General features: G+C 51.9%; 2 protein-coding genes across 5 annotated transcripts in view; both read left to right on the forward strand.

Annotated features, from left to right (window-relative positions):
* The first annotated feature begins 42,265 nt into the window (after positions 1-42,265).
* On the forward strand, positions 42,266-103,764 carry ARHGEF10 (Rho guanine nucleotide exchange factor 10). 4 transcript variants are annotated; one of them, XM_069573372.1, is made up of 29 exons: positions 42,266-42,360; positions 54,210-54,360; positions 58,016-58,276; positions 58,853-59,119; positions 60,690-60,753; positions 62,188-62,264; positions 64,019-64,075; positions 66,285-66,448; positions 68,699-68,815; positions 71,315-71,429; positions 72,350-72,456; positions 75,208-75,285; positions 75,506-75,685; positions 76,349-76,465; positions 77,286-77,378; positions 78,077-78,247; positions 79,937-80,082; positions 80,280-80,455; positions 85,051-85,166; positions 85,529-85,656; positions 85,815-85,915; positions 86,089-86,210; positions 86,867-86,953; positions 87,711-87,913; positions 88,450-88,607; positions 90,544-90,686; positions 96,382-96,556; positions 99,808-99,930; positions 102,110-103,764. In XM_069573372.1, exons 2-29 carry the CDS (start codon positions 54,324-54,326, stop codon positions 102,619-102,621), a joined length of 4,095 nt encoding a protein of 1,364 aa, XP_069429473.1. In that variant the 5' UTR covers positions 42,266-42,360; positions 54,210-54,323; the 3' UTR covers positions 102,622-103,764. The 4 variants fall into 4 exon arrangements, with proteins under 4 accessions (XP_069429473.1, XP_069429474.1, XP_069429475.1 ...); XM_069573373.1 differs by having other exon boundaries at positions 77,289-77,378; XM_069573374.1 differs by lacking the exon at positions 68,699-68,815.
* Positions 103,765-111,160: 7,396 nt separating this feature from the next.
* KBTBD11 (kelch repeat and BTB domain containing 11) overlaps positions 111,161-115,143 on the forward strand; it is a 21,664-nt gene continuing 17,681 nt past the window's right edge. The window contains exon 1 of the mRNA XM_069573376.1: positions 111,161-111,237. The gene's annotated coding sequence lies outside the window, so the exon portion shown is untranslated. The remainder of the gene's footprint in view (positions 111,238-115,143) is intronic.

Below are 115,143 nucleotides of genomic sequence, written 5' to 3' on the forward strand. Positions count from 1 at the left end.
ATATCGTATTCTAAAACATATACAGAATCTAGAAAAATGGTAATGAATTTATTTACAGGGCAGCAGTGGAGAAACAGACATAGAGAATAAACTTATGGACATGGGGAGAGGGGAGAAGATGGTGAGATGGATGGAGAGGGTAACATGGAAACTTACGTTCCCATATGTGAAATAGACAGCTAATGGGAATTTGCTGTATGTCTTAGAAAACTCAAATAGGGGCTCTGTATCAACCTAGAGAGGTGGGATGGGAAGGGAGATAAAGAAAGAGAAGCACCAGCTCTGGTTTATTTGTAAGCAAGAGACACCATTTTAAGTGCTTTATATGTATTGTCCCTTTCCTTCTTGCGTCAATCTTGTGATTTAAATAATTGTATTAAATACTTAAAAAAAAAAAACTGGTTAAAAAAGAGAAACACCCAGGAAAACTAAGCAGTCTTCCTAAGTCACAGAACAGGAGTAGGATTTGAGCTCTTCGGTCAGAATCTCAGTGATTAGAATCTGGAGCCCAGCTCTCAACCCACAGGGCACAGAATCACTTTCAGACTGAATGTACTGCCTTCTGTTTTTTAAAAATTATCTCACTTCTTATAACAGTGTATCCTTTTCTATAGACTAACTCCTAAAGTGTTCAGACTCTGAGTTATCCACAAGCCCCAGCCCTGGTTCTGAACATAAAGGTCCCAGAGGGGCACAGAAGCAAAAGATATTAAGAAGAGGTAGCAAGAATACACAGAAAAACTATACAAAAACAGTCTTCATGACCCAGATAACCATGATGCTGTGATCACTCACCTAGAACCAGACATTCTGGAATGTGAAGTCAGATTTGCCTTGGGAAGCATCACTCTGAACAAAGCTAGTGGAGGTGACGGAATTCCAGTTGAGCTATTTCAAATCCTAAAAGATGATGTTATTAAAGTGCTGCATATAATATGCCAGCAAATTTGGAAAACTTAGCAATGGCCACAAGACTGGAAAAGGTCAGATTTCATTCCAATCCCAAAGCAAAGCAATGCCAAAGAATGTTCAAACTACTGCACAATTGCACTCATCTCACATGCTATCAAAGTAATGTTCAAAATTCTCCAAGCCAGGCTTCAACATGAACCGTGAACTTCCAGATGTTCAAATTGGATTTAGAGAAGGCAGAGGAACCAGAGATAAACTGCCAATATCCGTTGGATCATCAAAAAAGCTAGAGAGTTCCAGAAAAACATCTACTTCTGCTTTATTGATTATGCCAAAGCCTTTGACTGTATAGATCACAACAAACTGTGGAAAATTCTTCAACAGATGGGAATACCAGACCACCTTACCTGCTTCCTGAGAAATCTATATGCAGGTCAAGAAGCAACAGTTAGAATGGGACATGGAACAACAGACTGGTTCACAATTGGGAAATGAGTTCATCAAAGCTGTATATTGTCACCCTGCTTATTTAACTTATATGTCAAGTACATCATGCGAAATGCCGGGCTGGATGAAGAATAAGCTGGAATCAAGATTGCCACGAGAAATATCAATAACCTCGGACATAACGATGACACCACCCTTACGGCAGAAAGTGAAGAACTAAAAAGCCTCTTGATGAAAGTGAAAGAGAGGAAAGAAAAAGCTGGCTTAAGATTCAACATTCAGAAAGCTAAGATCATGGCATCAGGTCTCATCACTTCATGGCAAATAGATGGGGAAACAAAGGCAACAGTGACAGACTTATTTTCTTGGGCTCCAAAATCATTGCAGATGGTGACTGCAGTCATGGAATTCAAAGACACTTGCTCCTTGGAAGAAAAGCTATGACCAACCTAGACAGCATATTATAAAGCAGAGACATTACTTTTCCAACAAAGGTCCATCTAGTCAAGGATATGGTTTTTCCAGTAGTCATGTATGGATGTGAGAGTTGGGACTATAAAGAAACCTGAGCGCCGAAGAATTGATGCTTTTGAACTGTGGTGTTGGAGAAGACTCTTGAGAGTTCCTTGGACTGTAAACCAGTCCATCCTAAAGGAAATCAGTCCTGAATATTCACTGGAAGGACTGATGCTGAAGCTGAAACTCCAATCCTTTGGCCACTTGATGTGAAGAACTGACTCACTGGAAAAGACCCTGACGCTGGGAAAGATTGAAGGGAGGAGAAGGGGACAACAGAGGATGAGATGGTTGGATAGCATCACTGACTTGATGGACATGAGTCTGAGCAAGCTCTGGGAGTTGGAGATGGACAGGGGAGCCCGGCATGCTGGTCCTGGGCTCACAGAGTCGGACACAACTGAGTGACTGATTTGCACTGAGGGGCACCCACACATCACTGATGACTATACACGGTTCATCTCCAGAAAGTATTCTGGAAATACTTGGAAATGGATATGCAAAGTATCATGTAGGACTCTTCCCATCTATCATGTCTCACTTTCCTGCATCCCTGGTTGGGAAAACATCTCAAAATGGTGCACACACTCTGGATTTAGGAAAAGAAAAAAAAATGCACACTCACAGATTTTTAACAGGTACTTATTTATGAATTCATGATCCAGGGTCCCCAAAATTGCTTGTCACCTTGACCCTGTGAATGTATAAATGAGATAGACCTGGTGCTCAAATCTAGTCCTGCATCAGAATAAACTTTGTAAAATATTCAGATTTCTTAGGCTCACCCAGGTCATTTGGATAATATTTCTCTTCATGGACTTTGGATTTTTTTTTCCCAAAGGAATGCTCTCCAGTGTGACTTTGATGCATTAGGTTTGGGTTCGGGAAAGAGGTTGAATCAAAGAGCTGTTCACACTTAGTCCCAGTGGACAGAAGTCCACCTGCCAGGTACAGTCTGATTCGGAAGAAGTGTAGAGGGGGAAGTGGAAGCCACGCTTCCAGAGTGCCAGCCAGGACCTGGTGTCCTGTGGGGTGCTGCAATTTAATCACCATAAAACTCTCCTGAGTACATATATCTTATCTCTACTAATAGTTTGTTGATGTGGGGTTCAGAGTTTTATAGGTTAAACTGGATACCAGGAACACAGAGCTGCTGATGGTGGGGATGGACAGCAGCCCAGAGTCAGCTCTTCAGGTTGTACTCCTTGTCCGTCGGTCCTTCTTGTCCTTGGGCTCTTCCCGTCCTTGTGTCCTTCCCATCCACAGGCCCTTCTCGCCTTTGGGGTTCCCTTTCATCCTGCGTGATTGGCCAGTGGACACTCTTCCTGCGATGTTAGAGGTTTGCTTCTCTGATGGGAGGAAGTGGGAATTAACTGCTGGAGTCCCTGAAATGAACAGTATGCCTTCCCCTTGAACCTGTCTCTCTGTACAGATGATGTCTAAGTTCATTATTATTATTATTAAATATATGTTCATTTCTTTGTTTACTTATTTTTTTGGTTACTCCTGTGGGTAGGGAATTAGCCATAGCTGCAAACACGTCCTCCCCCAACCCCACACACACACCTGGACCCTCTGGACAAAACCATTCAGCAGTCATTCCAAGGACCTTTGTCCATCATGCCATTCATTTCATTTCAATAAGCACAGTTCATCTGTATAAGTAGTTATATTTGGGGCTATTGTTACGGTCTCTCTTTTATATTGATTTAGAAATATTTATGTTTTAAATTCTATAAGAATTTTGTACAAACTCTCCACATGTCTTTTCAACATAGCTGTTTTTATCCAGACATTTTTTGGTGATTCAATATTTTTATACATGATTCTCCATTTAAAATTATCGTAAAATATTTGGAATAGTCCCAGTGCTGTACAATATATACTTGTAGCTTATTTCTTGCACAGTAGTTTAATCCCCTAGGTTATGTCTCTTTTCCTTTTTTCTAATACATACCCCTATCCTCAGAAGTGAGTAAAAACTGAGTAAAAGTATTGAACTTAAAAAATTAATATAACTGAATATATATGACTTTTGTTCCTTCTGTGGGATAAAGTTGAACTGAGCGAAGTAGATGATACTTGAGACAGACGAGGACTTCAATAAGAAGTGATTTTTAGGAAAAAAGAAGGATTGCAGCTAAACTTTAAAAATAAAATATTAATCTGTTATTGAAAACACTATCCTCTCTGTAACATATTCCACATAAACAGATCAAATGCCTACCTTCCTGACCATAAGCATTTCCACGATGCAAGAGAACGCATGATCCTTTCCTAGGTGTTTACAAACAGGAGGAGGCCCACTTACTTATAAAAGCTTTTCAGATTAAAGGCCCAGTGATATTTTCGTCAGCAACTTTGAGAACAACTGGGGACTGGATGGTTATGTGAGTACTTCCTGGAGGGTTTTCTAATCGTCATGTCTGCATAGAGGTGGGGGCACCAATGGGGATTCCTTCAAAGGCAACCTGGGTCCTGTTTGCACCGTGAAAACTCAGGGCCCTTGTCCTGACCTTGCAGCCATGTTATCCCTTCATCGTCTGATGGAAGAAAGCCGTCTCTGAGACCAGAAAGAAACTGGCCTGGAGTGACAGGCTGTTCCTGCCAGACTGAAGAGCTTACATGCAGACCACACCCCATTGTAAGAATGGGCCCACACTCTTCCCCGGGCCCTGGTAACCACCCAGCTCGCAATGAGAGATTCCAGACGCCCCTTCACAGTCTCCTTTGCAAGTTAACCCTTTGCTTCTGCACTAACTCATCACCAAACTCGAGCGTCAACAGCCTCACATGACACACAGGAGACAGCAGCTGTGACACAGTGAGTTTTACATGATGCAGGCTCCAAGGCAATTCATACGCGTGTCCCCCTTCACAAAGGATACTCAACCCATGAAAGTTTAAATTTACTACTGTTTTTGAGATCAAAATGAGACAGGGTTTGTTAGTTGAAGTTCATGTCTGTATTTTTCAATTTTAACCATAAATGGGAAACTCAGAAGAATGACAAATTTTTAAAAGAATTAACCATTAGTGTCTAAATAGGAGAAATATTTATATGATGATAAAAGAGGTTATGATTAACCCTTGTTGTTTTCTTCCTTTTCACGTGTATCAGATACCATTCGGACATGAAAGGGGAGAGTGTACTTTTCAAGGTGACATACACAGAAAAGACTTGGAAATTCAAGCTGGAAAGGCAAGACATGCTGCGCTTATGTGATTTTTCTAATCAAATATCAGGTTAGTCTGCAGGTGACTGAGCTGGGTGTGATGGAAAGGACATGAGTCGAAAGAAACAGGAACTAAAATAATGGGAGAGATTGATGTATTTTACAACTGGGTGAAAAAAATCCCCTTCACTGGCAAGCAAAAGAGAAAATATCAGCTGGTATAAATGCAATCAATATGCCAGACACAGGATTAATATCCTCAATTACAAAGAGACACTTTGAAAAACAGGACAAAAACAAAGTGGAAACTCAAAGAATAACAAACTACATTACCCTAAGAATATCATTAATTATAAGTAATTGAAAATGGCCAATAAACTACGAAAAGATCTTAACTTGAAAAATATATATTATAACGACAAAGGGAAATCATTTTCAGCTAAGAGCGCTGAAGGTTTAAAAGATGAGCAGGGGTGGACTAGAAAAAGGCACCTGAGCATTTGTTTTTAGTGAGTGTGTGAGTAGACGTGTACAATTTGACAATATTCTTTTATCAATGATTCTACCTCTAAAATTTTTAATCAGAAAAGTGTGATCAATATTTTTTGCATATTCAGGTATGTGTACAGCAGGATTATTTTTAATAGTTGAAATTAGAAATAGCCTAGGTTATCTCACACATCTATCATAAATGAATTGCTTCTTACATCAGTCTTATATAATGTGTTATACTAAATAGAAGACAGTTTAATTCAGTATATGTCATTAGAAAACAAAGATTACATAATGATTTAGAAAGGTCTTAATGATTTATATATGAGAAAGAATTTTGTTCTAGATAGACAGAAGGGACAAATATGCCGACCTGCCTTCTTTATGTCTTTCTCAAGTACTAATTAGACAAGATAAATATTTGGAAAAAAACAGCAGATGTGAAGCTTACCTCACCCACTTGCTAGTTTTGTGATCCAGGAGGAATTACAACATTGTCAAGCCTATTTTGTCATCTGAAATCTCAGTAGAGAGTCTGTTCCCACTTGCTGGGAAGATTGAGAGTCAATATGAGGGTCTGCTTTGTGCTAAAGCTCTTCTCACACACGTCTTTACTCATGTTGCTGCCAACACAGATGAGAAGAGGCATCTCTCATGGAGATCAGATGATGAGCACCACGTTTCTCCTGAACGGTATCAGCTACTTTCGACTTTACTTACAGAATGCTACTAATGTATTAATTGTACACAGAGGAGTACCACTATGTATGATTTGACACCAAGCAGCCTGGTGGGCTGCCGTCTATGGGGTCGCACGGAGTCGGACACGACTGAAGCGACTTAGCAGCAGCAGCAACCGCCTTTCAGAGGCACATGAGTGTAGTATTTGCGGACGGTCGTCAGTGATGTGCTCATCTCATAAATTCTTCATCAATACCCTGAGGGATTCCAAAGGAAATATAGACCAACCTGTAATAATCACACTTGAAAAACAAAAAACTTGACCAAAAGGGATAATTAATCAAAAAATACTCTAAACCCACCTTTCCAAATTAAGAACTTGTATATAGCAGAGCTTTAAATTACAATGTCAGCCATGGCTGAGATGGAGCTTTCAATGGGGTTATATAATTTTGACATAATGAAAATAGGCCGGCACTAATGATGCTGAAGTTTTCTCTTGGTCTGAGCTAAACCCTGTGGTTATCTGCTCTCCTTTCTCAGAGGCACATGCTCTAGGAATTCAGTCTAAGGACACTCCAGTCAGCCTTGCACTATACTCTGTGGATGTCGAAGTTTACTGATCCAGTGAGCCTGACCAGAACCATCATTTTGCTGTTAAGAATTTTCTTTGCACTGCTCCAATTCTTTTTAATCTAACAAAAGAACAGCTTGTTTTAACAACTAATTTTTCTTCTCATGTGATGATGTGCTTTTTGGCAGGAAAAACAATTTGCCTCACAAAATAATTTGAAACACAAGCAAGTCTCCCATTCAACTAATGAGAAAAGTTTATGTGTAAGTCATGTTTCAATAACAGCCATTCATTTCAAAGTTATGGCTACACTGTTTTTATGGATAAAAATAAACAACGTCTTAACTATCTCCAGTCAGTAGATAAACTGAAAAAAACTGATTATCTTTTAGTTAAGTTCAGTTTAGTCGCTCAGTCGTGTCCGACTCTTTGTGACCCCATGAACTGCAGCACACCAGGCCTCCCTGTCCATCACCAACTCCCAGAGTTTACCCAAACTCATGTGCATCGAGTCGGTGATGCCATTCACCCATCTCATCCTCTGTCGTCCCCTTCTCCTCCTGCCCCCAACCCTTCCCAGCATCAGGGTCTTTTCCAATCAGTCAACTCTTTGCATCAGGTGGTCAATGTACTGGAGTTTCAGCTTCAGCATCAGTCCTTCCAATGAACACCCAGGACTGATCTCCTTTAGGATAGACTGGCTGTATCTCCTTGCAGTCCAAGGGACTCTCAAGACTCTTCTCCAACATCACAGTTCAAAAGCATCAATTCTTCAGCGCTCAGCTTTCTTCACAGTACAACTCTCACATCCATATATGATCACTTGAAAAATCATAGCCTTGACTAGACGGACATTTGTAGGCAAAGTAATGTCTCTGCTTTTTATTATGCTATCTAGGTTGGTCATAGCTTTCCTTCCAAGGAGTAAGCATCTTTTAATTTCATGGCTGCAGTCACCATCTGCAGTGATTTTGGAGCCCCCCAAAATAAAGTCTGTCACTGTTTCCACGGTTTTCCCATCTATTTGCCATGAAGTGATAGGACCAGATGCCATGATCTTCGTTTTCTGAATGTTGAGCTTTAAGCCAACTTTTTCACTCTCCTCTTTCACTTTCATCAAGAGGCTTTTGAGTTCCTCTTCACTTTCTGCCATAAGGGTGGTATCATCTGCATATCTGAGGTTATTGATATTTCTCCTGGCAATCTTGATTCCAGCTTGTGTTTCTTCCAGCCCAGCGTTTCTCATATGTACTCTGCATATAAGTTAAATAAGGAGGGTGACAATATACAGTCTTGAAGTACTCTTTTTCCTATTTGGAACCAGTCTGTTGTTCCATGTCCAGTTCTAACTGTTGCTTACTGATCTGCATATAAGTTTCTCAAGAGGCAGGTCAGGTGGTCTGGTATTCCCATCTCTTTCAGAATTTTCCACAGTTTATTGTGATCCACACAGTCAAAGGCTTTGACATAGTCAATAAGGCAGAAATAGATGTTTTTCTGGAACTCCCTTGCTTTTTCTTTACATGAATATTAAACCAAGTTGGGCTTCCCTTGTGGCTCAGACGGTAAAGCGTCTGACTGCAATGTGGGAGACCAGGGTTCAATCCCTGGGTTGGGAAGATCCCCTGGAGAAGGAAATGGCAACCCACTGCAGTACTCTTGCCTGGAAAATTCCATGAACTGAGGATCCTGGTAGGCTACAGTCCATGGGGTCACAAAGAGTCGGACATGACTGAGTATCCAAAAAAAAAAAAAAGTTAGTTTGAAAGGCAACTCAATGCAAAACTGGTGTAAGAAACAAAAATAAATTGGTTTTTCCATTAAAATCAAATCTCCCTGGGCTTCTCTGGTGGTCCAACGGCTAAGACTCCATGCTCCAATGAGGGTCCAGGTTTGATCCCTGGTCAGGGAACTAGATCCTATATGACACACTAAGAACCAGCACAGCCAAACAAATATGTAAAAATAAATAAATACTAAGAAAATTGAAGCTGCAATCCTGCCCCCCCTGCCTTGCCCACAATCAGAATGGGAGAAAGTGCAAGCCATGTGTCTACTCAGGGACTTACATCCAGCATATGTGAACACTCATGGCTAAATAGTACATTTAGCAGGCAAATAACCTAACTAAAATGCTGGCAATTAATTTGAATACACATTTCCCCAAAGACATAAAAATGACCAACAAGCAAATGAAAAGACGCTCAACATCATTAATCATTAGGGAAACAAATCAAAACCACTTCACACCCACTAGGGTGGCTCAGACCATAATGACAAGAAACAAGTGGAGGCAGAGGTGTGCGGGAACTGGGGCGCTTGCTCTGTGCTGATGGGAAGTACCGATGGTAAGGCTGCTGCGGCAAATAGCTTGGCAGTCATTCATCGCGCAGTTGAAACGTGGGGCTACCACAAGGTTCAGCAGTTACACTCCAACACATACAGGCGAAAGGACTGAAAAACTATGTTCACACATAAATCTGTACATGAACGTTTGTATCAGCACAGTGTTACTCCCAATTATCCAAACGTCCATCAACTAGTGAAAAGATCAACAAAGTGTCCTGCATCTATACAATGGAACATTATCTTGAAAACATTATGCTGAATACAAGAAGCCATTCACCAGAGGAACACATATTGAATGACTGCATTTACAGGCCATATCCAGAGCAGCCAAATCTATACAGAGAGCAGAGCAGTGGTTGCTGAAAACTGGAGTCTGGCATAAGGAGGAGGAGTGACTGCTGAGGGGCCCTGTCAACTGGAGGGGCGACAGCAGTGTTCTCACATAGGTTGTGGTGATCATGGCAGCATCAAACTCCCACATTTCTAATAGTAAAAAGAAAAACCCTCGAAGTATATGCATGCATTAAAAGAATTAATTCTATAGTATGTGCATTTCTTTCAGTAGGGCTCCAGCCTATAACGCAAAAAGACACTCACCTTCATTCTTAAGAGGCACAACTGAGAAAATAGCTGCAGACTGCATCTGATTTCCTAGGGCAGCAGCAGTGGTAATAATGTGCAGAAGGGGGGCAGCGAGAGGCAAGGATGGAGGTGGGGGGCGTGGGCGGGGGGAGATTGGACACAGTGTCCAGGTCTCTCCTGAGATGGGTTGGGAGGAAATCGGGACGCCACTTTGGAGAGAGATTAGGTAAGACTGAGCAACACTACAAGGTACACATTGTGTTGGGCAGCTCTTCTCCTTCTTAGAATCTATCCTGTAAATTTAGCCTCCTGCTGATGCATCTCTGTAGAAAGAGGATTTCATGGTGGCATCACAGAGAACTACTAGAAATGGCCCAAATATTTTTCAATGGCAGATTGGCTAAATAAATTCTGGCTTAGCCAATTAATAGAATACTGCACACCTGAAAACAATTACATTCACATGTGCAGATGGAAGAAACTCACAAATATATGGTTACGTTAAAAAAGGCAAATATAAATAATGTAAATAGTATCCCCGTATTTTAGGAAAGTAAGAACAAAGAAACAGTCATGAATATTAATAGTACACTGGCTAAGACACCCAGCGGCTAAGACACCGCACACCCCATGCTGGGGGCCCTGGTTCCATTCCTCGTCAGGGAACTGGATCCCGCATGCCGCAACTAAGACCCGGTGCAGCCAAATAAATAAATAAATACACACACACACACACAGCCACTATACTAGTACATTATGTGAAGGATGTTAAAGCACAAACAAAAGCAAAACCGAAGACCTTGTTAATTATAAACAGGGAAACTAGCGCAAAAGGCAAGGCGTGACCCTTTATGTCCATCATCTTCATATTTATTTCTGTATCTGCTTACGCCTTTTAAGTTAGTATCATGTGCATGTATTACCCTTCAAGTTATCAAAACATGGGCAAATAGCTGAAATTAATTAGGAGCTCCAGACAGCATAATAATTTCAGAATCAAGTCAGGAGTTTAATTAAAAAAGACCTTTCATATTGCCCTGTGTCATGATATGAGGTCTCCTGTGGCAGGTCCATTATCCAGGATTTTATTAATTAGAAGTCTGAGATCTATTATGGCCAAAAATACATAGTCTTGCTTGCAGATAACAGAAAGTAGCTTTGGTTAATTTAAGCAAACTAGAAATTTATCAGAATAAGCAAAGAGATGGACAGAATTATAAACAGCTGGAGAATGAGCCACGGTAACTTAACGGAAGCCAATGGATGTTGAACCACTACAAAGACAGCACCATTTTTTCATTTCTCAAATATGTACTGAGCAATTGTTATGTTTGAGGGATTTAAGAGGAAAGCTGGCCAGACAACTACCCGGGTGTCATGCAGCAGATGTTGGGGTCCTGCAGAACTTTTGCTACGTGGCAGGACTGTTCCAAGCAACTGAGACATCCTGACATTTCATTCTCAAAACAAATCTCTGAAGCTGGGCCCTTTAAGCGGCACTGGTTCTCCTGGCTGGACAGCGCCACCTCTGGTGGCTGGGGTTACTGCTGCATCCGGCCCCCAGACTGGACAGGCCTGCCCTGCTGCAGCTGGAACCATCACCACCCCTAGGAAGCTCTTGATGCTGTCCCCAGGGCTCTAGCCCCATCACAGCCCCGAGTCTCTGCATCACTCATGCTAACCCCGTGCCCAAGGAGGGAGCACCCTGTTGGCTCTGCTTACAAGCCTGGTGCTGAGATTTAGGAGAACAAGTATCTGGCATCCCCTGTGCATGGCAGCTGGTGAATGTATCCGAAAATGAAAAATTAAATCTGAATCATACATGCTGATACAGAAGGACTGCAAACAGGTATGGTTTACTTACAAGGTGCCAACATCCAGGATAAAACATGCTTACCTAAGACCTGAAGGTGGCAGGGAGTAGCATAATCCTGCATCTACTGAAGTGTGTGAGTGCGCTCAGTCGCTCAGTCAAGTCCAACTCTTCGCAACCCCAAGGACTGTAGCCCACCAGGCTCCTCCGTCCACGGGATTCTCCAGGTAAGAATACTGGAGTGGGTTGCCATGCCCTCCTCCAGGGGATCTTTCTGACCCAGGAATTAAAACCGCATCTCCTGCATTGGCTGGTGGATTCTTTAACACTGAGCCACCTGGAGAACAGGACGGAGGTTCCTTAAAAAAACTAAAAACAGAGTTACCATATGATCCTTCAATCCCATTGCTGGGCATATATCCACAGAAAACTATAATTTGAAAAAAAAATACATGAACCCCCCGAGGTTCACTGCAGCATAGAAGCAAACTAAATGTCCACTGACGGTTGAATGAGGAGGATGTAAGACATATGTACGCACACACACACACATACACACACACGAGTATTACCCAGTCATTAAAATTAATGAAATAAAGCCATTTGCAACAATATGATAAACCCAGAGATTATCATACTAAGGGAAGTGAGACAGAGAAAGACAAATACATTATATTGCTTATATATGGAATCAAGAAAATGATACAAATGGAATTTTTACAAAACAGAAATAGCAGCACAGACAGAAAACAAACATGGTTAGGAAAGTGGGGAGAAAGGGGATAAATTAGGAATTTGAGATTAAATATATATACAACTATCTATAAAACAGATAATCAACAAGAACCTACTGTACAGCACATGGAACTACACTCAATATCTTGTAATGAGGGATAATGAAAAAGAATCTAAAAAAAAATATATATATATACAGCAAAGTGATTCAGTTATACATACATATACATATATACATGGCTGCTGCTGCTAAGTCACTTCAGTCATATCCAACCATGTGTGACCCCATAGATGGCAGCCCACTGTCCCTGGGATTCTCCAGGCACGAACACTGGAGTGGGTTGCCATTTCCTTCTCCAATGCATTCATGCATGCTAAGTTGCTTCAGTCGTGTCCGACTCTGTGCGAGCCTATGGACAGCAGCCCATAGGGTTGCTCCTCTGTCCATAGCATTCTCTAGGCAAGAATACCGGAGTGGGTTGCCATTTCCTTCTCCAAACATATATACATGTTGTTTATTAATTCTTAAATGTCATACAAGTGCTTGAGAGGTCTTGACTACCAAGACAGAGCAGCAGGGCACACATAACAGAAAAGCATATCTACTGTGTATTCTACATGCCAAGCCATGTTTGGGGGCATTCTGTTATGTGAAGACTCAATTCTCCAGACAAACCTGATGAGGTAGACAGTTCTCTCCATTTTTCAGATGAGTAAACGCACAGGTAGAAATACTAAGAGTCTTGGCTGCTGTCACGTAACAACAGAAGTCGAACGAAGATTTCTAACTTGACAGCCTGTTTTGTGTGTATCCCCTTAACCATTCGTGAAAGTCGAAGTGAAAGTGGCCCAGTCGTGTCCGACTCTCTGCGACCCCACGCACTTCACAGTCCATGGAATTCTCCAGGCCAGAATACTGGAATGGGTAGCCTTTCCCTTCCCCAGGGGATCTTCCCAACCCACGGATCAAACCCAGGTCTCCTGCATTGCGGGCGATTCTTTACCAGATGAGCCACAAGGGAAGCCCAAGAATACCGGAATGAGTGGCCTATCCCTTCTCCAGTGGATCTTCCCAACCCAGGAATTGAACTCGGGTCTCCTGTATTGCAGGCGATTCTTTACCAACTGCGCTATCATCAACCATCCATATTATCTCTCTGTTCACGTTTGACAGCTTATTGTGCTATTTGGGCCAAATAAAATATTTTCTTGAATTAATATATTATTCTGGTACAGAAAATTTCACATACCATTAAATACATCTGTCTCAGGTTTATCCCGTGATCTGCCTTTGAGAGAAGGCAATGGTATGCTTCTATCTTTGAATAATCTTAACGTATCTCCTTGCACATGATATTATTTGCCTAGTATATATTATTATCTAGCCAGCTATCTTGGCTGAGTGAAAAAGAACATGTTTCTAGGAGTCAATTACCTAAACACACGTTAAAAGAACTTTTGGAAAAGGAATGAATTATTTTTGATCCAAAGTGAAAGCTTTTTTGAGTAACTAAAATAACAGAATTATCAGAAATGATTAACAATCATTGATTTTTTTGGTGTGACACTCATCTTTCTAAGTACTTTATAGTCATATTCTGAAGTAACAGTAAAAACTAGTCCATGGTTTTACGTCCCAAATAAGGCTCACCAACAAGAGACAAATTCTACCAAGTCTTAATGGTCAATTAGGTTTGTTTTCAATTAATCAATAACCTTCATATATTGTCCTGCAGAGAGCTAAAAATGTCATTCAAAGGATGAAATGCAACAATATTTAAACTCATTCTCACTCAATTTCAAATTCTCCTTTGGTAATTGAGCAAGATCTGAGGATTGGGGTTGCAGACTGTTTGAATACAGATAGAGGATGTCAATTATAATTTTGCTCATTTTCCAAACAATCATCTCAAAGTTAATGGAATCACACTGAAAAATGAAAGAATACTCCTAGACACATTTTATTTTTTTAAAAAGACCTCTTAAAATTCAATTATATATGTTCTCAATGAAGAAGTTTAACTCAATTATAATGACTCATCAAAAGAGTGTAAAATGAATCATTTCAGGACTCTAAATTCATTATGGAATTATTCTGAAATCTGCTAACTTTTAAAATTATGTTGGAAAACCCATCACTATTAAGATAGCATTATTTTTTTAGAAATTAGTAAGACTTTTTGCAAAGTAACTGTCTCATTTTAAATTTTAATAATCCATTAATAAAAATGCAGAAACATTATGATTTCCTTTCTCTTCTAATTGTGGAGTAGACAGGTAGTCATATTCATGGTTAGGGGCATGCAATCATCATATCTTGCACACTGAATTTTCCTAATTTTTCTCCATGTTCCACAACAATATTATTCTCCTACCTGTAGTAACCTATTCCTTTACCTAATAATTATTCTTGTTACCAACCTACTATGTGCTTTACTTACATGTATAATTATCTGCTAAAAAGTTAAACTATCTTTGAGTCACTCTGGGTTCCAGTGATGACATTTCTCACCTAACTTGCACATGTATTTTGATTCTGATTGGAAATATTTTTCCCACCTCTTGACCAAGCTGAAACCCTAACCATTATTCAGGATTTAAGAGAACACTTTTTTTCAAAAGAAAGCATATTCTGAGGTTTAACATGGCTTTATATATGATTCTTTATCCTTAATCAGATTCACTTCAGTTCAGTTGCTCAGTCGTGTTTGACTCTTTGTGACCCTGTGGACTGCAGCACTCCAGGCTTCCCTATCCATCACCAACACCCAGAGCTTACTCAAACTCATGTCCATTGAATCAGTGATGCCATCCAATCATCTCATCCTCTGTCATCCCCTTGTCCTCCTGCCTTCAATCTTTCCCAGCATCAGTGTCTTTCCAAATAAGTCAGTTCTTCACATCAGGTGGCCAAAGTATTGGACCTTCTGTTTCAGTATCAGTACTTCCAATGAATATTCAGGGTTAATTTCCTTTAGGATGGGCTTATTTGATCTCCTTGCAGTCCAAGGGACTCTCAAGAGTCTTCTCCAGCACCACAGTTCAAAAGCATCAATTCTTCGGCACTCAGCTTTCTTTATAGTCCAACTCTCACATCCATACATGACTACTGGAAAAACCACAGCTTTGACTAGATGGACCTTTGTTGGCAAAGTAATGTTTCTGCTTCTTAATATGCTGTCTAGGTTGGTCATAACTTTTCTTCCAAGGAGTAAGCATTTTTTAATTTCATGGCTGCAGTCACCATCTGCAGTGATTTTGGAGCCCCCCAAAATAAAATCTCTCATTGTTTCCATTGTTTTCCCATCTATTTACCATGAAGTGATGGGACAAGATGCCATGATCTTAGCTTTCTGAATGTTGTTTTAAGCCAACTTTTTCACTCTCCTCTTTTACTTTCGTCAAGAGGGTCTTTAGTTCTTCTTCACTTTCTGCCCTAAGGGTGGTGTCATCTGCACATCTGAGGTTATTGATATTTCTCCTGACAATCTTGATTCCAGCTTGTGCTTCATCCAGCCCAGCATTTCTCATGACATATTCTGCACAGAAGTTAAATAAGCAGGGTGACAATATACAGCCTTGACATACTCCTTTTCCTATTTGGAACCAGTCTGTTGTTCCATGTCCAGTTCTAACTGTTGCTTCCTGACCTGCATACAGATTTCTTAGGAGGCAGGTCAGGTGGTCTGGTATTCTCATCTTTTGAATTTTTGGGGAACTCTCTTGCTTTTTCGATGATCCAATGGATGTTGGCAATTTGATCTCTGGTTCCTGTACCTTTTCTAAATCGAGCTTGAACATCTAGAAGTTCATAGTTCATGTACTGCTGAATCCTGGCTTGGAGAATTTTGAGCATTACTTTGCTAGCATGTGAGGGTAGTTTGAGCATTCTTTGGCATTGTAGCCTTTCTTTGGGATTGGAATGAAAACTGAACTTTTCCAGTCCTGTGGCCACTGCTGAGTTTTCCAAATTTGCTGGCATATTGAGTGCAGCACTTTCACAGCATCATCTTTTAGGGTTTGAAATAGCTCACCTGGAATTCCATCATCTCCACTAGCTTTGTTCATAGTGATGCTTCCTGAGGCCCACTTGACTTTGCATTACAGGATGTCTGGTTCTAGGTGAGTGATCACAGCATCATGGTTATCTGGGTCATGAAGCTCTTTTTGTATAGTTCTTCTGTGTATTCTTGCCACCTCTTCTTAATATCTTTTGCTTCTGTTAGGTCCAGACCATTTCTGTCTTTTATTGTGCCCATCTTTGCATGACATGTTCCCTTGGTATCTCTAATTTTCTTGAAGAGATCTCTAGTCTTTCCTATTCTATTGTATTCCTCTATTTCTTTGCACTGATCACTGAGGAAGGCTTTCTTCTCTCTCCTTGCAAATCTCTGAAACTTTGCATTCAGATGGGCGTATCTTTCCTTTCCTTCTTGCCTTTCGGTACTCTTCTTTGCACAGCTATTTGTAAGGCCTCCTCAGACAGCCGTTTTGCCTTTTCATATTTCTTTTTCTTGGGGATGATCTTGAGTACTGCCTCCTGTACAGTGTCATGAACTTCCATCCATTGTTCTTCAGGCATTCTGTCTATCAGATCTAATCCTTTAAATCTATTTGTCACTTCCACTGTATAATCGTAAGGGATTTGATTTAGGTCATACCTGAATGGTCTAGTGGTTTCTTATCAATCAGATTACAACATGTTTATACACAGAATCTGATTATTTCTGTATTTTGAATTCTCTGTACACTCATCTCCCTCTATCACTAAGTTATAAGGTGACTGAGCAGATGGCTTGACTACTAGCAGTTCACAGGTACCCAGCACAGAGTAGGGCTTTAATAATATCTAATAAATAAATATTGTATCTGTGACACTTCAACATTACTGCTTTCATCACATAAGGCCCCTCTGTGACCTGAACCTCCGGCTCTGTTTACAATAAGTAACCTCAGTTAATCTGTAGATTGAATTCTTTCATTTTGCTCCAATTTAAAATAAAAGGTCAGAGCCTTCAAAAACATTCAGTAGTAGAGAGTACCTAATATTTTTAACATTAAAAGAGTGATAACAACAATCTACTTTAAAAAAATTTATTGAAGTATCGTTGACTTACAATGTGTTGATTTATGTTGAATTGCGCTGATTTCTTCTGAACAGCAAAGTGACCCAGTTACATATTTATATATTTTTTCATATTCTTTTCCATTATGATTTATTACAGGATACTGAATATTGTTTCCTGTGCTATACAGTAGGATCTTACTGTTTACCGATCCTGTATATAATAACTTGCATCTGCTAATCCCAAACTCCCAATCCTTCCCTTCCCACCAGTAGACAATGATATACTTTTGCAAGAGAATTATTATAATGGGGAAAAGTTGTTTTCTCTTAAGATTTTTAGAACTTTACAGTTCCTACCAATTATATTTCAATTTTCTTTCTAAACGTCATAATGGAATAAACACAGAAATCCTCAGCAACTATGAGACAATAAGCCTGTATACATAACTTGGGGAATTTATTTTATTATAGGTGAATTACAAAAATAAAAATGTTTTGGTAGTTAGTGCATTTGAAGCTCTCTTAGGGACTATTGGGCAAAATGCTTGTTTCTTTAAACTTTTCATTTTGAAGAGAGTTTTTTAAATAAAACTTTTACTTAAATGTGTTTTCCTACTGACATTTCACTCTGAATATTAGATTAAAAATACACATTAAAAATTCATACTAAAAAGTGAATAAATTGTTGCTGTCTCCTTTAAAAATAAGTTTCCTCATGACACATGCATATGTATGGCTTGCCAGCCTTCTGACATCCACTCTCCCCAGCAGCTGAGGCCATTTTAAAATTATTTTAATAATTATTTCCAGTTATTCCGGACATACCTGTAGCAAACCAATCAAGAGACCAACAAAGCTGTACTATTGAGTCTTGGTCACTGCATTTTAGGCTGAATGTATCCACTCAGTACTGCAGTCAAGCTGTGTATTATAAAATATATGTACTGTATTTTATATCACTAGTGTTAGGGAAAAGGAAATCTGTAGTTAAAATCATTACAAAATTGGTACTTTGAGGGCCCACCTCTATTTGCCAGTATCACCTTTGGTCCTGAGTGTTCAAATACTTCTGAGTTGAAATCCAGTTGTAATTTTAATAGCTGTGCATCTTTGGCGGTTTATATCAACTCTGTTCATCTCAGCATCCTCTGTAACTGGGTTGCTACACTCCTCCCCTGAGAGGGCTTCATTACAGGAGACAAGCTGAAGTGAAACGACCAGCCATGGGCTCTCCGCTGACCCTACTCAAGCCTGGTGTCACTCTGCACTTTCAATCTTAATAAATATTGTCACTACAGAAATTAAAGGGGCAGGCTTAGTACTCTCTAGGAGTGCGCGTGCTTGTGTTGCTCAGTCATGTCTGACTCTGCAATTCCATGGACTGTAGCCCACCAGGCTCCCCATCTCTAGAATTCCCCAAAGAACACTGGAGTGAGTTGCCATGCCCTCCTCCAAGGGATTTTCCCGACCCAGGGATCGAACCTGAGTCTCCCACATTGCAGGTAGATTCTTTACCATTTGAGCCACAATTTACACTTTATTGAAGAGCTTGATAGTAGTGATGGAGTCCAGGTGGGTGAACCTATGATGGTGGAAAGACAAGAAGGAAGACAAGCACACCTGGAGACGGGTGCTTGTGCTGCGACCTGAGCTGTCTCCACTCTGATCACCCTGCTCTGCACGGTCAGGAAATAAACACAGGCACTGCTTGTACTTGTACCACGGCCTTTCAAACATTATTTTATCCTAAAGGTAAGATTCATGGATGTAACAAAACAGCAATAAGCCAAAATTGCATTTAAACAAGGTAATTATGAAAGTTCAGAATTAAAAAGCTTACCTTGTTTGTATAGCAACTAAGGATCTTCAGATAACACTGGGTTTTACTCTTAAGGATGGCAACAGGGGTTTCACTCCTGACTGGTTTGGGACAACATTTATCAGGGCTAGAGGGGAGTCAGAAACACTTTAAACAGCAGGTCATTTTCTCAAGCAGGTTTCTGCCTGTAAGCGGTTCCTGTTGTTCTGTTCCCCACAACAGGATGGGGAGTCAGACAGCTATTGGGGGCCACCGAGTCACACAGAGACCCCGATGGATGATGGAAACCAGGCTGTGACCTGATAGCCAGGAGGGCTCAATCATTCCTGTAAATGTGCCCACAGTCTTCTGTTACGAGGATAAAATCAAACATAAATTGTCCTCTTAGGGTCCTAAGCTGACCATCTGGTCCACTGCCCACAGCTCCCCACCTGCCATCTCCTCCTCAATTGTTCATCAGAGAAGTCAGGAAACCAACCCCTTCCATGAACCACAGGGCTACGGAATCACAGAGAAATACTCTGCAGTGAAAATCATACCCTCTGTGCGCTACTTCGTAAGTTGGAATCAATTTTGGTTTCCAACTGAATGAGAAAATTGCAAAATAGAAAATCTAAAAATCCAGTTGAATTCTGCCTAATTTACTAGTTATGTGGTGGTAGAATCTCTTAAGACAAAGGAGGGAATAAATTTTCTTTCCATAACTGTATGTGGTGAAACACTTAAATTAGGCAAATAAGTGGATATAAAAACCCACCTCAACCCAACCCAACAAAAAAGCCATTCGTGCTATCTCTAAACTTAGAAACTGATCTCTAAATATTTGAAATCATCATGCGAAAAATGTAAGCTATGGAGCCAAATGTTGAAATAGAGTCTTGATCTCCCTGGTGTTTTCAGAACACTAAAACCAAAACTGTGGTGCTGGAGAAGACTCTTGAGAGTCCCTTGGACAACAAGGAGATCAAACCAGTCAATCCTAAAGGAAATCACCCCTGAATATTCATTGGAAGGACTGATGCTGAAACTGAAGCTTTGGCCACCTGATGCAAAAAGCCGACTCACTGGAAAAGACTCTGATGCTGGGAAAGATTGAAGGAGGAGAAGGAGACGATAAAGGATGAGATGGCTGGATTACATCACAGACTTCAGTGGACATGAGTCTGAGCAAACTGCAGGAGATGGTGAAGAATAGGCAAGCGCTGCATGCTGCAGTCCTTGGAGCTGCAAAGAGTTGGATATGACTAAGTAACATCTATATATACATATTTAGATTATTCCATCCAAAAGCAGAACACACACTCTTCAAGTGTACATGGGACATTCTCTAGGATACATGACATGGAAGGCCCAGTACAAGCCTTGATAACTAAGAAAACGGAAATAATATCAATGATCTCTTCTGACCACAACACTATTGAGACTAGACGTCAACAGGAAAACTGCAAAAAGCACAAAACCTTGGAGGCTAAACAACATGCTACTAAGCAGCCAATGGGTCACAGAAGAAATTAAAGCAGTAACAAAATTAATAAAAATACCTGGAGACAAATGAAAATGAAATGATCCAAAAATCTATGGGAGGAAGCAAAGTTCTAAAAGGAAGTCGTAGTGATACACGTCTGCCTCGAGAAACAAGAAAAACCTCTAACAATCTAAACTTATGCCCAAAGGAATAGGAAAAGAATAAAGGAAACCCATATTGAGAAGAAAAGAAATATTCAATATCAGAGGAGATAAGCGAAGAAAAAAATTGAAAAAAAGATAAGATCAAGGAAACAAAACAGCTGGTTTGGGGAAGAGGGAAACAAAACTGATAAACCTTTAGAAAGACTCAATCATGAAAGAAACGGAGAGGGCCTTAATCGATTAAAAAAAGAAAGAAATGAGAAAGAAGCTATAACTGGCACCACATGAATACAAAGGATCATGAGAGACTACTGAGTTACAATAAGTTACATGTACGAAGCAACTAAGTTACATGAGTAACTTCTAGTTACTGTAAGTAACTATACATCAATAAAATAGACAAGCTATTAGAAATGGACAAATTCTCTGAAATGTACAATCTCCCAAGAATAAACCAGGAAGAAATAGAAAACACCAACAGACCAATTACCAGTACTGAAATTTAGCCAGTAAAACTCTCAACAAACAGAAATCCAGGTCCAGATGGCTTCACAGGTGAATGCTACTGGACATTTGGAAAACAGTTAATAACAACCCTTCCAAAACCATTCCGCAAAAACTACAGAGGAAGGAATGCTTCCGAATTTATTCTGAGGCCAGCATCACCCTATAGCCAAAACCAGACAAATAAACCACAGAAACAAGAAAGTCACAGGTCAGTAACATGGATAAACATAGCTGCAAAACCCTCAATGAATTAGCAAGGAAATCCAGGAATTCATTAAAAGGACCACACATCATGATCAAGTGAGATGTATCTCAATATCCATCTATCATTGTGATACACCACAGTAACATATCAAAGTCAAATTATTGTCTCAGTAGGTGCACAGAAAGCTTTTGACAAAGGTCAACAGCCATTTATGATATAATCTGAAAGCAGGTATAGAGGAAACATACCTCAACATAAAGGCCATGTACCTAAAGTGCACAGCTAACATCAGACTCAGTAGTGAAAAGATAAAACAGTTTTTCTAAGATAAGGAACAAGACAAGGATGTCCACCCTAGCCACTTTTATTCAATATAGTTTTGAAAGTCCTAGTGACAGCCATCAAAGAGAAAGCAATAAAAGGCATCTAAATTGGGAATTAAACTGCCACTGTTTCCAGGTGACATGGTATTACACACAGAAAATCCCAAACGTGCCACTGGACAACTATGAGAGCTCAATGAATTTGGTAAGTTTGCAGGATACGAAATTAATATACAGAAATCTGTTGTATTCCTGCTAACAAGCTATCAGAGAAATTAAGCAAACAATCCTATTTACAATCATGTCAAAAAAAATGAAGTAACTAGGAATAAGACTACCTAAAGTGGCTTAACACTGGTAGCAGGGAAACTATAAAAGACACTGGTGAATGAAATTGATAACAGCACAGCTATATGGAAAGACTGACCGTGTTCTTGGATTAATCATTATTGTTCAGATGATGATTACTTACTACTCATGTCACCTGAAATTCAATACAATCCCTGTGAAATATCAATGGCAGTTTTCACTGACTGGAACAAATAATTCTGAGGTCTGTATGAAAATACAAGAGCACATGAATAGCCAAAACAACCTTAAGTATGGAGGTGCCCGATGTCCTGACTTCAGACGGTACTACACAGCTAATCGGGACACAACACTGGCCAAAAAAGGACACACAGACCAATGGAACAGGACAGATTCCAGAAAGTAACCCATGTACTTATGATGAATCAACAAAAGAGGCAAGAATATATACTGGGGAAACACAATCTAGTCAATAAACGGTGCTGGGAAGACTGGACAGACACAGATAAAAGAATGAAATTAGAACATTCTGTAACACCACTTAGAAAAATAAACTCAAAGTGGATTAAAGACCTAAGGGTATGATCAGAAACCATAAAATTTCTAGATGAAAACATAGGCAGACATGTAAATCACAGCAATATCTTTTGTGATTTTCTAACAGAAACAAGCAAAAAAAAAACAAACAAACAAAAACAAATGGGACCCAATTAAACTTAAATACTCTTGCACAGGAAAGGATACCACTGACAAAACAAAAAAGACAACCTGCTGAAAAGGAGAAAATATTTGCTAATAACATGACCAATAAAGGGTTAATATCCAAAGTATATAAAACATACAACTCAGTATCAAATGGACAGTCAGATTAAAAAATGGGCAGAGGACCTGAACAGACAGTTCTTCCAAAGAGGAAATGCAGATCGCCAAGAGGCACATGAAAAGATGCTCAACATTACGGCTAATCAGGAAAATGCAAGTCAAAACCACAGTGAAGTTTCAGTTTGTACTTGTCAGAATGAAAAGTAAAAACTGTTAGTCACTCAGTGGTGCCTGACTCTTTGTGAACCCATGGACTAAAGCCTGCCAGGTTCCTCTGTCGTTCGGAATTCTCCAGGCCAGAGTACTGGAGTGGGGCAGCTGTTCCCTTCTCCAGGGGACCTTCCCCATCTAGGGACTGGACCCAGGTCGCCCGCACTGCAGGCGGATTCTTTACTGGCTACCCTCAGAAAGACAGGAAGCACTGAGGAAGCTATGCATTAAAGGGAACGCTCCTACACTGCTGGCGGGGATGGAAATCAGTGCAGCCACTATGCAGAACACAGTAGTGGAAAAAATAAAAAATAGAACCAAGAAGAGACTGAGCAATCCCACTCCTGGGTACACATACAAAGAAAGGGGCAACACAGACTGGAAAAGCAGCATGCAGCCCACAGCTCACAGCAGCGGTATTTACAAAAGAGGCAGCTAGGGAGATCTGAGCCCGCATGGGAGTGGGGCCAGGCGATGAGCCCCCCAGGACCGCCGTCACAGTAAGAGTGCATGCCCTTCCCGACCAGCCTGGTGCTAAACGCTCAGCCACCAGCCACGGGCCCTCCTGCGCGGCTCTGCCCTCTGTGCTGCCCCTCAGGCCCCAGCCTCTCCCGAGGGCGCAAGGGCTCTCTGCACAGAAGAGAAGGTCCACACCTTCTCACCAACGCTCCATCGCTCCACCTGCCCCAGGGCGCCCGGCCCGGCCTCCCCGCCCTCTTCCCACCGGTGCCGGGCCGGTCCGAGCCTCTCCGCAGCCCTCCTCCGCCGTCACGTGACCACGTCCCCGCCGGCCAGCCCACAGACGTGCAGTGACGGTTCCCAACACGAAGGCCTCCTGGATCTCACTCCTTCGGCAGCCACTTTTCCTCTTCACAGAGAGCCCTGAAAGGGCCTCCTGTACCCGCAACCCCGTGTCCCCGCAGCCCCCACCCCCTCTCCCCCACGGCACGCCGCCCACCCAGCACGGCGGCACTCGTGTCTGACGCCTCACAGCACTCACGCAGTTGCTTCCTCTTCTCAAGGCTCCTCCTTGGGGGTCTGGGACACAACTCATCTTGCGAGCCCACCCTGTCCCGGGGGGTCTCAGCCAGGCCTGGCCCCTCCAGGCTCCCAGGTTTTACGTCTGCTCCAGCCGCACAGCCAGCTGTCCCCAGGTGTCTCCAGGGTGTCTGAAACGCATCGAGCGCCACTTCACCCCAACCTGCCTCGATCCGTCTCTCCTCAGCCGCCTCCGCCTCCGTGAAGGGCACGGCTTCCCTCCCCGGGGTTTGAGTCAGTCCTCCCGGGATGGCCTGGACTCCACCCCGCCAGCGTGTTCCGCGGGCTCCACCTGCAGGACGCGCCAGGATGCACACCTCCGCCTCCGCCCCGGCTCCCCACCCCGGCCCGGCCCACAGGGCAGAACCACTCCGTTCCTGAGTCACCACACGGCTTTTCTCGGCTGAAGACCCCCAGGGGCCCTGCTCTCAGGGTCAGAGCCCCAGTGCCCACAGCCCGGCCGGACTGCCCGCGTAGCTCCCGAAGTGGCAGGTCCCACTGGCCCCGGGGCACCATCCCCCCAACTCCTGTCTCCTCACTTAGGGAAACAGGGCTCCAGGCCCTGGTCTGGTATGACCGACAGATGCTGGAACGGGTGTGAGCTCTCCTCACTACGGAAGTTCAGGATAAACTGGCAAAAATATACAATAATTTACACTTACCAGTGAACGGTTGGTTTTGGAAAGCAGTTCTCTTAAGACAAGAAATGTTTTGTCACTATGTAACAGGTTTACTATATATTAATGGTTACAAGTGAAAACCGAGACAAGCATGGCTCCAGTCCAGCAAATCGCGGCCCCACACTCTCCTCTGTGAAGTGACTTCACAGACATGTGAGGAGCTGCCCGCTGGGACGCACGCAGTGGCTCCCCATCCTCAGACCGCGTCGCTGTCTACCCCCAACGCCTGTCAGGACAGGAGAGCCAGGCAAGAGGGATTCACTCCTGCTGTGGACTTTCCCGAAGGGGCAGGGTCAGGCTCACCTCCCCCTCTGGAGGCGACCCTCAGGAGCAGGTGGAGCCACAGCAGGAAGCTGGTGAGAGGGACAGCAGGGGTGGGGCCATCTGCTGAGCTCCTGTCACAGCAGGACCACGAGCTGAGTCCTCAGAGCCTGCAGGATGGACGTCCAGGATCAACACGCAGCAGACGCCGTGTCTGGTGAGGCCCCTCCACAGTGCACACATGGTACCTTCTCCCTGTGTCCTCGAGTGGCAGAAGGGCTGGGGCACTCTGACCCCATTCACGGGGGCTCCACCCTCGTGATCTCATCACCCCCTAAGGCCACCACCCCGGGCGTTTGGATTCAGCCTGAGTTTTGGGGGGATACACACTCAGACCATAGCAGAATGACCCCACTGAATGACGTACAGGATTCGTGCTGAGGGCAGGCAGGGGCTCAGACCTCATTATCTGGGGAAAGGGGATGAGCAGTCCGGTCATACGCTGAGCCTGGGGAGCTCCAGCTAGTCTGACTCAACAGGAATCTTGCTAAAATGGGACAATGAAGAGACAGACCTCGAAGCCTGAGGAGTCAGGACCTCGCTGGGAGCCACTCAGAGGAGCCCGACTAGAGCCTGGTCCAGCAGAGACTGTGGCCCTCCTCTGCTCCAGCCCACACTGGCCCAGACTATCCCTTCTGCACAGTGCAGAGGGGCCCACAGCGTTCCCGCACCCCCAGTCCTGCTCCCAGAACTCCACAGGCTCCCCCTGAGGCGAGTGACAGGCAGACCTGGGAGAGAACCCAGGTTACACCTGTCACCAGCACTCGATCACACAGTGTGAGTCATGTGAACTGGTCGGTGTGCCGTGCGTATAAAGCTCGCTAGCGCCACGCTTCAGCCTGTTATGTGTACAGACTTATGTCTGAATGGTGCACACACTGTTAATACTTCACTGCTAAAAAATGCTAACCAGCACCTGAGCTTTCCAAGTCATTCCAGTAAGATCACTGATCACGAAGAGCAGAGTGCGCCTGCGTCCGCGGGGAACCCCCTGCACGGGCAGCAGCTGCCCAGGAGAGACGTTTGCTCACTCCAGGGTCCCCTGGGGAGCATCCACCCTCCGTGCAGGACCACCCTTGACCCCCTGTCCCCTCAAATGATGGCATTTCCCACAGCGGTCAGGGGACTCGGCCCTTGTCCTTCAGGTTCAGAGTCCACCGAGTCTAGAGCGCTGGGTCTGGAAAGCACCACTGACGCCTGTCCGCACCCCTGGATTCTGGTCACACAGAAGTCCTGTTGCCCTGGACCTCACTGACCTTCTGCCCCCACTCAGAAAGCGCTCCAGCCAGGAGGGAAGATGGCCCTGCCTCCAAGTTCTGAACTGGGAGACTAACCACTTCTGATGACGAGTTACAGGGTCTTCAGGACCGAGTGGGAAGGCCTGGCATCTGAGCATGCTGAGCCCAGCGACACTGGGTTGCCCGTCAGGGGCTTTCCGGGGATGGAGCATGCAGGTGCCCTCCTAGACAAAATACCATCAGTGCTGTCACTCTTAGGGGCCAGGTTCATTCTGCCGGGTGCACAGCCAGCCAAGACGCTGAGACACCAAGGTCGCCAGCAAAGAGAGCTTTCTCATGAGGCAGCCAAGATCTCAGGTCTTCCTCCCAGAAGGTGCGGGACTGGGGCCTTGATAGCAGAGTGAACAGGGCTGTGTGGGCACCGTGATAAAAGAGGTGCCTAACTGTCCTTGAGCACAGGCATGACTAGGCTCCAGGCCTCTGCACGTTCACAAGGTCACCAGTGCACGTACAGATCCAGGGGAGTGGTCAGTGCTCCTATCCCATCTCAACCAGCTCAGTCCAAACTCAGCAGAGCTGCCTCCAAGCTCCTAGAAGACACCTCAGTAAATGCTTATTGATAAGGCCCTGCACTGCTGGGAGGACATGTAAGCCTTCACAACCTTGACTAGGGATGGTGGGGAGAACAGGTTTAGCCCACAGGTTCTGGGTTCAGTGCCCCCCCCCAATCTTGTGATCGTGTCTCAGTCTGGGGAAGAGGGGAAGAGGATGGTTTAGTTATTTTCTGCTCATAAGGGCACAGACCCAACAAGGGCTTGGAGAGTCAACCTGCTCAGCACTTGTCTGAGTGTATTCTCCTATCCCCGGTTTCACTGTAGCACTGACCCCAGCGAACAAATGCCTCCTGTGCACCAGCTGTCAAGGCAGCCACAGGCCCAAGGCTGGTACCTGAGACTGCAAAGACGCACCCTCAAGGGGCACTCAGAAAGGAAGCCACAGGTGATGTTCAGGATGTTCAGGGGTTTTATCCAGGGAAAGGACGCGACAGGTGATCAGCACAACTGATAGGTTACATCTGAAGTCAGTGAAGTTAGCTGTGGTCAGAAAGTTGACCAGCACAACCAAGGGGTCAGCACGATCTGGTTTTGGAAGAAACCAGGTTCTGGAAGACAGAACCATCACCAGAGAGATTACCCTCTTCTACCAAAGTGCAGAAATCCTCATCATAACATACTTCTGTCAAAGCAGAAGTCCTTCCAAGCCCAGGAGGTTAGAGACAAAGGACTCACAAAAGAACACATCCTGCTCATAACCTAGAAGTTGCCTTCCAGAGGGTGTGACTTGAACAAGGCCACCACTGCAGCAAACCCACTCACCTTGGTTTCTTTCTTGTAGCTTTTCTTTTTTCTTGCAGCTTCTGAAAAGCAACTAGAAATCTGTCGGGGCTGCCCTGCCTCTGGGAGAAGCCAGTGTCGGGGCTGGGGCTGGAACCAGAGAGGTTTGGACGACCCTGGTCAAAGTTTTCCTTCTGCTGCACGCTTTCCATTTCCCATCGCAGTTCTCCTGAGGCCCATCCTGCAGAGATGCAGCCAGCCTTCCAGATGTTCATCTTTCAAGATTCTAGCCTGGAGGTCTCCTGTCTCCTCCTTTAAAAGCATCTCCAGAAGGGTTTTGCTGTGAGTCCAGAGTTGGGGGTCCAGGTGTGGCAGAGCCCAGTCACTCCCAGGATCCTGACAGTGTCTTCTGGTGGCAACCGCGATCCTGGTTAGAGCTTCCCTACCCCATCAGCAGGCAGCTCTCTGTTCTTTAGTTCAAAACCTCAAATATTTAAGAGCGGTGAGAATCTGCCTTCTTCCTGGACACCTTACAGCCTCATTCAGCCAAGAAGTCTGAAGTCAAACCTGAACCTGGTCTCAGATATGCTCTGTCTCACTGGTGCCCAGGCATCATTTGCATCCTGGAGCAGGTTTAAGGGTTCAAGGTCCCCGGAGTCTGGCCAGGACTACTCCAGTGAGGAACTCATAAGGCCCTGAGGAAGTGCTGTCTAGCAGTACTGTGGTCTAACTCCTTTACCTCTATCTTTCCACTCGAAAGCAGACTTGGGATTCAAAACTCAAAAGTGTGCAGGAAAGGCCTCCTTCAAGTCCAAAACGGTCACTCAACAAGAGACCCAGGACAAAGTCACAGGCAGAGTGTGGGTTAGGGAGAGCAATGCATTCCTACAACCTATTAAGTGCTCTTCAATCAGACACTCAGATGTGGACCAGCCAATCACAAGGTGACCAGCAGGAGCATACTGGGTCACACTGGAGGAAGGTCGTTAGAAGTCCACCCCGGGCTTTGCTTCCTCCTCTTCATAGCTACTGCATGACATCTGGGATGCCTGCCCCCTGCAGAGCCTGCTCTGTACAGCTGTGGCCATCTCCCCTCTTTCCAGCACCCCATCTGCCTATCCCCCAGACTCGCCCTCTGGGGTTTCTCTACCAGAACCGCCACGGCAGAGCCTGCAACTCGCAGATCTGCTCTAGTGGTGGTTTAACATCCACCCGGTATCCAGGTGCAGAGGCTACCCTGGCACTTAGTTCATTCACTCTCATACCAGAGGGGGAGCGAGGCCATCAGGCAAGGACAGAAAGCCAACAGGAGCTCTTCCCCTGCTGGAGAAGAGCTTTTCTTTAGGGTCCTCTGACACCCCTCGCTACTAACAGTCTCAAAACAAAGTTTAGAAAGCTGGGTAGTTAGAACCAAGTTCCCAGACTCCCACATAGTGATTCCCCCCTGTTAAGTCACCCAGGGCTCCACGTGGGAGGCAGCGGTGACTCAGCAGCATCACCCTTGGTCACTGCCATGGTCAGCTACCTGGGGCACTGGGTATGCCACCTGCGTACCTTCTTTAGGGCTTCCCTTGTGGTTCAGCTGGTAAAGAATCCACCTGTGGGAGACCTAGGTTCAACCCCTGGGTTGGGAAGATGTCCTGGAGAAGGGAAAGGCTACCCTCCAATACCCTGGCCTGGAGAATTCCGTGGACTGTATAGTCCATGGGGTCACAAAGAGTCAGACACGACTGAACCACTTTCACTTACCTTCTTTAAGAGTTTAAGCGTGGGACACTACCCCAGGGTCCCCTCTGCCTGCAGTAGGCACGTTACTGTGGTCCCACTATCGGGTGCCCCATTTGAGCGACGGTTTGAGGCCTTCTACCTTTTGCCAAGTCCCTCACTGGGCCCTCAGTTTGGTCCACTCTTCCCTGGGTTCAGGCAGCTGCCAGCACAATGGCCCATTTCATTTTCCATTGTTTCCTTTTCCCTTGAAACTGGTCCCTGCAATTACAAACTTAAGGCCATTTCAACAAGTTGAGATGTCAGCATCTCTAAAGCCCCTCCCATCTCTTGCAGCTTCTGTGTGTCAGTCGCTCTGATGAATGAGAATCATGAGGCCCATTTTAAATTCTCTAGGTCCTTATGATCTGTACCTGTACTGCCAGTAGGCTTTACAGACCCTGTCTAGAAATTCTGAAGACTTCTCATTCAGTTTCTGTCTTATCTTCTGTACTTCATTAAGGCGTCTTTGTTTTGCCCCCCTCTTAACACACCTGCAAGAATGCAATCTCTATAATGTTCACGTTTCAGACTTTCCCCAGCGTTCACAACCCAATGTGAATCTGCTTTTCACACAGTTATGCTTCCTGCAGCCCGAGCTGGGTCACCAAGGGTTTCTGTATGAAGCCCAAATGCCTCCTTCTGAGCTTCACCCTGCACTAGTCTATGTTCTTCTGAAGTGAGAAGGGTGTTTAATACACTTTCGAACACTTGTCCAAATCAGGTCATCAGGTCTTGGGGTCATCTCTGTAAGTTGGCATACTGTTCTTCCAAATAGGTTCAAAGTTGTAGAAGAGTGGACCCAGATCCATCCCACATTACCTCGCATTCACACTCCCAAGGGAAATTTGCTTTAACAGATGTTGCCCCACCTGAGTTTGGGTAGCTTTCTGGCCCAATTGGGTAACCAAGTGGGTTTGATTGACAGCAAGTTGTCCACCTTTTCATTAGGACCAAGCAAAACAGGTTTCTTTCCTTCCTTGCAAGACTTTAAATCTTCTGCTACTGCTGCTGCTAAGTTGCTTCAGTCGTGTCCGACTCTATGTGACCCCACAGATGGCAGCCCACCAGGCTCCCCCGTCCCTGGGATTCTCCAGGCAAGAACACTGGAGTGGGTTGCCATTTCCTTCTCCAATGTATGAAAGTGAAAAGTGAAAGTGAAGTTGCTCAGTCGTGTCCGACCCTTAGCGACCCCATGGACTGCAGCCCACCAGGCTCCTCTGTCCATGGGATTTTCCAGGCAAGAGTACTGGAGTGGGGCGCCATTGCCTTCTGGGCACAGGTTTATTCTGATATAACATAAGACTACAAAAAAGCATTTCACCTTCCCATTTACAAAACAAATCTGGTTGAAAAGTTATATTGTAACTTAAGACTCCATTTCCAGGCTGTTTTCTTGTGGATGAAGGATGTTGTGGCCATGCAGAGAATGAGTGTGTGTGTGTGTGCAGGGTGGGGTGGGGGCCTGGGCGCGGGGAGGTAGAGGAGAAGAGTAGGAAGAAAACTACCTCTTCCTTGTGCGTGGATTCATAAGTCAAGGTCACCCAACTTTGGTGAACACAGTCTAAAGGGAATCACAAGAGGGAACCTTGGGATAAGCACCTTCCATTCTGAAGCAGCTTTGCTTCTAGGGGTCACAGCAACGAAATGTAAGGGTCTTTGCTGTGGTCATCAAGAAGCTTAGTTCTCAACAGCCAATTCTTGTTTTTCTTACAGAAGCTTTACTTATTATAACACAAAACAGGAAATGACCCAGACGTCATTCATTAGGTAAATAAACTCTATACAGCCATACAATGATACAGTACTTGGCAATGAAAAGGAAAAGACCACTGAAGCACTTAATCTGTGTGAATATCCAAAGAATTACTGAGTGAAAAAAGCCAAAGGTTATGTACTGTATGACTGCATTTAAACATCTGTGAAAAGGGGAAATTACAGAAGTGGAGATAAGGATGAATGAGGTAGCAAAGACAGGAGGAAAGCAGGTGTAACTGGTAAAAGGCAGGCAAGAAAAAGGTCTTTGTGGGCACTTAAAACTAGATGAAAGTGAAAGTGGAGAGTGAAAAAGTTGGCTTAAAGCTCAACATTCAGAAAACGAAGATCATGGCATCCGGTCCCATCACTTCATGGGAAATAGATGGGGAAACAGTGGAAACAGTGTCAGACTTTATTTTTTGGACTCCAAAATCACTGCAGATGGTGACTGCGGCCATGAAATTAGAAGACGCTTACTCCTTGGAAGAAAAGTTATGACCAACCTAGACAGTATATTCAAAAGCAGAGGCATTACTTTGCCAACTAAGGTCCGTCTAGTCAGGGCTATGGTTTTTCCAGTAGTCATGTATGGATGTGAGAGTTGGACTGTGAAGAAGGCTGAGCGCTGAAGAATTGATGCGTTTGAACTGTGGTGTTGGAGAAGACTCTTGAGAGTCCCTTGGACTGCAAGGAGATCCAACCAGTCCATTCCGAAGGAGATCAGCCCTGGGATTTCTTTGGAAGGAATGATGCTAAAGCTGAAGCTCCAGTACTTTGGCCACCTCATGCGAAGAGTTGACTCATTGGAAAAGACTCTGATGCTGGGAGGGATTGGGGGCAGGAGGAGAAGGGGACGACAGAGGATGAGATGGCTGGATGGCATCACTGACTTGGTGGACGTGAATCTGAGTGAACTCTGGGAGTTGGTAATGGACAGGGAGGCCTGGCATGCTGATTCATGGGGTCACAAAGAGTCGGACACGACTGAGCAACTGAACTGAACTGAAACGTTCTGTATGTGACTGGATAGTGGTGCTTGTGGTAAAGAACCTGCCTGCCAACACAGGAGACATAAGAAAAATAAGTTCGATCCCTGTGTCAGGAAGATCCCCTGGAGGAGGGCACGGCAACCTACTCCAGTATTCTTGCCTGGAGAATCCTATGGACAGAAGAGCCTGGAGGGCTGCAATCCATGGGGTCTCAAAGAGTCAGACACGACTGAAGCGACTTAGCATGTGACTGTATCAGGGTCAGTATTCCAGTTGCTATGTTTAACTACAGTTTTTCTGGGTGTTATTATGAGGGAAATTGGGTAAAGCGCATACAGGATCTCTACTATTTCAACCGTCCAATTTCAACAATTATCCACAAAGATTAGTAAAAGAAGCTCTCCACATCAGCCCTTTCATCCACACACTTCTGTACTCTAGACAACCTCACGCAAATTAAAGTGTATTTTCTTAGTTTGTATAATTACAGTTGAGTGGTATATTCAGTTTATTACCATTTTGGATAACTGTTTCTTGCATAGAACCGCCATTCTCAACAGTTAAGACACAGACAGATGTGAACACAGACCGAAAACCAGCGCCCGGGCCTACGGCACCGGCGCCTCTGCCGCCGTGTGAGCGCTCAGTTGTGGCCAGCTATTTACGGCCCCATGGACTGTATCCGCCCGGCTCCTCTGCCCATGGTATTTCTCAGGCAAGAATATTGGTGTGGGTTCCATTTCCTCCTCCAGGGGACTTTCCCGACCCAGGGATGGAACCTGCGTCTCTAGCCTCTCCTGCACTGGCAGACGGGTTCTTTACCACTGAGCCACCCGGGACGCCCCTCAGCTGCCGGACTCTCCCTGACTGTCTCCAAATCCTCCAGCCTCGCCCCAGTCAGGACCTGCCACCGACCTGGCACAGGCGTATCTCTTTAACCAGACTACAACCAGAAGACGTCTTCCTACTCGAGCCCCAAAACCACTTTTCTGCCACAAAACCAAACCGAGCACCAGGGGTCAGGGTGCCTGGTGGGGACCCGAGGGGCAGCCCTGGAGCAGGGGAGCCCGAGGCTCACGCTGGAATTCTCGGTCCCTGTGAGGCGCCAAGTTGACGGGCCGAGGTCCCCGGCACCCCCTCCCTCCCGGCCCGCTTCCAAATTCATCACCAAATTCGCCAAAGTTTCCAAACGCCTCAGCAAAGCCCAAGGGCCCAAGAGAGGCTGCAGACGGCTGACTGGGCACGCAGGGCGTGAGGGGCGTGGATGTGGGGACGCAGGGTGGGGACGTGGGGACGCAGGGTGGGGAGCGTGGATGTGGGGACGCAGGGCGTGGGGGCGTGGGGACGCAGGGGGTGGGGGGCGTGGACGTGGGGATGCAGGGTGGGGGGCAGGGACGTGGGGACGCAGGGCGTGGGGGGCGTGGATGTAGGGACGCAGGGCGTGGGGGCGTGGACGTGGGGACCCTGGGGTCGTACGCAGAGCGGGGAAGGGCCGGAACCCTGAAAATGTGCCCGGTGGCCCTTGTGCGCAGGCACAACTAGGCTCCAGGCCTCCGAACATCACAGGATCTCTCCAGTCTTGTGCAGACTCAGCTGAGGGGTCAGTGGTCCTATCCAGGTTCAGCGTCCAAGCTAGGCAGCTGAGACCCCAGGTGCCTGGAAAACCTGGGGCAAACAGCTTGTTGTTGAGACTCCAGGCCCCATGGAGGACATTAGGTCTTATGACAGCCTTGATTGGTGAGGGCAGGTGCAGTGGGTTTCAGCTTGAGCATCCAATGAGTGATGGGGCTGTGATCCTTAACTTACAAGGAGGTGTTAGAAATGGCTCAAGGGACTAGGGCCACCAGGGGACGTTGGATTGTGAGGTTGAGACCTGGCCTTACTACTAACAGGCCCTGTGTGGGAACAGACTGTGTCTCCTGCCTGCCTTCCTCTCTGGCAACCCGGAGCAAGGCCTCCGAGGGGTACTGAATAACTTAATATAAGAAAGCAAGTACCTCGACTTAATTTCTTATCTTAAAATAACAGCCGGCACTTCCAAGGATTAGCATCTCAGGAACGAAAGTGGCCTTAAAAATCATACAAGCAAAGTTTAAAATGTTTTTTAGACTATCACATAAGTAAACAACCTGACTCATAGGAGTTCAGAGGAAGAAGAAACCACCAGATGAGAGCACCGAGGGCACAGGTCTGGCCTGTATGGATGTGCAAGTTGTTGACTGCACGAGGAACTTGTGGCAGCTAAAATCCAAGAGCTCCACTCACCAAGCCCTGTGCTTCCACTTTGTGGACTGCACGAAGGACAGTAATGAACCTTGTATAGAGGAGAGACTCCATTAGTGTGGGTTTAGGGGGAAGGGTTGAATCATGTTCTAGAAACAGGTTTCATGGAGGGAGAAGGCGGCTAATGGGGGAAGTGAACTGGAGGCCAATTTCAGTGGAGATGAAATAGGACTCTACCCTGCTTTGCAGCAGTGCCTGGCAAAACAGAATCCCTTAGCACCCCTGGGTGCAGGTAACAGTGCTGCAAGCAATAAATAGCGATACAAGTGATAAATAGTAGTACAAGTAAAGGGAAGACATGCTTCAGAGACTTTAGAAAATGGTCACATTTCTCCCTTCAGATTAGTGTGTTCATTTTATTCATCTGCAACACAGCGCTCTTGTCTAAGTTTCATGTGGGAAGGAGATAGGAAAATGACAATGAGTGAGCACACACTGAGTCATAGCTTTTCCACAAATGCTTTCAAGTCTTGGCCAGATCTGACCCATTAGAGGCCAGGAGCTAGAAAGGGCGTGGCTTTTTATTTTTGAGAGCAGATTCTTTGTTGTCTGTTTGTTGAATAATTCAGTCATATTAAATCTGGGAACAATTAAGTGAAAAAAGTAAAAAGTGATAAAAGCTAACTAAAAGATGTGATTTTGGATGTACAAGGAAAACTGAATTGGTACTGAGGGCTTGCCAGTAGGAATGGCACCTTCTGGGGGAGGATCTGATGGACTGAGTGTCTCTAACCTAAAGGTACCTCGTGACAGAACTTCACATTCTGAGCCTTAGTTGAAGTAAATATCTGTGACAGTATCGCTCTGATTGTTGCTTTATACCCAGGCAAGCTCACAAAACCTAACAAAGCTACCATACCGTGCATTTGGAACTATAATATGAAATATGCTATTTCTACACCCACAAGTAAGCCAAAGTGAAAATAATTGAAGATACTAGAACTGAAAATAAATTACTTAAATTTTATATTAAACATTGCTGCTGCCCAAAAGTAAGTTTAATTATAGAGGGTGGAAGGAGAGCCTTGGAACTCTGAAAGAACCCGCAGGTTTGATGGACTTGAACACTCAAAGTGTTGCTTGATCACATTAAAACTCACTTCAAATTCTGCCTCTTCTTGATCTTAATATCCTATTTACTTAAAAAAAAAAAAAAGAACTCCCTTGAGGGACAATTTACATACTATCAAATGAACAGACCCATTTAAAAAGTACAGTGAGATGAGTTTAGAAAAACACATACGCTCGTGATACCGGCATCCTGGCGGGCATCTCCATAAGCTAGATGACCCCAGGGCTCCTCCCAGGCCCTGGATCTTATCCGAGGTTTCACTGAAGATTATTTTTGCCTATTGAAGAACTTCACATACTTGGGAATACAGAGTCTAGGTGTCTCATTTCTTTCAGATTTGTCAACAATGTTCTTTTTTTTAATACCAAGTGGCATTCCATCGAGGGCTTCCCTGATAGCTCAGTTGGTAAAGAATCTGCCTGCAATGCAGGAGACCCCAGTTTGATTCCTGGGTTGGGAAGATCCCCTGGAGAAGGGAAAGGCTACCCACTCCAGTATTCTGGCCTAGAGAATTCCATGTACTGTATAGTCTATGGGGTCTCAAAGAGTCGGAGATGACTGAGTGAATTTCACTTTTCACTTTCAGCATTCCATTGCATAGATGTAACAGTATTTGTTTATCTGGTCACCTACTGATGGGTTGTCTCTCCAAAGGCAGTGTTTTGAATAAAGCTGCCGAGAACACTCCTTGTACAAGTCTTGCAATGCAGGTTTCTGTAGTTGGGATAAATGCCTAGTGGAATTGCTGGGTCAGATGGTACTTACACGCTTAGTTTATGAGACTGCAGATGGTCTTCCTGATAAAATGTTCTATCTACAGCCCCATAATCAACACGAGAATTCCAGTCACCGCCCCCTCCCAGCCTTGTCAGCACTTGGTGGTGTCAGAATTCTCCACTGTATCATTCTCATGAGCAAACATCTCCTTTTAAATAAAGACCAGGGTCATTTTTGGAAGATTACAAGCAGGATGAAGACAGGGACACTGCAGTTAAGGGCTGGGTCCCACAGATGTCCAGCTTACACACCAGCCCAGGCCTCTCCCACTTCTGACTGACCTGGGCTCCCTTCCCTGGGTTAAGTAAGTTGCTCACGGAACTCAGGGAACACTACATATGTTTACCGGTGTGTTACCTAATACAGGAAAGGATAAGGTTGAAAGATACAGACAGACGGTCAGATGACGAGGCAGAGAGGGCAAGGTCTGGGAGTGTCTGGGGGACAGGAGCTTCCGCCCCTGGAGCTGGGGCTGTGCCCACACTCCTGGAAGCTCTCTGAACCCTGTAGTTTGTGGGTTTTGATGGAGGCTTCATCTTGTAGGCACAGTCACGATGTATCATGAATTCAGTATCCAGCCTCTCTCCTCCCAGGAGAGGCGGGTGGGGCTGGAAGTTCCAAGCTTCTTATCTGGCTCAGTGACTTTGGAGCCCCCATCCTGAAGCCACCACATTAGAGCAAATGCACTCCCAGCACCCAGGAACCCCATGGGATTGATGGTTTCTGAGCTGGCCCCGGAGCAGACGCACTTCTGTCCCCTGGGTCACAGCTCCGTGACCACAGTGGAAGCGCGAGCATCTCAGTGGCGTTCAGCAGAAACAGACCCCCGGCAAAATTTGTGGGAAGGGTCCCAGGCGCAGAGAGGGTCTGGAAGTTGGGGAGGGGGGCTGGCAGGCTGTGGCAGCAGAGCCTGCAAAGTAGCCGAGGTGGCCTCAGGCAGGAGCAGGGACTCCTGGTCCCCAGAGAGGAGCTCACGTCCTTCTGACATGGGTGGGAGTGGACCCTGCAAGTGACCCCGCCTCCGGGCTCTCGGTGCCGCGGGAGTCAGCGTCTTGCTGAGAGGGGGAGGCAGTCGGGGGTGCAGCCCAGGGGATCCTTCAAGTCTGGGACCTCCCCGAGGTGGGTGGGGATACCCTTGAGCAAAGGAAACATCCTGGGGGGAGGGTGGGCGTGGGGGCAGGCTCCAGGACCAGGCGGGGAGTTGCAACTGGGAGCACGGGCGGGGGTCTGCACCCCTCTGTCCCCTGCAGGCCCCTCTCTCCTGCTCTGTCAGACCACCTTGCTCTGAATTTCCAGGGCCCAGACCCAGTCCCGTCCCCCCATCTGGCAGGTCCCGGATAACTAGGTGCAGGTGCTGCCCGGTTCTGAGGGGCGCTGGCCTCTCTCAGGGTGGGATGGGGGCTGCGATGCCCTGCTTCTCACCCGCAGAGGCCCTCAGGCCGTGGGGACAGGAAAAGGAGTGGGGTGCCGGCGTGTCTCGGGGCTCCTTGAGCCATGGCACCTTTCTGACTGTGTATCTTCTCGGCACCTATGACCCCTGTGCCCACCCTGCTGAGAATCAGAGCTTGTTCTGAGCAGGACCAGGGCTCTGAGAGCAAGGAAAAACGTTCTATAGCACCCATCCTCTTTCTCTGTCCTTCTTTGACATTCCTTCCCAGTTCCAGCTCCCCGATTTTTGAACTGTTCTGCCAGAGAAGAGGGGAAGGGGGGCAGGGAGGGAGGGAAGAGCACAGCCCCCCGGGGGCCCTCACACCTCGGGTGTCACCTGCTGACCCCCAGGAGCCTGCGTGTGAGCCTGAAGCACTGAGATGGAGGCCCCTGTCCACCCCCACAACTCTGCAAGGCTGGGGGGTGGCCTTCCCTGCTCCGAGCATGGCCTTCACCTCCCCCGCTGGAGACACAGCAAAGCCAGAAAACAGCTTAGTCCTTGTTGCAAGTGCTCTAGGAACAAAAGAGTCCTGTCTCCTGCCTGGAACAATGCTTCCTTCTCCCCCTCCAGATTCCAGTGACCAGAAACAGCAGCCTCATAAGCCTCACTTATCTCCCTGGGTGCCTCTGCCTCCTCTCTGCTTTCTGGGCTTTGCTTCCCGCCACCCCATGTCCCCTTGGCCTGCCAGCTATTGCAGGGGATATGGGTGGGGGCAGGGTGGGAAGCAGAGACGCTTCAGGCAAGCCCAGGAGGGGAGTGTGGCTCACCCAGGGAGGAGGCCCTGGGCACTACAGTCTCTCTGGTCCAGGCCCTGGGGCTTGGGCTGAGAGACTGCTCTCCCAGACACTCTGGTGGTCATTTATGCAGAGAGGGACACGCAGTTTTGGGCAGAGGGTTTGCATCAGGCCTGCTCGTTTTTTCCTACAGTGCGAGGGCCTTGAGGCTCATCTCGGCTACAGGCTGCAGCTGATTCCTGTGGCTGCTATTCTTTGTTATACACCATCTTCCACTGTGTGACTGTACCACACTCGGTCGATTCACTCGCCCCTTGATGAAACTTGAATTGTTCCCAGTTTTGAACTATGTACTCTTTTGAACAGTTTGAAATGTTACGAATCACAAACTCTTGTAATGGTCTTTTTATGGACTTCTGTTTTCATGGACCTTGAGGACATAGCTAAGAGTAGGGTTGCTGAGCCTGTCCTACAAGCAACTACAGAACGGATGTTCTGAGTGGCTGTGACATTCTACACTCACATTGGCAATGTGCAGTTGGGACGGTTCACTTTATGGGGCAACTGACGGCCATGGGTTACCCAGATTGAACATTACTTCCAGGTGCTTCCAGAGGAGATTGATTGTCCTTTCAGTCGGTGGACTCAACAAACCGCCCCCACTCATGTGGGTGGGGATGGCCCCATCAGTTGAGGGCTTGACTGAAACAAGATGGAGGAAGGAGGAGTCCCTCCTTTGGTGAGCTGGGTCATCTCAGGTCATCTGCTCCTGTCCTCAGACTGGGATTCACATCATCAACTCCCGCAGTTCCTTGGCTCTCCAGAGTCAGACGGCACATCATGGTGCTTCTCAGCCTTCATACCTGGAGAGCCAGTTCCTCATAGTCAGTCTCTCCTGGCTTCTCTCTCCAAACATGCATAGAGTAGCCCACTGGTCAACGGCAGAACTGCAGTGGAAACTCTTTCAACCTCTTTCACAAAAGGGCTTACAGAAAATGGTGATGTATCTGAAGAACACCAGTATACACTAGACAGGACTGGAGGCCTCAGTCGGAGTTCCTTCTGCCCCAGCACCCCACCCCACCCGCTTCTGCATGCTCTTCCCGGTGAGCGTGCGCTTCCCGGCGAGCGCGCGCTTCCCGGCGAGCGCGCGCTTCCCGGCGAGCGCGCGCTTCCCGGCGAGCGCGCTCTTCCCGGCGGGCGCGCTCTTCCCGGCGGGCGCGCTTCCCGGCGAGCGCGCTCTTCGGAGCTTAGGGGCTAGTAGGGCCGCTGTGGAAACGGGGCGCTTCATTCCGCGCTGCTAGTCACGGTGCTGCTACTGTATTGTCCCCACTGGTCCAAAATAACATGGTTTCTGAGTGAAAAATGATGGCAATGGCAGCCTCTTGAACTGCCCTAAGTTTTTAAACATGAGCTTGTGAGCCGTCTATTAGAAACACTGGTTCAGTATGTTTTCCTGCTCCTGCAAGTTATGACTTAGTGAGCATCTGCTCTTCCCAGACACCGCAGCGTTCTCTGTGTAGTTCTCCCTTTCAAGTTTCTTATCTATGATATAGACACTATTAATCACATTTTCCAGAGAATGAGAGGGAAGTTCAGAGCCTTGTGTAATTCACACAGGATTTTACTAGTGTTACAGACCAAAACAGGATTCCCAGATCCCTTGTTTTATCCGTGCACAGTGTAATCCCTTCTCATTTCGGCTCCACTAGGTCAGAAAACACGTATCAGGGTCTTCTTGGTTGGTGGTGAACTAGAGCTAATTCACTTGGGCTTTCTATCTCTGTCCACCATGGTTACTATGAAAATTGGGTAAGAGATCTTTGAATAAGCTATTCAAAGAGTCCTAGGAAAAGAGACCCAAAATAACTTTTCCAACATTAAAGTCACTGAGAGGAAGTATCTTTTTCAATTGATTCAGGCTCTATTATCTTTCCAGGGTTCTCTAAAACAGCTCATTTTTTTCCCATAAAATTAGCAACCTCTAATAATACAGATTGCTAAAATATTACCTTGTGCATATGTGTGTGTGTGTGTGTGTGTGCTAAGTTGTTTCAGTCATGTCCGACTCTTTGAGACCCTGTGGACTGAAGCCCACAAGGCTCCTCTGTCCATGGGATTCTCCAGGCAAGAATACGGAAGTGGGTGGCCATGCCCTCCTCTACGGATCTTCGAGACCCAGGGATTGCCACGTCTCTTCTATCTCCTGCTTTGGCAGGTGGATTCTTTACCACTAGCGCCACCTGGGAGACCCCAAAATAATATCTTACCTACTATTATTTCCCCCCAATCATTGTATTCGTTATATGGTAGCTGTGAGTTACATGAGCTACAATTTGCAGGGAAAGAACTTGTACAGAGCATGGTGGCTTTAGCGTCATTTGATGTTTAAATTAGCTTTGTGACATTTAACTATATTATTGTCTCCCTTCTACAAACCTAGTGGATGTCACCCTAGACCTTTATGATGCCTGGAAGTTCTAAAATTCTGAATGAAATTACTTCTATGATTGAGAGATTTGGACAGGAGCCTAGGGTGTGACTCACTATTTACCGTGTTGACCAGGTAACAGGCAACATTCTACAGCTGTCATTTTGGTTTGCATTCTTCTCTGGCATTTTGTCCTATAGCAGAAATTACAGCATATGCTGTAATAATACGCTTCCTTTTTAAAATTATAAAACGAAGAAATGCTCCTTGCAAATAATTTCAACAGCACATTACGGAATTCTTTTTCATCTTAAGGCGCTTTTGTGAGGAACCAAGCATATATGCAGATTTTCACCTCAAATGAGCTCATAGTAGAAGGATGCTTTTTAGGCTCAGACCCCGAAGATTCTACCTTCAAAGCAAGAGACCAGGGTTCAGTCCATGGGTCGGGAAGATCCCCCTGGAGAAGGGAACAGCTACCCACTCCAGTATTCTTGCTTGGGAAATCCCACGGACAGTGGAGCCTGCGGGGGGCGGGCGGGGGGGGGGGGGAGAGGCTACAGCCCACGGGGTCGCAAAGAGTTTGACACTACTGAGTGGCTAACAGTTTCCCTTAGGCCCTATTAGCATTGTCCATTCAAAGGGTGACACCGCAGGCTTAACCTCTGCCTCTTAAGTCATTACTTTTTGTCTCTTAGAGGATGGTGAATTCCAATCCATGTTCACCGGCAAAGTGAAGGTGAATATGAGAACCTTTCAGTAAAAGGTAAGCTTTAAAACATGCCTCGGAAATGTGAGAAATCTTTGCTTTTCCAAACCCTCAAGACTTGGCGGGTCTGAGGCAGCTGACCTCCAGAGGAGCCAGGAACGCCCCTGCAGGCAGGGCCAGCCAGCAAAGGGAAAGGGTGGAAGCTTTGGGGATGGGGAGGGGGTTGGGACGCCGGGGGAGAGATAGGCCGGAGGACCCTGCCCACAGGTGCCCAGCCCGAGGGCTCCGCGGGGAGAGACGAGGGTCCGGGGGGTCCGGGGGGTCCGGGAAGCCTGCCCGCCCGGCGCCGCGAGCCCACGCGTGCGCAACCGAGCCGGGCGTTGGGCAGAAGGAGGGGGCGCGCGGCCACGTGGCTCCGCAGGAATGCGCGGGCGCGAGGGCAGGGCACAGCCGAGGAACGGGCAGGCGCGACAGCCAATGGACTCCCGGAGCTGCGAAATTAGGCCAATCACGGCGCGTGGGCGGGCCTACCTCCCTGTGGGCGGGGCCGGGGCGCATCCCGGGGCGGCTGACTCGGGGCTGGGAGAGGGGTCGTCGGAGGGACGGCGGGCGGGGGTTCCGGCCCGGCTGCAGGGTGAGTGCGGGCCAGGGAGGACAGGGTCCTGTGGCTTGAGTGCGGGCGGGGCGGCGGGCCGCTGAGGGATGAGAGCGGACAGGGGTGGGGTGGGAGTCCTTGAAGGGCGCCGCCCGCGAGCCCACCTATCGCGGAGCTTGGGAGTTTCCTTTTTTCCTTGGGAAGCTTCCCTTCTGCCCAGCTCCCTCGAACTGGCCGATCCCACCGCACCTTGCAGTCCGGGCTGCCCGCCCACCCCAGATTTTGGGGGACAGTGCGAGGGCCGCTCGGGGCACACGCCGCCACGGGCGTGGACAGTGCAGGTGGCGGAGCTGAGGCCCTGGAAGCGCCCCACTTATCGAGAGTCCCGGGATAACGGCAACGGATCGAGACCCACCGGCCATCCGGAGGTGCAGGAGGCACCCGGGCCCGGCCTGGGGTCTGGATGAACCAGGCCCCAGTGAAGTCCCCTGAGGAGTGGCCAGTTGGGGTGTTTAGGTCGGGAATAGTCGTTTGTATTTTCCTATAGAGGCAAAAGCCCTTGGCCCACTCCACTTTCGTGCTGCTGCTGCTAAGTCGCTTCAGTCGTGTCTGACTCTCTGCGACCCCATAGACTGCAGCCCGTCAGGCTCCTCTGTCCCTGGGATTCTCCAGGCAAGAATACTGGAGTGGGTTGCCATTTCCTTCTCCAATGCATGCATGCATGCTAAGTTGCTTCCGTTGTGTCCGACTCTGTGCGACCCTATGGACAGCAGCCCACCAGGCTCCTCTGTCCCTGGGATTCTCCAGGCAAGAATACTGGAGTGGGTTGCCATTTCCTTCTCCTTAGCCCACTTTAGGGTGAAGGTAATTGCTACTTTAGAAACCCTCCCTCCCATCTTGCATGGCTGGGAGACAAACAGGTGCGCTGCCAGCCGGGAGAGGTGACTCCTCATCCCCACCTGGCAACACTTACCCTCTGAAAGACCCTCAGTTTGAAGGTAGAAATCTGAGTAAATGTTTCAGCTTTTAACAGGACGTGAACATTCTGAGAAAGCAGCAGACATACTTGGTGCAATATAATATTTACATTTCAATTACTGGAGGTGAAAAATCTCATAAACTAAGTGCAGTGGATTTTTAGCTTTTCTTTGGTTGAGCCACAAAGTCAAAATAAAGTAGCTGCCAATGTCCTGGATCTTATGCAAGAGTTACTTAATATCCCTGCAGGTAGAACATTGCAAGGAATAACATTTTTACTGTTCATCAGTTAAAATACGTATTTTGAACATATTTTCAAGGATATAATTTTTTAATAAAGGAAAGATGAGATATACTCTGTGTAATATTAATATATTGATATAATGTATCCCTTAAGCTCTCACCATGTTTACTTGACTGGCCCTGGGCTATGGTTTGGTTAAGTGACTCCGTCTGCAGTCAGTATTTCAGTAATTGAAATATCAATCTCAGATATGCAGATAGCACCACCCTTATGGCAGAAAGCAAGAGGAACTAAAGAGCCTCTTGATGAGAGTTGAAAGAGGAGACTGAAAAAGCTGACTTAAAACTCAACAATCAGAAAAGTAAGATCATGGCATCTGGTCTCATCACTACATGGCAAATAGATGTGGAAACAATGGAAACAGTGACAGACTTTATTTTGGGGGGGCTCCAAAATCACTGCAGATGGCAGCTGCAGCCATGAAATTAAGACACTTGCTGCTTGGTAGAAAATCTATGACCAACCTAGACAGCATATTAAAAAGTAGAGACATTACTTTGCTGACAAAGCTCTGTAGAGTCAAAACTGTGGTTTTCCAGCAGTTATGTATGGATGTGACAGACAGACCATAAAAAAGGCTGAGTATTGAAGAATTGATGCTTTTGAACTGTGGTGTTGGAGAAGACTCTTGAGAGCCCCTTGGACAGCAAGGAGAACAAACTAATCAATCCTAAAGGAAATCAGTCCTGAATATTCATTGGAAGGACTGATGCTGAAACTGAAGGTCCAATCCTTTGGCCACTTGATGGGAAGAGCTGACTCATTGGAAAAGACCCTGATGCTGGGAAAGATTGAAGACAGGAGGAGAAGGGGATGACAGAGGATGAGGTGGTTGGATGGCATCACTGACTTGATGGACATGAGTTTGAGCAAGCTCTGGGAGGTGGTGAAGGACAGGGAAGCCTGGCGTGCTGCAGTCCATGGGGTTGCAAGGAGTTGGACATGACTTAGTGACTGTTGTTACAACAACAACATCTGCAGTTAGGTGGCTGCGTGACTGTTCATAGTCAGGTGTAGACTCCCATGGTTTCCTGAAATAATTAGTTTCTCTCTCTCTCTCAGGCCAGGTATTATCAAAGCAGTTATAGACAGTTAGGGATGAGGTAAAATCCAGAGCTATTAAAAATTGTTTTTTTTAATTTGTTAAGGTCCAGGTTGACTTTGTTTTATTGAATTTGTTTTCTTGATATTTTGGTGTTCTCTGAAGTTTTTCTGGTGAGGCTAGACGGTTAGAAACTTCTCTTTGGAGATTCTTGGAGATTGAGGTGTTCTGGTGGCATTCAGCCCCTGGGCTGAGTTCTGGAACTGCTCCCCCGACCCTGGGAGAGTCACGTCTCCTGTAGAACCTCAGTTTACTCACTTAGGAAATTGCTGGAAGGCAAGTTGTGAAAATGCATTTTAAAACAAGAATGCTCTGCATGGGAGCAAAATGAAAATGCTGTGAGTGTGGCTGTGTCACTATAAATTAAAGATCCATATCGAATAATACAGTATTCTTATTGCACGAGGCATGATAGAAACGCTGCAATGAAAATCCAGATCTTTAGATACTCAGAGCATGTTGGTGTTTATTTCACACACTACTCATAGTTGGCCCAGGTAGAAAGGGAGTGGAATCAAACGAGACAGAAGGGGATCACAGGCATTAAACATTTATGGGCAGGATTACTGCTCCCTCAGTTAAGCCTTCTGGAAGTGTAGTTTGGGAAGTTCTGGGGCTTAGCAGTACAGAGGGGCACAGGGTCTAGGGGTGTGGGCCGGGGCCCGCAGTGGGGGCTCGGGCCCTCTCTAACCATGATGGCTGTGGGAGTGAGGCCCGGGAGAGCTGGCACGGGACCCCTGACCCGGCACCAGCCCCACCCAGCACACACCCCTCACTGGGACTCCTTCCGAACTCAGACTTCAGAGAAGCAGGCCTTGAAGTCGGCTTTTGCTTGTTTACATCTTTGTTTCTGTGTGTGCCTTTTCAAAACTTTGATGATAAAAATGGCCAGTCACGGGCACTGCTGTTATTCTTTCATTTCCTGTTCTTCTTTATGTCGGGAAAGTAATGGGTACCTGCTAGTAGAGAGTGCTTTCTGTGGGTTGTTGATGTTTTTTGGTTCCGTTAAGCAATGTTCAAAAGATTCTTTAAAAGAGTTTTAGGAGTTTTTTGTTTTAGGTTTAAAGTGTTTCTCTTCCAGGAGCCACTTTCTGATACTAGAAATTGCTTTTTAAAGTAAATGTGACATCAGAGGTTGCTGCAGCTTCACGGTGCCCTTGTGAAAGGGAGCGGGGACAAGGCCCACGGGGGCGGGGGGAGGCCTCCGTGCTCCCAGGAGGACGGCTGAGCCCGGTGGCCCAGGTGAGGCTTCAAGACCTTGACTCGGTAGTTACCTGGGTTCCTGAACTGGGCATTTTATGAAGAAAACAAAAGGAATAGATGAGGGTGCCCAAACAGTCCGCCCACTGGTAACTACGCGAAGCCAAGGATGTCTCCACGTGCGAGGAGGTCGGGTCCTGAGGGCAGGGGCTCTGCTTCCTGGACTGAGGCTTCACTCTTGATTCTTGGGCTGGAGGCTGGCAGTTTGCGGGGAACCAGAGCCTGGCAAGTGGACATCATTTTTTTTTAAAGAAAGCACTGTGGACATTCGGGCTTCAGAGTCAAACAGATGTGAACTTTGAACTTGAGTCATTTCTCAACAGTGTGGAGACCAGGCTCTCAGCGTACGGGACGGGCTGAGGAGTTTCGGTAGAAGTGTGCCGTGCACACTCAGTGTTTCCTCCTGTTCTCCGCGTTCTTTCTCTGAAGGGAAGAAGGGGTGGTGACTGACTTGAGGGAGCTTGAGAGTGTTGAGCTGAAAGGGTTGGAGCAGAGGTCAGTACCCATCTCCGCTGGGCCTGGAAGGCCTTGGTGGGTGTTATGGTTCAGCTGCAAGGTTGTGTCTGACTGTTTGCGACCCCTTGGACTGTAGCCCACCAGGCTCCTCTGTCCATGGAATTCTCCAGGCGAGAATACTGGAGTGGTTGCCGTGCCCTCCTCCAGGGGATCTTCCTGATCGAGGGATCGAACCTATGTCTCCTGCATTGCAGGTGGATTCTTTACCCACTGAGCCACCGGGGAAGCCCAGGAGGCCTTGGACCCTGGAGGATGTCGAGGTCTCCAACGCAGGGAGTCGGGCGGGTGCTCTGCCCGTCGGGCTGGCTCTGCCTTGCTTCAGCAGTGGCATGCAAGGGCTTGGAAGTGCAGGCATTTGCCTAGCGGTGGGGATGGGACGCCTGTGTGGACCAGTGCAGAAACAGCCCAGGATTTCCAGAGTTAGACGTGATTCCAAGTCAGGAGCCAGAGTCCGCTTCTGGGCGAGGAGCGCTGAGCTCTGATGGAAGGAATTCGGCGTGTCTTTTCACTCCCTGCGTGTGCAGGTCTGAGCCTGGCCGAGATGCCAGGAGGGCAAACGTGGGGCTGGAACTCGGGCTGGTGCAGCCGTCAGCTCCCCCTGGGGGACGTGGCCTTGGCCCCTGGCCCCAGCGGCCCGCTCACGGTGAAACTGATAAGACATCAATGCACGCTTTGTTCTCAAGCCCTGGACTGGGCAGTGGGCAGTGGGCAGCCCTGACTCCGTCCGTCAGAGAAGCTGAGTGGGATGTTGCTTGCGTGGCCAGGGACTCAGCCTGCAGGCCCTTCTCCCCGATGGTGCGGGGGCCAGGCCTGGTGTCAGAGTTCTTGTCCTGGGGACATGGCCTTGGTCACTTTTCCGTTGGAACTAAAATGAGACCCAGGCCAGGGTCTGCGGAGGACAGAGTCCCGCCTTGGGTCCAGAACTGATTGGGGCCTGGAGGGAACCTGATGGGCCTGCCGCTGGCTTCTGTTCTGGAAAAGCGTTTAGACATGCACTGCTCGCGGTGATTTAATAGGAAGGAATGAAAAGGGCGGCGTTTGCCAGACGGCAGGAGCGTTTAGGCCGTGACTCGCAGGTAGTCGAGGGGGAGAGATTGTTTCCAGGGTGTGCGTCCCTGCAGCCCATCTGGGCCGACAGGAGGGCAGGGGACCCTGGCGCCCATCTTCCCTGTGTGTGGGTGGGGGTGGGGACCCAGGGGAGGCCAGGCGGTCGAGGGCATCCTGGGCTTCACAGCAAGGTGCTCCCCCCGGTGCCCCCTGCGGTCTGCAGGGTGGTCCGAGCCGGGGTCGGGTGGATGGGCGTCCATAGGGAGGGACCAGGTGGGGCCAGGCTGCCCTACACTGGGTGGGCCGCTGCGCCAACACATGACGTAAGGCTCCAGTCGGGGGGGGCAGCGGCTTTGCCTGCATCTGCCTGATGTAATCACACGTGCACACGGCGCCCTTCCTGCTCTGTGGGAGGAGTTACTCGCGTTTCCCATAAATAAGGGGCCATTCCTGCTGCAGCGTGACCCCTCAGGGTCGGTCTACCAGGTGGGCAGCAGGTGCCTGTGCAAGGAAGGCAGGGGCTTGGATGTCAGCCCAGGGTTTCCCCAAATTCCTTCCATCCCAAGGCGGGAAGCTGTGTCTGTCAGGGTGATTTTTCAGAGCTGGAATTTACGCCAAGAAACTGCTGGGCGTGTGGGTCGCGGGAGGAGGTGCGGGTAGGGGTGCGTCTCTGGCCTCCTCCCCTCCTCCCTGCTCCCCTCCTCCTGGTCCGTGGGGCTCTTGGCCCATGCACAAGTGCTGAACTGCCCCTGGCGGGTGTGCTTGGGGCCTGTCCTTGGTCGGGCCGTGTGCTGGGGGAGGTGACAGGGAGGCCTGGACAGATGGACGCAGGCTCCAGCCAGTAACCAGGGCCTGGGGTGTCGCCCCCTGTCGGCGCTGACCCCCTTGCAGGGGTAACTTTCTCCCGTTTCATGACTGTAACACTGGCTTTATGAAAAGATTTCTCAGAGATGTGGCCAAGTAAAGGCAGAATTAACTTTGTCCTTGGTGAGTTCTGAAAGGAAGGGGTCGTGTGTCTGGATGGTTCTGAGAGGAGGCTCTCGGGCTGGACTGCATGGCCGTGGACACCCATGTTTGTGCCTGGAGGCTGGAGGGCTTCAGGAGCCCACAGAGGGGGTGTTTGGGCTGCAAGTCTGGGCCCCTGGCCCTCGGGGGGCGGTGGGGACGCGGTCCTCCTGACTCTTGAGTCTGGCTCGGCGCCAGCGTGGGGCAGGGCCTGCTGGGTCTGGGGCACCCCGTGTCCAGTCCTGTGCAGGCCGCTGGTTTAGGGGTTTGAGGGGAGGAGAGCCAGACCAGGAGGGGCGAGGAGCATCGCCCAGGGCCGCCCCGCCCTCAGTGTGTCTGAAATCAGTCCGCGCGTCAGCTACGGCTCTGGGCTCTGATCCTTGTTCGGAGGCCCTGATGAATAGTCAATGCGTTTCCACGCCTGTAAACCTGCGGATGATGGCGTGGGCGGCAGCCGGAGCTCCACAGGCCGGTTCCTGTGGTCCCGTGTGTCATGGCCTGGGGCCTATAGGGACCAAGTCTGGGGAGGTCCAGGTGACTCCCCAGGGAGGGGCACACCGTGGGTAGAGCTGTCACCGCACCCTGCCCGCCCCCCATGTCAACAGGAGTGGCAGAGCTCTGTCCTGGAGCCTGCACCCTGGGGGGCTGGGCAGACATGGGGATGGGGTCAGCGCTGCTGTGGAGGCTGGGTCGGCAGTGGGGCTCCATTTCCGGACTTTTGGCCAAACCTGTGTCCCCCCAGCCATCTGTCCCCTGCTCCTCCAGCTGTGTCCCCAGCCCCACAGCGTCCACCTCTCCTGTCCCTTCCTCCCCGTCTGCTTCCCTGGGATTGAATCCTGTCACCAGACCCGCCCAGGATGGGCTTCCCAAGGAAGGGCTGTGTCCCTTCCTGCTGGCTGAGCAGAGAGCAGGCTGGAAGGGGGAGGGGGAGACACAGAGACACAGAGACAGGGCCAGAGACACCGAGATACAAGGACGGACACAGAGAGGGAGAGACATAGAGAGACACAGAGACACAGAGATGCAGAGACAGGGCCAGAGACACCGAGATACAAGGACGGACACAGAGAGGGAGAGACATGGAGAGACGCAGAGACACAGATGCAGAGACAGGGCCAGAGACACCGAGATACAAGGATGGACACAGAGAGGGAGAGACATGGAGAGACACAGAGACGCAGAGACAGGGCCAGAGACACCGAGATACAAGGACGGACACAGAGAGGGAGAGACATGGAGAGACGCAGAGACAGGGCCGGAGACACCGAGATACAAGGACGGACACAGAGAGGGAGAGACATGGAGGGACACAGAGATGCAGAGACAGGGCCGGAGACACCGAGATACAAGGATGGACACAGAGAGGGAGAGACATGGAGAGACACAGAGACGCAGAGACAGGGCCAGAGACACCGAGATACAAGGACGGACACAGAGAGGGAGAGACATGGAGGGACACAGGGACACAGCAGGGAGAGAGGACGGGAGCTCAGTCTGCAGGGTGAGCCGATTCGCACCCGGGAATGTGCACGAGGAAGTTGGTTTGTAAGGATTTGAGGCCAAGGCAGCGGAGCCAGGAGGCGCGGGTGTGGCGGCAGGGTGCGGGCTGCGGTTCCCAGTGAGCGCCCCTCCCAGGATTCTCAGGGGTTGATCCCCAGGGCAAAGGACCGTTTGGGAAAGACAGTAAACATTTGCTGATCGGCTGCTGTCACAATCTTTGCCGCATGGAATAAATTGCTTCTATTCACTCTTTTTTCATTTTTTGGGGGGAGCGGACTCAGGCCCCACGAAAGTGGCCTCAGTCTGATGTGGGCAGAGAGACAGGCGACCCAGGACACGCCGCAGTGGGGCCCTGAGGGTACTCGGCACCCCGTGCCCTCCATGCTCAGATTTGATGGTCACCAAGTAGACGTCCCCCGGCAGCTGCGTTCCCAGCCTGGCTTATGGGAAGACCTGCTTTTTCTTCTTTCCCCTTCCTCTCTCCACTTTCCTCCCTTCATTCTTGTTTCTGTGAGCATCACGTTTACTTAAAAATCTACGAAAACATTCAGTGAAAAGGCTTGTTGTGTTTTTGACTTAACTTAGAGTTAAGTTCATGGAGCCTTCCCAGCAAGACGTGTGAGCTTGTCACTCTTCCCTCCTGGATCTCCGCATGGAGGTAGATAGAGCCTTTCTCCCATTAGCTTGCTCGGGGAAGTTTGTGGTTTTAGACAGAGACGGGCCTGGCGGCCGTGACCCATCAGGATTCCGCGTTCCAGCATCCCCAGGCCCTGTCCCCTGGCTTGAGGTGTATTGACTCCCACTCATGGCTGATGTCCAGTCCTTGTGGGGGACCCTGGGTCCCCCAACAGTCTGCAGCACAGTCTGTGGTGGGTGGACTCTGTGGGCCCAAGCTGGTGGGTTGGGGATGGGTTCAGCTTATAATCTGTGCCCCACCTCGTGTGACTGGGCGGCACCGACGCCAGGGGGTGAGTACTGTCGGCCCCCAGCCCCGCAGCCGCTGACAGGCGCCCCTTCATCTCAGTTCACAGTGAGGATGCTGGGGCCCTGGGCCAGAGGGGAGCCCCAAGCAGGGTCTCCCCAGACAGGCTCCCGCATCCTGGGTACTCGTGCTGTTTCTCCACAGGGATGACCTTGGTGGCGACTGCACCCCCTTCCTCACACTCTGGACCCCGAGCCCCCAGGGGAAATACCTGCTGGAGAGGCAGCAGGTCCCAGACCCTCGGGGTGTCCATGGCACTCTCCCTGCAGATCTACAGAGATCGCTCAGCTGCTGGAAACCTCGCTGAAGCAAAGACTCAGGCTACTTCCATGAAACTGTGACCAAAAAAAAGGCTAGTGACGGGGGCACTTCCATAGCTGCCCAGGCTCTGGGGCGGAGTCCTGGCTGCACCTCGGGCCCGCCCCGTGCCCTGCCCGGCTTTCCAGGCGGCCGCTTCCGTCGCACGTGCCGTCTTTTGTTGGAAACCACAGCCTTAAACTGGAGAAGGACAGTGATAGTCCCCAGGGCCCAGCAGCCCAGACCAGTGTTACCTCCTGCCGCTCGTCCGCTGGGGGTAGGGGGGCTTGTGAGAAGACCAGGCTCGTCCTCCGTCCCTGGGTCGGTCGTGGGCCAAGCGGGCTCCGTGTTGTCCCCAGAAGCACTGTCTGCAAACCCAGTGGGCAGCCAGAAGGCAGCAGGCGCCGGCCTGAGGCTGCGGGGCGGCCAGAGAAGGTGGGAGGAGGCCCAGCTCCTGCCCACCCAGCGTCGGGGAGCGAGCTTCCCGGGGCGATGCCTGCGCAGAGCAGAGCGCGGAACACGGACACCCAGCCCCCCAAACCCAGAGGCAGGTCCTGTGTGCGTGAGCTTCCTGAACAGCCTCCTTCTCAGGAAGGTGGTTTCCCCCGATGCTGGTTTTGGAAGTTAACAGTCGTGATCTTCTGAAATCCATACACGTCACATACACAGACTAGGGTGCCGGGGCTGGTCCCAGTGCCAGCTCTGCCCTGGGGGCGAGCCCCGGGCGTCCTCTCGTCCGCAGTAGGAAGACTAGGATGGCTACGCGGTGCATCTTGGTGTCCTGGGAGCTCAGCAGGTGAGCGGTGGTTGCTCAGTAGGATCAAGCTCCAGAGTGAGACAAACACTGGTGTGTTCTTTTGTTTTGTCCCGTGTTAGCAGTGGAAAAGAGGAAATCACTTAGACTCTCTATTATGCATTTTAAGTAGGACAAATAGCATTAATGAGATTTGTACAGTGTGGTTTAAGATGAGTAAACGACATGATAGAGAAACCCAAGGAATCTGTAACACTCGGAAAACCCTGAGGTCCAGTGCGCCTGTGCGTCTGGCTTCTCTGGATTAGCCCGGCCATGGGCCAGTGGTGTCTGCTCGATGGACAATGGGGCTAGGGTCCTGTTGGAGTGGTGCGCAGGGGCTGCTCTGCCCTAATGGCAGCCCCAGGGCCTGCGCAGGTCCTCAGATTGCTCTGGACTTGGCTGCTTTGCACTGGGAGAGGGAGGCGGTGTCTCCACCCCTGACTGTGGTGAGGGTATGGAGTGGTACAGCAGCCCCTGTCGCCCCGGGAGCCCTGAGCCCATCAGGTTCTTCTTTCCTCGATTCCTCCCAGGCATTTTTGAATTTCTTCTTGGGAAATGATGTATCACCTGATGTCACCCCTTTCTGTGTTCTCCTGACTGCAGGTCCTCCTGACCTTCTTCCTGTTCCCTCCTCGCAGCTTCCTGGGCCTCCGTGTGCATGTGCGTGTGTGTGTATGCACACACCTCTGTGTGCACATTTGCGAGCACACGAATATATAATGTGTTCACACAGCTCCTGGGGCATATGTGCGATCGCACATATATGTACATGCATGTGTGAGCACTTGTGTGTGCATGTGCACGCACACCTCTGCACACGTGTGAGCAAATGTGTATGTGATGTGTGCACACGCCTCTGCATGCATGCAAGCACACGTATATGTATGTATGTGCGCATGTGCGAGCACACGTGTATGTAATGTGTACGCACACCTCTGCACACATGTGAGCACACGTGTGTAATGTGTACGCACACCTCTGCACACGTGCGAGCACACGTGTATGTAATGTGTATGCAAACCTCTGCACATGTGCGAGCACACATATATGTATCTGCACGCACGTCTGTGCACGTGTGTGAGTACGTCTGTGTATGTGGGCATACATCTGTGCGTGCATGCATGCAAACACTCCTGTATGTATGTGCACACCTCTGCACGTGTGAGCACGCGTGTATGTATGTGTGCACACACCTCTGTGATGTGTGCTGTCCTGCTGTGACTGTGCAGAGCAGGACATGGCAGGTGTGAGCTGAGGGTCTGCTGACTTTATATGGAAGCGGTGGTGTTATACTCACTGTCAGAAGCCAGTGTCTGCTGGTGAGGGTGAAAGGCTCAGGTTGTCTGCTTACTGTTCCAGCTCCTCCAAGTCTTAAGTCCCCTGACCCTTGTGGTCTGCGCACATTTTCATGATGGTTTGGAGCCCGTACTCGGTCCCTCTTCCAGAGGGTGCTGCTGAGTGTTGTGTGGCATCTGTGGGGGCCTTCCCTGGGCCTCATCCGGGACCCTGAGAACCAGGAAGGTGCGTCTGTCAAGTTTATCTTCCCATAATGGTTCTGGTGGAGCCCAGGCAATTGTCTGGGGGTATCAACACTGTAAACAGTGTCGTTGGTTCACAGGATGCCTCCTGGGGAGCGTGGGACCAGACCTCCCGTGGCCTGCCTGGTGTGGCACCTATCTCAGAACACTTGTGAGGAAACAGGAAGGCAGGAGATAGAAAGGATGAAGCAGGACCTGGGATCCAGCCCAGGCCGGCGGGTTCACCGACGCGTTTGCTCCAACGGGCTTGAAAAACAACTAGCCTCCTCCTCAGTCCTCAGAAATTAACCCTTCACCCCAAACTGGTAAAGATTTAGTTGAAGGAAGAAGAAAAATGCTTGGGCTTTCGTGTCCATTTCCCCCTCAGCACACGTATGAGGTTCAGCAGCGACTTGGCATCCCGAGCAGGGAGGGGTCCGGCCAGTGCCTCCTGTGTGCGGTTCCAGGTGCCATCAAGACACCGGGAGTCTCTTCTCCGCCTCACTTTGCCCTGAGTGTTATGCCGAGGAGGTTACGGTCCTCACTGCAGCCACCAATGAACACCCACCTTTTCCTCCCCTCAGGCTGTCCGCGGGCACCCAGTGGCACCAGGGCCACCGGCCACCCGGCCCTAACAGCCGAGCCTCCTCCCCGCGGCCCTGCACGCCCTGAAGCCCAGAGCGCAGTGCTGTGGCAGCATGGATCAGCCGGGCCCGCCGGCTCCCGCCCGGGAAGGTAACGGGCTGCGCGCGGGCGGCGGGGCAGGTGGGTGGGCACGTGTGGGCTCTCTTCCAGGCGTGGTCCACCTGCGGGGGTTCCCTGGGGAGCCTGGAAGGTCGTGTGGACGTAGGGCGCTGGGTATGCAGGCTGCTAACCCACGCCATCTCCCGCAGCTGGTGGCTGTTTCCTTGCCTGGCCACCGAGGCTGAGACCAGGGTTGAAGCGTGTTGGTGCCACATTTTAACGTGATAGTACTCTAATCCTTACATGACTTTCTGGGTAATTAACATCTGTAACAGTTAGCAATGGGGCTGATAGACTGGCTATGCTGTGTGGCCTGCGGGGTCTAGTTCCCTGACCAGGGATCAGACCTCCACCCCCTGCACGGGCAGCGTGGAGTCTGAGCCGCTGGGCCATCAGGGAAGTCCCCTTCTTAATGATTCAGCGACACTTTAGGCATGATTTGCCCCATTATGAAAGTGAAACTGTCCTCCTAAAAGCTCCCTCTAATGTGAAGAGGGAGCTAAAAATCATCGAGGTCGTGCTTGCCTCACCACTGCGACACCTGTATTTTGACCAGCTTTCTGTCTTTCCATTCGTATTTCTTTTCCACATGATAGCAGCTGTTGAATATCGATTGTTAAAACTGCTGACCCTACATTTTTACATGATGCTGAAGACTCGATTATTTTCCGTGTCAGTCCGAGGATCTCACAGCTGCCGTTTCCAGTGGCGGCATAGCACTCTGTACACAGTGCCATACATCACGTGTTCAGGTGGGAAAGCTCCATCCATGTCCAGCCTGCCATCAGGGACCTGGGCCTTTTCTAGAAGCTTCCTAGGCACCAAGTCAAATCGTCTGGATGAAGCAGGATTTGGGAGGAAGTTGTGCGGCAGAGAAGCGTGTGGCTTTGAGGGTTTCCCAAGCAGCTGCTCAGGTTTGAACGTCATCCTCAGGACACACGAGCAGGATGACTGGGAACATGTGTGCGTCTCTCCTGGCATCAGTTTCCCTCCTCCTTGGGATGATAGAACTGGAGTAGCCCTGACCTCAGGAGGTAACATTCCTAAAACTCTTAGAGGTGGGGCCCCTGGAGGCGCTCAGAGAATCAAATTAGAAGATGCAAGTCCCAGATGCAAACACCGTTACAAGGTGGTCCAGGGTGTCTCAGGATGCAGATCTCAACGTTTAATGGTAAACTGAACTGTGGTGCTGCAGAAGACTTTGAGAGCCCCTTGGACAGCAAGATCAGACCAGTCCATCCGAAAAGAGATCAACCCTGAATACTCATTGGAAAGACTGATGCTGAACCTGAAGCTCCAGTACTCTGGCCAGCCGATGCGAAGAGCTGACGTATTAGAAAAGACCCTGATGCTGGGAAAGATAGAAGGCAGGAGAAGAAGGGGCGGGCAGAGGATGAGATGGTTGGATGGCATCACTGACTCAGGGGACATGAATTTGAGCAAACCCCAGGAGTTAGTGAAGGATAGGGAAGCCTGGCATGCTGCCGTCCATGGTGTCGCAAAGAGTTGGACACAACTTAGGGACAGAACAGCAACAATAAGCCACCAGAAACCAAAACCTTTCTGTAATTAGTAACAAAAAAAAGTGAGTCCTGGCAGGGAAAGGAAGTCATCAGTGTCACCATATCCATGCTGATTCAGGACAGTCCTCGTCCACTGCCTGGTGATGTGCAGCGAGCTCACGCAGAGGCAAGGACAGTGGGCAGTGTCCAGCGGGGGAGGGGCCTGGCCTTCGGGGGGGGCCTTTGTTCTGGGGACCCTGCTGCCCCCAGGGACCTGCTCCCAGTTGTGACACGCAGAGCCTGGAGGTGGCGGGGGACCCACTATGAATAGCCCCTTGTTGGGGGATCTGTTTGCAGCCTGGTCCTTCTTAAAGCTCTTCTTCATAACAGTAAAAGGAATTAAAAACAAGTAGCCTTCATCTGAAACAGGAGAAACATCAAATGTTGGGTTAAGCTTGCAGATTTAATCAGCTATGGTCTGAGAACCCAGGAACAATATACATAGCTTTGATCTCTGGCCTTAAGAATGACTATTCTTTTAGTCTTTTCCCTTAATGTGTTAATTTGTGACAAGTCTTTTGAAACCATTAATGGGTCAGCGGTGCTGGGGTTATCTGCTCAGAGGAGGGACAGCCTACCTGACTTCCTCCCTGCCAGCCAGCACGCCCAACTCCCAGGCTCCGGTTACTGTGTGAGCTGACTGCGGCATTCATTCGGTCCTCATCTGCCAGGAGTTGCGGGCAGCTGGGATGGGCTGGGCCTGACGGAGTTCTCCCCATCTCTCCCTGCAGCTGCCTGCCTGCCTCCTTGCCTTTTTTTTTTTTTTTTTTGCTAAATCATTAAGTACTCAGTTTATTCACTGAAATAAACTGGTGAACACATCTTAGAGCAAGAAATCTCTTCAACAGAAACATGAAATTTTCCAGAACATTTTCCAAGTGCAGTTGTCATCATTTCCTTAAAGTCACACTTGCCAAATAAACGCGGCAGGGACATAATGCCAATTAAATACCCTGACAAAAGTGACGTTTCGGCTTAGCAATGTCATGGATCATGCCCGGCAACGTGGAGGCTCACGACAGCGCGAGTCAGAACCACGTGCTGGCCTTCTGTCAGCCTTCTCGTTTGGGATTACACCGTGCAGCTGCTGGACTTGGAGAATTAGATAAAGCGCACCTGAAATCAAACAGATGAAAACTGTTACAAAGAGAAGAGTTTTATAACTTATTGAACTACTAGGCCCTAAGAGCCTGGGAGGAGTCAGAACAAAACATGAGCTCTGGGGCCTGAGACACAGGGTCTCCCGTGACCACCTTCACTCATTTCTTTTTAGAACAACGTATTTTTAAGTATAATTTATTTAGTATTTTTATACTTAATAGATAGAAAACTCAGGTAGACACAGATGAATTTAATGCCATTTCACATTTTAATTCCAGCATATACTTTTTTTTCTTGTTTCTTAGAAAAATTTTAGAGACCTTCTAGTGATCTGAGATTACAGCAGATGCAGTGTTCTGGTCCTTTAGATTCAGCTGACTTTTTTTGTTTTTCTTTTAAAAGTCTGCATGAGGGATCTTACTGTTCGTAAGAGTCATGTAAAAACTCTTGCATCAGCAAATCTTTGCATCTCCTCTCTTTCCCTCCAAAAGAGCATAGCCCAGCTGACACAGGTAACTCACAGCTTTACGCTGAAGACGGCATGCGCCACTGCCAGGCTGCACGGAACAGGTGAAGTCATTGCCCTGATGGCGTAGCAACCGCTGAAGTGAGCGTCGCTCCTTGCCTGGTGGCTTATTTAGTGTCACTCCAAGTTGATTTTCACTCATGCGCTTCTAAGCCCAGAGTGTAAAACGTAGCAAGGGCTTTTTCTCTTCCTTTCTGTCTCTCCTGCTTTTTCTTCCCAGCCTGTGAGTTGAGGGTCCTTCCAAGAGGAAACCCAGATGTATGCCCCAAGCCTGATGGCACCGACTTTTCCCAGTAGGAAGGCGGGGGCCCAGAGGGGGCGGGGAGCGCTGTCACACCTCTGGTGCCCACCTGGGTGCCCGCTGCTGGCTGACTGCCTGCTGTGTGTTCAGGAGAGAGAAAGTTGTTCTCCTGGTAATAAACAGTAACAGTGTGATTTACGTGACCTTAAACTTCAGAGAATGAAGTCAAGTATGACACTAATAACAACGAGGAGGAGGGGGAACAGCTCGATCTGGACAGCGGAGACGAAGCTCCAGAGGCCGACAGGCAGGCTCCAGACTCCGCAGAGGCAGGGGACGCGGGGGCAGAGGCTCCTGCCGCCGCCGCCGCCGCCGCCGCCGCCGCCGCCGCCGCTGCCGCCGTGGGACCCTGTGCATCCTCCAGCCACCACCCAGGGACCAGCCAGCCTACCTGCGGGTTGGACCGTCCGGGGGAAGGTAGGGTCCAGGAGCCCAAAATCTATCCTGTGTCTGTGATGTGCTGTGGACAGAAATGACTTGATTCAAGTTTGGCTGAGATTCTCTCCTTTGTTCTGTTTTCCGTGGTTTTCAATCTTGTCCATCCACTTTTCTGTTTATGTTCTGGAGGAAACAGGTGTGTTTTTTCCTAATAAAAATGGCCTCATCATAGTTTGTCACTATGTTACATGAAACATTATTTCAAAATAATGCTATTTGATATGAAACATACAAGTTTAATGTGTGTTTTAAAGTTTGGAGGTGGAGTTGGTCACTTTTATTCACTGACCGATGGTCTGGTTGGTACCTTCACCAGCTTTCCATGTGGTTAATGATCCCCCACTTCTGGCAGCTTCTACCCTACTCATCTCAGTGGAGGAGCCATCCTGGGCTCAGCCAGGCTGTGTGCCCCCGGTCCCCAAGGTCACGCTCACCCCTCAGGTGCCCCAAAGCACGGTGCTCCCTGGCCTGGGGTTGCCCGGGCAAGCAGGGTGTGTCGGCCGGCCCACTCCTGGATGGCCGGGCGTGTTTGCCACGGTCTCCTTTCATCCTCAGGATGTGAAAAAGGACCAGGAGTGGAACCACTGAAACCCGGGGTCCTGTCGAGAGTCAACCCCTATTCTGTCATCGACATCACGCCCCTCCAGGAAGACCAGCCGCCAGCCCCAGACCCGGACGCCGAGGGGGAGGGTGGGGGCCTGCATGTGCCCAGCGGGTACTCGGTGCCAGTGCCCTGCGGCTATGCCGTGCCCTCCAGCCTGCCGCTGCTGCTGCCGGCCTACACCAGTCCCGTGCTGCCCGCCCCGCCCGCCGACCCTGCAGGTAGGGGGCCCTGAGACTGTGCCCCGGCTGCTCAGTGGGGACCAGTCAAGGAGAGACTCGGAGTGTTGTCTGCAGCGTTGTGGAGCAGCCTGGGCTCCGTCTCCACCCTGGCCTCCTTCCCCCAGACACCGCCACACCTTGTGCTTGCGGGCGGCACTGTCCACGTCGTGTGCCTCTGTGCCCTCGTGTCGTCCCTTTGCAGGCGACAGGCTCTCTGCCGTCAGACTGTCCAGCTGGAGTCCCGGTTCATGGAACCAGGGCTGTGGGGAGGGACCTGGGAGAGCAGGTTGGTGTCCGGGAGAATCAGGAGGCTCCTTGAGAAGCAGCGGCATGGCGGGCAGGTGCAGGGAGATGGAGCCCGTGCCTGTGACAGGGCTGTCGGGCCCGGGTCCCCATGGGTCCCAGGTCTGTGAGGCTGTCATGAGGCACAGTGGCACCTCTGCTTAGCGGGGAGGAGCTGGCTTGCAGCTTCGAGGACGTGGCTCATGGAGCCGGTGTCCATCATCTCTGCAGACGCCCCTTGGCTGTGTTGCTTCAGCTTCAGCTGGTTGTGCAGGGCTTGGGTTTTCAGGTTTAAAAGGAGACTGTGTGTCTGCCCCAGAGTCACATGTTGAGACCTGGCCCCTGAGGTGATGGTGTCAGGAGGTGAGGTTCTGAGGGTGCAGCCCTGTGCGTAGGTTTAGCGCCCGATGACATAGCCCGCCGAGCCCCCAGCTCTCCTCACGGGAGGACACGGCAGGAATGTGGTCTGCAAGACGGAAGGGGCCTGAGCAGACGCTGGCGCCTTGACCTTGGACGTCCAGGCTTCAGGCGGGCTTCAGGCCGTCGTCCGTGAGCCCTCAGGCTGGGGGGTTCTGTGGGGGCAGCGCCTTGCTGTCCCGGCCGAGGCCCTTGGGCAGCGGCTGCGTCTCCCGTGGTGTCCCCCGAGTCACACGTCCGGTTCGAGCGCAGCGGGTTCTGTCCAGGATGGGCCGGTGCCGGCGTCTCTGCTGAGCTGTCCTGCTCTCACCGGGTCTGTTTCCCTGTTCCGGGTCAGGACACACATGAGGACCACCCCGGGCTAGACGTCCTGACGCAGGAGCAGCCCCGGGGGACGGTGGCCTCTCAAACGCGCGTCAGGACAGATGTGTGTGAAGTCTGAGGAAAGCGGTTTTTTCCCGCCAAGTTAAGACAGCTGAGGGGAACACGCAGTTTGGTTATCAGATTTCACCAACTGTAGAACCTTTGACCCTTGAGAGTCTTTCGAGCTTGTCCTGTGGACACGTTTTCAAGTGAATCATAATTGCAGGTCCCCGTGGTGTTAGTTTTCGATTCTGGCTTGATTCGTTTGGGCACCACTGTTGCAGGCTGGTTCATGAGGCCTTTGGGTGTCAGTTTGCATCGTCATCCTGTTTGGAGCACATTTTATCTAAAAGTCGAAGAGTGTAAACCTTCCAGTTGATCATCTTTACAATAAGATAAGCCTCTCCACTGATGAGAAAGGAAAGTGCGAAACCATTTAAAGGGTAAAAAGCAAGTTCCTAGACGTGTCTTTCAAGCGTGAACAGTGTGAACTTTCCTCTCCTGGCAGAGACTCAGGAGGCGGCAGAAGACAGCCAGCTGAATTCCTTGAGTTCTGAGGATCCAGCAAACAGGTATCTTGCTTGTGTTCCGCAGGCGTTCTGAGTCCTGGACCTTCCCTGACGTGCTGAGTGCTGTGAACCTGAGCTCACTGCCGAGGCCCCTCCCCACCCTTTGGTCCTTCTGTCCACTGTGCCCTCTGCCCTCTTGCCCAGGGACCCCCAGATCAGGTCTTCCTGAAGCCCAGGACTCTTTCAGATGTTAATGTGACACTTTGTGGATAAAGAGAAACTGGGTTCACGACCAGATAGAGCTGGACAATGTGCTTGACCTTGTTAAGATTCTCAAGAGTCCCAAGGGGGAGAAAGGATTTTTAATTTTGTCTGACCCAGCTTTCATCTGAAATCCTTGGAACTGATTTGATTACGGGCGTTTCTTTCATGCTGCTTGCCTTCACAAATGCTGCTTCATCTGCTTGAAATTACCAGGAAAATCCCTGCCTCCAGGCAAACGCCTGCTTACCCTCCAAAACCTAGCTTAACCGTCTCGTTTCGTGAAGCCGTCCTCCTCTGTGCTTCCAGAGCCGTGTGCACACACCTGCATTGTAATTGATTGCTTTGTGCTCTCACCGTTATCTCCTGTGTTCCTTTCTGCTACCAGACTGAATTCTTCAAATACAAAGACCAGGTTTTACCAAGTTCTAGAGCACCTACCGCCTAGCATGGCAGCGTGCTCGCTGCATGGTAGGTGTGTTTGCTTTTCAGCGACTCTATTGAGTTGTAATTCGTATACCATACTACATTTCACCTCTTTAAAGTGGACCATCCTGTAGTTTTCAGTATATTGCATTATTCATTTTAAAAGCACGATAAAAATACATACCATAAAGTTTGCTATTTTTAACCATTTTTAAGTGTAAAACCCAGTGGCATTAAATTCATTCACAAAGTCGTACAACCATCACCACTCTCTGCCTTTGAAACATTTTCATCGTCCGGATCAGAAGCCCCGCTTTTCATGCCGTAACCCACAGTGCCCCCTCTCAGCTCCCAAGGCCTCTGTTCTACATTCTGCGAACTTGCCTGTCCTAGGTACTCATATGGTCTGAACCGTACGGTGCTTGTCCTTCCGTGTCTGGCTCATCGGCTTGGCCTCGTGTGTCGCGGCTGATCCGTGCTGTAGTGTGTGTTGGAATCTCCTTCCTGTTGAAGGCCCGGTACCTCCCATTGTGCACACACACCGCATTGCGTGTCTCTTCTCGTCTCCTGACGGACGCTGGCCCCTCCCACCTTCCAGCAGCCGTCTAACGCTGCTGTGGATGTTGTGGACAGGTGTCTGTCAGGCCCTGCACACCCAGGAGCGGAGGCGCCGGGTCACACGGTGACCCTGCGTCGAACTTTCTGAGGAAGAGCCAAACTGTTTTCCACCACAGCGGCACCATTCTTCGTCCCACCAGACACACGTGAGGGGTTCTCAACATCCTGATGTTCTTGTGTGTGTTCTTTAAGTGAGGATCCAGACCAGAAGGAGGACAGCGCCCTGGCCCGCTGGGTTGCGGATCCGGCCAACACAGCCTGGATGGAGAGTGAGTACCACACCAGGGCCCCGGGGTCTGCGGGTGTTTGTCAGGCTCCGCTGCTGTTCTCCTGTCCTGTACCCGTTCATCTGAAGCACCGGCCGCCGCTGACTGCAGCTGCTCCCCCAGGCCCCGCGAAGCCGTGGCTTTGTCTCCCGTCAGATCATCTCTGCTCTCTGCATCTCAGCACCCGCCTCGTCCTGGCTGACGGATTTATTCCAGTACTGATCTGTCTTTTGTCATAACGGTCAGAGATCTGGGGACGGAGGCACTAACAAGGCATTCTTTCTTGTGATCCCCAGTGAGATGCTTTCTCATGGTACCATTTTGAAGAGGGTTGGTAGGTGTTTAAGCCAGCCCACAGACCAGATGGCGCGGCAGGGCAGACCTTCTCTTCCACGTGTGGTGCAGAAAGCAGAACTAATTTTAGCCAGGCTTGCTTTTTAATTTTTTTTAAAGTAAGCTTGCTTTTCTGATTAGCCCTTTTACCATCCACTGGCTCACTAATGTCTCTGTAATTGTCTTATACGATTGACTCACCAGGTAGGACCATCTAAACATTCTCCTAATTATTAAATTCTCCCCTGGAATGTTTCATTTCTGTTTTAATTATGACATTGTCGAAACAAAGAACTCCGCAAATGTAGATGCTTCCGCGAGCGGGCTATTAAATCTGGATCATTACAGGATTAAATTATCATCTCGCTGTCCTCAAGCAATTTTATTTACAAAGCAGAAGCTGTCCGATTTTTTCTCCCATGACTCATATTCATTAGTGGAATAATTGTATTTGAACGTGAGGCCTGTACACCAGTAGCCGCTCATGTGCTCTAATAGGGGTGGAAATACTGTCGTCTCAATCGAAACATATTATTTCGGGGCAGCAGGTGGCTCTGACTTGGGGTTTGACAGCAACACAAGAATATGCCGGGTCTTGGCCCTGTGTTTACCCCGGGAACGTGGGAAGGGACAGTGGCTGCATGTCAGAGAAGAGGGAGGCTGTATTTACCTGGTTTTGTCTCCTGTTGCTTAGTAACCGTCACTCTTGTGGGTTCCTGGATGGAGTGCACTGTAGTTCCGTCGGTCTGCCTGCAGAGCAGGGAGCCCTCACAAATACGTACATGAGCTTCAAACAATGTTCTCCTGTGGGACCCCTGAGTCAGGCACATGCAACGTCAGCCATGGAGGATCCCTACTTTTTGTTAAAAAGAGAATACTTTAAACAGTTTCCTAGGATACTAATGTTTCATGTAGTAGCTTTAGAGGTTTTTGTCCTAAAAGTTATGCCTCTTTATATGTGCACGTGGCTGCCTTCCATCTGCAGTCGCGGGAAATGAGATGACGCTGTCAGCTGATTCCTACTCAGAGCAGCAGTGAATTTATCCCTTTGTTTCTGAGACTACATGCCACCTTTGTGTGTTTTGCATGTCAGAAAACATTAATTGCAATAACTTAAAAATGTTTATAAAGATGTGTAATTGAACGCAAAACAAACAAAAAAAAGGGATACGTTGGCCTGGAGGCCATAAACCTCTTCCTGGAGATATTTCACAGCCGCTCCATGTAGAGCTCTCGTTCCTTCCCCAGGAAGTGTTCTGCCATAAGAACAATGCCTGCACTCCGGTGGGGCCCCGCCAGTTACCATCCCTGTAAAACGAACTTCCGAGTGGCTGAAGCCTCGCCGGAGGCTGTGGGCCCCGTGAGTGCAGACTGCTCTCCCTGCATCTGGGTCAGTTTTAAAGTCTCTTTTCCTTTACTTCCAGATCCGGAGGAAGCCATTTACGACGATGTGCCAAGAGAAAATTCAGACTCTGAGCCAGGTTTGGTTTTGTCTGGAACTGAGTTTAACGGGCTGCAGTTTACCGGCTTCCTGCTGGATGGAAGCGGGCAGGTGGAGCCCCTCGGCCCACAGCCCCTGCGCGTCTGTGGTCGCGTTTTGTAACGTTTCAGTGTCTTGTTGATGCTGTGGGGTAGAACGCTGTGTGTGCACACCTGTGCGTGTGTTCACGCCCAACCCTGGAGGTTGGATGACTATCTCCAACCTCCTGAAAGAAGCAGGAGGAGTTAAAGATGTAAAAATACAAATGGAAAGATAAGGCATGGAGGCTGGGAGGTAGCAGGTGACACACAGGAGGTCACGGAAGAAGGGACTACTAAGAATTTTCCGGGATTACAGACGTAAGCTCCCAGATTATACAAATACAGATCCAAAGCAGGGTCCTGTGTGAGTGCACACAGAGGCGCATACAGCTGAGCCGGCCAAGCACAGCCCCACCGTGGCTATCGTAGCAGCAACGGGGGAGGAGCCGCCGCCACCGGGAGGAGCGGCAGCTCGGGAAGAACACATGCTTCCTGACAGGCAGATGGTGTTCCCAACTGCTAAAGAGAATGCAGTGTTCTGACCCAGATTTCCACATCCGGCCAAAGTAGTGTCCCGTTAGAGAGACACAGGCAGCATCAGACACAGGCTGGGGAGCTGGACCGCCTGCAGAGCCTGGAGGAACGGGCCATGCTGCGTTTCATGGGGAAGGGGTGCTGAACCCACAGAAGGCAGCAGAGAGCAGTGACGGGTGACCCTCAGAGGTTGTTAGCTCAGACTTAGCGCCCCTGCATTCAGAAAGCCTGATGCTGAACGACCCAGATGGAAGGTCAGGCCGTCACGCCCAGCAAGCAGGCTGAAGCCCATCCTAGCCCTGGGGGTGTGTCTCCAGAGTTCAGGTGTCTTCCAGCATGGGCTGGTTCAGTGTCGTTTCCCAGGGGACCAGGTGAATGACAGAAATCATATGCTTAGAAGGCAGTTGGTGTTAAAAACTCCTGACAGAACCTTCCCAGCCTCATAGAGGACATATTCTTAAAATTGACAGCAAACTTCCTATTTAGAAGCATGGACTCGTTTATTCATCCCCAAAGTGTTCTGGAGGCGATCAGGTCCTCAGAGCTGCTACAGCCTCAGCTAACAGAGGCTGCCTCCCGAGACCCGGCAGGACGGGAGCCCTTCCAGCCTCTTTATAAACAAACCTACTAGATCTTTAAGTGTGCTCCTGGGCAGTTATTTAAGTGCCTGCTACAAGCAACATGGGGCCAAGGCCTAGTTTCTGTAAAGCCAGGCTTGAACTGCATTTGGGGATAATTGGTCCTCCCTGGTGGGCCTCTCCCAGCACAGGCAGGATGATCTGGGGTCTCAAAAACCAAATGCCAATGGCAGGTGGCCCAGTAGTGGCGCTGCTGAAGGTGTCGGCCGTTCTGTTAGGCCAGGTGCCCCCTGTGCGGACGGCGCCTTTGTCGTGATCTGGAGGCGTGAACAGACGTGCTCATCACTAATTTTGAAATGACTGATGTGATAAAGACATTAAAATGCAGTAATAGTTTATGGGCTTCCCCAGTTGTTCAGCGGTAAAGAATCTGCCTGCAAAGCAGGAGAACCAGGTTCGATCCCTGGTTCAGAAAGATCCCTTAGAGGAGGGCATGGCTACCAACTCCATGATTCTTGCCCGGAAAATCCCACGGATAGAGGATCCTGGTGGGCTGCAGTCCATGGGGTTGCAGAATCAGACACGACTGCAATGACTGAGCATGCATGCATGCAACAGGTTATGGGTTTTATGGGCTAATTTTAGCGCAGAAGCAGAATTCACGGTTGTTTGTAATACGCTTCACTTTCGTTCGTATTTGATTATCATCTGTCGGTGATCTGCCAGTCTGTGTAATCTGTTTATATTCCACGTATTTATCTAAATATCTTTCCTTCATCAAAAGTTCTCTATGGGCGAGAAATCATTTGGTATAATCGTGGTGGCTTCTCATAGACCAGTGGTCCTCTGAATGTGGATGGGGCTGGGGGTTTGTCAGAGCTTTATTGCCCCCGCCCATCACTGCCAGGGGTCTCCCCCCGAGGCCCCACCACTGCTCCTCCAAGCTCTTCCCGGGTGTCTCCTCCCCAGCTCTCAGTGACGCTCTCACTCAACAGACATGCGCAGAGTAGCCAGGAGTTCTGCACTTTAATTCTTCATTTGGTGTTTTTGCACTCAGATGAAATGATTTATGACGACGTGGAGAACGGAGATGAAGGCGGCCACAGCTCTCTGGAGTACGGGTGGAGCTCCAGCGAGTTCGAGAGCTACGAGGAGCAGAGCGACTCGGAGAGCAGGAGCGGGGTCCCCCGCTCCTTCCTGCGCGGCGACCACAGGAAGCAGGCAGGTGTCCCGGCTGTGTGCTGGGGGACAGCGTGCTCACACGGGCGTGTGGCCAGGACCAGAAGGGGTTGCCTCATTCATGTAGTCTTTACATAACTGTTTTCTAAGATGTTGATGTGTAGTTTGAGGAAAGCACCTGATGTTAGCAAAAGAGAAGAGGCCCCTTATCTCATACAGTACAGTCCTGGCAGGTTGGGAAAATGAAATTTACATAAATGGAATCCCTCAACAGGCCCCGAGCGAGCTCCTTGTCTTGAGCATTCAGGAAGTAAGGAGGCATTCCCTGGCCATCTGTGCTGTGTACACACAGCGCTGCTGGTGCGCAGCCGGCTGTGTGGAGAGCCGGGCTGGTGGACACAGCGCAGCCCGCTGTCCTCTACGGTATGTTGTGGTCCTCGGCGTTCTGAGCACAAATAGGAAGAAGTAAAAATAGAAGGTGTTATAGAGGATGTTACAGGACAAAGGCCCCACCCCACTGGGCACTCGCCTCCCTTAGCGGGACAGTCCTGAGACCAGGTCCAGGTTGAAGGAGTGGATTCCGGGCTGATGCCAGGGCCAGCGGGTGTAGGTGGGGACCGGAGCGCTGCTCACTGAGGGGCCTGGTGGCCAGTGGTGACTGGCCGTCCCCTCTGCTGTGTCGTTGGCATTTGGGCTGTTGGTGAAAGAGGGATTTGTATGGCCATCCACGGTCATGTCCAAAGGCGCTCTGTGTTCTGTGTGAGGTTGACATGCAGGCCGCACATGGACAGAGGCTGCGGCCAGTGCCTCACGATGCAATCGATAAATCACCATGAGTCATGGCCGCCTGGGGCCCTATAACCAAGCTGGTGGGCTCCTGGAGTGGCCTCCATGTATGTGTGGCTTATAGGTCATTCCGGGCACTGGGGTTCACTGGGGTTCTGTAATCTCATCCTGAAACTTAAGAAGGCTCTACCAACTGCTGGTGGTCAACCCAACTACCTGATGCTTACGTCTGTATGTATTTTTGGCCGCATGGCTTGCAGGATCTCTAGTTCCCCCGACCAGGGATCAAGCCCATGGCTCCTGCATGAGAAGTATGCTGTCTTAACCACTGGACTGCCAGGGAAGTCCCCCAACTACTCAACATTACTAACAAGCTTTTCCAGGAACCTGGCTCTTGTTTGTCACCTGAGTTATTACAGCGGAGACTTAACCAGGAATTGAAGTTACAGCTGTAGTTTTAATCACAGCTGGTGACTAAGGTGACACTTGGCTTGTTCTAGCTGAGCCCAACGTTCCAGATTTAAATGGAGGTTTTCAGTATGGTGCTGGGGCCTGATTTCAGCAGGACGAAACACCCAGTGGGGGCCTTGGAGAGTGGTTAAGAAACTCCTAAGTTTTGTCTTCAGTGGGCAGGGGGTTAGTGCAAACCGGCTTGGTCCAGCGATGGCCCGTGAGCTGCGAGCACGATTTCTGGGCAGAGACTCTGCCCTCCTGGCTGTCCAGGCGAACCTGTGCTCCCAGATGTACCACGCAACATGCGGAGGGGGTCGGGCGGCCGCGAGCGCAGAGCCCTCACGGGGGCCAGCCGGCAGCGTCCTGGGACAGGACAGGCGATGCCGTAACAAGTCCCTGGCTCCCTAAAGAGTCACGTTTCAAAACCTGCCAAAGAAGACTGATCTCCCAGACAGTCTCAGATTGGATCAGTAATTGCCCAGATGTCCTTGTCTGGGGAACACGGGACACGCTCACTAAGGCGCAGGCCTTGGGTTGCACGTTGGAGACGTCTGTGATGATGCGAGGACAGAGCTTTTGAGACCTCACCCCATCCCTGGGAGCTGCAGCGGAAGTCATGTCCGTCTGGAGACTTAGAAGTGTGCGTGGCTGGTACCAAACCGTGCCCCGCTCAGTGCCGAACTCAAATTTCTTCCTCTTTGGTGCTGACATAAATAATTTCATATGTATTTCTACAGTTTGGGTCAGTTTAAATCCACTAAAGTGTAAACGCATGCTGGTGCCCAGATTCCTCTGTGCGTTTACTTGCTCTGGTTCAGCACAGAGGAGTCCTCAGCCTGGCTCACCTGGAGTCTGCCCTCTGCTGACATGTTTTACTCACTTGTGTGTTTATTTCCCGAGAGCTGGAGGGCTAGGACGGGGGGGCCCGGGGCAGGAGGACGTTGGTGCGTGAACGTCACCCACCAGATGTGGCTCAAGTCCTCTCAATGTAAGACTGCCTGAAAGCGCCGGGAAGAGCGTGTTGTGAAAAGCTTGTGTCTCTTTGTGCTGTAGCTCTCCCATGACCTAACCCGCTTAAAGGAGCACTATGAGAGAAAGATGAGAGAGTTGATGGCAAACACGGTGGGCGCGGTAGAGATTCAGCAGCTAAAGCACAAACATGAACTGAAGGTGTGTGGTTCCCGCTGGAAATGCTTCTGCAGAAGCAGACTGTTGTTTAATGAGCAAGCTCACATCTGAGCTGCGGCGGTTCTCACGGTGCGGTCCAGGGGCCCCAGGGCCACCCCGACAGTGGACGGTCTCTGTCATTTCCGGGACCTCCTTTGCCTCTGTCCTTCCCGGCTTAATCCTCTGACTCCACGCCAGACTCGAGGCAGGTTCCCCCATGTGCAAACCAATGCACTTTTTTTGTTGTTTTGGAAACCATAGTAATTTATCATAAAATGTTACTGGCTAAGATAAAGTTAAATAGTTTTATTGTTTATAAAATTAATATTTAGAAAATATTCAACATTTCTTCTCAATTTTGACTCCTTAGACAATAAATACAGACAAACGCACCAGGTAAGCCGAAGCCCTCGGGGCTGCTTGGTGACTTTGTAAGCGTGAAGGGCTCCTGAGACCGCAGAGCTGAGAACTGCTGGCTTGAATGTCGTGGCGTCTGCTGTCTTGAGATGGTTTTTAAAAGAGCACTGTCAAGTAACTTCACTTCAACTGGATTGCCGTCCTTCTGATGTTTGTCATTTGTTCAGGCGTTGAAGGGCACTTGCCTGAGGCAGGTGTTCATTCAGAAAGGTCCCTGTAAATGCCACTGCTGTGTGCTCCACAATTTTCAACTCAGGAGCGAAGCCCCCGGAATCATAGCATCTCCTTCGGCTCGGCATCAGGCTGGTCCCTGGGCAGGAAACAGGTGGCAGCCCCGGGGACAGTCGGAGGCCGGTGGGGGTTTCCGGGCAGCGCAGGGTGGGGTGTGAGGGAGACTGGCTCAGCGAAGAGATGGACACACTCAGGAAAGGACAGTGGGAAGTGCTGTGAGCGGCAGAGTGGGACCACTTGTCCAGGGCGGCCACACGCCTCTCCTATGCTGGCAAGCGGGGCCCGGCGTATGGCTGGTGGCCGTGGGGCCCCGGTCCGCTGTTCCCTCCCCATGGACCCCAGCACCTGTGTGGCTTCACTCGGAGGGAGCGTGGACCGAGCCGGGTCGTAGGCCGTGTCTGGCAGGAGGAGGGAGGATCCAGGGAGACTGTGGGGAAGGAGCTAAGGGGAGGCGCCTGGCAGCTGAGCAGTCGGGTGCACTGGCAGGGCTCAGGCACCGTGGAGAAGGGGGTGGCCAGCTGCCGTCCACGGGGGTCTCCGGACGCGGCCAGGTTTGGTTGAAGGGGTGCAGGAGCGGAGGCAGGAGTGGCTTGGCCGTGTTTGACCTGGCGAAGGTGGGTGGTGGTGGGGTACAGGACACTGGGGTTGGGGTTGGCCAGACAGCGTGACCTGGGCTTGGTTTCCGTCGAGTTGGCTGGGAGGCCAGGCGCACATCAGGGAGGCCGGCTAAGGCGCAGGGACAGAGGGGAGTTGGGCTGCAGGTATGCGCGTCCAGCACTAGACTGGCGGCCCCGGGAGTGGGTAACCCGCAGGCGCATGGCTCTTAATCTGGGGTGCACGCTTGGGCTGAACTGCTGGGTCAGCTGAGCCTCAGCCCCCAAGAGCCCCTCGGCCGGCGGCACTTTGTACAAATGCACAACCAGGCGGTGGCCCTGGCGGCCTGGCACTGGGAGGCCCCAGCCGCAGCCGCGGGGGGTGAGCTTGCAGGTGTTGAACAGCCGCCACCCCCCGGGGAGGATCCCAGGAGGACGGATAGGGAGGCATCGTGGATGGACTGAAGGGGTTTGTGTTGTAAGAGGCCATCCGGGTTTTCTCTAAACGATCAATCACTTGGTGCCAGATGGCCCGTACTGCCAAGATTAGCTTCCAAAGGACAAGAAAAGTGGATAAAACGCGAGGCACATGGCTGGGCGCTTTGAGCACTGGTGGCCAATCTAAGTACTGTGCCAGGACCTGCCCCTGGGAATCAGGGTGAGCACGCTCCCCTGTGGTGGGCGGTGGTCTTCCTGACTCTTTAGTCCCTGCAGAGCAGGGGCTTTGCTGGTCCTTCCTGCGGGCTGGCTGTCTCTCTGTCCACATCCTGGCAGGTATTCCCACAGGCGCAGTGGGTTCTGGGAGTGGTCAGTATGAAGAGCCTGTGAGCCGCCAGGCCGGGCGGGGGGCTCTCCCCTGTATCCTGCGATCTGCCCTTTAACCTCGGGCAAACCCCCTGACGTCCGTGCCCTCAGTTTCTCCACACCCAGGCTTCTCCAAAGCTCTTGGCAAGTGTTTGTAATAAAAACGAAGGTCAACTTTTAAACACAGAAGGACACATTTTAAAAACTATGCTAAGAAAAGGCTCTTTTTTAAAGTCTCTTTTTCCTTTTTTTTTAAACCAATGAAAGCGAAACAGCCCCAAACCACCTCCCCATCCCCACCCCCCACAACAGCCAAGACAGCTCTCCCAGATCAAAAAGCCGATTTCAGATGATGTTTCAAGACCAGACTACTTGACAGTATTCTTTTAAAGTGGATTAACAGCAAGGAGGAGTTTTCACCGAACTGCCCTGCTCACCCGGTCCCCCTTCCCTGCAGATGCAGAAACTGGTGAGGGCTGCAAGAGAGGGCACCAAGGACGGGCTGGAGAGGACAAAGGCTGCCGTGAAGCGGGGACGCTCCTTCATCAGGACCAAATCCTTCGTCTCTTCAGGTGTGTTTCCTCGCTGGGTCCCCTCCAGGCGGGCACTGGGTGGGGAAACTCTCTCCCCACAGCAGAAAGTGGGGGCATTCTCCCAGGTGGTAGATTTCGCCACCCCCAACCGGTTCCTCCCAGCAGTCGGGTGATGGGGGTCCCTTGCTGTCACTCCCGGAGCCCCTGGGTTCTCAGGATGGTCGTTCATCATAGAACATGATCACAGGGGTGTGTTCACCGTGCTGGGGCCCCTGGGCGCATTTCCTGTCCCTTCTGGACTGTGGCGGAGCAGAGAGGCTTGGATCACGATCCTGTGTGCTGGTTTTTTAAAGCTCCTGTGACAGTTTTCTGAATTAGAAAATCTCAATATTACCTGAAAATTCCCATGTTTTTCTGGTTTCTAGCCATTCTGTGGATTCTTTAGATTACTTAGCTGCATCTAAGTTCTTAGAAATGAATTTAGTTCTGGTCTAAAATTTTTGATGTGGGGGGAGTTGTGCTTTATCAGAGTTCTAGTGAGAAAGGCAGAAAGTCAGGAGGTTACTGAGTCTCTCTTTGTTTTTACCTGACTGTGGAGTGTTGGTTCTGAATAACTCAGAACTGCCTTTATTTGCTTCTGACTTTGGTTTATGTTATAGATTCAGAAACTGAAATATGTGTTTCTACTCTGCCATCTAGGTGTTCAAATGACACCTCTGCCTTTTTGAAGTTAGATTTCAAGTATCAAAAACTTCAAATATTGACAAACTCTGTGTTCCCCTTGTGGGAGGGGCTATTTTCTGGGTTTGTTAAAGCTTCACTTGACTCATCTGGGTGGGAAGGACGCTTGGGGCTGAGGTGTCTGCCAAGGGCGCCACTCTGACGGCAGCTTTACTGCCCTGCAGTGTTATAAAGGCCCCATTTCAACATCAGACTAGCACGCTCTGTCTTCCTTTAAGACCACAGATCCTGTCTTGAAGAGGAGCAGAACGTGTTCATCGACGTGGACTGCAGGCACCCCGAAGCCATCCTCACCCCGATGCCCGAAGGCTTGTCTCAGCAGCAGGTAGGGCTTGGGGCGGGCCTGGCACGGCAAGGCTACGCTGACCTCTCCGTCCGCCTGGCCCCGGGCCTCCCTGTCCTTAAATACATTAGGTGTCCTCGCTGTGTGGTTGTGAGCGCGCGTGGAAGGTCTGCTTCTTTCTGAGACTCACTCACGCTCATTCATGCTGACGGCCAAGAGACCAGGTGTGAGTGTGTGAAGCGTCTGTGCGATGGTGAGGTTAGAATACAGATTTCCAGTAACTCATGAACGTAGCCAAATGTAAACGTTTCTTAATCGCTGAACATAGGTAGCAGAGGAGAAAAAATTCAGTGGTTTCCATTGACTATGTTTGGGTGAAAGGGGAGGAGGGCGTGAGGGGCGAGGGCATGCCCCAGAGCCGGGGGCCTTCGGGGGAAGGGTTGCTGGTCCTATGGGCGTGTGACTTGAGTCTTCCCACGTGGGCAGCATGGTGCGGTTCATGGACGCTGAGAGAGACCACCGACGGCCTAGGGAGATGACAAAGCTGGACGGACGTAGGCGGGCAGTGAGGTGATGGTCGATAGAGACGCACGCATCGCGCACATGAAGCGCACGCGTGCGTACGGCGTGCAGACCATGAAAACCCTCCGCGGTCAGTTCAGAGTCCGACGGGAAAGGTGGCGGGCTGCCGCGAGGAGACGGGCAGCCACTGTCGGGTGAGGGCAGGGCCGAGGCGAGCGGGCTTGTGCTCGGGAGGCCGTGCGCGAGTGCGTGCGGAGGCTGTGTGTGCGAGGCGCGTAGGTAGGGAAGGCATGCGTGAGGAGGGCTGCGCGAAGAGGGGAGGGCGCGAGGAGGCCGTGCGTGAGCAGTGTGCAAGCGCCGCCCCCGGACAACGCCCCGTCAGCCGTGCGTGGATTGGGAAGCCTGAATTGGGCCCCGGGCGCGCTGTCCACATACTAGGGTTGACTGAGGGGTGTCCTGACCTGCGGGGGCCCTCCAGTCGGGGCAGATTTGGGGTTTTATCTTAATTTTCCATTGTTTTGATACCAATTCCAGGCCCTTTGACCTGATACATCAGAGTCATCTCAGGACTTAAGCAGAGTATTTAATACCTGGGTTCAGTTCAGTTCAGTCGCTCAGTCGTGTCCGACTCTTTGCAACCGCATGAACCGCAGCAGGCCAGGCCTCCTTGTCCATCACCAACCCCTGAAGTTCACTCAAACTCATATCCATTGAGTCGGTGATGCCATTCAGCCATCTCATCCTCTGTTGTCCCCTTCTCCTCGTGCCCCCAATCTTTCTCAGCATCAGGGTCTTTTCCAATGAGTCAGCTCTTTGCATCAGGTGGCCACAGTATTGGAGTTTCAGCTTCAGCATCAATCGTGAACACCCAGGTCTGATTTCCTTTAGGATGGACTGGTTGGATCTCCTTGCAGCCCAAGGAAGTGTCAAGAGTCTTCTCCAACACCACAGTTCAAAAGCATCAATTCTTCGGCGCTCAGCTTTCTTTATAGTTTAACTCTTACATCCATATGTGACCACTGGAAAAACCATAGCCTTGACTAGACAGACCTTTTTTGACAAGTAATGTATCTGCTTCTGAATATGCTGTCTAGGTTGGTCATAACTTCCTTCCAAGAAGTAAGCGTCTTTTAATTTCGTGGCTGCAGCCACCATCTGCAGTGTTAGATCTCCCCAAGTTCCCAGATATTCTGACTCCAGACTTGAGACAGTGTCTGGGACTCTGAATCTGACTGTCTATAGTTTGGGGGCAGGATCTAGAGCAAGGGGTCTGTGGGCTCATAGACACATCTGTGTGTGCTTTGAAGCATCCGCCCTTTAAACCTGTCACTCTGTTCCTCAGGTGTCCCTCAGGGTTGGTTTTTGCCTCCATCTCGTCCTGTGGAAAGGAGTCACACTGACGCAGCCAGGGGCGGTTTCTGCCACCAGGTGGCGCCGCGGTTCCTGGGATGAGCATCCCACTGCGCAGCTGGGGGTGGGGAAGAGCAACCTTGCTATGCTTTTTACGCTCTGCTTCCCCTTTACTGGCAAAACCAACTTTCCAGACTGTGTGTCACCTGGACAGAAGTGCCAAGTGTCGTCCCTGGTCTCCAGCAAGCACCTTGGGGCCAGAAGCTTGTGCTGGCATGCCCTCAGGTCGTGGGAACAAACCCCAAAGTGATGTCACTACTTCACGTGCAGGCGTCTGAGATCTGAGGGGGTGGGGGCTGCTCCTGAAACGACTTCGGTGATTCACTCGCTGCGCTTCTAGCCTTGGAGGCTTTGAATGGCCTCAGAACAAAACAGATCTACACCTCCACCTTCCAAGAGCTTTTAAAAAAAACTTTGGAGTAATGATTTTAGATAAGTGTTGCTAATACGGTTCTTTGGGGGAAGACTGGAAAGTTGTTTTTTTTTTTTCTGAACTTAATATGTACACGGAGTATATATTAACCCCATGAAGCTCCATGCTGGGCATGCAGAGCACACAGTCAGTTCATTTTTATTGTATGGGTGAATGAAATTGTTATTAATGCCATGATTTTGCTGTGTTGCTCGAGTTGTGGTTTATAATTTGTTGTTTTTAAAAAACAACAGAATTGTAGTGATGGGGAAGTATGTCTTATGCCCATCATGGTAGAACGTTAATATATTTTAAGGCCTTGGGAGGTTTCACTTACGTACTGTTTTGAACACGGAGAAACTTTATCAATAAGCCTCAACAGAAGTTAAATCTGTTTGCTGTGTTTTCCGAGGCAGTTTTTAACCATTGTGTTTTCAAACTCCCAACAGGTCGTAAGAAGGTACATTCTGGGCTCGATCGTAGAAAGCGAGAAAAACTACGTGGATGCTCTTAAGAGGATATTGGAGGTACCCAAATATCACACTGTTTTGTCTTTTATGTCTTTTATGAATCGTAAAATACTCAAATTTGCAAAGTTCTTAAGCGACTCTGAGAGTTGTGTCTATGCATCGACATCAAGAGTCATGCGGTTTATTTGGACACACGTGTAATTATAGGGCAAGCTTCTCTGTGTTCCTTGTGGAACCTGAGAAAAGCCTGGGCCGTGCTTGTTGGTCTCTGCCTCAGCAATATGAGAAGCCGCTGTGGGAGATGGAGCCCAAGGTGCTAAGCGAGAGGAAGCTGAGGACCGTCTTCTTCCGGGTCAAGGAGGTGCTGCAGTGCCACTGCCTGCTCCAGATCGCGCTGGCCGGCCGCGTGGCTGAGTGGGACTCGGTGGAGATGATCGGAGACGTCTTTGTGGCCTCGGTAACGGGGCTGGTGCATGTGGAGGGTCGGCAGGGCTCCCTGGGCTCCAGGGCCCCCTCCCTTCTTCCTTGAATGCCTCAGGGTGGGTCTCCTGTTGGTGCAAGCCCGGCTGACCCTGGCTGAGCCTGGACGGACACTTCAGACCTCCCGTGGAGGCCGGTCTGCGGTCAGGAGGCTCTGCGCCCTTGTGTGCAGCTGGGGAAGGATGTGGAAACATGACAGGCCCAGGTGCCCCAATGCGTCTCAGACCACACAGTGTCATCTCCATGTCAGGTCAGGATCCCAGGACATCCACATGCTGAGGCGCCCGACCTTCTGTCCACAAAGTGCCGGTCAGCAGCAGCTTAAAGGAGGACGTCTGTGCTTGTCATGTTTATATGACTGCAGTCAGGAACTTTCTTAACTGACAGCCAAATCGCCACGGCTTTGAGCTAGGAAGCACTGAAGTACCCTGGGGTCAGCAGAGTGAGAGCCGCAGACTCCTAACAAGTCTGCTTAAAGAAAAAAAAATCACTCTTAGTCATGATGAAGTTTATTCCGTGGAAAGAGCACGGTGGCGGAGAGGCTGCTCTTAGTGCAGGCTTCGCTCTTTCATCCTAAGCTTGGCGAGGAGGCAGTGAACCCTACGCTACTTTCATTTCTCGATTTTCTCTTGTGTTACAGTTTTCCAAATCCATGGTGCTGGATGCTTATAGTGAATATGTGAATAATTTCAGCACAGCTGTGGCAATCCTTAAGAAAACGTGTGCTACAAAACCTGCTTTCCTTGAATTTTTAAAGGTAAACACTTTAAATTTTTTTTGTGTTTTTTAACATCCTTTTGGCCAAGAGCTGACTCACTGGGAAAGACCCTGATGCTGGGAAAGATTGAGGGCAGGAGGAAAAGGGGACGACAGAGAATGAGATGGCTGGATGGCATTACCAACTCAGTGGATATGGGTTTGGGTGGACTCCGGGAGTTGGTGATGGACAGGGAGGCCTGGCGTGCTGCAGTTCATGGAGTCGCAAAAAGTTGGAAATGACTGAGTGACCGAACTGAACTGAACTGATAACAGGTTCGATGCCAAGTACTTTGTAGTGAAATTTTACCAAGTTTCCCCTCTAGATGTATAACGTTATTTATTGTAATGATTTTAGCACTAATGGGACCCTCGTTATTGGATCAGTACCAGAAATAAAGATGAATTTTTAGTGGTGAAGTAGCTTCTTGAAAACCACCATTGTCTGCACATCCTTAGAAGGATGCAGCCAGATGGGTTGAGGCGGAGACTGCAGACCAGACCCCAGACCCAGGCCCGGCTGCTGCTGGTGACCTCAGGGTCAGGCTCTGGGATCTGGTCAGAGGGCCCCTTGGTCTCCAGGGTGGGCAGGGAGCAGACCCCCTGAGGATGAGCCCCACGGAGCTGGAAGGGCTCCGGGGTCTGCCCCTCCTCTGACCCCGGGGTGCGCCCCACCCTCCCGGGAATGGCTGCGGGAAGCCGTGGAGGTCCCTGGTGAGCGCTGTGGGTGGTGTGCGCTCCTCCCCGGGGCTGCGTCCCGCGGGTGGGTGGGCAGGTGGGTGGTGTGGTCTGAGCTGGGGTGACGGGCCTTGTCCCTGCAGCAGTGTCAGGAGTCCAGCCCTGACCGTGTCACACTGCACAGCCTGATGACGAAGCCCATCCAGAGGTTCCCGCAGTTCATCCTGCTGCTCCAGGTGAGGCACCCGCCGCCCCTCCGGGTCCTGGGGGGGATGGCAGGCTCTCAGCCCCGCTTCATCCTCCGGGTCACTTATGTCAGGGCGGGCCCGGGGCGGGGGGTGGCGGGACGGGGTAGGGAGGGCAGTCTGCGAGGTCTCCAAGGTGACAGCGCCCAGCTCGTAGACGGCCCTCTCAGAACCTGACTCGGAGTCTGGAGCTGGGCGCCTGGGTGCAGGAGGTGACCGCATTGTGCCCCTGCGGGGCCCTCCCTGTGCCCCCTAGGCAGATGGCACTCAAAGCCCAGTACTAGGACTCACGCCTGGGAAGGAGATCCGAGCGTCTGTGGGTCCCCTCGCCATGCTCATGCTGAGACCTGCACCCTGACCGTTACCAGGGCAGAAGTTTCTGAGGTCTCGGCGAGCTGGCCATGGGGTCCTTCCCTGGAAACGCGATCTTGTTTCCCTTCCCACCCCCGATTAATGAGTCAATTTTGTATTTGGAAAAGGAGCTTCGAATGTTCAGCCAAAGCATGATTCACTGAGTTGGTTGTCCTTTCCCAGGGCTTATTTTATTCCCCAAGAAGCAGCGGTGCCAGAACCCTCCTCCCCCCCGCCCATGCTGGAGCCGTGCGATGAGGGGGCGGGTGTGCCTGGTGACCATCTGCCCCCTACCCGGCCTCACGTGTCAGCCTCCCCCTGCCTTTTGTCTCCTGAAGGACATGCTGAAGAACACGCCCCGGGGACACCCTGACCGGCTGCCCCTCCAGATGGCGCTGACGGAGCTCGAGACGCTAGCAGAGAAGCTGAACGAGAGGAAGAGAGACGCCGACCAGCGCTGTGAAATCAAGCAGATAGCAAAAGCCATCAACGAGCGGTACCTGAACAAGGTGGATGCTTTTCTGCTCTGCAGGCTGTTTCCGCTTGTGCTAATGAGCTGTGGCTCTCTGAGCCACTTATTATTGATCCCCTGGGACCTTGGTGGCGAGTCTCTCTGGGCCCAGAGCTGCTGACCAGGGTCCACAGAGAGCCCCTGGGTCGCACACCCTGGAAAGCGCACACAGAGCCCACCTGGTCTGAGCACTTTTCCTGGAAAGCGGCTCCTAGGCTGACCAGGTCCTCGGATGGACCCAGAGCCCCAGGGAGGGTTAAGAGTCGCTCTTCTAGCTGAATTTTACTTTCAAAATGCAACGTTCCCTCTTAGTCCTGCATGGACGTCCACAGAAGCATAGGCAGTCACACACGGTCTTACCTGCCTCGTCCATGCGGGACCAAGCTGCATATGTCATGCAGAAGGGACCCAGAACTCAGTGTAAAGGCGGCTTCTCTGCAGAGCTGTGTCTCAGCTTCGTGTTTACAAGGTTGTGTTCCTGCCATGATAATCCGGTTTCACCTAGGCTGTGCCATTTTTATTTGAAGCTCTTGTTCACAGGAAGCAGTTACTGGATACGAGCCGTGTTGAAGAATTACGTAAAATAGTCTCTGTTGCTACAGTCACCTTTGTTTGTGTCAGCAGGGGCCCTTTCCTACTGGATACAGACACCTAATAACCTAACTGCAAGCACTTTATGGTCGTACATTTTAAGCTCAGGTTTATAAGCAGAAAGTAGCATTCACAGATGTTCTCAGCAGGGATCGTGTTGTTTAAAGTCCTGCTTCCCAGTGGTACCCAAACATGTGGGAACCCAGGGCAGCCGGCGTGCTCTGAGGGCGGTATCACTGATGGGTGAGTCAGCAACATTCAGCTTCGTCCCCGTGAGGTCGGGCAGCCGGGGTGGGTGTCTGGCCCAGGGATTCCTGGTTTCCTGCCAGGCTAAAGCGCTAAAATAAGTCTGCCTCCTGCATGAGTTAAGTCATTTTACCATTGAATCTGAAGCACCTTTCCTTTGGAAACAAAGAGTGTCTTGTTTGGCTCAGACAAGTTAACACATGGCCAGCCACGAGCAGTCAGGATGTTACGTCACTACGATATCCTTTGGGAGAAGTAAAAGCAGAGAATAAAGATTCCCACAGACTTTCCACGTCGAGACGGCGTCCTGAGTAAAGGAAAGGTGGGGGTGACCGTCCCTGAAGACTGGAGTGTGTATTCTGAGGAGTCATTGAAAGAGAAGGGTTGCAGTGAATGACACGGGAAAATAAGTGAGCCTTCTGTGGCTGAGTCAGCATGTCTTGGCTGGAGGCACTGTGCTCGAGGAAGGAAGTTAGAGTCCCGCCACTGTCTAGATTCATTTGAAAAAGTTGCAAGACTTCTCTGGTGGTCCAGTGGTTGAGGTTCCGCCTTCCAGTGTGGGTGGTGTGGGTTCAGTCCCTGGTCAGGGAGAGAAGATCCCACGTGCGGCAGGGTGCAGCAAACACTAAGTCAGTTAAAACAGAAGAGCATGGTTTTAGGGAAAGGGAAAATCTTTTAAAAGAGCCGCTTTCTGAGCTCTATGCTGTACATGCACAAAGTGTGGTTGGAAACACAAGGCTTCTCTGTAAAGAAAAGAGAACCTATAAAACTTGGACACTGTCTGCTCGTGTCTCTCATGAGGCTTCTTTCTCATCTTTTTTCTTTTCCTTGATGGATTTTGAATGCCTAGCTTCTCAGCAGCGGCAGTCGCTACCTCATCCGCTCTGACGACGTGATAGAGACCGTCTACAATGACCGGGGGGAGATCATGAAAACCAAAGAGCGCCGGCTCTTCATGCTGAACGACGTGCTCATGTGCGCCACGGTCAGCGCCCGGTGAGTGGGCGGCCGGGGCCAGCCCGCGCGAGCTCTGTGGTCACGGGTGGAGCGGGTGGCGTGTCCCCTTCCCGCGGACGCTGTACAGAGCCCAGCTGGTGAGCATGTCGGGGGTCTCTGTGGCGTCTCCCGGGAAGAGAGGCCTGGAGACGCATCCCCGTGGTTGTCGCTGAAACCAGGGCCCCCGCTTCTCGCAGCGCTTCCCACGACAGCAGTGCGGTGACGTCGGGCCAGAGGTACCTGCTGAAGTGGAGCGTCCCGCTCGGGCAGGTGGAGGTGGTCGAGTACGGCGGCGGCGAGGGCACGGCAGAGGGCGGCCGCTGTCCCGCGGGCCCTGCGCCCGAGAACCTGCTGGCACCCGGTGCCAAGTCCCGTGAGTGACGCTTCCGGGGCTGAGGCAGGAGGCGTGGGTGGCGCAGTTCTTACAGGGGACGTGTGGGGAGTGTGGACACACGCCAGCCGGCGGCTCATCTCTGAGCGGTCCCCTTTCAGAGTTGTGAATGGGGGCTTCCCTTGGGATGTCATCAGTCTTTCTGATCCCCATCCTGAACTGTGCCCCCCACCCCCAGAAGCTGGGATGGGGCCCTGCTCTCTGCAGAGGGCGTGTCGTGTGGCTGCAGAGAGAGTCCCAGCGGGCGTGGGCTGGGCTGTGGGTTCAGCTCTCTGCCCTGTGTCTTTCTGTCTCCACGGGGGCCATGCCTGCCTGTGCCCCTCACAGAGGACTCGGGGAAGGGCCCAGCACTGGGCGGTACTCCGCAGTCCTGCACGCAGTGACTGTTAGGGGAAGGTCTGCGGACCCTGGAATTCGAACTTGGTGTCAGAGTCGTGGTCGTTACTTTCATCTGTTTTTTTTCAGTCTAGGTTAAAACCCCGGCTAAATTGTGCTCACTCACTGGCCTCAGCCCCTGAATTGTGGAGTACTTAAAGTACAGTGAAGGGAACTTCCCGTAAATTGTTGAGAAAGGTGTAGCTTTTCCGAGTGAGCACACATGTTCACTTGGGTCTAGGGGGACAGGAAACAGGGCCTGCTGGGTCCCCGCTGGCGTGGGGTCTGCTCACTGCTTGCCCATCTTCTTCGCCTGATGCTAACAGTCACGCGTCTGGTGACCTGCTTGAGGAGCAAGCTTCGTGAGCACGTGCTGTTAGACTCCTGAATTGCTGACGAAAACTCATGCTGCTGTTTAAACAGTGTGCGTACTGTCTCAAGTAATAACCAGAATACCAGTAATAACCAGTAATAACTTTATCACGGGTTTTCCTAAGGAGTGGCCAGCTGAGGAGTAGGGGGAGGGAGGGAGAAATAGTCTCCAAATTGACTTGATTACTAACATTTTCACTTAATAAGGAGCAACATGAAGATGTGAAAGTTCTTAAAAATTTAGCTAAATGACTTGGAAGGATAGCAGATCCTCTTACGTCTTGTTTTTGTGAACAGAAATAATGTTTATGTGCCTATTACCATGGAAGCAAGCCCAAGATGTATTTGTGATCACGATCACCTCATTGTGTTAGATCTCCAGGGATGCCTTCGATCCATGAAATAGATGCTTTCCTGGGAACACTGCGTTCTCTTGTTCATCTTCTAATTTATGGTTCATGTTGAGCCAGCTTAGGATAGGAGTCAAGTCAGCATGTTAAAAAGCAAAACGCAGGATGACTTGATTTTTAAAGTGTGACACGCAAGAAAAAACCCAGATTGGTTCACTGCTGCCCTTGAGCCCTCGGTGATATCAGAAACTTCTCACCTGCCCCAGCAGATCAGGCACACAGTTCTCACTGTCCATCAGGAGACAGTGCGTCCCTCTGCAGAGAACACCTTTGCTTTCATTCTGAGTTTAGGGTTGTCCAGCTGCTCAGCTCTGGCCTTACAAGGGCAGTACTGGCAAGTCTTTAATAGGACCGAGACCACTGACTGGCCCCCAGGTAGACCCCGGGACCGAGACGTTGCCATGGAGATGGGCCCCTAGATCCATCTCCATCCAATGGGCCTCTTCCTCTTATGGTTTCAATTACACACATGATTGGACGCTGGAGAACAAAGCCTAAGGTCGGAGAAGGAAAACATGATCGTTGCTGATAAGGTAGTAAAATATCTTCTCTTGGAACAGAGGCGAGCAGGGTGACCCTGGCTGCTAATGCTGAGGGAATGCCGGCCTCTCGGGTAGAAAGGTTAGCCCGCGTGTCCCCGGCGGGCCCGTGTCACGCGTGAGTGGTGACGGCCGGCCTCTGACTGCGGGAGAAAGGTTAGCCCGCATGTCCTCACCAGGCCCATGTCACGCATGGGTGGTGATGGCCGGCCTCTGCAAGAGAAAGGTTAGCCCGCGTATCCCCAGCCAGCCCGTGTCATACGTGGGTGGCCTCTGACTGCAGTTTCCGGGTGGGGAGACTCCAGGTTGGGGGGCAGGTGTGGTCTCGGCCCAGGTGTCCCAGGGACGGGCGCTTTGCAGAGCTGCCACCCATTTAAAAGTCTCAGTTCTGTGTTAGATATGCTACTTTTTAAAGCATTTATTAATTTTACAAATTATGGTGCTCTCATGTAGCACAGTTCACCCATTTTAAGTGCACGGTGAACAGAAGGTGGGGGGCCAGGGTGTGCCAGGTGCTGAGCCTGGAATGGGGGGCTATGCTGACTTGGGGTCCTCTGCACACAGATGCGGTCAGCACTGTGGGCCCGGATATTCACCTGGGATTAGTGTGGGAACCTCTGTGGTTTCCCCAACTGTGGAGTGGGTCTGATTTCTAGCTCTGAGCTGTGAAACGTGAGTGGGGGAGTAAATGGTCTTTAAAAGGCCTTCTCGGTTAGAACTAAGGTCTGCTAATTCTGTAAGTGTGGGCCGATGGAACTCAGGTCGGGGCCCTCTGGGGCTTTTCCCAGCTCCGGGACAGAGCATGATGCTGTCCGGCGCTTACAGAGATGCTGAAAATGGTCCAGGTGTTTGTCCCATGGCAGCAGGGATGAAGGATTTGTCCAGGTTCACCCTGGGGGGAGGGCAGGTCCTGTGGGGTGGACAGTGAATTGCCCACGTGGACAGGGTCCGCCCCTTGACCCCAGCGCCAGGCTGAGCATGGGGTTCCTCCGGCGGGTCTGGGCAGCTGGGAGCCTCCTGTCCATGAGCCGCTCACGGGCCAGCCTGCCTCAGTCGTGCCGGAGTTTTCACAGAACAGCTGCAGCGCCCTCGCTGATGTCTCTCCTGATGCTCCCGCGCTTCTCATCCCAAGCTATTTTGAGAAGCTGAGTTAGAAACTCTGCTCCCCGATGTTCACATGACTGTTGTGCTGTTTGAATGACTCTTTTCTGAAGTTCAGCACTGCAGGCTGGGCTGCTGTCGAGCGGTGGGGACAGCGTAGGCCTCCCTGCCTGGCAACCACAGCTGTGGGAGGAGGGCCCTGCAGAGCCGGGATGGAAGGCGCCTCCGCCCTGTACCCTGCCTCTCCTTGGGGGGTGCCACGTGAGGCCTCAAGCTTTCCACTAGGTGTGGAGCCTTGCAAGCCAGAGGCCCTCGGCTGGTTTAAGTTCAGGGAGTTATTTTGCAAAATTCTGTGCCCACCACGTCTTAGTTTAACTCTGCTTCATGCTATCGCAGGAGGCGGGTTTATGAGGAAATAAATTTCCCTTATGGCAAAAATAAGGTGACACTGGATTCTTCATTTAGGATTCTCATAACCTCAGTGCAGTTTCCACAAGTGGCCTTTAGACCACCCTCAGTTTGCAAGAAATTGTGCCAGGTGGGCACCGTGGTGGGTGTTGAGGGGCTGTGTCCACAACATGGGCACTTGGGGGGCCTCTGGGGCAGGGGATGAGCTGTCAGACCCTCAGAGACATGTGCACAAGATGGGGAAGGCGTTGCCCCCTGGCCGCTGGCCTGTCCTGAGGACAGGTTTCTGAAACGTTTCAGCAGGGGGAGCAGTTGTGCAAATTCTGATGCATGTCATTCTGGGAAAATCACTCCCATTGATTTCTGTGTAGTTACTTAACGCTCACAATTGGCAGTGAAAACGAGGCATGGCTGGGTCTCTGTCCCAAGGGGAGATGCACGCTCGGGCTCGGGCACAGCCGCAGCTGTGGGCAGAGGAGCTGTGCGGGGCACCGGCAGCCACTTGCGGTGCCTCCCTGTCTGGGAACAGGCACAGACCAGGGAGACCTGCGGTGGATCGGGGTGACGTGCACGTCAGGAGCCGGGGGCACCCCCACCATCCCTGCTGGCCTCTGTCTGTGGCCTCCTTGTTGCCCGGTTCCCCCCGCCTGGAGAGCTCTTGTCCTGGAGGCCCCCGGTACCTGGTGTGTGCTGGGTGCCTGGGGTGACGCAGGGCCCTCGGGCACAGAGCTGCTGCCGGATGTGTCTGCCGAGCCCCAGCCTGCTCCTCTGGGGGTCTCTGGGCACAGTTGCTGCGTCCTTGACCACACGGACTCTGCTTGGCTTTCCAGCCCTGAGATTTCAAGCCTGTCGCAGTTTCCGTGGAGACGGGCTGGGTGAGAAGCCACCTGCTTCCCAGGAGCCACGGGGTCTGGGTGGGGCCACGCTGGTCAGTGTTGCTCCACCCACGTGATTTCCTGCTTTGCGAGGAGGCTTCTGTGGTTCTGACCCGCCACCATCCAGCACCAGGTGCAGGGAACTTTATGCTGTTAGAGCTTTTCTGGAAAGTCTCAGATTACTTCAGAATGAAAGGTCAGAAACGGAAAAGCATCTCGTTACCTGGAAACAGTCACCTTAAAAATCTCTGGGTGCGCTAGACTCCGTTCTTGAGTCTCCTTCCTCCAGCCCTGGCGGGAACACGCTGGGATTTGTGCGTGTTAGTTTTCCAGTATCGTTTGGCTGCGCCGAGTCTTCGCTGCCGCACTTGGGATCTTCCGTTGCAGCCTGTGGGATCTATTTCCCTGACCAGGGGTGGAGCCTGGGCCCCCTGCCTTCAGAGCCACTGGAGCAGAGGGCAGGCCTCAGTGTGCGCCTCTTGCCGCCTGTGTTGCAGACCGAGTCTACGTGGGGCCGGGGCAGCTGTATCAAGACCTCCAAAACTTGCTGCATGACCTCAGCGTCATCGGCCACATCACTCAGCTGGTCGGAAACCTCAAAGGAAACTATCAGGTGACGGCCGAATCTTGGGTTTAAATTCTGTTTTAGTTTCCCAACCATCATCAGCATGGTTCCCACCACCCAGAAGGGGGGACTGGAGTTACTCCAGGCCTTGATCTGACTGTGTCTCCCATTTCCGAGGAGCTGAAGCCTTCCAGCGTAACCGTCTTCGCCTTGAGGCTGACTCAAGCCTCAGTTCTCTTAGAACCATCCTGGCACCGTGTGACCCTCCTCCCAAAGGAGCCTTTTTCCCGACGTGAGATGTGTCACTGGTCTCCCTGGGTCTCTCATGTCGTGGCATCACTTTCCTCCTCTCCCTCAGTTCGGTGCTGTCTTCCTAACACCTTTCCGTGCACTTGTGCGTCTCCTCCTAGAACCTGAACCCGTCGGTGGCCCAGGACTGGATGTCCGGCTTACAGAGGCTGATTCTGAAGAAGGAAGAGGAGATCCGAGCGGCCGACTGCTGCCGGGTGCAGCTGCAGCTCCCGGGGAAGCAGGACAAGTTAGTGGGCCTCAGCGGGGGGCCCGCGAGCTCGGTCCTCTGTCCCAACCTGCTCGTCCTCACAGTTTGGGGACCGTATCCTACAGGCAGGCCCCAGGACTGGGTTTCACGCGTTGGAGCCCACTTGCGGAGTGAACGGCCTTCCCTTCTCCCTGCAGGTCCGGCCGGCCGACTTTCTTCACCGCCGTGTTCAACACCTTCACTCCCGCCATCAAGGAGTCCTGGATCAACAGCCTGCAGATGGCCAAGCTCGCCCTGGGTAAGATGGGTTGAGGTCAGCTGATGAAACGAGGGGTGGCATGCATTCCTCTCTTACGATGGGTGCACGCCCGGGAGGGTAAGACCGCGGCTGGGAAGGAAGCTTGAGAAGGGGTTCGTCCGGTCACCCGTAAGAACGTCCTCACCTCTGTCCGTTCTCCCCGGCGGCTGCAGAGGAGGAGAACCACCTGGGCTGGTTTTGCGTGGAGGATGACGGGAACCAGATCAGGAAGGAGAGACACCCGCTCCTTCTGGGACACATGCCTGTGACGGTGGCCAAGCAGCAGGAGTTCAAGGTGGGGCCCGGGCAGCCTTGGGCGTGGCCTCTGGGCTGGCGTGTGTAGAGATCCTGCAGGGCTGGGGTGCTTCAGGGCAGAGCCTGCTCGTCTCGGCCGCTGCCCCGCCCTCCTCCCAGGCCCCTCGCCCGGCAGCTGGGCTCCCACGTGGGTCATCGTTGGGAGCCCTCTGCCGGCCTGGGGTGTGGGGCCCACTCTTCACTGAAGCAAACCCCATCTCCAGGTGGCCTGGTACTGGTGTGCCTGTGCTGTGTGTGTGCACTCAGGCAGGATGACCAGCGACCGCTGTGGCCGCTGAGACACGTGGGTGCGTCTTTCTTTAGGAGACATGTTACTATTTCCCATGTGGTCTCTGGCTGACACTCAGACCTGGAGCTGCCTCGGTTTACGGGGACCCCTGCAGTGGCAGAGCCTGCTCCCTGGGAGAGGCACGGGCCTGTCGATGTGGCCTACCCTGTGGGGATGCAGCCCCCGGGCACACTGAGGCGTTTGCTTCTAAAAACAAAGTCTCTGCAACTGGTACATCCATCTTTTCCTCTCTTAGTCTTGTCATTTCCGTGGCTTATGTCAGACACTGTCATCTGTTAAAAGACTTGCCTGCCAGCCTCCTCTGTGTCCCATTTTAAATTCGGGTCTTTGATTTTATTCCCCTTTAGATTGAATGTGCTGTTTATAATCCTGAGCCGTACCTGAATAATGAGAATCAGTCAGACTCGTTTTCCGTGGCTCACGGTTTCCTGTGGGTAAGACGCCTTTGTTTGGTTTTAATTCAGGTTCGTGAAGAATCCGTATCCACAGTTAATGAGATGAAAAAATGACAGGCCATCCCGTAGATTGCTGTTACTGGTCAGCGTGCTGTAAACATGGAAGTCCCAGATGGGAAAAGGACAACCCTAGAGTGAAATGTTTCTCTTTTTTCTTTTTCAAATAAAACTTCTCCAGATTAATTTCAGTCCAAAGACAACTAACTTAAATAATAGAAGTATTTAAATGTTTTTTTTTTTTTTCAACTGGGGCAGTTCTCGCCCCTTTTCTCCTCTTATATCCTTGTTTTCTTAGGTAAGGCCTGGTTTAAGATTGATTCTAGTCCATATTTCCAGACTTTGAATTATATATCAGTGGGCCTCTACTATAGTGCTAGGTGTTCAGGTTTTAAAGGATATAGATGTGACTTGTACAAGAGCAGAGCTGTTCTCTCGTTACTGAAGTAAAGGAAAAGGTCACCCAGCTGAACACAGAGGGTGGCAGAGGGGGCATACGGGGAAGGCCGTGCCACGCTGTCGGGAGCTGGTTCCCACTCCGGGGCCGGGTCTCGCTGTGGCCGTGGGGGGTCGGCTGTGCAGGCACCGTGGGAGCCCCCTGCTCACTTCTCCCCCGACCCCCAGATTGGGAGCTGTACCATAGGGGGTCGGCTGTGCAGGCACCGTGGGAGCCCCCTGCTCACTTGGCCCCCAGATCGGGAGCTGGGAGCCCCCTGCTCACTTCTCCCCCGACCCCCAGATCGGGAGCTGCACCAGTCAGATGGGGCAGATCGCCATCGTCTCCTTCCACAACTCCAGCCCCAAGGTCATCGAGTGCTTCAACGTGGAGTCCCGCGTGCTGTGCATGGTGTACGTGCCCGCCGAGGACAGGCCCCGCGAGCCCGAGGGCGGGGGCCGGGTGCTGGGCGTGCCCGCTGTCTGCCTGGGGACGGAGGAGGGCAGGTGAGCGCCTCCCCCGGCCCTGGGCCTTGCCACTGCCCCTCCCTGGTGGCTCTGCTGGGGTCTGTGCGGTGACGGTGGAGCAAGCTGGGACTCAGCTCTGAAGGAGCCCCAAGTGTGGGACGTTCCCGGGGAACCCCAGGGGGCGGCAGCACCTGCCGGGGAGAGTTCTAGTTCCTGCTGCCCTTCGCCGCGGCCGCACTTCCTGCCGATCACACTTCTAAGTGCACATCACTCTTAGACTTCAGGATGAAACAGCTGAGCTCTGTGTTAACCTCACACTGAGCATCATTCAGAGTTTAAAGGGAAGTTGCGTTGACTTTCCTAGCGTGAAGTCCCTAGATCTGTAGGAAGAACTAGGCTTAAAAAAGAACCCAGAACTTGTCTTTTAAAAGAGAAGAGAGAGATCAGGGGTGCAACCAGGTGTTTGCAGAAGGAGCAGGAAGTGGGGAAGGGCGGGCCGGGGTGACAGGGTCCCCCTGCTCGGTGGTCGCGCCCGTCCGTGTGAGCACGCGCCCACCGGGTGATGCGTCTCACAGCATCTCCATCTACAAGAGCAGCCAAGGCTGCAAGAAGGTGCGGCTGCAGCACTTCTTCACCCCGGAGAAGTCCACGGTCATGAGCCTGGCCTGCACAGCCCAGAGCCTGTACGTCGGCCTGGTCAACGGCACTGTGGCCATCTACGCCAGAGCGAACGGTGAGTGTCCCGGGGCGCGCCTGCACCGAGGTGTCACTGCCGCCTCTGGGGTCGGGGGTTCACTCCGGGCCGAGCGGCAGTCCCATCAGTACCTGCCACCCCGCATCCCGAGGCTCCTGTGACTCAGTCGATCCTGACGTGGACAGAGGCGTCCGCTGTTGGGTTGTGTTGTGCTCAGCACAGCACCAGCTGTTGGGTTAGGGTTAGGCCGCTCAGCACAGTGCCAGCTGTTGGGTTAGGGTTAGGCCACTCAGCACAGCGCCAGCTGTTGGGTTAGGGTTAGGCCGCTCAGCATAGCGCCAGCTGTTGGGTTAGGTCGCTCAGCACAGTTCCAGCTATTGGGTTAGGGTTAGGCTGCCCAGCACAGCACCAGCTGTTGGGTTAGGGTTAGGCTGCTCAGCACAGTGCCAGCTGTTGGGTTAGGGTTAGGCCACCCAGCACAGCACCAGCTGTTGGGTTAGGCTGCCCGGCACAGCACCAGCTGTTTCTCACACTTCACTGTGTCCCAGAGCAGAAGCCCGTGGCCCCAGGCAGGGGTGGGTTAAGGCCGGTGCTGAACTCCTGCAGAGGATGAGGGGCGCAGCAGGATCCAGGGCCCCTCAGGGAGATTTCACTCTGCAGAGGACCCATCGTTTCGCTCCTGCTTGGTGTGATTTCGTGTTTAAATACACATTTATTTAGAATCGCATGAGTGTTTATCATGGGATTCTCTCTGCTTCTCTTCTCTGCAACCTTTGTTCACCATTACTCACTCAAGTTGTTTTTTCTGCTGCTCCAGTAGAGTTTAAATTTCATGGGAACTATTGACTATTTGAAAGTTTGAAATGACTATGATATATTTGGTCTCCAACTTGATTTGGGGTGTCTATGTCCATTTCTTCCAGTGTTACGAATTTATTCAGGCTTTATTTTTGTTTATTGGGTGAACTTAAACCTACCCCCCAAAGTTTACTGAGATATGACTGACATATAACACTGTAAGTTTGAGGTACACCGTATCTTGACTTGATACACGTACGTGTAACAAAGTGGTCACCACCACCTGCTAGCTCTCACCCCCATCGCATCACGTGCTAGCCATTGCTCTTTTTGTTCTGAGAACATTTAAGGTCCTTTCTTTTAACAAGTTTCAAGTATGTTGTTAACTGTAACCATAATGCTGTGCGTTAGATCCTCAGAGCTTTTCGCCTTATAACTGAAGTCTGTGCCCTTTGGCCATCATCTCCCTGTCTCCGCCACCCCCAGCCCCTGGCAACCACCCTTCTACTCCGTTTCTATGAGTTTGGCTCTTTTAGATTCCACATATAAGTGAGACCATAACAGTGTCTCCTTTTCTCTGACCCATTGCACTTAGCATCGAGTCCTGCTGGTCCATCCATGCTCTCACCAATGGCAAGATTTCTTTCTTCCTTATGGCTGAGTAATATTCCATTGTGTGTGTGCATATCACGTTTTCTGTGTCTGCTCATCCATCAGCAGCGTAGGTTGCTTCTGTGTCTCGGCTGTCGTAAATAATGCTGCGGTGAACGTTGCAGGGTGTGTTCTCATTTCAGAGTGGTGTTTCTGTTCTGTGTGGATTGATACGTGCCCAGCAGTGGCGCTGCTGGAGCGTGTGGTAGTTCTTTTCAGCTTTCTGAGGAACCTCCATACCTTTCTCCACGGTGGCTGCACCAGCTTACATTCCCAGCAGCAGTGCACAAGGCTTGTCTTTGCTCTGCATCCTCACCAGCGCTTGTCATTTCTTGCCTTTTTGGTGATGGCCATTCTGACAGGTGTGAGGTGGTATCTCACTGCGGGTTTGGCTTACATTTCCCTGATGATGAGTGATGCTGAGCATCTTTTTATGTACCTGTTAGCCATCTCTGTGTCGTCTTTGAAGAAATGTCAGTTTGAGAAATGAATTTGAATGAAATTGAAAGAAATATTTTCTTTTAAGATGGATCCTGGAATTCCGAGCCTCAAACGGTGATTAAGTTAGGCGTCCTCCCAGTTCGAAGTCTGCTCTTGATGGAAGACACGCTCTGGGCGGCGTCTGGAGGTCAAGTTTCCATCATCGGTGTGGAGACTCTCGCCGTGGAGGTAAGTTGTTTTAAGTGGCGACGCCGTGTGGGAAAGACGCCGTGCACCAGTGCAGTGACTTCCCAGGCGTGGCTGAGGCACGGCCCTCGCCTGTAGAAAGCTCAGGCAGCGTCTTGCCCGTGGCCACTGCGCTAAGGGGAGAGCCCTCCTCTTTGGCATGGGAAGAAGGATTAACTTGAGGATCCCACAGCCCTTTTCCAGCCACACCCATGGGATAATTATGCATTGCGTACCTGCTGATTAGTATTAATGTTACTTTAAAAAATGTGTTCGGTAGGAACATAGTGGGAAGTCTTCAGGGACATATGGAAGCTTAGTGTTTGATTGAAGAGCTGTTTCTCATCAGTGCGGTAACCAGATTTATTCAGTAGAGATGACAGCTGTTGGAGAAATCAGAGCTGGGTCTCAGACCCCAACTCTTTACCCTGGAGGCATTGTGGACGGAGGGACATTAGAGCCCAAACAAAGCCACAGACACGAGGCGCAGACAGTGGGGTGCGCTGGCCGTTGGACCACAAGCCGCTCCTCCGTGCTTCTGATGTGACCTCCCCGGGGCCCGCAGGACAGAGCCTCCTCGGGTGACAAAGGGTCAGCGCTCAGCAGGAGAGGAGACGGGGCTGATGGCAAGAGAGAAACCTGGCTTTGCCCAGTGTTTCCTGTTTGTTTTTCATTTGGCTGTGCCGCACAGCTTGCGGGATTGTGGTTCCGCTACCAGGGATTGAACCCAGGGTCCCGGCAGTGAGGGCGCTGAGTCCCCACAATTGGCCCTCCAGGGTAATCCCTGCTCAGTGTTTGTGTAGTAACTTGTTTCTGCTTCTCTGCATCTGCTCCTTCTTACTTCACGTACCTCAGGGTAGTAAGACACCCTCAGTGAAGCGTGAAGTCACTGACCACAGCGCCTGCTCAGGAGACTCAGCGTGGAAACCTCTTGCTGGAACCACGTTTTCCCGCTGTGCACCTCAGCAGCACCACCTTATCAGTCAGCTAGTGAGAGTCAGAGTTCACATCCCAGTCAGCCCCACACTGCACGGTGGTCGTATTTCAATGTCTTTTCACACAGAAGGAATAATAATATAATAACCTTTCATTGGAAGAGGGGTCCCCAGCCTCCAGGGTCTAGCGCCTGCTGACCTGAGGTGGAGCTGATGTGGTGAAACAAGTAGTGCGCATAGTAAATGTAACGCGCTTGTCGCCTTCCAAAACTATTCCCCCTCGACCCGTGGAGAAATTGTCTTCCATGAAATCGCTCCTGGTGCCAACAATGCTGGGGACCGCTGCTTTAGGACATTTCTCCAAAACCCGTGCATTAGTTTTGTCAGAAGTTCATACCAAAAGCCAGAAAGGTGGTTTCTGTAGCCACCACCAGGGCAGTTCCAGGCTAACATAACAGTACCACCTTATAATCATCAGAATATATTCCATTCAAAAATTTCAAAGAGCGTGTATGCTGTAAATCTTGGATACTCAGAAATAGTTTATTTGGATTTAAGTAAGAGCCTCCTTTCTGTGCATTTTTAGTACCAAAATGAGTAGATGTATTTATATAGAGAGAAGCTGTTATTAAAAATGTAACTTGTCCCGTGGTTCCGTCGTGCTGGGAGACCACAGTGGGCTGTTGGTGTAGCTCTAGAGATCTGAATCACGGTGGTCTCCACCCTCTTTGGTGGGGGTTGGGGTGTAGGGTAAATGTGGGCAGCTGCTGCTGGGAGAGTTCCCGAAGGTGCCGTGGGCAGTCACGGCGTGGTGCCGTGACGGTCACGAGGCTGCACTCTTTCTGGGTTGGGTCAAGCAGGAGGTGAGGTACGATGTACATTCGGAAGGAAAGGGTGTTTGAGGTTCAGCGGCATACGAGTGTGCTTGCAGTGACCTCTGCTCGGCGGTGGTTGGCCTGGGTCCAGGTGGTGGCGAGGGTGCAGGGCCAGCTCAGGGTCATGGTGCTGCTGTGGGCAGGCCGTGTGCCCAGCGCTGCGGGAATGGAACTCCCCGCCTGCCCACCACCGGGTCAGGGAGAGCAGACAGGGAACCGTGAATGCTCAGTGCGCGAAATGGAGCTGCGTCGCTTGGATTTGGGGGTCAGGCTTCTTTCTCCTTCCCAGCTACGAAAACCTCTCTTCTGGGACTCATTTCATGCCTTTTAGGAAAATGTCGAGCTTTGGGAACACGGCTGCAGCTCGGAAGGTAGCCTGACCTTTGGGAGCCGGCGGAACATTCCGGGCTCTGCAGGTGCTGACCATGCAGCTTTGTGTCTGGGGGCTGCGGTTTAGTTTCGGTCTCAGTTTTCCTACTGGAGCTGTTTCCATTGAGGCCTGCTCTTCCTTAACGCTTGCCTGCAGCGTGCAGTGCTCCTGACTGCAGACAGACAGGCAGAAGGAAAGAAGGACAGAAAGCTTTCCTTCTACCCCCACCCCCGATGCTGAAGGGGAAAATGGGAAGAATGAAACGGAAACGTTATTAAGGTAGCAGAGTGTTTTCTGAGTTGATGCGTCTCTTCCGAGTTAATTCCGGTCACTCTGTAGAAAGACAGAACGCAGGGCACAGTGGGGACAGTGCTGAGCCCACGGGTGGGCCGGTTCTGAGACATCCACTCAGGGTCGGGACCCTGCCCCTCCGAGGCTTCTGGAGTCTGGAGCCTCACGACCTCATGGTAGAAGGAGACTCAGGTGCCCTGTTGCCCACACTTCCTGTTTTCAAACAGAAGACCAGGCCTCTGAGACAGCAGGAGGCAAGGGAGCGTCCTGAGATGAGCTCTTACTCAGAGTGCTGTCACGCAGGGAGCCATGTCCTGCGCTCACCACGTGCAGAGTGCCGGCACACGGGGAGAACTCACGGGCGGGCCACGGTGCCCGGGGTGGATGAGGGCAACGCTGGCTGCTGGCCCTGGGGGGCTTGTCTGGGTGAGGACAGCTCTGGGTCTGCCAGGCCTCACATCCTGCCTCTAAGATGCCAGCTGTCAGGCACTGCACCACGCAGGGGCCCTCTATGCAGGGACCTGACCCCCAAAGCGGCCCTGTCCGGGGGAGGGGGCGGGCTTCCCCAGAAGGAAGGACACACAATGTCCCCCACAATGTCCCAGGGCCGGGCTGATGGGTGCCAGGACGTGAGCAGGTGGTTCTGGGCCCTTATGGCCCAGAAACGGCGTGGGCGTGGGCGTGGGGGCGTGAGGGGCATAGGCTGGGCCAGGGCGCTGAGGCCTCGCCTGGGTTCGGGGGCTGTCAGCCTCTGGCCCGTGTAGGGCTTGGGGGCACGGCCCATCTGGGTAGGGCTGGCGAGGCGGAGGCTGTGGCCACGAGGTGGTGTGCTGGGTTCTGTTTCCGGAACCAGCTGCTGCGTGACCCTGAGCTCCGTGCTGTGTTCCAGAGGCGGTGGGCGGGCAGGGATTTAAACTCGGACCAGATGTGAGGAAATCTGCCTTCTGGGAGGATTTTCTGCGACGGGGTGAGGGGAGGGGGGTGAGGTTGCACTGAGAACGTTACTGCAGAGCTCCGTGGGAGAGTTCCCGTGCCTGCAGGTGGAGGGCAGCGGGTTGGGGACTGAGGCCCTTCTGGAGGGAACGCTGCGCTGGTGGGCGTGGGGCCCCAGGGGGCACCAGGACTGGCCAGTGAGTTCCTCCTGGGAGATACGTGACCGGAGGACCTGCAGGACTGTGGTCCCGGAGAAGCAGCGGGCCTGCTCCGGGCGGGGTAGGGGCGGGGGCGGGACCAGCCGCCTACCCAGGCTGCGGCCTCCGGGCTCCCTGCAGAAGCCTCAGCGCTGAGCTGAGACAGTCGGCCGCCAGCGGGCCGCGGGCACGGCGCTCCGTCAGGCTCTGGGAGCGCGGGGATGGCCCCGCGGCGCCCTGTTCCTCTCTGGGGGGCCCCTGGCCCTGTCTGCCGGGGCGGCCCCGCTGTCCTGAGCTCTCCCTCGGACGTGACCGGACACGGGAGATCAGTGTCCGCACGCGGGCCTCACGCCGGCCGCCCACCCTCTCGGCGGTGCGCAGGGCGTGGGGTGACACGGGCGTCCGCTTCCTGTAGCCCCGTCTGGGCAGTGGGCTTCCCGAGGGGTCTGCACCGGTTCACAGAAGAGGGAGGGAACCTCTGTGCCTGTCACGTGACGGCGTGGGTGGGGCAGCCCAGCCCCTCCGCAGGCTGCCAACAGAGTGGAAGGCCGACCCTCGGGAAGTCACGGACCCGCCAAGGATGTGCAGCGAACGGCTCACGTAACTGGCGGCTCAGCAGTCAGAGCAGGAATAGCCCGGTTCAGAGGTGGACCGAGGGTCTGCGCGGGCCATTCCACAGGGAAGATACCCAGTTGGCCCGCGCACGCAGGGAAGGGCGCACAACATCGTTAGTCCTCAGGGCAACGCAGACGGAAGCGCCCGCGAGACCCCGTGTCGCCCCCACGGAGACAGCAGTGGCAGCAGAGGAGCAGTGGCGCACCGCAGACGGCGTGCGGGAGCCGAGCCCCGAGCTGCTGCCGGCCGCAGGCGTCCTTCCCCGGAAGGCGGACCGCGGCGTTCCGTGTGCGCTCGGGAGCGCCTCTCCCTGAGGCCTCGGGGCGCCTTCCTGACCGCAGGGCTGGCGCAGCCGCTTGCACGTGCGGGAGACTCTGTGGGAGGCGCACATGCGCGTGGGAGGGGCACATGCGCGTGGGAGGGGCCTGCCTTCGGAGGGAACGCGGCTGTGGCTTGCAGCGGCGCCGGAGGTGTGTGCTTCAGCCGCGAGCGCCGCGGCTCCAGAATCTTGGTGGTGCCCCAGTTCTGGCTTCAGGGTGACCCCCGGCCGTTCCTCCCCAGGCTTTCCAGCCCCTGTGCAGGGCCCTCAGAAGCCCCCCAAGCTGCTCGGGGCCACCTTCACTTAAGACGGGGTGTGATGCCTAGGGACCGGAATCCCCATCCAAATAAAAGCACACTCGCAGGTCCGCCTCCGGTCCAGTTCGGGGGTGCCCGGCGGTGTGGGTGCGGCGGGAAGGTTTGCCAGCAGACCCTTCCCATGTGCGTGCGAGGACGGTGCGCAGCCTGCGTCGCGGGTGGTGAATGCCCCCTGCTCTCAGCGCTTGAGGAGCTGCCCCAGGACAGGGGTGAGCCTGCCTCCTAGCCTTAGGGGGTCTTCAGTGACCTCTCTCCAGGGCAGGGAGTGGGGCGGGATTGTGATCCACTCTGGACTAAGAGGGCTTCTGTGGGCATGCTGTTCCTTCTCCCGGAGTTGCCAGGCTTCACGCCACCTGACCCCCAGTCCTTGGCAGTGACCGCAGCTGCCCAGCACCAGCTGTCCACTGTGGGGACAGGGTGCAGGGGTCCTCCTAGGGTTCTCCCAGAGCAGGGCGGTCAGGATGGAGGTGGGGGCACACGCAGCCCCGAGGCCTGGGGGGACCCGGCCAGACAGAGCAGCAGCAGGCGGCCATGCAGGGACCAGAGTGGGGGACGCGGAAGGGCGCTGAGAGCAGGCGAGCAGCCCGCTGCCTCCCGGGTCTCCCCACGGGCAGTGCGGCCCCTCGCTCCCTTCAGGTTGGGGGCTGATGGGTCCGCACGCGTCCAGGGCCCGCTGTTCAGCGCCCCTGGGTCTGGGGTGACAGGGCCCTCGTGGCAGGTGGTTGACGGGAGGTGAGGTCTGGGGCGCCGGCTGGACACTGCACACGGATGGGGGGATGACAGGCCGCCCGAGACTCAGCGCGCAGCGCCCGACGCCACGCTGTGTCCATTCCCTTGTCTCCGCAGGGCCAGCTGGAGGCCCACCAGGAGGAGGGCATGGTGGTCTCACACATGGCCATCGCCGGCGTGGGCATCTGGGTCGCCTTCACCTCGGGGTCCACGCTCCGCTTGTTCCACACGGAGACACTCAAGCACCTACAGGACGTCAACATCGCCACCCCAGTCCACCACATGCTGCCAGGTGGGGCCTTCCCCAGGGCTGGGGCACGGGCCGGCGAGGGCCCCTCCTCAGAGCCAGAGCCGAGGGTCAGGACCATTCCTTGCAGTCAGCAGGTCCCGGGGTAGGGGGGCAGGACCTGAAGTGGAGGAGCAGAAGACAGGGGAGACTGGCTGGAGGGAGTGGGGTCCCTGGGGAGTCACAGGGCGGCCCCGGGGTGGGGCAGGACCTGAAGTGGAGGAGCAGAAGACAGGGGAGACTGGCTGGAGGGAGTGGGGTCCCTGGGGAGTCACAGGGCAGCCCCGGGGCGGGGCAGGACCTGAAGTGGAGGAGCAGAGGACAGGGGAGACTGGCTGGAGGGAGTGGGGTCCCTGGGGAGTCACAGAGCGGCCACACTGGGCTCCACCAGCCGCAGGAGGGTGGGTGTTCCCACAGCGGGACTCAGAGCAGCCAGCGTGCAGAGCGGGGGGCGTGCGGGCCGCGTGTGTGTGTGTGTGTGTGTGTGTAGGCATGTGGCTATTAGGTATATACGTGTGCTTGTTGTGTATCAGCACGTGGCCCGTGTGTATGAGTGTGTATGTGCATGTAGCATGTAGTAGTGTGTTGCCTGGCACGTGTGCATGTCTCCGCGGGCCTTCTGGAAGCCCGCTCTTGCCTCAGGCGCGTCCTGTCCTTCCCCTCATTGGCTGCCCCTCCTGGCTGCTGGCGGAGCAAAGGCCGCCCTGCGTGGTGTGAGCGGATCTGTGCAGGCCCCCAGGCGCCCCGGCCCCCAGTCCCTGAGGGTCAGAGCCCAGGAGGCCCCTGGCCCGTGTGTGCTGGGCTGCGGGCGGGCCCCATCTCGCTCTCTCCCCCTCCCCGCCCCTGGCTAATGCTGTGTCTCACCCACCAGCGTGGCTCCTGCCGTGAGGCTCAGGACCCACATGGCCCTGCCCACTGCCACGGGCCCGCGCCTGCCCCCCCGCCCGCTCCGCCCCGAGTGCCCCCGGCCTGGGTCCTTTCCTCCTGAGCTGCGGCCCGTCAGGACAGTCTCTGGGTGGCGTAGGCCCCGTGTCAGCGTGACGTGTGAGACATCCTCACCAGCTCGGCGGCACCCGGGGGTTTGCGCTCTGTCTGCGTCTCGTATCTTACTCCTGGACTGGGAGCTGCCAGGTGTGGCGGGCCGTGAGGAAGGTGGAAGCTAGAGCAGAACTCGGCCGCAGCCTCACCGACGGCGGTGCTAGGATGTTCAGACAGCTCTCTGCCGCGGGTCTGGTTCTCCATGCACCGGTGATCTGGGAGCAGGGAACCCCTCTCGCGTTTCTTCTTGAATCGTTTTACCCTCGGGCCAGCGGTGCCCAGTGAGTGCCTCGTGGTGTTCTGCCTGACACTCAGGCCTTCAGTCAGTGCGTCTGTGCCCCGCGGGCCCGTGGCATTCCCGGCCTCCGGGCTCCCATCACCCTGGACACGCGTGTGTGAGCCTCATTCTACAGCTGTGTTCCCAAGGCCGCCGAGTGGGCTTTGCATTTTATGCAGAAACGGCAGTAACACATAACCTGTCTCTGTGTGCTCTTTCTCTTGGAATGTGTGATCCCAGTAGGTTCTAGAAATGAAGACTTTCCAGGCCAGGAGGAATAAGAGGAAAAAAATATATACTGTAACTCACGCCTGTTTTTGTCACGGTGTTGATGACCTGTTTAGTTTACGGGGGCTTGGCCAGCACCCCTGTGGGCCAGGTCTGTGCGACGAGTCACCTCTCTCCATCCTCTCTGGAGCTCACTCTGAGCACCGTTAGTGCCACACATTTGCCATAAACCGCATTGGATTCAGCAGACAGTGGATGGTGGCGCCTTGGGTCAGCACGCACGTTCGCAAGGGCAGCCGATCAGCCTTCCCAGCTCTGCTCTGGGGATGGGGAGTTCCAGCCAAGGTTCAGAGTGTGGTTCCTGGTGTCACGAGGGACACCAGGATGCAGCTGTTTCCTGCTGTGTCCAGGGCAGCAGGGCGGGTGGAGCGTGCTGAGTGCGCATCAGATCGGCCTTCGCAGGGCCCGAGCAGCGAACGCAGCGCCTTCCAGGGGTGACGCCACCAAATGAAACAGCCACATTTTCTATCTAATCAAAAAGTCACTGTAGCTTTTCTAAGTACCATCAGTCACATCAGAAGGGAATTCAGCAACTTAAGCCAGACTCAAGAGTGACTGTTTGAGCTAGGGAACAGACTGAGGTGCAGGCAGACATGCCGGTCCTAGGCGTTGCCAGAGCTGCAGCCGCCCCCCAGGCACGCGTTCAGGATTCCTGGGAACTCTACACTAGCGTCTTGAAAGCCACACGCCTGTTCAGAAGTAAAGCCAGTTCTTTGGCTTCCGTAGCTGTTCTTTCAGTTCAGTGGTGGTTGTTGCTGCTAAAGTAATCATAAAGGGACTTCTGTAGACATGCTGACCTGCCTTTGGCTTTTGCGTTTAGACCATTCATTTTCACACTGTTTATCTAAGGGGAACTTCAGGTCAAATGCCGAGAAGCTGGAAATGACTCGTTTCTGGAGAACAGAAGGGTCCAGCTGTTCTTAAGTGTCCTCCTGGCTTCCCGGGAGCAGCCTGGACGGTGGTCTTGCGCTTGAGTGCAGCGCTGAAGGGAGCCGCTGGATGGTGCCCGGCTGAGCTCCTGCTGGAGGCGCTGCTACTGGGGGCAGGGTCGCAGAGGGGTGGCCACGGGGCCGGAGTCGGCCCTCCCTGGGACTCCAGAGCCTCGTCTCAGTGTTTCCCAGAGCTGCCCAGACCTCGGGCCTCTCCTGTCCCAGACCTCTCTGTGCAGTGTGCAGTCGTGTCTTCCCTCCGAGGCTTGGGGTGGGCTGCCCTGCGAGCCCGACCCACAGTGGGGTCTCCTCTGTGCAGGTGGGCCCTGGCTCACGGTGGCCGCTGTCTGACGTGTATGTGCATGCGTGCGTGCGTGTGTGTGCGCGTGCGGCTCTGCCTGGAAGTAGATGGTCTCCCTGCACGGCTCCGGGGGATGCGCTCGGCTCTGGAAGCGCCGGCCCAGCGGTGCCCAGAGTGTCGTGCCCGGATTGTCCCTTGGCCATGGCCGTGTGGTCCTGGCGCAGCGGGGACGCGCCCACCCCTCGGAGTCTTCCTCATCTGACTGCAGCATCGCAGTGTGAGCTTAGGGCTCTGGCGACACCTGCTGCCCGGGAGGTGTGGCTCGGGGAGCGCTCGGGGGGTCTGCAGTGTTTCCGGGCAGTTCCCGGGACCGCTGCCCCGGAGCGTGGGCTGCAGGCACAAGCTCTCCTGTCCCTCCGTCCAGGGCACCAGCGGCTGTCTGTGACCAGCCTGCTCGTCTGCCACGGCCTGCTTATGGTGGGCACCAGCCTGGGTGTCGTGGTGGCCCTGCCTGTCCCACGTCTGCAGGGAATCCCCAAGGTGACTGGTGAGTGCACGCCGCGTGCGCCTCTGGGGCCTCTTCCTGTCCCGGATGCTCACTGAGCCCATGGGTCTGTGTCCAGCTATGGCTTCACTTAGTATGAATTATTTCGGTGGCTTCTCGCTCTCTTTTCCTCCCACCCTTCTTTCCTTCATTTCACCCTGTAAAGACTGTGTTTATCAACTTGGATTTCATCAGGTCATGCTTTTATTTTCCTGTTTCTGTCATCAGTGGTCCAGGGAGACCCTCATCCTCAAAACATGTTTTCATGTTACCTCTTTCTCCACCTGTTAGTTTCTGCCTTGCTATTCGTGTTTACTCAGTGAAGACGGATGCTGGTATGCTCTGCAGCAGAAGAGACCAGCACCTGAGCAGGCTCGGTCGTGCTTTTGTGCAGTGTTGGGAGGCGCTCCAATGGGCACGGCCTTTTGGAAAGCACTTGGGTGTCAAGGACCTGAAAACGCTGTAGCATCAGGAGTTAGGTTTCCCCTTCAGGAGCCTGTCTCAGGAAGCAGCCAGATGGAGAAGCAAGGCCTGATGCAGAAAGAGCAGGAAACGACCTGCAAGGCCAAGCTCAGGGCTGCGAGATGTGTCTCACCTCACTCGAGTACGGAGGGAGCAACAGCCACAGCAGAGAGTGCTCTGGGGGGAATGCACTTCTAAACAGAAATTGGAAGGACACCCTGTTTTTTTCAGTTCAGTTCAGTCGTTCAGTCATGTCTGACTCTTTACGACCCCATGGACTGGGCATGCCAGGCCTCCCTGTCCATCACCAACTCACAGAGTTTACTCAAACTTGTGTCCATTGAGTTGGTGAGGCTATCCAACCACCTCATCCTCTGTCGTCCCCTTCTCCTCCCGCCTTCAGTCTTTCCCAGCATCAGGGTCTTTTCAGATGAGTCTGTTCTTCGCATCAGGTGGCCAAAGTATTGGAGTTTCAGCTTCAACATCAGTCCTTCCAGTGAACATTCAGGACTGATCTCCTTCAGGATGGACTGGTTTAATCTTGCAGTCCAAGGGACTCTCAAGAGTCTTCTCCAACACCACAGTTCAAAAGCATCAATTCTTCAGTGCTCAACTTTCTTTATAGTTCAACTCTCACATCCATACAGGACTACTGGAAAAACCGTAGTTTTGACTAGACGGACCTTTGTAGGCAAAATAATGTCTCTGCTTTTTAATATGCTGTCTAGGTTGGTCATAACGTTTCTTCCAAGGAGTAAGAGTAGTTGAATTTCATGGCTGCAGTCACCATCTGCTGTGATTTTGGAGCCCCCAAAATGATCTATCACTGTTTCCATTGTTTCCCCCATCTGTTTGCCATGAAGTGATGGAACCGGATGCCATGATCTTTGTTTTCTGTATGTTGAGCTTTAAGCCAGCTTTTTCACTCTCCTCTTTCACTTTCATCAAGAGGCTTTTTAGTTCTTCTTCGCTTTCTGCTGTAAGGGTGGTGTCATCTGCACATCTGAGGTTATTGATATTTTTCCTGGCAATCTTGATTCTAGCTTGTACTTCATCTAGCCTTACTCTTTTACCCAAATGAAACTTTACCTTCTACGTTTGTTATGTGAAATGTCTCTTTACTGCAGGATGGTGGACAGGTAGTGGGAGAGGATGGAGTGAAATGAATGAGCGACCATGCTAGGTGCCAGTTTGTAAGGAAGAGGTGGGAGTCATGTTAGAAGCGGGCTTCCCAGGTGGCGCTAGTGGTAAGGAGCCCAGCTGCAAACGCAGGAGATGTAAGAGACTCAGGTTCGATCCCTGGGTTGGGAAGATCCCCTAGAGGAGGGCATGGCAACCCACTCCAGTATTCTTGCCTGGAGAATCCCATGGACAGAGGAGCCTGGCGGGCTCCATGGGGTCTCACAGATTCAGACACAACTGAATTGATTTAGCACATGCAGCAGGTCAGAAAGCTCTGATGCAAAGAACAAAATACCTGTTTTATCACTTTAACCATTCTAAGCACGTACCCGACTGAGATACCGTTGACAAAAGCCGTGGCTGTACTTTTCTAAGCTGTGGTTCTGAAGGCGTTCTCAGAGTAGCTGGAAGTGCAGGGGACTGTGGCCTGGGCACAGTTTTCCTTCTGAGCCGCTGCGTGCGGGGCATCCCGAGTGGTGGGTGGCCGGGGAGTGCGGGGTCCTGCCTGGAGGGCCGAGCTCACCCTGTGCCCTTGCAGGACGGGGCCTGGTCTCCCACCACGCGCACCACGGGCCTGTCAAGTTCCTGGTCATGGCTGCAGCCGCCCTCAAGGCCGACAAGGACAGGCCCAGGGACAGCCCGCCACCCGGCGCTGACCCCCAGGACGATGAGCAGCGGGATGCTCCCCCTGGCGAGGGGCCAGGGCTCTGCATGGGCCGGGGCGGCCCCGACGCCGTCTGGCTGGGCACTTCGCCGGGCTCCGTCACCCAGGGCAGCGACGTCTCCTCCTCGTCCGGGTCCCCGACCCCTTCCCAGGGCTCCGGCTCCCTGGAGCCCCGGCCAGAGGAGAGCCTCGCCCAGGACCTCCTGCGCCTGCCCTGCACGTCCCCCAGCCGAGGCCGGCGGGCCCGGAGGCCCAGGGCCAGCTCCGTGCTGGTGGCCTGCGGGGGCCAGGGCCACCGACGCGTGAGCAGGAAGGCCAGGCCACAGCGGCCGGAGGAGCTGGCCTCGTCCCTCATGGTCTGGCAGATCCCCCTGCTGCATGTGTGAGCCATGGGCCCGTCGGGGCCTTCCCGCCAAGGCCAACGCCCCGCGTGGGCTCACTGCTGCCGCGCTGCTTGGGGACGGATCCCCGACCGTCTCTGGGGCCGAAATGTGCAATACCGTCCTGGGGGCATCTCCAGGCAGCCCCCAGCTGCCCCTCGCGCAGCAGAGCCTGGGGTGAACGCTCGTGGAGCTGAGGGTGCTCCGCGTCTGCCCCATTGCCCGCAGACTCGGAGCTCACAGGAAGTCTCGCAGATGCGGCAGTGGAGGGGTATTAACAGCCTCAGAGCAGTTTTACTTGATTCAGATTCACTACTTTTATTTATGTTGTATATCCTTTAACGCCAAAATAGACTTCGTAACAATGAAGAAAGCCGGTTAAAATCTACCAGTCCAGGTGGTGTTATTTGCTTTCTGAGTTGAGCTGGGTTTTCCAAAGTGCTATAATACGTGTATTGTATATTTTTAACAAAGTAGTATTTTTATATCGCAATTTTCTATTAAAAAAATTAACAAAGTTTTAGTCAATATATTATGTGTAACATTTTACAAAAAATGTTTCCTTTGAACCAAAATGCTCAATTCCTATCAATATTTAGAGTCAAGGGTCGACACCACAATACCCATGTCAGAGATGCTTGTGTCTTCGTGTCACCGGAGATGGGCAGATGGCGTTTCGGTCCATCCTTCCCTGCTGTGTTGCACCTGTCGACCAGGAGCACTGTCTGGCTTTGAACGCGTCCTGGAGGATGCATGGTGCTGGTCGTGGGGGGAGGCCTTGCTGGCGGTGGACACAGGACACAGGCAGGGTGGCCCTCGGTCAGCACGGCCCTGGCACACAGGCTGCCTGCCTCGGTCACCGTGAGCGAGTGACCTGGGTTCCCTGTGCTCCACGTGTATCTGTCTGTCAATGTTTTACTCACTGGATGGTTAAAAAAAAAAAAAAAAAACAAAACACTGCAGGCATTCACCCGAGACAGATGTCTCAGCACTTTACAGGTGACTAAAAATGCTAATTTTGTGACCTAGCCAAATATTTTCCAAGGTGCATATGTGCCCCTATGTGAGGTAATATCTCCCCAGGTTTCCTTAAACTGCTAGCTGCTATTTTATTTCATAAATAAAGTCTTTTTATTTAAAAATACAACATCCAACAGCGTGAGTTGCCTTTTGTTCCCGTAAGACACAGAGGGGACCGTTACGTTGGCAGGACCGCCCGCTGGTCCCTTCCCAGAGGCGGCACCAGGCCCCTGTGGAAGGGTGCTTTCAATTCTCAGTTGCTGCTGAGAGACTCCAGGGACGCAGTGGAGAACCTCCCAGTCTTATTTTTAGTGACGTCATGCAGACGTGCTCCCGGGGCCCGCGTGCCAGCAGGAAGTCAGGCCAGGGCCGAGGGGTGCAGGGAGGCAGGCAGGCGGACACCCCAGGGCTGCAGGCAACGCCTGCGGAAAGTCAGGCTGGGGCCAGCCTTCCTATGCTCCCCAGGTCTGGGACGACAGGGCTGGACTCACGGAAGGAGTGAGGGGAGGGCCGGGGCCTCTGCTGGAAGTGGCCGCCTGGAGCGTGGCCAGGGCGCGGAATCGGCAGACAGGGCCAGGGGCACAGACCTCGGAGCCGCCCGCAGAGCTGATCCCGGAGCCCTGCCCTCCGTGTCCGCTGGCCTCACTGGCAGTCACTGAGCACTGGTTAGCCTGACCGTCCAGCTGGGAACTCCGTCCTCCAGAGCGTCCACTTGGATCCAGAGGACCTCAGTACATCAGGCTCACGGACCCGCTTGTCTGCCGTGCGCAGCCCAGCGTGTAGGCTGCCGCTTGAGACGTGACCTTCCCGAGTGGCTGGGGAGTGTTTGCTGCCGGACAGCACGGCCGAGCCTGCGGGGAGCATGAGTGGAAGGGCGGGGGTGCGCAGAGCAGAGGCCTGCCCCGCCATGGTGGGTGCATGGCCGGGGGGCCCTGGGAGGGAACGCAGCAACCACCTGGAAGAGGCAGGAGGCTTCCTCCCCGGTACCCGCAGCTGTGGTGTCAGGGCGACACCTGCTCCAGGTGAGGCAGGCCACAGAGGGTGTGATGCCCTCGTCAGTACGTGACGGGGCTTATTTCTTCTGCTTATCCAAAATAATTGTTGTTTTCCTTCCTTGTTGCTAACCTACAGGATTCCTGTTCTGGCTTCAGTGGTTCTCGGTCAGGGCAAGTGCCCCATCCACCCAGGGGCTGGGGGGCAGTCTGCTCACTACCTGTGGGGGCAAGGGTGCCGCTGGCGTCCCAAGTGTGGGGCCAGGGATGCTGACAGACCCCCGGGGCAGAGGGCACCCTGAGTTCCCCGGGCTGAGGCAGGTCTCGGCGGCTCCTCCTCCTCTCCTCGCGGCCCCAGCAAACGTCGCACAGCATGGTGTCAAAATTTTCTGGTACGAACATACGGGATTCCTGTTCTGTTCTCAGATGTCCTCGACTTCTCACTGGTCTGTTTCATTTTAGCACTGCTTTTCCAACCAGAGTATAAAAACACCCTGTTTGGGTCCTGAAAATGAACTTCTCATGCAGACTAACAGATGCGAACAGAGGCAAAGGGCCCATGTTCAGACACCATCCCTTACATTGGTCTTTAAGTAAGATGTACAATAATGATAAGTCTGTAGCCTAAAGAAGATTGGGATTCACACTCAGCCAAAAGAGGAACCTGCCATGGCGGGAGACCCTTGAATGTTCCGTATTTTAAGCAAGTTCGATATAGGCGCATTCAGATTTATGAGCAGGCGTGGACTCTGGCTTCTGCGTCAACTCAGCCTGGCGTTCCTCGTGCACAGACCGTGGGGAGATGAGGGTTCTCCATCCAGATTTTGTGGCTCCATAGGGTCCACGGCTGACATCAGGCTGACCGCTGTGCCCTGGGCTCTGCTCCCAACCCCAGCCCCGGGAGAAACCCCATCACCCATCCAGACTCGCGGGCAGACAACTCTGGGAAGCGGCTTTGCTGGTGCGCGAAGTCTGTGCCAGTGTCTGAATCCCATTGCAGTGAGTTTTCCGGAAACACAAACCAGGGGTGAGAGCACTCGCCATGCTCACCAGACGTCCAGCTGGGGGCTCATTACTTCTAGAGCCTCCGTTTCCTCATCTGTAGGAGCATCTGCACAAGGTTACCAGGAGATTCAGATGAATAACAGGTGGAGGGTTTCACTCAGTGCCTGGCATACACTTGGTGTCTAATAGGTAAGGCTCCTTATTTTTGCTCTAGAGGTTTACTCGGTAGGCCTTCATGTAGAGATGACTTGAAAAATTAAGCACTGTTCTGCAGTCACTGTATGACCAGCGGGGAGGCTAGCAACACAGAGGGTACCTTTCGATTGGATTTCTGTCCTGTTCAACCCTGCAGATCATCAGAGCCATTTTTCATACGGCTTCCTCGGGAGGACAGGGCTTCTCCCGGTCCCGGGACCCCCTTGCAGGCAGGATGTCCTGGGTCCCTCCGGCTGCGCGGTGCTAGCACCAGGTTTGCGGGCTGGCCTGGCTCCCTGGCCGCAGCATCCTTGTCCCGCTCTGTCTCCTAGAGTCACGGGCAAGCCTCCTGACACTCCTGTGTGGAATCATGCATCATAAACCAGGAGTCATGAGCTAGACGACAACTTGAGGAAGACCCCTCTCAAGACACACAACCAGCCCCCTCCTCAAGGGCGTGCATGCCCCAAGGTGGGTCTCTGCTCACAGCATGAAGCGTCTCTGGGGTAGGCATTCAGTGCAGTGAAAGGAGGTGGCATTGATTTCATTTCTCACACACGATTCCTGTTACACCGACTGTGGCTTTGTGCTCTCCTAAGCCTTTCTGACGCCACCCTTATGGCAGAAAGTGAAGAACTAAAGAGCCTCTTGATGAAAGTGAAAGAGAAGAGTGAAAAAGTTGGCTTAAAGCTCAACATTCAGAAAACGAAGATCATGGCATCCGGTCCCATCACTTAATGGCAAATAGATGGAAAACAGTGGAAACAGTGACAGACTTTATTTTTGGGGGCTCCAAAATCACTGCAGCCATGAAATTAAATTTCCTTGGAAGGAAAGTTATGACCAACCTGCTGCTGCTGCTAAGTCGCTTCAGTCGTGTCCAACTCTGTGTGACCCCATAGATGGCAGCCCACCAGGCTTCCCCGTCCCTGGGATTCTCCAGGCAAGAACACTGGAGTGGGTTGCCATTTCCTTCTCCAATGCATGAAAGTAAAAAAGTGAAAGTGAAGTCGCCTGATCATGTCCGACTCTTCACGACCCCATGGACTGCAGCCTACCAGGCTCCTCCGTCCATGGGATTTTCCAGGCAAGAGTACTGGAGTGGGGTGCCATCGCCTTCTCCGTATGACCAACCTAGACAGCATATTAAAAAACAGAGATATTACTTTGCCTACAAAGGTCTGTCTAGTCAAGGCTATGGTTTTTTCAGTAGTCCTGTATGGATGTGATAGTTGGACTGTAAAGAAAGCTGAGTGCTCAAGAATTGATGCTTTTGAACTGTGGTGTTGGAGAAGACTGTTGAGAGTCCCTTGGACTGCAAGGAGATCCAACCAGTCCATTCTGAAGGAGATCAGTCCTGAATATTCACTGGAAGGATTGATGCTGAAGCTGAAACTCCAATACTTTGGCCACCTGATGCAAAGAGCTGACTCATTTGAAAAGACCCTGATGCTGGGAAAGATTAAAGGCGGGAGGAGAGGGGGATGACAGAGGATGAGATGGTTGGATGGCATCACTGACTCAACGGACATGAGTTTGGGTGAACTCCGGGAGTTGGTGATGGACAGGGAGGCCAGGGGTGCTGCAGTCCATGGGGTTGCAAGGATTAGGACGCAACTGAACTGAGCTGAACTGAAGCCTTCCTGATTTGCTCTCTGAAGCATGGATTCATTCAATCATTTGGGAGGATGGTGTTTCACTGTGAACATAAACCAGGGCTTTGGGGCTGAACTACAATTCCTGCTCCACCTCACACAGGATGAAAGAGATGATGATGAAAGCCTCTGAGAGTTAAATTTCCTCAGCTGTAAAATGGAAGGAGTCTCCACGTCCTGGGGTCCTACGTGTGTGTGTGTGTGTGTGTGTGCACGTGTGCACGAGTGTGTGTCTCTACAACTAGTATTTTGCAGAATTGTACCTGTGCTTACATATAGACATACTACATAGATTTATGTGAAATCATACTTAATTGCAGATAACTTGCTCGAACATTATGAATTCATACTTTGAAGATACTTTAACTAAAATTTTTATTTCTTTTCCAAAAGAATATTTGCTAGGATGGATACTAATAAACGTATTGGCCATCTGGTGATGGTACTGTTTACTTGCTTGACGCGGATTTAGCGCCTCCTGGTAGCTTGCAGTCTGCTGAGAAAAAATGTGCGCACGACAGCTGACACGGTCCACGCAGACCAGAGTGCAGGGCGGTGAGAGGCCCAGTGAGGTCACTGGGTCACTGACTCAGCAGTGACTGAAGATCACAGTGCTGACCGCTACATGAGGCCACAAAGACAGGCTCTGCTGTCATACTGACGTCAGGATGACCAGGGCGTGAGCGTGGGCCAGGCACTATTTATGGTGTGAGATGATTGCACTGGCACAACCAGGGCACCGTCCATGTGGGCGCCCTGTTCAGTCAGGAGTCAGCGGTGCTCCAGAGAGCTGGGCAGCATCCTCTGTTCTGAGCACAAGGCTCTAGGCACCAGAAACACTCAGACATGAAGACAGGAGCCTCCACTGGTCACATGAAAGGCTGGAGATGCACCCGGAGTTCAACAGAGCTGAAGGGAGCAGTCAGGCTGGGGTTGGGGGAATACAGGGACGCAACCAGGAGCAGGGCTTGCCTTTTGTACAATGTGCACAGAACTCTTAAATGAACCAGGGAATGCGGTTTCCACGCCAACACACAGATATTCTAATTAATTTTTCATGCCAAGAGACTCAAAGTACTTTGTAGTGATTGGATCAATTCCTGACAGCCGCTGGAATTTAATTGCTTTTTTTCCTTGTGGGAGACTGGGGGAGCGTGTGAACGCAGGGCTGCTGAAAGGAAAATGCTCAGGGCTATTCAAGGGAAAATGCCCTGCTGTCTGGTACCAGCACTCCGGGCTCAGAACCAGTGGCTGTGACCCACCAGCCACCCCCTCTTCCACGCATGGTGAACTCTGGGGGGGAGCACAGAGTTGGGGAAGCCAGGTATTTGTTAGAAATCACTCTGAGTGGCTGTGACAGAATTAGAAGTGACAAGGGTGAGTCTTGCTCCCCTAAGATTATGACCTGCAGCGCTGAGTGCATTGTAGCCAGCATCTTGGTTTGTCCCCCTAGGAGGACAGTCACACCCCACTTTATAGAGAAGGACAGTGAGCGCAGAGGGTAAGGATCTTGTCGGAATTCACAGTACTTGCAGTGGTGAAACGTGTTAGAAACCCCACCAGCCGGATTCCAAAGTCTCGTTCTCCCCACTGCTCCAGGAAGCTTCCAAATGTGGCTTTGAGCTCCCCCCACTGCCCCCAGCCTGGGACCTGGGTCCCCTTCAGGGGCCTGTCAACTATCATGACCAGGGTGATTCCATGAGCTTTAACTTCGATTTTTCGGGCACAGTTTTGCACAGTGATACATTTGCACAATTGAAGTCAACCATCAAAAGCAGGCTCTCCCTGAGCCATGAGAATTTAAATAGCAAAATAGTTTTCTTGAAAGACTCTAGAAATAGATGTTTTTTAAAAAATATTTAAGACAGCTAGTACTTCTTGGCATTTTTATACCTCAGGTTCAATTTCAGGAAATCTAGAGGTCCCTGGCGTTTGAATGAACTCCTAATTAAATATATGTAGTGTTTTTCTGCAATTTCCATTGATCACATTGGGGCCAGAGTGCATTTTTTTTTTTTGTAATAAAGCATCTAGGGACTTCCCCTGCTTCCACTGCAGGGGGCACAGGTTCCATCCCTGCTCAGGAATCTGGGATACCCCACGTGGCATGGTGTGGTCAAAAAGTAAAAAATAAAACATCTGAAGTCTGAAAATCAGTGAGGTTCCCTACTCTGCTTCTCTACTAGACGGCTTAGAGGTTGCATGGGTTTCCCAAGTTAATTCATTTATTTTTTTCATTCCTTCAGTAAACGTTTATTGAGAACCTACTATATGCCAAGCATTGTAAATCCAGTGGGGAGAAAAGTTAATATGACTTACAAGTGGATCTCTGGAAGCTGGCAGAGTGGTGGAGAGGACACACCGGGACCTCAGTGGTGACAGCGCCTGTGGCTGGGGAAGGCCCGGTGGCCCCTGGAGGCTGATGCAGACAGGTGGACGTGGAAGCCAGATGGTGCTGTGAGACTACGGTCAGGCCCGCTCCTCTTGAGAAGATGCGGGGAGAGGATAAATTTAAACTCCCCTCCAGATATCTGCAAATCATGGTGTAGGGTAAGCTTGTTACACGCAGCCTCCATGTAAAAAGGTAAACAGATGCACTGAAACGACCCTAGAAGATTCTAAAATACTTCTGACATCAGCTGGGTAAAATAAAAATGGTGCAGGATAGGGGTGGTTTCAGCATCCAAAGGTCTGCATCCACTAGAATTAACTGATAAGGATGTTATTTCCCAATAGTTTGCTGTGTCTGCCGCCTTTAACCCAAATGCTGAGGTATTGTACTTAGTAATTAAATGAAGATCTTTTGAAGGATGGTCTCAGGGCATTAACTCTGGTACTGAAAACCGAAGAGCGCATTAACATTTAACTGGTGAAGACTGACGAAGGCAAAATTTTTTAAAAGAAAAGTAAAGACATAAGCTTTCCGTGCCTCTGGAAATTTAATCACTACTTTGCACAAAACCTTTAAAATAACACTGACCCTCAGGAGTCCAGTCTTAACCAGAGCTGACCCTGCAGGAGAGCTGTGTTCAGTGACGGAGCAGCGAGGCTGGGGCGGGGGGCGCACCTCCCCGTGCGCTGGCAGGTCCCTGGCCCTGCTCCTCCCCGAGGTTCGAGGTTCGGGGTTCAGGTTCGGAGGGTCCCTCGTCGCAATGCGCCCTGTCCCCGCTGCGGGGACCTGGAGGTGGGGGGCCACGCTTCTAGATACAAGAACAAGTTTCAGCGTTTCCTCCACTTGAGGGTTCTCAGTGTTGCCTTTTTACTCCGGAGTCTGGACGGATGTAGGCAGTTTTTTAACCACTAAATGTTTCAACAACGCATCGTCCCTAATTTTCCAAAAACGTAAACTCTAAATTCCATGATTTTATTTTATATATATTATTTTTTCTGGGGGGATGGGCGGACTAGGACACAAAGGAGCCTGGTCTTTGGCGGGGACCGCGCCAGCGGGAACCTGTTTCTCGCTGGGCGGTGGCGGAGCTGTTGGATTCAAACTCAGGCTGTACGCGGTGCGAGGGGTCCGGGCCGCAGCCCGCGCCTCCTGCGCGTCCAGCCGGCTGGCCGCGGGCCCTCACAGCCCTGGAAAGGGTTAAGCGAGCGGCGATGGCTCGGGGCGGGCGGCCGGGGGCCGGGGCGCGCCGGCGCGCTCCCGAGCACGCGCTCCCGGCTCCGGGCTGCGGCCGCCCTCCCGCCCGCGTCCCCGCCGCGGCGCGCTTCTCAGACCCGCCAGCGCCCGGCGCGGCCTCCAGGACGTGGTGAGTGCCGGGCCCCGCCGCCGCGGCGGCCGAGCGCGCGCTGCCGGGGCCGGGGGCGCGGGGGGCACTCGCTGGGCAGGCTGGCGTCGCTGGGCCCCGGAAAGACGCGCGGGCCCCCACGGGCGCTGGCGCAGGTGCGCGGGAGGCAGCCCGCCCGCCCCCGGCGTTCTTACAGGTGCGGGAGAGGCCGGCGCGCGCGCGTCGCGGACCCCGGCGAGGGCTCCGCACCCCGGGCGCGGGCAGGCACCGGGTGGAGGGCGCGGCGAGGACCTGCGAGGTAGGGGTGGGCCCCCAGGGGCAGGCAGCGGCTAGACGGGCCCAGGAGGCGGAGGGTAATTGGGCCCGGGGTCCGAGAGTGGGCACTGCCCGGGACAGGGGTGGCCCCCCCGGGCGGGGACGGTGGGCAGCGCGGGGAGACGGCCCGGTGGAGTGTGGGGTCCTGCCCGGCTCCGGGGCGGCTAGTGGAGGGGGCGGCGCGGGGACTCCCTGGGCGCTGCAGCCGGAAGCGGGGGGCGACCAGCCCCTGCGCCGTGCCCGCGGCGACCGCCTCCGAGGACACAGCCCCAGGGGCGCCGTAGTCTCCGTCGTTCCCGCCGCCGATCGGGCTTCGGCGAGCGCAGCCCAGCCAGAGCCAGCTCGGGGGCGGAGCAGCCGGAGCCGGCGGGGAGGAGCCGGGCCCGCGCCCCGCGCCCCGCGCCCCAGGCCGGACGCTCCTTGGGGAGGCGGTCCCGGCCCAGTGGCCACGTTTGCGGCCGGCAGAGCCGGCCACTTCCCGCTCCCAAGGAGTGCCTGGGCCTGTGCTCGGCGCCGCGCGGGCCTGGCTCGCGGGCGGCCATGGCCGGGCCGCGCTGCCTCCGGAGCATCCGTCTCTGGGCGCCACAGGAAGCGGGTGGGAGGGCCCTCCCTGACCTGGGACCGCGGAGGGGAGGGACGTGCCGGAGGGTGTGCGGAGGCTCTCGCCGGTTCGCCCCCATCGCCCCTTCGACTGCCCTGCGGACCCCCGGGGCCCTCCGCGACACCCCGGCCCCCCTCCTTGTGCAGCCGGCATTGCTGGGGGCTCGCGGGGTGCCGGGCTGGTGCACAGCGAGTTCTTTCTTTTCTTGGAGTCTTTGCCCCACTGACCGACCAGACGGGCCACCAGCGGTGCTTGTCGCTTGGGTTGGAACGTGCCTGACATCACGATGGCCGGGGGTGGGGCGCGAGAAGAAGCCGCATTTCAATAAAGACAGCGTGTGGCCGGCTCACGTGTCTGAAGGGGAGGTTAAATGCATTTCCACGGGAAGCCTCCCGCCCGCCCCGCCCCCCCCCCCCCCCCCCAGCCTCTGGGTCGGGGCCGGCAGGGTCTGCCACTCTGGCGTGGTTGCTCCTGTAGCCTTAAGTAAATTAAAAAAAAAAAATTCCACCGCTTCTTAGGTTCCTACAAAACCACATCCTCTATCTCCACCCACCCCCACATCTATTCTAAGGGCAAGGAAAAGAACAAATCAATGTAATAAGCTTTATTTCTGCTCAGAGCACTGAAGGCGCCTTGCAGGCAGATTTTAAATCCCTGTGCAGCCCCTCAGTGGGGGTTGGGGGGTGGCGAGTTCACTCTTCCCAGCCTGTGATCAGGCCGCCTCCCTCCTTTTCACATCAACCACAGGTACTCAGCTTCCAATTAGGACCCTTAATGGACTGCCAGTGTTCCCCTGGCCTCTTACCCTGAGCTAATGGTGCCCTATTATTAAGAGTCCTCCTCCGTACTCGGGAAATGAAGAAGGGAGCACCCCATCCCTCAGATTTGCCCAGACAGTCCCCTGAATGCACTCTTAACTGGAGGTTCCGGCTGTCCCTTTGGGGCCTAACAAAGCAAATGTTTAAAGAAATAAGGTCTTTCCACCTTGTAATGTCAATTGCACGGGATATTGCTGATAATATAATTAGAACACAATGAAAAGAGTTCAGAGATTTTGCTTACAGGCCATAAGGCCCTCTTGGGTTTGGGAGGAGGGGAGAAGACAGTGAAGTGTCTGTGGTTCATCAGGATGAGCCGCTGGGGCAGCCTGGCTTTGTGCGGTCCCCTCTGGTCCCAGTGTCTGGGTGTTCCTGGGGCGGGACCATGCCGGCTGCTGGCTCCAGCGCTGGGAGAACAGAGGGTCTGGGAACGTGGCGAGGCCGTCCCTTCCTCCCCGAGCATCTTCCTGGCAGCCCCATCGCTCCGTTTCTGCATGTGCTCATACAAGCTGCCACGCTGGCACCGGGGAAGCAGGAGGCTTCCTTTCAGCTCCAAGTCCAGTCTCGTCCCTGTGCTGAAACCAGGCGGCGCTCCGTGCTGTGGGGCCTCCATCTGGGATCCTGTTTCAGTTTTTTCCTAAATACCAACAGCATAAATTATCTGTAATCACAGCTCTGCGGTGAATCTGGAACTACTTAGGCGGCTGTAATGCCCCTCAGCCTCCCTAGTTGGAGGCACGGTGACCCAGGAGGACGGCTGCAGGGCCGCCCCAGAGGTGCCGTGGGGCCATCGGGGCGCAGACCAGAACCCTCCCTGTCCTGGCGCGTCCTCCCCTGGTGGCCCAGGGCGGATCTGTTCTGGGGAGTGAGTTCAGGGATCACTGTCTCCACTGGGGCCTTGACTCAGGTTTCTCTCTTGGAATTATTGTAATTACTCTAAAATGACAGTGTTGGCACCCGCAGCTCTTTGTGAAATAGTTAACAATGAGCTTTGGCTTTTGGGGTAAACCAAGAACTTCCAGGAGTTTGCCTTTTGCCAGCAAGCCAGCTCCTGCTAGAAAGAATATTAAAATAAACAGCACTTTGGAAATTGAAGCCGTTGCAAGTCTTATACAATATTTGATGGATTAAAAACCAATTTCTTCCTTTCACAAACATCTATGGAGTGTCTGTCCCACCCAGGTCAGGCGCAGTTCTAGGTGCTGGGAATACAATGGCATTTAAAACTGATACAGCCTCCGGCTCCCACAAACTGTCTCCCTACAGCTTAGGTTCTGATACGGTGAAAGTGATGTTAATTCGTGTGTGGTAACAAGCAGGCAGTGTCTCTGAAGGAGAGGAACAAACCCCTATGAGAGCACGTGACTCAGGGATTGTGAGTTGGGGTCTGAAGCATGAAGCTGAGCAACGGAGGACGGCAGGGGCCACCCTGCGGAGACAGTGGTGAGAGACACTGGCGCGTCGGAGAAAGAAGGCAGGCCGATGGGCACCCTGGCCACGTCAGAGATTTGTGAGTTAATACACGTTTATCCCTCATTAACTGTGGCATTTCCTTTGTAAATTTGACGAAGCTTTACACGCTAGGCCTTGATGGAGCAGGACGTGGATTAACTTTGGAGAGCTGAGACTGCGTGGCTCACAGAGCGAGACTGGGGGAGGACGTGGCCGAGCGTTGTGTAAGCGAGAGCCCCTGTGCTGAGGGGGGTGCCCTCAGCGCTGGCCTTGAGAACCCTTAGTCACGGGGCCACGGTGCAGACGCGGAGCCGCTGCCTCTGTCCAAGCCAGGGTCGCCTCCTGCTCCCACCGCAGGCACCCCCTTGGCCCCCAAGACCAGTTCCTCAGACAGCCATCAGAATGGTCACTGAAAGGCACGGGGCTTGTTCTGACGTTGGGTGGCCAGTAGCTTCCAGTGGACTGCGGTCCACAGCGCAGATAACAGGAAGCTCGCTCCATCCGATGGGGTTGTCTGATGACCAACCCACAAACAGTGGCTGCTGCAGACTGTTCCCCAAATACACATGCTGTGCCCAACCCCCAGGTGATGGTATTAGGAAGTGGGGGTCTTTGGGAGGTGATGAGGTTGTGAGGGTGCAGCCCCCATGATGGGGTAAGTGCCCTGATAACAGAGACCCCGTGGAGACCCCAGCCCTTCCTCCAGCTGAGGACACAGGAGAAGACGCCATCTGTGAACCA

Source organism: Ovis canadensis, chromosome 26 (genome assembly GCF_042477335.2).
Source record: "Ovis canadensis isolate MfBH-ARS-UI-01 breed Bighorn chromosome 26, ARS-UI_OviCan_v2, whole genome shotgun sequence".
NCBI classification, from domain to species: domain Eukaryota; kingdom Metazoa; phylum Chordata; class Mammalia; order Artiodactyla; family Bovidae; genus Ovis; species Ovis canadensis.

Coding starts and splice junctions, on each gene's coding strand:
- ARHGEF10 (XM_069573372.1), top strand. CDS start 54,324: ATGGATCAGCCGGGCCCGCCGGCTCCCGCCCGGGAAG. Junction 80,456..85,050: donor GGCACCCGGTGCCAAGTCCC/GTGAGTGACGCT, acceptor CCTGTGTTGCAG/ACCGAGTCTACGTGGGGCCG. Junction 99,931..102,109: donor GGGAATCCCCAAGGTGACTG/GTGAGTGCACGC, acceptor GTGCCCTTGCAG/GACGGGGCCTGGTCTCCCAC.